This window comes from Serinus canaria, chromosome 6 (genome assembly GCF_022539315.1).
Source record: "Serinus canaria isolate serCan28SL12 chromosome 6, serCan2020, whole genome shotgun sequence".
NCBI classification, from domain to species: domain Eukaryota; kingdom Metazoa; phylum Chordata; class Aves; order Passeriformes; family Fringillidae; genus Serinus; species Serinus canaria.
The window spans coordinates 28,416,336-28,560,514 of NC_066320.1; the positions used below are offsets into that span (position 1 = coordinate 28,416,336).

General features: G+C 41.5%; 3 protein-coding genes across 4 annotated transcripts; 1 reads left to right on the plus strand and 2 right to left on the minus strand.

Moving 5' to 3' along the window:
- The first annotated feature begins 18,435 nt into the window (after positions 1–18,435).
- ENO4 (enolase 4) lies at positions 18,436–36,113 on the plus strand. The gene is made up of 14 exons (XM_030241360.2): positions 18,436–18,570; positions 19,783–19,911; positions 21,115–21,305; positions 22,131–22,279; positions 23,916–24,082; positions 24,286–24,417; positions 25,803–25,868; positions 26,537–26,584; positions 28,423–28,590; positions 29,792–29,917; positions 32,153–32,348; positions 33,276–33,343; positions 33,887–34,004; positions 35,874–36,113. Exons 1-14 carry the CDS (start codon positions 18,436–18,438, stop codon positions 35,954–35,956), a joined length of 1,776 nt encoding a protein of 591 aa, XP_030097220.1. The 3' UTR covers positions 35,957–36,113.
- Positions 36,114–37,011: 898 nt separating this feature from the next.
- On the minus strand, positions 37,012–91,710 carry SHTN1 (shootin 1). Of its 2 annotated transcripts, none has more exons than XM_030241184.2 (17): positions 91,592–91,710; positions 84,852–84,904; positions 78,359–78,419; positions 74,213–74,307; positions 71,823–71,991; positions 69,214–69,311; positions 68,210–68,291; positions 66,413–66,507; positions 57,511–57,657; positions 56,063–56,216; positions 54,909–55,014; positions 52,695–52,777; positions 49,679–49,788; positions 48,976–49,029; positions 46,170–46,290; positions 45,144–45,327; positions 37,012–38,536 (listed from the first exon to the last, which is right to left on the minus strand). In XM_030241184.2, the coding sequence occupies exons 1-17, from the start codon at positions 91,647–91,649 to the stop codon at positions 38,326–38,328; spliced, it is 1,881 nt and encodes a 626-aa protein (XP_030097044.1). In that variant the 5' UTR covers positions 91,650–91,710; the 3' UTR covers positions 37,012–38,325. The 2 variants fall into 2 exon arrangements, with proteins under 2 accessions (XP_030097044.1, XP_030097043.1); XM_030241183.2 differs by having other exon boundaries at positions 49,679–49,791.
- Positions 91,711–135,550: 43,840 nt separating this feature from the next.
- VAX1 (ventral anterior homeobox 1) lies at positions 135,551–139,760 on the minus strand. The gene is made up of 3 exons (XM_030241377.1): positions 139,523–139,760; positions 137,631–137,818; positions 135,551–136,087 (listed from the first exon to the last, which is right to left on the minus strand). The coding sequence occupies exons 1-3, from the start codon at positions 139,758–139,760 to the stop codon at positions 135,551–135,553; spliced, it is 963 nt and encodes a 320-aa protein (XP_030097237.1).
- Between the last annotated feature and the right edge of the window lie 4,419 nt (positions 139,761–144,179).

Consider the following 144,179-nt stretch of genomic DNA (forward strand, 5'->3'; position numbering starts at 1 on the left):
AGCAATCAGAATTCCACACAAGATCTAAATCCTCAGTTGTCAGGTTCCACCCAAGAACTTGAACCTTCCTGTCCCCATACCTTTATTTGCTATATTTGAACCATTATATTCCATTTGCTGTCTTTCCATGTGCTACCACCAGCTACAAGTTGGTTTGCTGTTGTCATTTCACTCTCCCTGAAGAAACTTAATTCTGTCTTCAAAGTCATTGTACAGGTGGAGTCTGAGGCACCTCCCTCAGTGTGTAAAATAAAGCAGAAGCAGATGGGAACTTGCCAGGCATTTTTTCTGTGGCTAAAGTTTTAATCTGCATGCAAGAAGATCTCAAGAAACCTTAAATTCTCCAGAGCCAAGCACCCCTTCTAAAAATATTCCCACTAGTTCACTGCTTCTTTCTTAATTTTGCTCAGAGTTCTAACAATAGTTGATCTGACACATCTACTTTAACACCAGTGGAAGAATGAATGGGATCTACATTTCCTGGGCATTACTCACCTTTAAGTAATGCACCCCCATGCCTCCACTTAAAAGGGAAAATGTTATTGGAAAGGTTTGGCAGATGAGCCACCTTGTGCAAAAGTCAAAGTTTTAAATATCTGGTTGCCTTTGGTTTCCTGCACTGCACACATTAGAACTAAGCCCAAAGGAACAGCCTCACTTCCCAGTCCTCAGAAATATTCTCTCCCTCCCTTCTCCCCCCAGTATTCCTAGTGAGCTAATCAGTTCTTCCACAGCTGCACAAAGGGCAGCTTTTAAAGAATCTCATTATTACATTGTGCAGTACATTACAATGGTGATAAAAGGGGCATCTCTATTTCGCCTTACCTGGCCTCTAGGTTTCAGTCAAAAAAAGGCTTCATTTTAAGGATGACTCTTGCTACCTTCTCATTATTACATAAGATTCAGATATTAAATTTCCATCTTTTTTAATTGATAATCTATGTTGCTCTGGATGTACTTTATTTACATAGTTTCCTGAAGAGAAAAAAACAATTTGATTCCTGAAAGCTTTCTGATTCTTCCCTCCCTTTTTTTTTTTTTTTTTCATTCTTCTATTGAATGCAAAACAGATGGACAAAAGAAAACAAGGGTGGAAAGAGTGTTCTAAGAGACATGACTAACTAATCAAAGAAAGATGAGAATAATGTTTCCTACTGGCAGGTTTGCAACTCTGCATTTGCTTCAGCGGATCCTTAGCAAAGTCTGGACTTAAACACTGGACAAGGAAATGAAAAGAATGCAGAAGCTGCTCTGTGTTTGGGATTGATTCTACTTCCTCCTATTCATTGTCTCCACTATTTGAAAATAAAGAAAAGATGCACACCCTATGACTTTATTTCCAGTTAAAAGAAGATCCGTGCTTTCTCTTTTTTTTTTAGATATTGTAAAGGCAGAACACTCAACTAACCCCCTGTGTTTAGGTTTCCCTGAGTGCTTCACAGAGATTTGTTAAAGATATAAAATAGCACACCAAACAATGAACAAGCTTGTTTCCCCAACCATTTCTGTTGAAAGCTACTTTGTATTTGTTCCTATGCAACAAAAATTAACTTTATGTGTAGGTGTTCCATGTTTTTACAAACTCTACACTCCTTAGTTGTTATAAGATTAAAACAATTTTCTCCCTCAGTAAATGCTTCCCTTGAAAACCACTGGAAGCACATAATTCATCTGTCCATTTATAGCTTCTATTTTCTTCTGGGCACTGAGAAACTACTGATTGTGATTGTTGTTTTCCCTTTTAAGAAGCTGATGTTGAACAAGTGACAGATAAGACAATTTAATGTTTTGGTGACATACAGATCGATTTTTCATTTATTCTGAAGTTTAAAAGACAAAAAAGACAAGCAACTAAGGTATGATTGCAGAGATTTTGTTTAGCAAATTACTCTTCTATACCCAGAAAATTTAACAAGGCACTCTCATTAAACCTGCAGGGAGTTTTAAGGTAGCTTTAGTACCAATATTTTTCAAAAAATGCTTTCAAAGATTTTTCCCCTGAACCATTTTCTTCTCTATGGAATCTATCAGAACAGTTTGGAGATACAGTACAAGTCTTTAAGTGTGAATAATAGAAAAAGAAGGAAACAACAACAACAACAACAACAACAAAAAAAATGTATTACCACAGGCTGCAGAAGGTCTCAATAAAAAGATAAGTGAAAAGGGAACATTGTGGGGTTTCTGAATTGGACAGAGAAATGGAAAAACCATACAAATTTGGGAAAGTGTTTGTATGGAAAAGGTAAGGATTGGTATCACACTTTACATGAAGACACTAAACGCTGCTGAAATCTGCTGTTCTGCATGAAGAAATCCTTCTGGGGAGAGCAGGGGGCCTTGGGTATCTGACCTGGCTGTCCTCAAGAAGTTTAAGGATGAAGAACACCTAAGACAAAATCTTCTTCTTTCCATTTATTCTTCAGGAGTCTAAACTTGGATGCCAGAACTGTTTATCTGTACCCAGTCCTGATGCCAGGTAAGGTGGCACTTGCAGTAATTTATGCAGTTTTCATGATATTACACAAAAATAAAAACCGAGATGACTAATCAACTCTGAGTAGTCAACAGAGACATTTAAATTGCTTTCAGTAATATCCTAAATAGCTTTCAGTCATCTTTCAGTCATCTTATTTCAGTCATATCCACTGATTTCAGCTTACTGGATATTTGCAAGAAATTTAAAAATTATGTCAAGGATTTGACAGTGATATCCCAAGCAATCCTAGAAATGTCCTGGAGGTACTGTATTGCTTTATATTCACAAATCTTACTGCCTTCACAATGTTAAACATCACAGAATCACTAGAAAAACCCAGAATTTTAGGTGCAGAAACCCCAGAAGCAATCCTAGAGATAAGCCTGGTTCCATCTATCTATAGATAGATAGACATAAAAATCATGAAGCTACTAAAAATAGCAGAAAATTCCTATCTTTGTTCTTATGAAGCAATTTTTTTCTGCCTGCTCATTTTACTGATGGGAATTTTACATCCCAGGGATCAATATCTTTGAGATTAATTTAGAACATGTGTCTATAGGTAGTAATTTTGCTGAAGTATTCACTATGAGATTTTTCCATGGGCTTAACTATTATTCTCATTATTAAAAATATTACAAATCTTAAGCCATATTAATGAACAGGTTTCTATGCAAGTTTTGCAGTACAATAGAATTACATCACTGTCAGTATCCTAAAAATAACCATAGGCTCTGCTAAATGCTAGAAGCAGATTTTATTGCCTCATATACTACTCTTGACCACTTAATTAACTACCACAAAAGCTAATTAATTAGACATCACAGTCTCTAATCATTCTGGAATTTGCTCTATTATGTTCAGCTGGAATATCCTCTTTCCTCAACAGACCCCCTAAAGTTTAGATGAACACAATAAAGCACTATGGGGTTTTTATATTCATCTTTCCAAATACTCAAGATCAGGATTGAATATTTAGACTGATTCTTTTTTTAAGATTTTCCCTATTTAACTCTACCTTTATTACAGTGGATGTTTTTGTATGCTTGAAAGGCTTCAGCCTGTTTTGATGTTAGTGTTCTAGCATTTTAACCTAACATTGCCAAAAAAAACATTCTTAAGAAGGCAAAAATTTCATCAGCTTAACTCAATGACTGCCTACTGCTGCTCTATCGCAACCTGCAAGTCACATGTACAGGTATTTTATCAAGTGATTTATCAATTAAACTCAAAAGCTGCACCTCGACCATTCTAAACTGTTTTGTCAACAAGATGCAGCCGCTCTGTAAAGTCAGCCAGTGCATCGTGGTGGAATGAAAGTACCAATGAGAAACAAGCTGATAAATTGGTTTGACTAATCATTAAAACCCATCCAGTATAATCGTTTTAGCTGATCTTGTTTAAGTCATTCCGAGGAGCTGCCAAGAGAGTTCAGGGACAGGTCGATCTTCTATTCGCATCATGCAAGGATCAGGCAGATAAAATCCGATCAGTTACCTGACCGTTCTTGCATTTATATGTAATTATTCCCTGTTGTTTTAAAGCTTCCATCTGGAGGAAAGAAATCTGTTTTGCTCCTGACCTTTTCAGACCTCGTGTCACTGTATTTAGCTTTAACAGATGGATTCTACTGATCTGATATGAAAATAGAAATAAAAGATTGAAAACATGAAAAGAGTGGAAAAATATAGAATCATTAAAGCTCTGATTCACTGCTAAGTGCAGGTCAGTGGGTGAATCTTCACTGGATTCACGGGTCATTGGTCAGGCCTCACAGCTTGTTCCTGCCCTAAACTGCAAAAGAATTAAAGAGACTCTATTAAGAAGGTGACTGGCACTACCTTCCTCTGAGTGGGAGAGAGAAGGAAGGACTGCTAGCACACACTGTATCCCCAAGGTCATGACTACTCCTAACACACAGCTCCAGTGTGTGCGTGCACTCTAAAGTGCCAGCTCTGAACAACACTCACATCTACCTTGTGGCAGCGAGAGCAATTGCTCTGAGCACAGCAGACTTTTGCACAATAGTAGAATTCTTCCTGTCTGTGCATGTCTTTTTGTCAATTTCTTCAATTTCTTATTCAATTTCGCTGAATGCAACAGAAGAGTATTTGTTGTCTCCAGAGTGGAATGTTCTTTGAGTTGTCTCTTGGATCAGAGATAAGGGCAAACAAAAGAAATAAATTTTAAAAAACAAGGAAGTGTTTAACATCATTAATAAGAAGGGATACAACTGTTTCCTATTTTAGTCTTCCTGTTTAAAAAAAACCTTACACATCCTATCATTACAATATAGCTACAACGATCAAGTGATATAATTTCCTTTATTGTTTCCTGCCCTTAATACTATTGAGTAACCAGTTGTCTGTTACTCTCCAACTGCTGCCTTTTACTGGAGCAGTGGTTTCATTCCATAGAGGCCAGAGGAATTCCTGCACATAGTGACTTTTATGTAAATGAGGAATGGTTAAATTCATCAGCCTAAATTTAGGAGTCAAAAGTCTTGGTTGTAATTTCTATAAACCAGACATTCTCTGGAAATTATATTCATGTTACATTAAAGAAATCCAGTAAATTATTTCACCCTTCATCAGTCTAATGCTTTGTGCCAATTCTGGGTAAACAAATTTGAAAACCTTGACTTCCTTTTACAATGGTCATCAATGTGTTTATGTTTTAAGGGCTGTTTTCTCAGTTAACATAACCCAGCTGAAGTCAAAGTGCTATCAACTAAGTGAGAATTTATGTTTTAAAAAGCCAATCCTCCAATAAGTTTGTGATCCAATTTTCAAGACTTCTAAAACTGGCCAACTGTCCCAAAGCATGTGGCCATATATGAAGACAGTCAGTGTGCCACTAAGAAACAGGTGAGGTCAAAGGAAAACTTTATTTATTTTATTTTCTTGCTATTTTAAAGAAATATTTTTTTCTTCAGTAGTGATAAAACTTTAAACATGTTCTAAGGCTTTTGATTGTGACTGCAGAAGCATTTTATGTTTTTAAGAGTCAATCAGAGTGCTTATTTAATACACATTAATAATAAGGAATAGGTTTGCAACAAAGAAGTAGGAAGAATATTATTTATGCAAGGATCTACATTTATTTCTTTTCTTTTTCATATCTGGACTGCCCAGTGCGTGGCTTTTGGAACTGTGCTGTTTCTGCACCAGTGCCTAAGGTTTATTTGGGGAGGGGAGGGAGAAGGGCTGCTAATGATCTCCCAGAGATAAATGAAATTGCTGATTTAGTCAAGCTCATTCTTGACCTTGACACAAGATGGGACAGGCAAAGGGAAGAGCTCAAAATAGAGCAAGTGTAAGAAAGGAAGATCAAACGAATGCTCAGGTCTGGCCAAGACCCCCCCTACATTCAGCTAACACCTGGCTGAGTTAGAAAACATGACCAGCCCAACCTTCCTGTAGGAGCCGATTGAAGCTGTCAGCTCTCGGCTTGTCACCCACTGCATCAGGAGGCCCCTGGGCTGCCACAAGAGCCCTAATTAGGCAGAAATGGCACTTCGGCAACTGACCCGCCAGGACCTTTGGCAAAGCATTTAACATCATTAGTTAACATTTTTATTAAAAAAAGTGTGAATGTAAATGAACAGCCAATGCATTTCAATAGGGTTTGTCGGTGGCATTGCACGCCCCCCCACTCTCCCAACCACACACACACTTTTTTGCATGAATAGTTCACTTGTTTTCTCTAAAGGGGGATGGGGAGGTAGAGACTGTTTTTCAAAGGGAACAAGACACGTTCAAAGCAGAAACAAGGTCTTAAACAATCAGACACAAACTCTTGCCTTTTGGGAAGCGTGTTGGGGAGTGAACAAACAGCCAAATGCAATCCTACCTGCAACATGCCTAAGGGGATGTCTGAAAGGGAAGGCAGGCATAACCCACACCTGAGCGCAGAGACACAAAATCACATGTTCATCTGATTGTTCCAAGGGTATTCATTGTGCTCTTGTTCTTTTCTGTTACATCCAAGAATAGGTGCCTAATCCAGTAAGCCTGCAACCCTTTGCCACAGCTATCAAATACTACAGCAGTGGAAAAGAATGAACATCTAAGAATATACTGTCCTCCTCTTTCTTTGTAATTCCTTTATTCATTGCACATTACCTTTGACAGAAGATTACCAAAAAATACCACTCAAGCATATTAGCAACCTACCTTAATTAAGTCCCCACTAGCAGCAGTTTATCTGTGAAAAGTTATTTATTCATACAGAAGAGTATGCAGCCTTGAGGCCCTTTATTAGTACTCCATTTTTTTTCTGCGGGTTATTTAACTGAAGAGTTTCCATAATTTATCAATACCTGCCCAAAACCCTGGGACAGATTTTGGAAATAAGAGACACATGAAAATTAAATAATTACAAATATGCTTCCTAATAAAGAACAGGACAGGACTTAGAAACGTGTACTGCCCTGTAATATTTTATGTCTGCTTCCTAGGAACATCCCCCAATCCAGGTAACTTTTATTTTCTTTGAACCCATTATCTCTTTCTTCCTCCAATGGAAGCTACAAAACTCAGTACTAGGGCTGATTCCTTAGGCCAGAAAAAGCCCATATTACCCCAGATTTTGGAATTTCTTCCCTCAGTCTATAACAGTCGTATGTTACCAGAAACATTTTTTTTCCACCAAAGAAAAGATTTTTTCATTCCATAACATTCTACATACATTCCATTACACTCTAGCCACATGGCCTATCACTTATGCTTTCTAAATAAAGTACAAATGTAAGAAGAAATTAAAATAGATCTCCCACAATTTGGGACTCAGCTAATGAAGATTGTGGTTCAAATCCCAACTCATCTGTCTTGCCCTGAAGCTCATGGAAGTTTTTCCTTTTTGTCAGAACCATGTTTAAAAAAATGAAATAACAATATTATTATTCTATCACTCATTGGCTTACCCAGAGATTCCAGTCCCTGTTTCCAAGTCATGTACATGCCATACCAGGAAAAAAAACACCAAACCCAAAACTTGGCTATGTATCTCTCCTGGTCTGGGCTGGGATAGAGCTTATTTTCTTCCTAGCTGCTGGCACAGTGCTTTGTTTTGGATTTAGCAAGAGAATCATGCTGATAATGCACTGATGTATTTAGCTGTTGCTAAGTAATGTTCTCTCTAAGTCAAGGACTTTCAATTTCCCATGCTCCGCCAGTGAGGAGGTGATCGAGAAGTTGTGAGGAAGCAGGGCCAGGATATGATCCCAACTTGCCAAAGGGATATTCCACACCACAGAACTGGAGGGAGTTGGCCAGGAGCCACTGTTCACTGCAGGAGGATGGGCTGGGTATAGGTCAGTGGATGGCAAGCAGTTGCATTGAGTATCACTTGTTTCTCTTTCATAAATGCTCTGGGATCTACAGATTATGTCATGTAAATTCCTACTCTCTTTGTGTGCGGATCTATACACAAACAAGTGTTTGCATTCTCTTTTAAACAAGTTTGTGTAGCCTTTGAAACAACATGGAATTCTAGATACACATTTTTAAAGCCCAATACTAAGTTTAGAAATCCATGTAAGAAGCCTGGCTTGATCTCTTGACTCATCTGTTGACAGCAAGCGAGCAGGTAATTTTGGCAGCACGGAAATAATTTTTACCAGTGAATTAACAAAAACAAAATCCACATCTTTCTTTCTATAGCAGAAATATCAAAAAAAAAAATTATTTGCCAAATATACTCATGTGGTGACTTGTCTATCCCCATGATGCAGGTTTTTGGCTTGAAAGCAGTATTAGAAAAAAACAAATCCTTGGGAATTGCCCAAGAAGCAGAATCATACAAGGCTCAGAAAGTTGGTAACTGTAGAGTCTATATGTGACCCCTTTTCCCATCACATGACTGTTTTCCAGTCTAGTTCTTCAGTATGGCTGCTCCTCTCCCGCTGGGTACTCGAGGGGTGGGTGAAGGGAGAGAGAGGTGACAGCTTATTGAAAAGCCACTGCTCCCTGCCTAGTTTTGGCACATTTTCTGCAGGTGCCTCGCACTATAGCCACAATAGGCTCTGGAAGAGAGGATTCAGACCTGTCAACAGCTACAGGAGGCAACTGCACAGCTTTGTCTTACAGGCTAACTTCATTGTCTGCTGCTCTGAACCCTGCAGCACAGGCACCCGTTAATGAGATGAGCCCCTTTTCCCTCCATTTGTTCCTCCCTCTGCTTCTCTTGCCTTGCTGTAATGATTTCACTTGATCACATTGGTTGCTTTCTAGTGGGGATTGCTCCAACAATAAGATAAGATAATTGCCTGTAGAATACTGCTCAGCAACAACTATTACTTCCTTTGCTGAAAATGTCAGAGCAATTGAAAGCTCTTAGTGAAGTTCAAGAACAAGGAGGCAGAGAAGAGGCAGCTCCTCTATAGGTACCTATCTGTGTATTTTAGCAAGTTTGCAGTGGCCAGCTCTCCTGGGTGAGAGCTTTATAAGCAACATTTTGAGCATACTTTATATTCTCATGACTTCTAAAACAACTTAAACAATGAAAACATACACACCAAGTATTTCTCACATTTACTTCAGTTTTGAAAGACAGTATTATAGAATTGCCTGATTTGCATTTCCCCCAATTCCTATTCCATTTCTAGAGACGAAACTAATGCAATTTCTTTTTAATCTTAAAATTTAATCTTAAAATACTGCCTTCATACAAAAGTTTCTGAGGGGAAATGACAGCTGATAGAAAAGTAAAGACCATTTAAATATTGCACTCCAAATATAAATACAATTAAAATACCAGAAAAAGTTTGTGCCACTATTTAATTCATTTCTTCACCTGAAACACATACTGCCACTGCCAAAAACCACATGATGTTATGCCCTGATTCAAGAGCAAACCCACAGACATAATGCTTTTTATCACTAAAGTATACAGGCTCTAGAGATTTTGTATGACATCAAGATCTACATTTATTTGACTGACAAGGCAAATAAGCAAGAAAAAAAACCACACATGCAAAAATTTACTCAGAGCATGATTGGAAAAACTGCACAAAACCTCATCCTTTATCCTTCTCCATTTCCCATTTTCCTGTACTGTGTATGCACTGTCAACACTAACACACCATCACATAGCCATAGCCATCAATTCTTTTTACTGTGAATTTCATAAAGAATAAATAGCTTTTGAAAGCTTCTTAGAGTTCTGTGAAAAGAGCAGAGAGCTGAATCAGCAGCTGGATCATTACAGGCTATTCATATGCTGAGTTACTGAGGAACCAACATAGGGAAATTCCTTATTCTTTGGAGAGGAACTCCAACATAGGCAACCATATGACAGCTGATTTTTGCAGCATCATGGGATTACAGCACCTAAATCAGTGACCGATATCTGAGAGATACAGGCCCCAGTCTTGCAATACTATTCAACCAAACTTACACTAGTTTAACTATGTAGAGAGCCAGATGTACAACTTGTTTAAACATTGGATGTTTCAGAAACTGAACACTATTTTAGAGTTAATTTCATGGTTATGTTTTGCTATATAAAGCTACGTGCAGTAGGACTCGCTCCTCAAAAACTTGAATTAATCATAGTGTGGGTATCCAATTAAACCAAGCACTGATTTCTGAAGTCCATTTTAGCTTATTCTCAGTTACTTAGAGGCTTTTGTTGGATGATAAGTTTTGCAGCAGTGAACTAAAAGGATTCTGTAGACATATTAAATATAATTTCCTCTTATTCTTTTCATGAGTATTGTTTGATCATTGCAAGAGGCACAATTTTTTTAAAATAGTGCTATAACTTGTTTGTCAAAATTAAAGTTTAAATTCTGCCTAAAACTTCAACACGAAGAACTGTCATACAGAAAGCTGAGAGTAAGTGATCTCTCTTTGTGTCTGAAGCTTAGGCTAGCAGTCTGACTCTGGAGCCCTTGACAAAAACTCACACTTCTGGAGAAAAGCTGGAAGTGGTAATTGCTACTGATGCTTGTCCTGAAACAACTTGGCCTTTGAATGAACTCCCATCACAGGGCAGACTGGTGCAGGAGCTTCACAAACACTTCATGACAGTCCTGAAAAAATGACCCTTTAGAAGCAGGAAACACAAAAGAAAAGCTCTGCTATCTTCGACAAGGAGCCAGGGAATTTAAGATGTTCCTGTGCTCTTTTTCTTGATTCTTATCCTCACAGAATATGGGTAGAATTAAAACAAAATTGAGAGCCATGCTGTTTATTAAGATGTTTTGCTGCAAGCAGGCAGTAATCCAGCTCAGATTTAAGCCTAAAAGCCTTTCAACTTGTAGATCATATTCTTGATACACACATGAGGTGAGGAGTAGGTGATCCAACAGCCCTTTGTGGATTTCAGCTAGTAAGTGCCAGGGTACCATTTAACTTTTAAAATAGAGCAATAGTGAGCACTTCTTAAAATAATTTCATTGTGTCACCTACTTATACACAGAATATTCTAGTCTTTGTGTGAGGGACTGATTCTCTCCCCATGCACGGAGTATGTAACTGAGAATTATTAAACTGGCACAGTCAAAAAACCTGAAGGTTTTACACTCTGACAAAGACAACAGTGTACACTTGGTACTACTCTTGGCTTAATCACTAAGCATCAGCAATTGACAAAAACCACGTTCTCTTCCTTTGCTGTGGAACACAATGAATTTTATGATGGATATTTGGGCACATTAGGTGTAGTGATTTCTCGTTGAAGTGTGATGAGTTTTACACACAGTCCTCATTGCTTTAGGTGCATTTCACAAAACATGCAAATGCAAATTTACTATCCTCTTCCTGTTCTACAGAGTCTTCTGTCAAAAACTTCTTTTTCTCACTCCTCCCCTCATGTTGCTACATTAGCTATTTGTAAGAAATGGAGATTAGAATAAAGTTAAAGGTACATTTCTATCAGTGTAACAGACAGCAAGCAGACAATATTTTGAGTGGATAAAAAGCATATTTTCTAATAAATAATACATCCTGGCAGAAATCTGACACTGAATTCTATTCTTCAGCATAATACCAGTTATGCTCCATTGAACTATAACTGTTCTTACACTAACATAATGAAATACACCATATCAATACACCACAACCAAACAGGCTTGTGCAATTCCATCAGTGCAATTAATGCAAGAAAGAGAGGACTTACTGGAGTGAGTCCTGTGCAGGGCACAAGGAGGATTAAAGGGCTGCAGTCTTCCATAATGGGAGATAGCTTGAACTCTTCAGTCAGGGAAAGAGAAGGCTCAGGGGGCTCTCATCAATGTGTATAAATACTTGATGGGAGGGAATGAAGAGAAGAAAGCCAGACTCCTCTCAGCAGATCCCACTGGCAAAACAACAAGCAATAGGCAAAATTAAAACATAGCACATTCAGTGTAAGACAAGAATATAATTTTTGCCATGAGTGCAATCAAACTCCAGAGCAGGTGGCCCAGAGACGTTATGGAGTCTCTCTCTGGGATACTCCAAACCTGAGTGCACATGGTCCTGGGCAACCTGCTTGGGTGGACCCTGCCTGAGCAGGTGAGATGGAGTAGATGATTTCAGAAGGACTCTTCCAACATAAATTATTGTGAGTCTCTAATTTACAGGATAGGATAGCTTCAGGAAAGAAAGATCAAATTTTGTGAAAATTCATTTGAAACCTGTACCCTTGTGCTCTAGGAATCTGAAATGCTGTGTTAATATTAAACAGCATTTTTTTCTAAAAGTTATTCTGTTAATTACCCTATTTATTTCATAAAGTTTTCAATTGTTCAGTTGAACCAAAAATATTTTCCAAAACCAAGCCACATTCAGAAGTAGAATATTTCTATGTTGGTCCATATGTGTTTGAATTTTGAAGCATTTTTATCAGTGTCTGAAGATAATGAATGCAGGTTTTCTATAAGAAACATTCACTATCTCTATGTTTGTATCAGCCACTGCTTAATTTTAGAAAACAGAGGTATTTGAAATCTGAACTAATCCCTTCTGTGCAAATGCACCATGCCTGGTTATTGCTCCAAAAGTCACATCTCTTCCAAAACACTACAAATCCAGCAGACTGACCTCATGGTCATGGAACTCTTTAATTTCCAGCCTTTCTGTCAGAAATGCTATGCATTTACAAGTGTCATCGATTTTCAATGGAAGTCAAAGATGCACAGGCTCACTCAAAATCTTCTGCTTTGAGACAAGCCACACAACAAGCTTCTAATGGGATTGTCTCAGTACAAAAAATTTATAAAAATAGTATTTCATGGATGAGTACATCCCCAAGCACTAATGCCAGTCAATGGATTCTTTTCCTACAAAATAAGGTATGTTTCATTGCAGAAGCTGGATGCCATTCAAACATATCTGAGTGTCTTATATGGAACTGTTAATATTATATATTCTTCAGAAGTCAGACTTTGGAAAGCTTTTTAGTTTACAATCCCATCTCACTTCAAAAATGTACATAGAGTATGTAAGACCATTATTTCCCTTTCTTAATTTTTTTAATTAACTGAGTCTTGAAGTGAAGAAAACAATTAAAGATAACAACAGAAATAGGGGAACGTCAGGAATTTTGCCTCCACACCTCATACAGCATTTCCTCGCTAGTTTAAAACTAGTTTGTAGCATAAAAAAGATCAAAATAGTTATAAATGTCATGACTTTCATAAAATATCTGAAAATTTTGCAAAGTTGTGAAAAAATACTGCAAGAGGAAGAAAGTTTAAAAAAAAACAAAAACAGACCATAGTTTTGAATTAAAGAAACCTAAACTAGTGAAATGGAAGAAATGAAGTCAGTTATAAATTCATATGATCTTATGGGCTTATCACGAAATGATAGTCAAGCTTTTGCTCCAGATGGTGCAATAGTGCTTGTGACATCCACTTTGAACTGCAATCTAGTTATGTGTCAGGCAGGAGAGTCCATTATTCACTGCATCAGTGCTGGGGAAAAAGGTTAAAAGTTCAAGACATGCCCCAAGTGATTAAGGTTGTAAAAATCAGGAGATATACCAAGGGGAAAGAAATGCCACTCTTCCTTTTCTTCCATACTCTGTTTGTTCCCCCCAAAAAATGTGTTTAAGAAAAGAACGCACCCAAACCCAAACAAAACACCAAAACCCCAGAACAACAATAAAAATAACAGGATGCAGGAATGCCACAATTCTCTACAGTAATGTACAAATTATCTTTTTATTTGAACTCCTTAAACAATTCTGCTACTAGCTTCATTTTAGAAAGAAACATAAAGGCTTCTCTTAAAACCTGTCCACAAAGACTTGGAAACTCAGTTAACACTTTCTCACTCATTGTGATCTTCTTCTCAGCTATCACATACTTGTAACTAACTCAGATTTCAAACTTTATTTTTCATGTACCCCACAGATCACCAGTTCATCTGCACTAGGCAGGCTTCACTTCTCAGCCATGTAAACCTTTGCTCTGCTGATCAGTAACATAACCTACAAATTACTTCTCACCACCCCAAAAGCTTCTGCATTTGGAACTGCAACTGCCACTCCTCCAATACTTAAGCAAATTTTAATTTCTAATTCAATAGAAAAAGAGGAAGATGCAAAACCTGAAAGGTGAAGCTAAAAACATTTCAATTAAAAAAATATCTTCTGCAAAATTCTTCATAGTGAGAGCAATGTATGGAAAGTATTAGAAAATATGTTTCTCTCTTAGCTTGATTGCACATTTGTATAAATTGCATTATGTACTATAAATATATTATGGCCATTTTTCTGCATCCTCTTTGAAATTAAGTCAATACCTCATATGCAATAACTGATTAGGATACATTTCATGTAAAGTACTAAATATGAATTTCACAAAGCCTGATAACATTCAGACTCTGTATATATTTGCAAGTGTGTTAACATTTCAGAGTAGCATATTGACAATGCAGACCTGTAATCCATCACATCAGGGTCCTTGAACTACATAGGATTTTGTAATTCCCCAAAGTTCACAACAGTTACTTCAAAATGCACACACAAAGAAATCCTGTAGCAAACTCCTGATTTCCAAGACTAAACCTAGCACTCATCAATAACCCATGCATTACATTAAAAAACCTACATACTACAAAACTATATCTAAATTTGAGGACAACCTTCTGTAGACTCAAAACTCAGCTCAAAAACTTGTCTTTAAATACTGTGTGTTCCAAATCACCTTTGGAGCTAGGATGATAAATCAAAGCCTGTGAGCTCTCAGCCTGCAGTTCAGCAGGCTCCTGCAGACAAGGCCAGGCTCACCCTTACACAGCAGGAGCTGAACAGACCCACAGGAAGGATCCTCAAAGTTTAGAAAGAAATTAGTACTAAAGCCCACTCAACTTGAAGTAACCATTGGAGCGGAGAATGATTACTCAAGGCAAATGAACTCACATAGGAGTACTTAGGAAATGAAAATATTAGTGCTGGGGGAGTTGGGGGAAGTCTTAAATAATTATTAGAAATTTCCAAACATGCCATATATATGTTACTTAAGTCCTTGCAAGTTTTTATCAAGACTAAAAGTCTAATCTAAATGTTGTGTTCAGCCATGTCCAAGGACAGAATCTTTTGTTTAATCTCATACATAGTTATACTTAGCTTTGTTACTGGAGTTTTTTCTTTAGAGGATCTAGAATATTAAGAACAAAAAGAAACACTACAGAAACATTTTATATATAAAAAGTCATGAAAAGTCTTTTTAAAATAAATTAAAATGCCTCAAAACCAGTAATATATCTGTAGAAGAGAATTTGTATCACCAAGCTAAAAAGACAATCCTGATTTTATTGGAAATGTCGTGCAGTTTTTATGTACTGAGAGCTGACTTCAAAGAATCCCTTGTCAGTGGAATGAGCACACATTACTCCTCTGTGAAATCCTACAAGAACACAGATGGCAGTGAGACCATGATCTTAATTGATTTAAGGGTCAAGTTTATATCTTTAAAGAAGCATTTTAGAACAGCAAAAAGCAAATCCTTCATGCAACCCTTAAGCATGTGGTATTATACTTGGGTTTAGAGCATTAGCACCACGTATTTATACCTGAAGGAGATGCAGTGAAAAAGGGAACACACACAACACAGTATCACAAAGGAGGAAAAGCTGATTGTCATTTCTTTCCTGGTACAAGAGTTATAATAAAGGCTCGAAGTGAGAAAAAACTCTGTATGATTGCTCTCAGAAGAAACACGACCCATTTCTCTCTGAAACCAAAATAATATAGAAGATATGGGGCAAAATCTGCTGAGAAGACATTAAAATATGATGTCACCCCTAGGAATGTCATGATTGCAATGATACAGATGGGGTTTTAATGTATGTGTTGATATTAAGTGAAGTATCTTCAGTGTTTAAAAACAAAAAAAAAAAACTACTACAGGGTGTCATTTGTACCCAGTCATTTTTCAAAGGCCAGAGTCACATCAATCATAGGCTTTTCCTCACTGGGCTTGTTCCTTGGCTCTTGTTACATATACTTTGATTAGAGAGTTTTTAATTACACTTTAGCCTGTTAGCACCATGGGGCCAATAAAACTAAGAGAAATAGAACTAAATTCTTTTCATTCAACACAACTGGTAACTAAACACCAATTAATTACAACCACACAAGCCTAATGAAGATAATGGGGTTGCAGAGAGTTCATGGATGGTATGAAGTGGCTTGTGGTATCCTAACCTTAATCAGTTAAACACTTTGTAATAGGGAGGATCACAGGATAAGCCACCCTCTTTCTACATGCTTACAAGTACTATTACTGTTAATGGAAATTACATGGCCATACAGACAATTCATGTAACATTCACTGATCAGGAAACAAAAATGATAAATACTTGAGGGACTCCATACTAGTATTTCCAACAGTTTACTGAAAACAAGAGTGCAGGGTTATTAAATGAGTATCATTCTGCTTCACCTCATTGCTTCACTTCAGGCAAACCTGGCAGATTTCTTCTTCTCCAGGGAGGGGACATCCACAGCATTGCTGTGAGGCCAATGCCTCACCAGCCTCACAGCAAAGAATTTCTTCTTAATATTTAACCTGTATTTATTTTAGTTTGAGGCCATTGCCCTTTCTTCTTTCACTACACACCCTTGTAAAAAGTCTCTCCCTATCATTCTTGTAGGGAGCACTTTTAGGTACTGGCAGGGCTCTAAAGTTTCCATGGAGTCTTCTCTAGGCTAAACAGTGCCAACACTCTCAGCCTGTTCCTCAAAGCAGAGGTTCTCCAGCCCTCTGAGGATCTCAGTTGCTCTCCTCTGAACTCATTCTAACAGGCCCACATCCTCCTCATGCTGTGCCCCCAGATACAGCTGTAGTGCTCCAGGGGGGTCTCAAACAATGGACTAGAGAGCCACAATCACCTCCCCTGACCTGCTCCTCCTCACCCCTTTCACGCAGCCAAGCCCAAAGGTGGCGTTCTGGGCTGGCAGCACAGATTGCTGACTCAGGCTCAGCTTCTCCTCCATCCACACCCCAAGTGCTCCTGCTCAGCCCCTGCCCTGCCCAGCTCCCTGTCCCCTGCAAATGCCATGCTCCGGGGAGCTCCATCCACTCCCTGTGTCACTGGCAAAGCCATCCAAGCGTGTCCAGATCCCTCTGTCCCTCTGGAGGATGCCCCTTCCCTCCAGCACCAGTCAGTTCAGGGTCATTGGCAAACTTTCTGAGGGTACCTCAATTGCAGTGTCAGTGTCACCAACAAAGATGGGTAACAGCACCAGTCCCAGCACTGACCCCTGAGGATGCCTGTTGTCATAGCCCTCCCCTTGGTCATTGAGCCATTGACCACAAACCTCTCTGTGTGACCATTCAGCCAATTCCTTATCTACCAAGTGGTCCACCCATCAAATCCATCTCTCCAGTTTAGAGAAAAGGATGTCATGCTGGCAATGTCAAATGCTTTGCACAGGTACAGGCAGGTGACATCAGTTACTCTTCCCTAAGGTACCAACGCTGTTACCCCTTTGTTCTCTCAATCCTTAACTTTCCTTTTGCAACTTAGGTAGTGTAGCTGCAACACTTGGAACAAACAGAGGCACAACAGCCATTGAGTATATCAGCCTTCCTCATAATCCTAGGCAAGCCTGTTCTTCCAGGACCACTTAATTTCTGGGGCAAGCCTGTGCATGTGACAAATATCTGGCACTGTGTGACTACTGCCACCCAGGACTCTGACTGCACAAGCCCCTCCTGAGGCACTTGTGTGCCCAAAGGAGCAGCCACCCACCACATCAACTCCTCCTGAAGTAAGAAAATCTAATGAGGCATTCACTACCCTCTCTCCTCAAGGAACAGGTAGTGTCAGTTTAGAAACTTTTTCAGAGGAAACAGCTTTTAAAAAAAGAGGGTTTAAATCTCTGGAGAGGTACCATAGTGTTTCTAAGGGATGTGAAAGGAAAAGAAAATGATTCCTTAGGGATTTTTCTTCATTATCACCCCACCTGGAGAAGTGAGCACACAATGAGCAAAGGTCCACACATATTGATTTTAGAGCTGGGGAAGTGTGCAGCTAACAGCTTTTAAGTATCTCCATTTTCAGTTACTTCAACAAAATTACCAGTGAACAGTGTAAGAAAGTGAAAGTTTTTGTAGGAAATTGCGGGCTAAAAATGATCATTTAGGTCGCGAAATGTTTCCTTTCATTGAAAATGGAGGGCTTTCAAACCTAGGAGTTACTGCGAGCGTATTGCAGCGTCGTCTTCACCAGACATTTCCCAAACCACAGCCTGGTCGGATTTGTCCCGACTCGGAAGGCGGTGACCGGGCTCTGAGGGAAGTGCGAGCACCACACGGCACTGAGGAAGCAAAGCGGGCCAGACCGCACCAGCTCTGCCCCAAGCCGGGGCGTTCCCTGTGGGAGCAGAGCCCCGGGAACGTGGGGCCGGGCAGAGCGCCCTGAGGTGCCGCCGGCCCGCCCTGGGGCTGGCGGGGAGCGGGGGGAAGGGGCGGGAGCTCCCTGGCTCCGTTGCCCGGCAGCGGCCGCGGCCCCGCGATGGAGGCGGGCGAGCGGCGGCGGCTGCGGCAGGAGGCGGCTGAGTATTACCGAGGGCAGCGGGTGCCGGAGCGGATGGAGGACGCGCTGAATGCCCTGTTCCCGCTGCACCCCGAGGATCTCTACGGGGAGCTGGTAGCGCGGGGCGGGGAAGCAGCAGGGCAGGAGCGGAGCGGCCTCTCCTGGCCCCGCGAAGGGGCCGTGTGGGTGCCCGCCGTGCCCTTGCCTTTACCGTGCCCGTGCCTTTGCCGTGCCCGTGCCCCCTCCCGGCCCTTGACCTCAGCCAGGGTGGGCAGCGAGGAGCTCGGCGTCTCTGTGGTGGCAGTTCAGTGGTTTGTCCCCTGGCCCGGGCAAGCATTGCCGTGGTTCTGTGTTTGTGGCCCGTGGCAGCTGGGTGCTGTGCCGGTACATGTCCGCAGCAGCCGGGCTTCTTGTCCTCTGTTGCTTGCTTGTCTCTTGTCTCGACTCAAAAACGAAGTATTCCACAGATGGACTAGTGTTTGTCCCTAGCAAAGCTGCTGCTCAGCAGAGATGACTCCCGGGCCAGCGGCGACAGGAGACTGGGTGCTGTTCCCTCTGCAGCTGCTCGTGAAAGGCAAATGGGCCCCCATGGAAGGGTCAAGAACCAGACCAATTTTATCTGTTCCCACTTGGCAAAATATTGTTGACAGTAGTTGTAATGAAACTTCAATTAGTGGCAATACTGGAATTGCCGATACTAGAATAGCGAGCAGCTCTCGAAAAAAAAAAGATTTCTAGTATGGTCTTTGATGGGGGAGTGACTGTGGGATGGAAATATTTCATTCCATCTTACATTGTTTCCATTTCCAAGTGTTTTGCCATCATCAGTGGAAGGGACTGGAACTGGTAACACCTTTCCTTGCTTTGCTTGGTAGTTGGCATGTTCCTCTTCTTTGTAGCCCTGTTTTGTGCTTTTCCCACTTCATGACCCATGGTTTGGTGCCTCTCCAATACTGGATTGAATAATGAAACTAATAAGGAAGTATGTAGAAACCTCAGGTGAAAATACAATCTTTTTCCTAAACCAGCATCAGTGTTTGTTAACTATGAACACAGACCCAAATGTATTGGGTTATGATCGTTCATCAGGCCCAGTAAAGACCATGTTGGAAGAAGAATGAGGACTCTGCCTACCAGAAGTCATGGTTTCCACTTTTTCACAGCTTGCTGGAACATATAAATCATGGAATAATAGAATATGCGGGGTTGGAAGAGACCTGTAGTGGATTTGTTTAGTGGTGGATTTGATTCTAAGGTATTTCATGGAATAAAAGCCTCTTTGCCTGGAAATTGACTTTTAATTGAGTTCTTTCTCTTTCATTTAAGGCTAACTACTTTTCTAAATTTTCAAAAGCTCCAGTAATATGCAAATTAGTTGGAAGAAAAGTTCTCGATGGAGTTGGTGAGCCAACATTAGAAGTGGAAATATACTGTACAGTTAAAAACTATGAGAAGGTATGAGCTGCTTCTTCTTGTTTTATATATTTTACTAGGACAATATCTGAGAGAGGTACTAGTCTTCTCACATCCCAAGGAACATTTTATTTTCCATGTTTATGACAAGACATAAATCCCAGTTGAGAGTTGTAACTTGGAAAAAAGGTGTAATGAAAAGTTAGACAGTGGCAGCAGCTATGAAAACTTTATTTTTTAGGAATTATACAATATTTTGTGAGTGGGACCTGATGGTGTATCTCTGTATAACATTTTTTTTTCTATCTTAATGATCATGTAGGTTTTCCTTACACCTGTACTAACCTTATACATTCACTTTCATTTCACCTTTTTCTTTAATTTTCAGATCTTTATATTTCTCTTTGTGGTGCATTTTCAGAAAAATACAGTACAGTTGAAAAAAAGTATGGATAGAGGCACTTCTTTTACATTGAGCTAATAGACTGATGTGGGTGACAGTAAAGTCAAACATACCCATTTAGTACCTGCAGTGCAGAATTGATGGCTCACCTCTTCCCCAACCTGAAATATTCAAACTACATCTTTGCAGCTCTAGCTATTGTGGAGTAATTATTTCTACTTTCCCTCAGTTGAACTCTGGTTCACTTAATTCTTGAATTACATGTAACCTCGTAGATATTCACAGGATATAAAGTTAATACTCTTAATGGAGGCAACTGTGGGGAATTTGTAAATTATGTCTTCCTTTAAGTGAATTTTCTTAATATCATTTGTTGCTAATCAGTACAGAAAGATAGGTTTGAGTTATCTAAGTAAGACAAAAGTAATTGATCATGAGGAATGGCATTAAGCATGAATGCTGATGAATCATGGTACAACAGGCTACCAACAGCTGCAATAAAAGGTGTCCTAATGACTGTGTGGTCCTTAAAATAACTCCATTCTATTCTGATAGCACAGATCTGTCAGAGGGGTTTTGCCTATGTAGTTATAATTTTAGGTCAAAAAGCTTGAATAATGTCTGCAATTACCAAAGTATAAGAGCCTAAAAAGAAGATGCTGGATGAGAAAAGACAAGTGGAGCAAATAGATTTGGAGATATGTACTTGTAGAGTTGGTAAGCACATACCTCTTAGTCTTACAAATGACATTTCCAGGTTAGAAATGAAATAGTGTTTTAACCCTTTTACATTGTTTTGGTGGGGATTTTTTTTTTTGTTGTTTTCTTTTTTTTTCCCCTAGAGGATTTGTTCCACTGTAATGGCTACTCATTCTCAAATACCTGAAAATGCTTTACCTGAAACAATTGAAGCTGATGAGGAAGAAAGAAATGACTCTGTTCATACTGCTGTGGAATGGGTTAGTGACTCACTGAACACAATGTTAAGGGACTTGGACCCTACTGACCAGTGTCAAGCTGATAAGATGCTTGGGTAGGTCTTTCATATTATGAAAATTATTGCATTTGAATATTGAAATAGTCACCATTAATTTATATTGTAATGAAAGACATGTAGAATATACAAAGTTTCTACTTTTTAAAAAGTATTTTTAGGATATAAAGTCTGTCTCAGACCCGTCTCACTACATTATTGCCTGCTTTTCATAATTATGATATAAAAAGCATGCTGGTTTGGGTTGCAACACTGAACACAGGCTGTAGCAAGCAGACCTAATTGCCTTTCACATGGACTGGATTTAGGAAAACCTTGAGAAAGGGAATAAGGACTTAGTTGGAAAATGAGTCTAAATAAGATATTAATGCATTGTTTACACTACTTTATGTATCTCACATACTCAGTTTGCCTGAATTGGCTTTCTGTAACCCATGGGTGAAGATTTCACTTCATGCATGTAATTGAAATTCATTTCACCTCACTGTCTTAACCTCAGCCAAGCTGATGGATGTCATGAAGTCATGACAGGATCTGTTACTACCCATGCAAAGGAAATAAATCCTTCATGGTCAGACTGTCTGCTCAGAGCTGACTTTCAAACCAGAGTGATTTACAAAGCTTGTACTAAGATTTGCAATCCTTGTGGTCCTTTTTTGTTTAATCAGTGCTGCAGATGACTACCAAAAAAGAATGATATAATAAATTTTTGGACTTCTCCATCTTCACACAGGGAATCTATGGCAGTAGCTCACATACAAGCACTTTACCTCCTAGCGTGTTCATTAGTGGGCATCACATCTGTCTATATGTTACATGTCTGACAAAATTTTGCCCCAGTAATTTTTATGCATCTTCCCTCAGTGAATACTTTGCAAACAAGGTAGAAGAAAAAAGGGAAATTGAAAAGCAAGAAAAAGAAAAAAAAGAAGAAGAAGAAGCAGCAAAAGTCATTTCCCCTGCTTCAGGCCGTTCAGCCGCAACACCTAAGCAAAAAAAGGGACGAAAACCAGGTTTTACTTTATTTAATTTTAATATTTTCTGCAAACAGATATTGAAAAAGGTCCTAAAAGACACCCTGTCTCATGTTCAAAGGGTTTGGTTACTCTCTCCTGACCTTTTTGATCACAGCAGTTTCTGCAGTAAAATGAGGGAGGGGAACATACAGTTTCCTCATCATTCACATGCATTGGTTGAACAGTTTCTGCCTTTGTTTTACAGTTGGTTTAGACAGGAGGTTATTATTCTTCAGAGTGAGGAATAAGAATGGAGGAGGATGCAAATGAAGAATGAAAATGAAAATGATAAGGAAAGAAAAGGAAATCACAGAACTGAGTAGTAAAAAGGAAATAGAATTAAGATAGAAGCTGAAAACAAATGAAAGAGGAAGGAAAGTTTCCTTCTAACACTGAGAAAATGAGGAAATACAGAGAAAAGCAAAAGAGACTGAAAGAAGAGGGTGCGATGGGAGTAAGGGGTAGTATAGAGTAAAAGGAAGTAAGCAAACATCCTACTAGAGGAAAAAGGAAAAAATGGTTTGAGACTTAGAAAAACAAGGTAAGAATACACAGCCAAAACCAAACAACCCAAAGAAAAAAACCACCATATGTTATCTCCATCTATACATTAAACTCAGACAAAAAAGGGTTGCTGTCATTTGTTGGAAGGGCAGAAAAATTTGGCAAATTATTATTTCTTATCAGTTTAGTTGCAACTATCATATAATGTCAGTAAAATACCTCCCACTTCATATATTGGATGTGTGCACAGTAAATTCACCTTGCACCTGAGATTTAACTTCTGCAATTGTCAGGTCCATCCAGATATCATTGTGGTGTATTTGATACTTGAGTCAAGCTTCTGCTGATACATCTATTATGTATTTTCACTAATTGTGGCATTGACTGTAATATTATTGTTAGACTCAGTGCCCATTTGGAGCCAATATCAAGCAGTCCCCAATGCAATGATTCTTGGGAATCAGATCACTTATTGCAGCTTCAGTGCTCCCTCTAAATGTTCATGTAAGCAGTGTAGGCAATAAATATGGTAGTGGGAACTGCTTGGTTTAAAGCATTTTGGACAAAGTTATTGTATCTGAAAGGGAAATAAATTCTAATGAAAATTTAATGTGTAATATTTAAAAGACCTTTTTTTCTCTTTGGGAATTCTAGTTGTAATAGGCCTGAATTTTTTCTCACAGTCATTACTAGATTAAATCAAGTGTTTGTACTCTCAATCAGGTTATAACGTAATCTGCAATTTTTTATGCAAAATCCGAGCAGTTAAGGAGGACAATAAAGAAGACTGAAAACATGCTTTGGAAAGGAACCTGAAAAATGATATAATATTGTTGGATTCAAACACAGATAAATAAAAATACAAATTTCAGTGGCTGAAAGGTCTCCAAGAGAAAGAGACCCAAAATGCATTTGAAACCAGAGTGAGGACAGGGACTCTTCTTACTTGTAAGGTCATTCCATATAAAACAGCTGACAAAATTAGTTTTTAAAAAATAAATTATTGGGGTTTTGTGCATTGAGTACACACTGAAATGACAATACCATATTTACTCACATAACTCTGATCCACAAGCTGATCTATATTTAGAACCAAGGAAATGTTTAGCTACTACTCTCTGTGTTGTAGGAAAGAAGGTGTCACTGGAAGGGAATTCCATCCCACCTGCAGAGCCTGCAGAGGCAGTGCTGTGTGGCAGCTTGGCCATTGGGGGAACATCACTTGCCATAGCAAAGGCTGGGGCCACCATCAGCTGTGTCCCATTGTACTTACACACTGCACTGCTGAAACACAAGGTACATCTGGCTTTGGTCATTTGGTTTATTTCATCCCAGTTATCATAATTAGTGCAGCCAGTTGTGACAGTGTTATTAAATTTGCCTCATAGAATACACCCTTAACACATTGCCCGTGTTTGAACCCTGTACCATAACTAAAATATATAAGAAATTATTCTGATGTTCACGTTTTTATTTTCACCTGACACTCCCAATGACAGGAATCACCTAAAGAAATTACTCTACCACTCCCAATGATTACTGTGTTGAACTGTGAAAAAAATTCACCTACAAAACTGAAATTAATCAAAGAAGTTATGCTTATACCACCAGTTGAGTTATCACTCCAGCAGGTACTGTTTCCTTTTTTTAAATAAATGTATTCTATAGACATCATACTAACTACGTATGTACATAAATATGTAGGTCTTTTCAATATAGTCCTTACAAACTATGTTTTTCAGTTTTTGTTAGCTTAGAAGGCCAAAGTTTTAACAGATGTTAGTGCAGAATTCTAACACTAATAACATTGAATTAAGTAAAAAGATTATTTAAAAGAAGAACCATGAAGATTTAATTTAAAATGGATGTTTGTATAGAGGAAAAATCAGTGCGTTGAAGAAGATGTCAAGGAATTGTGTTACACAATAATAAATTTTGCAGTAATAGATTATAGATATTGCCAGTTGTTTGATATAGCATACAAACCGACCCATAACAATTTCACAAGAAAGCATGAAATATTAAGTTGCTTAAAAATGAAATTGTGACACTAGAAGGGAATACAAAGAGCAAGAAGGATGGGTGAGACAGATGGGATCAGCCCTCTCTCTTTTTGTTTAGCCATGTGTTGCATTAAAGAATGTATCTGCACAAGATGCCTCCATTAGGGCTCTGATTTCTACTTTGTGTGCTGCTGACCTGAACAAATAGCTGAGCTCGATTCTCTTTCTTTTTGCTTTTCCTTTAACTTTTCTGGTTTGTCCCCCAGAGCTGTTAACAAGGTCCCTAATTCTGCCCCATTCAAAGCCAGGATGCCTCCCAGTGCCCATGGGAGAGGAGGAAGGTGTTTGCTGCAGTGCAGAATTCAAAGCTGTTTGTGCTGTGTTGTTGCCAGCTGTGACTGACTTCTGTCCCCTTCAGTATTCCTTTACTGGCACAGTGTGAGAAAATCTGAAATGTCCTTTACGAAGTTCACACTCAACATTGACTAGCTCAGCTGAAAAGGAAAAAGAGCCTTGCATTAAAAGCAATGAATTCATTTAGTTGGAGTGTTCCCCAATGTTTAAAATCAAGACAGTGATTTTTTTTTTCCTGCTTCTTGGGAGTATTCTGAAGGTAAATGCACTCAGTCTTGTCAGAGTTTAGGAAGTCTTAGGCAGAGTTACAGATGGAAACAGGGATTGTCACCTTCCCACTTCTCAGACATAAATGCAGACCCAGATATTTTTTACTTGTTAGATATCTGAAGGGCTGCTTTTGGGGAGGAGAGTGCTTTCCTTGACGTCCCATAATCAAATAGTCCAGCTCATTCCACTGCTGCTAACCCTTTATCATTGGATATGACTGCATTTTGTGGATGGAGAGATTGTGTTTAGGAGTCTCTAATGGTTTGAGCTTTTTTGAAGACTTTTTATTAAAATTTGCATTTAGAATGAGTGTTGTGTCTCTTCTGATTTAAGCTGCTAAAATGAGTTAACATAACTTTCTTTTGAAGATTACTATTGTTTAATTTCAGGGCATAGAAAGAGTTCAGGAAATTCAGAAAGAAATGACAAGAAAGATGGAGTCTCCAGGCAAAACGGTACAATAAAAAATGTGTTCTTGCAGTGAGATCTACTTCATTTGATCTTTTACTACCCTTATCCTTTTAAACATCCACATGGAACACTTAGCCTATTACAGGCCTGTGACACAGAATAGAGGATGTGTTTCTCTGACAGATGAATAAAACATTGGCCATTTGGTGATACTAAATCAGAAAACTTAGAACAAATCATTGTTCTAAGCATAAGGCTTTCTGTTTGCCTTCAGAAATATCCTGGGAGGGAGTGAATGGTATCAGAGGGCATATACAATATATATTCTGACCTTGCTACACCTCTCACACACAACATATTTTATTACAGGTGCTATTACTGTAGCAGTAAATCAGTCTCAGTGTGTGCATGTGCTTTTTGGAAAGCAATGTTGTTGTCTTTCTCCAAGTACAGAGTCTAGATTCTCATTTTTGAGATCCCCTGTATTTTTGATGGACTGGGTGAGAATGTCTTGAAAAACAAATGATGGTTGGACAGATGTCCACCTAGAAATAAACATTTTAAATTAGTAACCACTGCAAAATAAAACTATTAAATAAAGCTATTTCCTAACTGAAATATTTGGTCTCTTTTGACCAAAATTCAGTCAATTCTTTTTTCTTTTCTTTTCTTTTTCCATTGAATTGATTTCTTTCTTCTTTCACTCCAACAGCCTGGTTCACGATCAGACAGTAGGAGAGGAAGAGGACATAAAGCTCAGGTAAGAAAAGAGATTTTATCTCTAAGCCTTCAACAAGGTATTAATAGCAGCAGGAAACTTAAAATGTTCTTAACAAAGGAAGAATTAATCTACATCACCATTTTGGAAAGGTCAAGGCAAGACTTAAATATTCCAAATGCTCATATTTTACATAATAATTTAAATTCTTCTGACTATACCTTCCCTTTGGGGGCAGTAGAGGAAATGGGGAAATTTCTGGGATCTGATAATTTTTCTCAGATAGAAATCCTGGTAATTTATCCAAATGAGTATTTTGCAGGCCTGTAGCACCAGCAGAGAACTTTTGTGTAGACCATAAACCTGTAAGATTTATGGATTGTGCTGTTTCCCAGCCCTGGGAGCATAACTCCCCTCTTTATCCTGCTGCATTCAGTGCCCAGGTCCAGTCTGAGGTTATAGATAACATCCTCTGAGCCTTTGGCTGGTACAAACCAGTAGCCAAAGGGCAGCACTCACAGTATTCCACAGGTCATTATTTTGTATGGCTCAAATGATCTTTTTTATCCCTTCAAAACTGGTAGTTTGTGGGTGAGTTTTCCAGATAGTGGGATGGAAATGGCATGCAGGTTTTGCTCTTCATTCTGAGATGATTTAAATATTATCAGGTGAGAATCATTACTGTTGTGAATATAAAGAGAAAGGATCAACAAAAGCTTTCCTATTTTATTGTTGCCAAAACAACAAAAAACTCATCATGATGAAGATGCTGACCAATGTTTTCCTGGTGGGTAGTTTCTGTATCAGTACCACAATATGTACTGCAATCAGAAGGTAGAATATTTCTGTAAAATATACACAAGGAAACAATGCATTAGATTTTCTGAAAAAAAATCTATTTATTTCAGTAGGAGAAAACTAAAGGAGACAGTAGTGAAACTGAATTTAAAACTGATAAAGGCACCATGTTAGTTTGAACTTTTTTGTGAGGGAAAAAAAAGAGAAATTTTAAAGTAGGCAGTGAAGAAGAACTTATTTAGGTTAAGGAAGTGAAAACTAGACAGAGAAAAATGTTTTTATACATATAAAAACATTCGATGCTTTTAATCAAATGTAACAAGGCACAGCATATGGACATCTTGAAAACCACATGAAACTGCAGATTTAACCTCCATCTGAAGTGCAGGAAGACTGCAGCTTTTTTTTTTTTTTTGCTGTCTGTTGCTGCATCTTTATAATCCAAAATTCCCAGACTTGAAAGTTAAAAATCAGTGCTTGGAATGCCTACAGAAGAACTGACAACAGAAGGAAATACATGAAATATTTGTTCAATACTTGCAAATGTGGCTGATGTTCAGCAATACTGTCCCTGAAGCAGACAAGTGTGTGCAGCTGGCCTGGAGGTATTTCCCCTCTATGAAATTTGTTCCTTCTAGAAGTCTTGGGAGATTCTTGAGGTTTCTTGAACACTCTCCAGAGTCAATATCAACGTCATAGTTGAGGATTAATGAGCAAAAGCTATTTAAAAGTGGAGGATATGTTTTTGTGGCAAAGAGTTTTTCCATAGCACCAGAGCATTTGTGGCAACCCAGTGGTTGTTAAGAGTGCCTTTAATATAATTTTTTAAACCAGTGCTAGCCATACAAGACTTGAGATCTGCATGAGTAGACATATTTCCAAGGACTATTGCTCTCTGCTCATTAGCACTTGATAATCCCTCTTTCCTAGACAATTGTCCTTAAAGCCACTAAGGAGATTTGTGAGAACAAATCTATAATTTGATGACTAAATGCAGACTGAAATGACAGTGAAAAAATGCCCATAAATATGTATAATCACTGTGTGTGTAAATAAAATGATTATTTTTGTTTTGCTTTCAGCCATCATCTTTAAAAAGAATATCACACTTAGGCTGCCTCATAACAGGACATGATAGTCTAGAACAACTGCTACTCCAAATACAAACAGCTTGCAACAATATAGGTCTGGAGCTGGGAACAGACATGTACTTAGCAATAAATTGTGCTGCTCATGAATTAATGGATTATGTAAGTTATTTTTCAATTTCTGTTTGCTTGGGTTTTAAAATAAATGTTGCTGTTAGTTAACATTATTATTATGTTGCAGACTCACCTACAAGCTCCTAAATCCCTTTTTAAAGGTAGCAATCAAGCAAACAGAAAGAATTATCTCTGAATTTATAAATTCTGGCTGAATCTGCTTGTTTTTCCATTATATTAAGCTACATCTCTTGTTTTCTTCAAACTATCCTGACATTTGCTTGTATGTTTACTAGGATATGTTTATATACACGTTAGTGCCCATCTCATTGTGCATCAACATTAATGTTTTAATATCAGTGTTTTAATGTTTTTATTTGACAAAATCTGTTTATCTCCTGATAAAGTCTTACAGTTCTTGCCCCTTATTCCACAATCACTCAGGTTTTTTGTAAGCAGAAAAAGGAAGTTCCAATTCCATTTAGTACCTCATGAGCTTTTGTGTTGGGGTGTTCTGTAGTGCCAAAGCTTCCATTACCAATATCTTTTCTGAAAGCAGTTGCTCTCCTGGCTGTGATATCTGTGTCCTATACCAGAATGTGCAAAATCTTAACCACTGAATTACCAGTAATTCTGTAACTTTCTGTTATTGTACTGTCAAAGCCACTAAAGCAGTGGATATCCTGGCACAGTTTTACAGTGTGCCCTTAAAATTCCTCCCAGGCTGCAGTTTGTGCTTCCCAGAATGATGAGATTGGTTTTAAATGAGTCTATTTTTTTTTTTAAGGGGAAAGAAGGGAAAGACAGTGTCTTGTTTTTGAGAACTGAGGGTGCACTCCTTGCCCCAGCAATATTTTCTTCATGAAAATGATGAGAAAAAAAAATCACCTTTTTTTTTTTGGGGAGAGAAAAAGAGATTTTTTTTTCACACGAGCTTCAATAAAAATATTGCTAACTTCATGCTGTAATTGTGTCAGACTGGCAGCATTGCCTAAAAAATGCTGAAATAGATCTCTCTTTGGCAGTGGCATTGTTCAGAGCCTTTGGCATGAGCCCACTGGAGCCCACGGTGTCACTTTAGGCAGAGTTTTCTGTAACAATGTGCTGACAGCTCAGACACAGGGTGAGGCAGATGAGTGAATGCCTCCTGACTGAAGCACACACAGCCCCTGCCTTTACAGAGATGGGTACCCTCTGCTTTTCAGGGTCCTAACTCCTTATCTTACATGCTTTTTACTTTGCTTTCTAGGGGAAAGGAAAGTACGAAATACTCACTGGAACATTCAAAAGTCCTGATGAAATGGTTGCCATGTATGTGGAAATGATTAATAATTTTCCTTTTATTATTGCATTAATAGATCCCTTAAGAAAAGAGGTAAGATTCCACAGTGAAGTCCTTTAAAAACGGGTGGTGCTGTTCAGTGGCACATCACTGACCTTTTCTCATTTTTACAAAACATGTAAAATACAAAGCTTCTGATTTTCAAGTTTTTAAGCACAAAAACATCACTAGAAAATATGTCTAACAATTTCTTTGAATATATTTTATTGGCAATATCCAAATTTTTCAGTACTTTTTACATAATTTCTGATGGAAAATCCTGACAGAATACAGTCAGTACACATACCTTTAAGAATTACAAGAATTTGCTTTGTTAAAATCTGATTCTACTTGCTAAACCTGATTCTACTTGCTTATTTACCTTACTAAATCTGATTCTACTTGCTTATTTTGATTACATGTCCCTCTTTATGTACACTATTCAAATTATAAGGTGAAATTATAAAATTCAAGTGTATTACAAAAATTGATGTGAATTGCAATATTATATTAAGCTGGAGAAGCAAACATTTGAACATTGTTGTATATTCAGCCCCAAAAACACCAGAATGTTATTGCTGCAGTTCTTTGTGATGGATATTTATAACCAAATCCTGTCACTGGCAGCATTGCTCTGCAAAATTTTTCAGGTGGGAGTAAGACACCTCTGTGATCAAAGTTAGAGGAGTTAATTAGTGTGGCCAATCAACTCCAACAATAAAGCACAATAATATTAAGCATGTTATCGAGCTACAGATGGATAAAAGAGATTGTATAACTTTAAATATTCACATTTATACATGAGGTTAAATCTCCATGTGTTAAAAAAAAGAATAAAAACTTAATTGCTGCAGAACCTACAGTTGAGATTCTGCAGTTGCACAACTTAACACAAAATTTGCTCTTGGTGTCAAATTTCATTTTATGTTCTTAAAAATAAATGTAGGGAGTTCCTTTTCATGAACAAAAGATAAAGACTGTGATTAAAGGGAGAAGCAAAGTGATGTTTGTGAATCTGCCCAGTGCCTGAATCAATAATTCTTAAACTGATGAACTGCAAAATCCAACTGATTTTGTCCTTAACTGGAACTTTAAAAGTTCATTTTTTGAATAACTGTGTTTAGTATGACCTCACTCTGGTTAGCCTTGCCTCCCTGTGTTGTTTCAGTCTGACTCCTGAATTACCAGGCTCCAAAACACCAGGTCATTCCCCACTCCTGCCAGGGCTGCAAACTTCCTTGGGAATTCTTAAGAAGGAAAATATGTGCAAGATGAGAATCAGCAGGAGAATTACAGCACACAGTGAAGGGCAGTTGGGAACAGAGTACAGAGTTAAGGGAAATGCCTCTCCTCCTCCTCCCAAATCTCCAAGGTTTACCCATGCCACCTCTTTGCCTCTGATAATTAGATCCTTGAGGATTAGTTCTGGTACCAGTTCAATAATTCATTGCCAGACACCAGACCACTTTGGTGTTAGAATTTAAACATTTTTTCAGGTGTCAAAAACTTCATTTTCTCTTGCGCACAGGCTTGAAATCCATACAGGAATGGCACCTGATGTTGATTGCAAGTACATAAGTACAAAAAACTAATCCACAGACCAAGAATGGCAGAATTATGAAACAGAGATGTTTTTAATGTGAGAACTTTGCATTCTGTGGATACAAAGCAAGCAAATGAATTCGTAAATTTCTTCTTTCAAATTCTTTACATATCCTTGTCCTTTATTTAGCCTGGACCATGTAGCATGTGGACAATGCATTAAAATAAAGAAACAAAGACCCTGAAAAATGGAGCTTTCCTAGAAAAGAGAGCATTGTATTCTTCTGTTCCCTATGGGTCCTGCCATTGAGTCTATGTCTCCTGTTCATTATTTGATGTTCAAAGAACTATGACACATGAAATATTAACACAAAAATGATTAATTTGAATAAAACAATAAAAAATTATTTTATGTTCCATCAAAAAGAAGTAAATTTCAGTAGGAAAATCAAAATAGCAGATCCCTATTTAATTTAATTTAAATATTTTAACTATATTTTGTACAAATAGTGGTGATTAATTTCAGATTAAAATTTATGTTTTCTAGCAAAATCTTAAAACCCAAGGAAAATCCAAGTGGTATGTTTTTCTTAGGCAGACAGATTTAAAATACAGTATAAAACATAGTATGCTTATATGAAGGGCATATTTAGGATTAAACCCAGATTATTATTTAATTTTTAGCTCCTCAATTAGAGTTTCCATTCAGTTTAGTTGTTTAAATTTTTGCTCAATTTGTTTGTGCAGGACAGAGAACAGTGGAGTAGCATCTGTCGTGCCCTTGGTTCCAAATGCTTCCTGATTGCTGAAGATGCTGCCACGCAAATTTCCAAACTCAAAACTGACCAACACATAAACATAGCAATGTGCAGTGGTGTTGTCCTAAAATACATTAACCAAACCACAGTGTCAGACCTCATAGAACTGACTGGAATTCTGGATGGTGAGTAGAGGGGGGAAAGGCTGAAACCAAACCCTACCAGCCACACCTGTAAATATTACATGTTTGTATTTAATTATTCTAATTAAGTAAATGCTAATTTAGAAGGCACTTGTCAGAAGAAACTGAAATTCAAGTTTTGATTCAAAAATCAAGGGGCTTAAAACAGCAGTCAGGGCTTCAACTGTTGTCAGTTAATAAACTGTGAATGTTTTGAATGTGGGTGCCCTTTGACACTGCAGCTAAGTGTCATGCAGTTAGATATCAGAATTAAAGAAAATAAGAGAGATGTGGTCAATTCATCTCGATTTTGAATAATTTTAGCATTAATAATTTAAAAATTCAGACACGTGCAAACTGTTTAAAATTGCATTTAGATAGGTTATTGACTACATATTATTGAGCCTTTGTGGTGAGTATTAAGGACCTGTGCAGCTTCATATGTAAGATTTCTCTTTGTATCAGAATTTTTTACACCTAAGTATTAGAAGGACAAATTTAATAAAGCTTAGGTTTTTTCTTGTTCCTTAAAAACACCCAGAATTGCTATATCGAAGTGAGTAAATAGCAACTAAAAGATTCCATTCAGTCAGGATGGTAAATTCTTTTTTGAATGGACGAAAAATAATTACTATAGTGAGGAACACATTTAAAATAAATAGCACAGCCTGATCAGACAGATCAGTGAGAGGCAGAGATCAGGACAGGATGTTAGATGTTCCCTTATCCATCTGAAAATAAAACAGAATGCTAATGTAGCTAACAGCAAATACAGCAATACCGTTTACATTTTTGTCAGGTGGGGTTTACTACTGTTTGTATTTAAGCTTGGATAGCCCAAGGGTAAAAAAAGAATGAGAAGTCCAAACAATTTCTGTGTCAAATAATAAATTATACTCTAATGAAGGTGTTCCCTCCTGTTATGTATAGGTCAAAGACATATTTCCATATTAGGAAGTCCAGATAGAGAATCTTCAGATGAGAGCCTCGTGGATCTGGTAAGTATTGAAAGCTGCTCAATTGCAGAATTGCAAAAATACTGCTTTTAACATGTACCATTTTTAAAGGAGAAAGCCTTTTTGTGCTTGAGAAAGAAACAACATTTTACAAAATGGGCATTTTCTAGGGGGTTGGTTTTTTTTCCCCCACAGAGAATGGTTATTCTTTTGAGTGTAAAGAGAGCACACAGGAAATTTGCCAAAGCAGGGAGTATATTCAAAAGTGTGTATGATCCATTTGCTTGCATTAGTTTATAAAAAAACTGTGAGTTACTTACAACATTTCTGCGTAGTAACAACATTTTAAGCGAATATCCTTAACACTACTATATTTAATCTTTTGCAAATAAAATTTCCCTTCAAGTGCCAGCGAAAATTACTGTTAGCATCAGGCAAATCTTTCACGGAAAGGTTTCATTTCCCCGTTTTTCTCAGCGGAGAGACGCGGGTGTTCAGTTAGACTGAGGATACCGTGTTTTATTTTTGGGAATGACTTCACTTGGCCAAGTGAGGAGTTTTACCACGGGCCCTCTCTCGTTGCAGGCTGTGGGCCTGGGTGCCAGGTTCCTCAAGCTGGGAGGTCTGTCCCGCGGAGAAAGGGTGGCCAAATACAACCGGCTGCTGGCTATAGAGGAGGAACTGGCCACGAATGGAGCGCTGCGTACGAGCTTCTTTCTTACTTTGTTTTCAGCCTGCCATGAATACGGGCACAAAGATTGGAGGGAGAATGATTGAAACTGCACCCCAGGAGGGAAGCGGAATCAAAAGGCTATAAATAAGGGCTGACAAAAAAAGCCTAGGATAGCACTTGCCACAATGTATATTGTTGTCCTAATGGATTATCTGTTTACTGAATGTTAAAATAGACCCCTTCTTGAGGAGTAGCCTACATTAAGCTTTTTTTCCCCCAGAATTAATTGGTTGGAGTCTTGAAGCCCACGGAGTAAAAGGAACAAAACAAAAACCCGTGCATATAATGTGTCGAAAAGCTGCCAAAATGGAATTTTAGGCCAAATACCCCACCTCCCTCGAGGCCCGAAACATATATTGCTAACAAAACTTCATTTCACAACCCTCTTTTGTGTTACATTTCCAGCAAAATGTGTTTGGAGAGCTACAATTGCGTGGGTAAGCCTTAAATAAAACCCAAGAAAACCCTAAGTTGACGATGCACATTCAGCCTTAGCCACTTGTATGCATCTGCCTGCCTGTTTCAGGAACTGCATCTTCTTTTTGCACTGTACCGAGGCACTGTTAAATGCTTAACAGTTCATTAGAGCCACTTCTCACTTGCTCAGGTATCAATCAAGCCAGAATAAAGACATGCAGTCTAAAGGGGAGGCAGAGAGACAAGGAGAGGAAGAATGGAAGGAAAGGGTTTGCAGGAATTGTATTATGCCTAAGAAAAGGAAACACGAAGCAGAATTAAGTCATTTTACCCTTTTGTTTGTAATAATTTCCAGTGTTCTACACATAGGGTAGCAGCACTTGACACGCACGCTATAGAGCAAAGTTTTTAATTGATTTTTTTTTAATTGAAAATATGTTGAGCTTTTTGAAATCTCCCCCTTGCTCATAAATAACCATTGTAAAAAACCAGAAACATAAAAAATACTTTTTTGCAAATAGTTTCACTGAACGCACTTTTCAAAGATAAGATAGGTAATTATAGAACTATGAATTTGAACTGCCTCAGCAGTATTAATATATTGCTTCCTCAAATGGTATAGTCTAAGCAAAGGCTCTCGAGTCTGACAAATATTTAGACCTATATCTGATGAAATGAAACGGCAACAATTCCCGCCACCGTTAATCACTTGGCAGAAATGAGATCCAGTCGCTAAATCAACAGCAGGGCAGTAGCGGAGCAGGTCTGAGCTGCATACCGAGCTCCTCATTTGCTGGGCTGGGGATCCCCAGGAGAGCCCAGCCGGGACACCCCGAGTGGCTCATGGCTGCGAGGTGACTCTGGGCCATCGGGAGTCCCCCGAGGAGCCTGCTCGGGGCTCAGGAGCATCGAGCCCGGCTCTGCCATCGCCTGGCCCCTCTCCCGGAGTGTTGAGAGCAGCCGGGGCTGCTGTGCCACCGCAGCTCCGGGACCTGCTCTGGCCTCCCCTCGCTGGCACTGCCCCTCCTGCCAGGGACACCGGGCTGGTGCTTAGGGCAGGGCTGGGGAAGGAGTCACAGGGCTGGGAAAAACCTGGGAGCTGTCGGTGGCTGAAGTGCCAGTTATGGGATCAGCACTGGGACAGGGGTTTATGGGCACAGTCAGCTGGTGGGAACCTGGCAAGAGCACCAGTGCAAGGGGAAAACAGAAGGCAGCAAGGTGAGATGATCAGTGAGGAAAGGAATGCAGTAAATATCCCAGCTCAGGCTGCAGTGCACCTTCTCCTGGTCCTGTAGTCAAAGTGTCCTTCCTTTCTAAGGAATGACCAGACTTTAAAAAGATCTGTGTGCACCAGAGAACTTTACAACACACCCCATTACAGCAAACATGAGCTTTTTTTTTTCTTTTTTTCTTCTATTTCAGGTGAAGCAAAACTTGAATTTGTTGATTTTGCTGAAGAATCACAGCCAGGACAACTTCCTGATGTGCTTCCTGCCCCAGAGTAGGATTAGTTGCCTCCACAGCTCTCAATCAGCCCTGGAGATTCACAGCCTGCCTGCTCAGCTCCCAGAGAACAGCACACTAACCTAGGCTGTCAACATTAACTTTGGGATAAATTTCTAAGAAAGACATTTTACTAAGAAACTTACATATTAACTATACCTAAATCCATTTATTTTCGAGCAGTCCAGCCAGATATCTCTAAAAGATTTCAAATACTGGCTTTTCTTTTCCCAGGGACCATTGCCTTCAGCTGAAACCAAATTAACTGAGCAGTAACCATAGTCTGAAAATACCACAAAATTCTGTGCTGCATTTACAAATTGACAAAACAAATACTGCTGTGTTAAGTCCAAAACTAAATGTTTGTTTTGAGAAAATCAGAATCTCCCTCCATACAAAGAGCAAGCTGTTGACAAACAGTAAAAAAAAACCCAAACACAAACAGAACACCACATTTTACAAAAAAACAAAGGCCCTGAGTGTTATGCTGCTCCATCCTCCCCACCCCCTCAGTGCTACTCTGAGATCCAGCCTGCAAAGGAGATTTTGCTCCACTTGCAGCCTTCAAGACAAGTGCAAACCCCAAATGTTGGGCACAGAGCTGTGACTGGCATCAGTAGGAAGCCTGCTCCAGTTGGCAATAGTAACAAGTCAATTCCACAAGGTCTGGGAAACTTGTCAGGAGTCTTTTTAATAAGCAACAATGAAAAGTTAAAGAAATAATTTATGTTCTAGGTAACAAAACAGTTTAAGTAAAAGAAATGCTTCTTGAAAAACATCTGGGTTTTGCATAATTTTAAAATCTGAACATATAATCCAGCAGCAGTAATTTGAGGAAAAAAATACATATATGAAATTTTGCATTTTAAGTTCAGTGTAACAGACAACTAAGTAAAAAATTAACAACCAGAACCAACTGCTCCCAAGAAATGAAAATATCAGTGAGAGACAAATTCCTGCAAGTTTATGAACTGTATGTAATTCAGTCATTAGATCAAGTCCAAGATTTTCGTAGCAAACATGCAAAAACCACCAAAATAGATGTGAAACCACCACACTCATTACTATCATTTTATTTTTTTGGAAAAGCACCAGACAGTTGCATGCAGAGCCAAACCAACAAACTCAGAACATTCACCCTTCAATACTATCACTGTTTCAAATAATTAAATAAAAAAGGATCCAAATGCATTCAAGTCCGTGCCCACCCAATTTCAGTTACACCAATCTTTAGGTAAATCCCTGATTCCATTTGTCCATTATAAAAGAATGAGATACTGTGCTGAATTTAAAGAGACTACCATGGAATGTGAATTGGCAGTGGAGCAAATCAATGATGTTCCTATCTCACCCTTGTCATAGGAAATAAGGGCTGAGGGAAAATGGGATTTGTGTTATCAAATACAGACACCTGAAGTGTCACCTAATAAAGAAATTAATGCCACCAGTGTGTGCCAGGTTCAAAGCAAGGGCTCATTTGTGTTAGCACTGTGAGCTTTCAGCTGGGAGTTCTCACAGTGTTGATGATTCCCAATAACTTTCTGTCCTTTAATGAATCCCAAATGCAGCTCATACCCACTGGAGCCTAAGGCAAGTTATTTTTGTGCAGCAGTAAAAACAGACTCCAGCTGCAGCAGTTCCAAAAGCTGTAACATTGAGACAAAACTCAGGAGCAAGTCCTTCTTTGCAAAGCTTTTAACCCAACTGAGACAACCAGTCCCAGCCCACAAACCCCTGACTCTGGCTATCACTGCCAAAAATTTTGGTACCACAGTGAGATGCTGCACTGCCTTTGCTTTTCAGTCTCTGTCCCCTGACAATGTGAGACAGAAGGGTTGTGCTTGTGCTTTTCATTTCCTGCCTGTCTGGGGACAGTGGGCAGGGGACCAACAAGATCTTGGTTTAGGTGGATATCTTTAGAGCAATGTGTCTAAACACATTTTTATTAATAATTAGTAACACCCCCATACTGAAGCTGATGAGGGTGCAATCACTGACAGGGTCTAACCCAAACCTGTCCAGCTCAAGGGGGATTCAAGGGGCTTCTGGCAAGCTTTGGAACAGACCTTCAACAAGGCATCTTCTCAATAAAGGAAGAGTTTAAAAAGCCTCTTCAAATCCATTTTTAAAGGTAACTGACAAAATCTAAGAAATTAATACCCATACCTGCAAAATTAAAATGGGAAAGGGATTTTGAGTGACACACAGTTATTTAACACTTCAGTGCATGTAACAAAAGCTGCATACAAAAGACCATTTCAATCTGTATTATTTCTGTCTGGAGTACAGACCGTGGCCCCTAGTAACACACCTAAGCAATTCACAAGTCCAGATAATGATTCCCAAAAGGTACAGCCTTGCAGAGTAACAATTAACAGCTAGAACTATCTGTTTCTTTCATTTTCCCAACGTTAGTTTCTTTATGCAGTGGCTTGCTTTTTTCCTCTTTCACTTTGTTCTGGTTCAGGGCATTTTCAGACATTTGATCCCCACTGGTGGACACAGGATCTAAAACTACCACGGATTCTGTCTCTTTTTCACTGCTAGAAGCTTTTCTTGTCAATTCTGTGTGACTAGTTGATCTAGAAGAAAAAGAATAAATATATAAATACAAATGACAGTTCACATATGCAGAAGAGCAAAAAAACACTGAAAAGCATTTCTGTTACGTAGCACATACAACCAAGACAGGTCTGCTAAGCTTATAAATAGATTTATGGATTTAACAGCTGTTATGTACAGATAGCAATGCACAAAATGAAACAGTCACATTGCCCCTCCTGGATCATTTGTTAAGCCAGGCATGGAAGATGAAAAATGAACTCACAAGGCACTGAAAAATGGTTTCCCCACACCTCTATCCCACAGCCACCTGACTGGGGGCTGCACTGCATGACTGAGGCACAGCATAACCAGGTGTTCCCTTGGCTGCTGCTGGTCTCACTGGGAGCAAGCACTGATGATTTCTGGAAATTCACCTACTGGTTTGCTGAACTATCAAGGGCTTTTGACCCACGCTCTGTGCTGCAGAAATGGGGTTACACCACCTTTGTTTGCAGTGCAGGGATTCATGGGGATAAAAAGCCTCTGAGCAGGGAGGAAGGAAAGGTCAGAGACACCTGGGATATTTGTCAAAGCTGGCATCAGCCTATAAACAATAAAAGCACTTGTGTGTATTCAGAAGCTTTGTACTGAGGTTGAAAACATGCAGGCAAATCCTTAGATTAGCTGGAATGCACCAGCAGAGAACAAGGCAAACACTGGGAATGCTGGACCTGAACAAATGGCAGACTGGGGTGTTCCCACTGCCACCTAAACCCTGCTGGCTGGGCAGACAGAGAGCCTGAGAACACAGGCTGTGCCTCCTGCACCCTGCATTCCAGAGCCTGATCCCCCAGATTCTGAGCCCCCAGAGCCCTCAGCCCAGTGCTGGTTGGCTCAGAGCTGGGCAGGCTCAGGGATGGCAGCCACATTGCACTGGCCCATCCTTAGGCTCAGCCTTACAGGCCACTATGGATGCACCATCCACACCCACAGAGCCCAAACTGGGCAGGTGCTGAAATCCCTCAAGCTGGAAGGTCCTACATGCACTGTAGGCTTGTCCTTTTTTTCCCCCCACTTTTCCTTTTTTTCCCCGCTAAATTTTCATATTTATTTTTAAGGAACAGTCTTCCATTCTGGTAAGGTAACACCCTTGAGAAGAAAAGGTAGAGTCAACTGGAGGCCAGAGAAAGAATTCAGCTACAGGATCCATCTGCCACGAACTGCCCTTTATTGTGACAGTCTTTGTCCTAAAGAAAATGACAAAGAAGAAAGAGGTCACCCCACTCAACAATTAGAACACTGGGTGAGGACTGCACCAGCTCCTGATGGGGAGAGAGTAAATGAACAGGTTAAAACCAAAAACTAATCACAGAAACAACAGTTGCTGCACTTTCCATTTCAGAAAGAATTTACTCAGCTTGCTGCTGCAGCGTTGGATAGAACAAATGAAATTCCATGTTCAAGCTTTAATTACAAGAATTGTCTCTAACATTAGAATTTTGGTATAAGTTAATTAATGCAGAAATTGGCACTAATAGATACAGTTTCAGACTCATTTGATTATCATCAGAAGCTAGTGATTTCAAAAGGAAAATAATGCTTATTTTATGCAAAAGTTGTCAATCATTCCAGAAAAATACAAGGCGAGGTATTTTGAATGTTACAGCAAATTAAACTTTTTAAAGCAGTGTAACCAGAAGAGGGTTATTTTAAAAAGTGCTACTTTTGAAAAGCTGATTGCCCAACACTATAAAAATGGTCAAAGCCATAAATGCCAAGTTCATTTTTATTTCACTTTGGAGGTAACTATCTTTCAAATCCCAACAGCTGGACTATTTAATACAATCTGGTGAATCAAAGTATAATTCTTCACTGGGCTCACAGTGGGGAGTCTGCATTAGTGTATGGCAGCATTCCAACAACTGATGCACAGCCAAACGCTCTGAAGTCTGTTTCATTTATAACAAAAATGGATAAAATGGCAATCATATTTACCACCTTCAAAGGACAGAAAAATGAAGGATGTCGATATAACGTAGTTTAATGGAGAAAACCGGTGATTAAATCAGTGCTTGCAGCATAAAAATAAGAATTACTATCCGACTTTGTTGTACCAGTATTGCCTTCCTCAAATCCTTCACACTGGTGCAGCACCAGCCTGACAATGCTGCTGTTACAGCTGAGGCATTGTTAAAAATTATTAACCCTATTTATCAGTTATTCACAGCTTAGTTTCAACAGTTTGCCAAGAGCAGAATGTTTCAGTGGGAAGAATGAACATAATTTTGGTGCTCCTTTTCAAGAAACAGCATCTACTCGTACAAATAAAGCTGGGAAAGGCAATGAGCAAAGACAGAGTTTGCCACAGTTCTGAAAAACTCAATTTTGTCCAGCCAAGGTATTTGCATTCAGTTCTAAGCAAAGTTCTTCCCTCATTGAGATTGTTAATGCTGTTATCAATATTCCTGTTATTTGTCCAGCTATACATTTAAACCAGAAATTGAGACCCCAGTTCTATTGTACTCATTCACACACAGTTGCTCACAAGTCTGCATGTATTTTTTTATGACTAAACACATCAGATCTGCACTTAGATATATGGATTTAGATGATAAATGCATTTGAGATTAATTCTATGGGATATGCAGTGTCCCATGCTTTGTTATGTAAGAATATCAGAAGCAATCTGTTCTGTTTATATAGTTACAGAACCTACAGAAGGTGTAAATACTAAAGGGTTACTAAAGCCTGTGACGTAGCACTGCTGTGACCTTTGCATAAAATTTACAGTAGGAGTATAAAAGGACAAACTAAAGATCAGATTGTTAACTAAGATTTGGATTTTCTTTGTTTCCTCTGGTAATATTAGAACCTTGGCATTATTTGACCTGGGTCAGTGTTCTATTCATGAAATCATTGTAAAATCATTGTAATGTGTATCCATTAGAGAACAGAATTTTATGTCAGTATTCACTGAGAATAAAAGCAAAAAACTGCATGTGTGTCTATTATTTCAGAATTCTTAACAAGGTAGGAGAATAAACCAGCAAAGAGCACAGGCGAATACTGAACAACAGTAAAAAACACACCAATTCCAAGTTTTGAAAGTCTGAGATGAACAAAGAATTCCCTCACAGCACTATCAGTATTTGTCCAGCAGTGATTACAGGGAATATACCCACAGTATATTCTCACAGTGACACTGCTGAATTAACCCTCTGTTCCCTACTGAACTACCAGTGCTACCTGCAACACCAGACATCTGTGAAGGAAGAGCAAGAAACCTTCTCCATTTCACAATGCCCCTGCTAAACCCAGCTGAGTGTAAAGGTCTGCAGCATAGCAGCCAGCAGGACAGAGCTGCAGAGAATCTTTAGCATGGAGATTGTTCCCACTTTCAGGTGCTTCTTTTGAAAAAGCTCAAAAAGATCAGAAAATTTACTTTAATGAAGAATCTTGGAGAGCTTTTGCCTGCACTGAGAGAGCACATAAAGAGTACAAGCTAAGAAAAATGCCTCAGTAGCTTTTAAAACAGTTAAAACTCCAGTTAAGACCTCCAACTTCCAGAACATCCCATTGTTTTCTTCATCTCTTGTTTAAACTAAATTGCTCATGTTCAAGCTGCACTGGAAAACCTTTGCAGCTCATTCCAGCTGAGGCTGAGCTGCTCCCTGCAGAGCTGGTAGATGATTTGGGGTACTAAGATTACAGCTGGGAGAGGGAAGACAAATCCTTTAATTGTACAAAATCATCAGATTAACACTAACCCTCTCTGTAGTGCACTCTGTCAGCAGAGAACTCTGCACCCCAGAAACACAATGTTTACCAAGTGCTGAAAAAAACCCACCAAAAATCCCAAAACCCGGGGACAAAGCCTGACACACCTTCCCATTCTGTGCCCACACACTGCAGGGGGTCGTGGGAACTGGCTTTGCTGCCAAGGAAAACAAATTGTCACCTCTTCTATGCACTTGTCCCAAAATTACACTCATGCTGGGTTAAACACTGGGGAAGAGGATGTTACCTGCACACTGAGGTGAGGCCTCAGTTTCTCTACAGGACACAATTACTGATGTCTCCACCCTAAGCAGCACCTCAGCAAAATTTCACACATTCCAAGCCATCTCCTTGATGGCTTCAGACACACAAGAACCACACAAGAAATAACACCTCACCTAGGGGTTCTAAACTCAGCTTTTCTGAGCAAGCTGTACATTAAAATCTAGGTGAAGAAAAAAGAATAAACCCTGCCCTGCAAGAGACACCTGGCAATGATGAGACATGCAGTGCTCCCCTGTGATGGGAAAGGTTTGCTCAGCTGCTGCAAACAGATTAAGAAGTTACAGCTTGGTTAGATTTCAAGGAATTGCAAATGATGGGAGCTGCATCCTTTAACATCAGGTGGGAATAAGAAAGAGGATTTCTCATGCAGGGTATCCAGTCCAGGGAGGGCCCTGTTTGTTCAGTGCTCCTTTAGGGAATGGTGGTGGAACAGGAGCAGAGTGTGAAGGGAAGCAGCCCCTGCTGCAGGGCACACAGCTCAGGGTGATTCACTCTGTGCCCCCCCAGGACATCCAAAACCATGGATGGATCACATGCCCTGGTTTAGCTTCACTCATGCCATGAATCCAGGATGCACTAAGGGCACTCCAGATTACAAATCAAAGCACAGCAAACACAGACAATAGTGAGATTTGCTTCAGAAGTGCTCTGCTGATCCAAACCAAGCTGCTTGCAGGGAAGCCCAGAAAACTGCCTAATTACAGAGCTGAGTTGTCAGACCTGCTGGCCAGATGAACTCCCCTCTGCTGCCTGCTTCCAAGGAGCCCTGCTTCCAACAGCTTTCACACTCAGAGTCTGGAGGCTGCTTCTACCAACCTCTGCTGCAAACAGCACCCAGGAGAGAAAAGAAAAGCAGTGGCCCTGTAACGTGGTGTGGGGCCTGCAGGTTATCCCTGCTCCTCCTGCCAGCCTGGCCACACAAGAGAGGGAGAGCCCCAGCACCTCCTCCCTCACTGGAAATCCATCCCCAAGGATGAGTGTTCCCAATGAAGCAGGTTTACACCAGTGACTCAGTGCAAGCAAGCCCTGCAGCACTAAGGACTCTGGCCCACCACATTTGTTTTAATGCTTTAAACAGATAAATTCAAGTGAAATGTGTCTTTTGGGATGTCACTGAATAGGCAAGCTGAGAAATAAATGGAGCTTCACATATGCTTTTATAACACATAACAACTGTGACTGTCAGCACAAGATCCTTTCCACAGCCAATTCACCACACATTCTGAGAGACCTTGGGGCCTGCAATTATTTCATTTCCTTTCTTGTAAATGCAATTTCCACTTAGTTCAGTGGAATAAAGGTACACAAAAGGTGGCAGGAGTTGTCTTGTGTCCTCTGGTTTGTTCAAAATCACAGAAATCCACAAACTACAAACACAATTTTCAGGAACAACCTCACCTTTCTGTCAAGGGTAGCTGCTCAAGAAAATGCAATGGCATTATTCATGCCTAAACAACTGCTGAAAATATCTTCATCTTCCTGATTAAATTAAAATGAAGATCATTTTTTTCTAAGGATACTTAAAAGAAATAAAAAGGGAAAACGCATATGACTGAAAATAGCATTCTGCTTTTAATTCTCTGTGGGAATTAAATACAACTGTAGAGCACAAAAGGAAATTGGGCTCTTTATCCACTCAAAAATAAATGATGAAAGTACCTGCCTAAGAGTGAAGTATCAGTTCATAAAAACAGATGCAAAGTGAATATTCAGCTCATTTGTCATGATTTCCTCCTCTGAAAGCAATGGAGACTTGCTAGAATAGGTACTGGTGGTATTTTCTAACTGACAGAGCAGGAAATCAGAAGTTTAATTAGCCATACTACAATATTTTGGCAATCTGATTTGTCTCATCTCTTTCCTTTTCTTGAAATGACAAACTGACAAGCAACCTGGCAAGGTAACAGAAGCAAGTGCACAGCCTAATTCCAACAGGAGCCTGGTGCTGTTGGAGAACAAACCAATCCTGCAGGGAATCTGAAATAAATATTGCTGAAGTGGGTTTAACTCTGATGCTGGTTTCAGGTCTTTAGTTTGCTGTGATAAAAGGTTCTGCTGCCCATCTGTGCAAATGCAGCACCTTTTTTTTTTTTTTTTAACTTGAGATTTCAAGGTAATTCAAAATTTTTACCAACACATTTTTAAGAGTAATAGTCAGGACTTGTTTTGGTTCAACAGAAACTGCCCTGCACACCAACATAAAGACCAAGATGACTCACATGATCGTCTTTTTGAAAGTATTTGCCAGAACTACTTTTAATCAAGAGTTAACAACGTAACTACCATCCCTCTTCAGGATATGGAAAAAACCCTCAACCTTGTTATTCTTCAAAATCTCTAGAGGGCTTTTTTTGACAGAGAAAATGAACATTTTTTTGAAGAATATTCACAGGTTTTAGAGGAAAAGAACTTTATTAAAGAGAATTTAATTTCTCCTTTCACGTGAGACTGCAAATTATTTGGGGAGTCAGCGGTCAACAGCTGCAGACTGTACATTTATCTTGTTTAACCAAAACTGATATTAAATCACTTTCCAAACACATCTTGTACTACAATATATCTAGAAATCCACATTCTACTTACTGTAAAGTAGGCTTGGAGCCCGTAGCACCCTTAGGCTGGCTGGGGACAGGACCTGAGTTGGGTACTTTGGAAGTGAAATCTGCCTCCACATCTTTCTTGTTCAGCGCTGCCTGTGGGGCACTGGCTCCTGAACCCAGCACAGGCAGAGACTTTGATTCTGATGTGGCCAAGATTCCAGTGGGACCTAAAATCCAAAGAAAGTTTAATGCTTCTGTTACCCAGATTGGTGTAGAAACAACACAAGAGCAGAGCAGAACTCAAGCTAACTGCAGAAATCAAAATGGAATTTTAATGAACAGCATCCAATGCAAGAGAATATCAAAATACTGCATTTATAGCTCCTGCTCTCCCTTCCTTGGATCACAGGCAGCACTTGCTGTGTTGATGCTCCTGCCTTCTGTGGGGTAAGTCCTGCTGCCCACACAACCCCACCCAGGCCCAGCTTTGGTGCTTTCCCAGCCTGACTGCAGAAAAGCCTGCTCTCAGTACTAATGAGGAGTCACTGAGCTGTCTGCAAAGTCCAAGATAAAGCTCTACAGTGACATTCAAACCAGCCCCACCTGCACCAACTATAGCATGGACTTACACTTGCACACACTGTGTTTGTAGCCAAACAGAACATCAACAATTTCTTAGAGAAGATGACAGTAAAGCACAGCATAAAAACTGGACACCCCTGGTCTGCAGAGGAGGTTAATTCACATCACCACTCCTAAATCTCATTTCTCTGGCTAGCATTACTTGCAAGAGTATTTTCACAGTAGATTCAAGCAAATAACCTCTGAGCTCCAGGATGGAAAGAGGAATCTGAGTGTATATGTCTGTGTGTGCAGAAAATCTTGACAGAAGCAGCTCTTGGAGAAAATGGGATGAAAAGCAACAGGTGGGACAGGGAAGGGAGTCAGTGTAGAAGAAGGTGAAGTTCTCCACAGTGGCTGCAATGGCAGTGGTCTGGAAGAGAATGTACAGCCTCAGGAGTCCCTGGATACAGGGAGAGGAAGGGCACTCCTGGAGTGCAGCACTTACTGCCACTGTCCTGGTCAGTGGTCACTTTCCGGCGCCGCAGGACTCGCTCCAGCTCTGTTTCACCACTGTCTGTCTCAAGGGACTTCAGGCTTCGGGAACTGGTGGATTTATTCAGTGTTTCCTACAGCAAGAGAAAGGCATGAGACACTCTCTGAGGACAGATTATGCCAAGCAGCTCACGTGCACCACTTCAGAATCTTTCACACTGCAGTTCCAGAGCAAGCTCTGCCATCACAACAGGAGCAGCTGGGATCCACTCCCCAGCCCAGCCTCACCTGGATTCATGATGCAGGGACAAACCACACTCACTACACATTAGGGGGGTGGTATCAGCCTTAAGAGAGATGCCCTGGCCCTGCCACTGATGAACAAATTCTGATGTTTGTGGGAAACTGCCAACTTCATCTTAACATGGGAAGGATCTTAAGAAACTGCTAGAGAGTTATCATGCACATGATTAACCTCTGTTAACAAAGAGCCAAAGATCCATCTTTTACTGCTCCAGTGGGTTTTATATTTCAGCACTGTCCTGTGTTGCTGCATCCTGGTGTATACATGTATCTGCACAAGTCAGTATTTATCAGCTACAACTGCAGCAGATGATATCCTATAATGCAGCTGATCTGCCATAAACCTGACCCTATGTCTATATACTTCAAGGTTTCTCTTTCACACAGAGTTAGATCTTATGCTGAAACAGAGTTAGATCTTATGCTGAAACAGGTTTTTATACATACAGACCATAAATAAATGCTATTACTGCCTTATGCCAAGGCTAGAATGTGGTATCAGTGAAGCTGCAAGTCCAGGAGCACTTTTAAAGTGGGAGGAAAAGAGGCTTTAAGCAAAGCCTGAAACCTCACAACCTTGCCTACAGGAATTTAAACACACATTCAGTGCATACTGCATGCATTTCCCAACTCACAGCAATCAGCTGTTGGATCAGAACCTACTTGATTGCAAAATTTGCCCAAAATGTTTATAATGCAACTGAAAATTTGGTACCCACGTACTATTTCATTCTCCCTTTGAGTCTTTCCATAAATCTTTTATTCAGCCTTCCAGAACATGTCAGACTCATACAGCATTTTTCCAGACCATAAATAACATTCTATTGACATGCTTTGTTGATAAGCACATAACCTTTGACCAGAAATAGCACTGCAAGTTGCAAAAGCTGTCCTATTTTCAGGAGCTCTTCAAAGAAGCTCTTAATTCTTCACTCCTGCCTAGAAGTTAAAAAAATTTCTTTCAAAACTATTTGAAATTTAACTGAGCAGGTCATTCATTAGTAGTATGCTCCAGATGTGTACAAATGTACATGTACAAAAGCAACTTTAAAAAGGGAATCACTCAAACTCTGGAATTTGCACAACATAAATGTGTTTTGTTTGTAACAATTATATGCAGGTCTACACAAAATGCATAATTAGCATAGTAACAACAAATGTTTACTCCATCACATTCCACCCCCATGTTTGTTGTCTGACTGTGCATAATCACTGCTCACAAGAATAGACTGGAGCTGCATTCTATATAGTTTGTCTTGCTCTGCAGATACCCTGGAAGGCTCAAAAGCAAGGAGCCTGACACAGAAATGCAGGGCCTGCAGGTTTCTCCCTGCTCCCCCTGAGTGCACAATCAAGCCTCCCCTGATGTCAGTGACACAGTGCTGGAGAAATAAAACAGCTATTAGAGAAAGGACCCTGGGCAGGACAGCCCTGTCCAACCCTCACTGGTGCAAAGAGCACACCACATCCCACTACTCCTGTCATTTCAGAATTCTGCTTAAAGCACAGTCTCACTGTTGTATTTTATTCCTTTCCTATTTACTGCTGCATTTAATCAAGTGTCCCTCTAATTAGGGCTCAGCATTAGGGTCTGCTGACTCTCTAGACCATTTCTTCCCCTGCTTTCACATGACTGGAGAACAGCAACTTTAACCCATACTGGTGATTTTAAATCACAGCACAGGCTGTGGCTACACTCTGCTGTACTGCCTTGCATCCCCCAAAACACCACTGAACTGGTTTTTGTATGGGCTGTTTAACCACAGGGTGATGAAAATGATTAGCTTCACCTTCTGGAGTGGAAGTCAAACATTTTGCTTCAATACTGGCAGAATTTCACCTGATGTGCCAAAGTGGCACTTCAAAAGTTTCAGGGTTACAGAAGTCAGGGAGCAAGAGCTACAGCTCCTTCTGACACAATTTTAGCTCTTGTGCAAAAGAAGCAACAAGCAATGACTTGAGTAAAGGACACAACAGGAGCACATTGCTCTCAGCTGGACCAAACATGCCTAATGTTTTTATTTTGTGAGAAGGGGTTATGTGGACAGCTATTCAGAATCCATTTTTCCACATGTAAATGCAGACAGAGCAGAGCTATTGGTTTATTTAAACCTCACCTATGCTAAGAAATCTGGTGCCACAGGAAAGAGACCAGTTGATGAGGACAACTCTACATCTACTGTATGTGCAGCCCAGGGGCTTTACTTTGGATTAGGTACAGATACTCAGCTGCCTCTCCATCCCTAAGCATCCCCACTGCGAGTATTTGGAAATTTTCCAAAGAATCTATGGCAGACACAGACCACAAAATCCCCTCTAGTGGCAGGAGCACACAAACCCAGAGTGCAAAAACAAATTCTTCCAGCTTAAGTCCTTAAGTCAAACCAAAGTCAAGGGTGGAATTGGGGGATTTGCTTCTATGGCTTTAACCCAAAATGCAGAAGTTTCACAGTTGGCACAGTCCCTGTCAGCTCAATGAGAAGAAAATGAAATTTAATATGAAAGTTTCCTCTTACCAGAATCCCTTTTAGTTCTTTCATTGCACTTTCAGAGGGCTTTGGTGTTTCTGGCTGTAAGCAAACACAACACACAAATGTTAAAAGTCACATGAAGTGGCCCAGGACAGACTCTGTACCTGCAGAGAGACCTCACCCAGGGGCTGCTGCCCAGGCCTGTGGCTGTGTGACATTGTGCTGTCCCCTCCTCCCATGGGCACAGGGCTAACACTCCATCTGTTTCCTTACTCAGATGAAGAGAAGAGCCTCAGCTCTCAGCACTGTGAAGCACAGACTACAAATAAAGATTATGTTTTTGTGAAGGAGGTAAGCAATGTTCTACAGCAGCCACATTCAGGTATTAGTTGTGTTGCATAAAAGAAAAAAAAAGTGTTAATGCAGTCTATTTGTTGATCATGCCCTTTAACCACTTCAAGTATTCTCTCTGTGCTTTTTGTTTCTTAGCAGCTGTTTGTTTACAAGTTTCTTTTCTATGTCAAAGAAACTGGCCTTTATTCACTGCTGCCTTCATTTCATTTTTTTTTTGTTTTGTTTATTTTTTTTTATTCCTCAGGTATATGCTGCTCTAATTCATTTTATCCAAAATCAGGCAAAATAATTAAGGGGAGAAAAAGTATTCTTCTGAATATATAAGAGAAAAGTTTATTTTCAGTGTAAATTACTGTACTTGGCTAAAATTATTGGTCTGCTACTTATTCCAAACCTTTGTTTTAGGCCTGCTTGACTGGTTGACTGGTCTCAGGTGAACTCCCTTCTTAATCCTGTCCATCATTTCTTCCACAGCTTGCCTCTTCAGATCTGTAACTTCTTCACCTGCTAAAAGAGTCAAAGAACAGATCACCTTGCAGACAGGAACTGCAGAGAAATGGTACAAAGTAAAAACCATGTTCTCATTGTGGATACAGGGATCTCTGCTATCAGCTCAGCTGTCCCCAGCTCCTCAAGGATAAAATGCCACCCTGCACTGAGCATCCTGACTTTGCACATGCCCAACTGCAGGAGTTTGGACAGAAGCAGGGCCCTCATCCTGAAAAACACAAAGCTCCAGGGCCTGTTTGGGATTTGCACAAGCTCAGTGCTCTAGGCTGAAGCAGCAGGGACTGGAAGAACCCAGCTCTGCTTCCACTGTGGCTCAGCAGGAATTTCCACAGCTGCAGTGACACAGGAGAAGCTGATAATGCCCCAGGACAGTGATTCCACCCTTTCTCATGGGTTTGAGGACCTGGCAGGAACAGCACACCAACACCTCACCCTGACCTAAACCCACCCCTTCAAAAAACACTGCATCAAGTTAAAGGGAAAAACTGAAATACCATGAAAGGAAATGGCTGCTTTGTCAAGAGATTTGATCAGGACTGCAAAATATTCAGATGACACAGGAAGCTCTGTGATGAACCTAAATAATGCCTGTTAACTTATCAGCATTCTGGATAACAAAAGAAAAGACCCTTAACATACCAGAAAGGGCAGGGGGGGAAGAGCACTTAAATTCTTGGAGAAATAGGGTTGATGCTATTCAAAGCTGCCAACTTGTACCTTATGTAACAGGAATTTTAAAAAGACTTCTGCTCTCTCACTTGTCAGGGTACTCTTGATGATTCATAGAAATGTAGTTTCTGTATTCTAAGCTGATTTAATGTCAGGCTTTAATTTCAAAAACAGGCTGTTTCAAATATAAAAGCTTAATTGGTGGTATGGGATAGAAACCACTCATTCTAAGTCCTTAACAGGGGTCAAAACAAGACTCAAGTTTGATATAATAACTAGATCAAGAAAGAATTTTCTCCCTTTTTAAATTTTTTATTTTAAGGACAGCTCAACTATTAAGAGGAAAAGCAGTTTATATGTAATTGAAGAAAGGTCAGAACTGTTAGTTTACGAATAAATAATGAAAGAATGGGGAGTTGAGAACTTAAGAGTGAATTTCATAGTATTTCATGCAATCACTGCTTGTGACAGTCTCAACAAAAAGGTGTAATCAAAACATCTAGGATGCTTCAAGGTAAGGAACCCTGACAAATCAAGGCACCATAACTGGACTTCTACTGAAAGAGAAGACTGACCCTTCATCAGAGATCTCAGACAAGGTCATCTCTCTAACTACTCTCTCCAGACCAACAACCTTGTTTCTCTCAGACTGGTAACCAGTTCACAGAAATTCCCCCAGGGACCTGCCCAAATCACTCCATTCTTCAGTTCCTCACCTGAGAATGGGAGGAGTAATACTCTCTTTCCCCCACTTCCTGCCTGTTGGTTCCGTGCAACAATCCAGCCTGACTTACATACCATTAGTCTGCCAACAGCAGGGGTCTTTTTAACAGTTATATCCTATAATTTCAGCCAGGTTCCCTTCTTTGTTTAAGTGGCAGCAAATGAGTTAAGCAATTCACTAAAAACAAACTCCTGCTGTTTCAGAAGGAAGAGAGAAACAGCAAGAAAACCCTTGGTTATTTAACTGGCAATGCCTGTCTAACTAGCCCCGACTCCTCAGGCACTCACAGTCATTTGCAAATCTGTACTTAACTCCTGTTCTCAACCTACTAAGTTTTCAGCTTCCATTAACAACAATAAAATGCAATTTCAGCTGTTACTTTGCATGCAGAGCCACCTTAGTGCAAGGCTGTTTTGTTTTAGGTTTTCAGTGTTATTAAAGGATTAGAATTACAGTCAACTCTGAGTGGTAATTTCACAAGATATGAATTGAGGGATGAAAACTGAAGTATTTAACAAACAAGCTCTGTGGAGAGGCTCTGAACAAAAGAAATTGCCATGTGGAAGTTCAGAAATTTCCTTGTATTATGCTGAATATAACCTGCTCTCTGTTTAATGCCCTTAGGTTTGGTCTTCTGCCTCTTCCAGGTAACCTGTGGAAGCACAAAGCCCTGCACATGCTGCAGCTCAAGCAGGAAGATTAGAACTTTTCACCAATTACAGCAAGTGTCAGGTGTTCCCTTGAGGTTTTTGACCTGCAGCCTCAAAGACTGTTCAAACTCTGATCCTTCTGGAAGAAGTGGATGCTGATGACCAGTTCAGTTGTGGAGGCAGAGATGGCTATGAGGGCCACACAAATTTACTTGGGATCTCAAGGAAGTTTGGAGTAGAACACAACAAAATGTTTCAGCTGGAAGCGCCCTGCAGTGACCATCTGGTCTGACAGCCTGACCATTCCAGGGCTGACCAAAAGTTAAAGCATGTTCTTAAGGGCCTCAAAACCTTACAAGCTTGGGGCACCAGCCACCTCTCTGGGAAGCCTTTTCTAGTGTCTGACCATTCTCACCATAAATAAATTCTTCCTTATGTCCAGTCTTAGCATTCCTTGATGCAGTTCTAAACACTCCCATGTGTTCTGTCACTGGATTCCAGGGAGAAGAGCTCAGCACCTCCCTCTCCCTGTCACTTCCTCAGGAGCTGTAGACAGCAATAAAGTCACTCCTCAGCCTCCTTTTCTCTGAACCAGATAAGCCCAGAGTCCTCAGCCACCCCTCCTAGGAATACCAAAGCTGAAGTACCAAAGATACCACTTCCCATCTTGGTGCACATACTCCTGGGCTGCAATCCCATTTCTGGACTGCAAGGCAGAGGAATGTGCTGGGGCATGGAGAGCTGTGTTAATGCTGACAATCAGAAGCATCTGAACCACCATTCAGAACTTCATTCCCAGCTCCTTTCTGACAGTCCCAGTGGATAACTCACACAGCCTGATCAGGGATGAGCCATACCTGACTCCTGCTGAGGAGGCTTCTCCTTCTTGCTCACGTTGGTGTTGGAGTGAGATCTCTTGCGAATCATTGACATGAGAGACCTTGGGGGGAAATGAAACTGCACATTGTCATTCTGTCCTGGGTCCCCACTGTCATTCTGTCCTGGGTCCCCACTGTCATTCTGTCCTGGGTCCCCACTGTCAGAATGAGCCTGAACATGACCCAGCACCAGCCTGCTTACACCTGATTATACAGCCACTTACAAAAGACTCATTTAATGGTTCTTGAATGCAGATGCACTGAATTACCCCCCACAATGCCTCCCATCAAAATGCACCAGAGAAATTTATTTCTTTTTAACAGGCATTAGGCACAAATCAAAACACTCCAGATTTGAATATTAAAAGCCAGGCTCTCATTGTGACACATGACAAACAGAAGCTGCTCTGGCATAATAAACAGAAAGAAGAGCTGTAGATGTTGAAGTATTGTTCTCCAGAGGACACTTAAATATGGTGATCAGTATCTCCTCACCATTTCCAAGTTTGTAATCTCTTACAGTGTCAAATAATTATCCCCTCACTATATTCACAATATAAAAGTCCACACCAGCAAATTATTCATCTTCAAGAACAAGCTTCTGTGCACATCTGGTGTATCAGTGAGGCCAGTCACTCCCTACTGAACATCATTCCTTACACAGCAGTGACATCCCTGCCTAAAAGGTCAAAACTCTGTCCCAGAAAAATGCAGCACCCAGTGCCTATGTCCTAAAACAACTTCTATCCACATACACATCACAGTGCATGAGGAAATAGTCTGACTTTGCTATGACAGGGCTTAAAATTAATAGTTGCACCTATTCCAAACAGTAAAGGGCACAAATTTAAACAAAAAAATCCCACAACAGCTCTACACAGTTAATTCATGCTATCCATCAGTGAGAAAGGAGCAGGCAGGCCAAAAGAGTTATTGGACATAAAAGAAGCAAAAGGCCAAACACAATCTTCCTGAACATGTTTAGTTTCTTAAAAACAATGCAAGATGCATAAAGGGATGAATTCTCCCCAATAATCACATCTATTCATAAGTGTAACACAATAGTTAACAAGACTCCTGGATGTCATTACAGAAGGCTGCAAACTGTCATCCAAGTCATTTATTTTTAAAAACAAGCAGACAACATGAAGATTAGCAGTTTTTAAAATTACCTAAGTGCCCTTTCGTGTTTTGTTAATTAATTTAGGTCTAATGCCTGATACATCAGCAGAGACTGGCCATCCTCTTTTACAGTCCTTTGTAGAAATCAAGCCAAATTTTGATAATTTTGTCCAAAAATGCTTGATGACTGGGTGGTGATTTTCATTTGTTATTTTTTTCCTCCTTTTTAACTTATGAAAGTAATTGTGGGAACTCAATGGAGTCTGTATTTTCATCATCAGTATCTGACATGAAGGGACACACAATAATCTAACATATCCTTTGGTTCAAAGGAGTTTTCTTGGCAATAGAAACCATTTCACAAGTCTATAATTACAGCTATCAGGTGAATAGGAAAAAAAATAATCTCCTAAATTTAGAGGAGACAGGTATCCCTCCTCCTCCAAAATCACAGTCTAGACAATCTGTTAGGCTTGGCAAGGCAAGCACTGCTCAGAACTGATCAGGCTGTTAAGTCTGGGGGCCGGTGGGGCACTGAGCATGTCCTGCAGTACAGTAAATACAGGGCAACCCCCATGATGAAGGGAGAAAATGATGCATCTGACTCCACTGGCTAATTAATTACTTTATACCATATTATTCTATATTATATTACACTGAATCTGCTCAAGCACCCAACTCCACTCAACTGAACAGAATCTTGTGACTGTCTGCTGACCAACAGCCTGGACACGTGCTTGGCCCTGGCAGGCCAAGGAAACAAAACCCCATCACTTGGGTAAACAATCTCCATATTGCATTCTGCTTTTGCACAAACACAGGCACAGCAAATGAGATAAAAATTTATTTTTTCTTTCTCTGAGGTTCCCCACTGCGATTCCCAGAAATATCCTTGGGAAGTTGTGCCTTGCTTTTCTCTGTGAAGAGAAATGCAGCCACACTGCAGCTCAGGAACCCCAGACAGGTGAAAAAAGCCTTTTTTGCCTTTGAACACACTCTCCCTGCCTGGATGCCAGTGATGTAAGGAGCTCTGCAGAGCAGCAGTGCTGAGCCCTGCCTGGGAGCACTCACCGAATGGGGTTGGGAGGAGGAGGAGGAGGGAGAGGCGGCGGCGGAGGCGGTGGCGGAGGCGGGGCAGGATTTTCAGACTGCTGGATTCGCTTCTGAAGCTCATCAACTGCACGGGAGCAAAGAAACAAACCAGTCAGCTCCTGGGCTCACTCATCCCCTCTAAAAACCAGCTTTGATGGTTTGAGAAAAAAACTCTACTGATTAACTAAAGAACAAACAAGACTAAACCACACAACTGCCCAAAGTCCATTTTTTGACATTTTCTACCAAGAACAACGCACAGGATTCCCATTAAAACAGCTGCCTCCAACCTGAGTTACTACTGAAATTCACCCTCACACAGGATTCTTCACATAAAATGACAGAGCAGGGAAAACTTGATCCCATTTCTGCAACGGTGTATCTCATGTTTATTTGAGAATAAACTAACAGGAGATCAAAGAAATTGACAATTTCAACCTCCAGACCTGCCTCTGCCTTGCTGATGGTGTGGGCTTTCCCCATAAAAATGGTCAAAATTGGGTTGTGGCAGAATGCTTTTTTTCTCTCCTGTTTTCATGTCAGACCTAAAATGTGGAAATTACTTTTCTGCACCTGAAATGCTGTCAAATACAATTAACTGGGGAGGGGCAGAAACAGAAAAAAAAAAAAAAGTCCTGAATTTCTTTTTGTTACAAAAATCCTTAGCAACTGTTTGTGTGCAGTAAGTTATGGCAGAACAATATGATTTCCAAAGTGGATATGGTTCTTTGTTCTTGCAGTGATGGATTCAAATTAAAATTGCAGTGTTTTAAGCTTGCTTTTAAATTTTAAAAGGTAACAACAATTAAAAATCAACTGAATGACTTTGAAGTCCAAGTATAATCTTTTGTGTCTTTCACATAGAGACTTATTCCCATATATTTATCCATCTGTAAGACTCAGGGCAACCTAACCACAGGATTTTTGTTCCTTACAGAAGTTTTACAAGGCTATTCCTTCACACACATCTTGGACACAGTTGTTCTGCAGCTGCAGGCAGCTGCTGTACTTTGTCTAGTGAAGCAAAGGTCTGGATCATTGCTAGACAAAAGCTTCTAGGGTGTCAAATGTAGATGTGCACCAACTATCCCACACACTTTATCCCTAAAATGAAAGTTATTACACAGTTTTACCTGAGTGCTTTAGGTCCCTAGCTTTTTCTTCTGCATGCTGACATTTCAGCTCCAGTTCTTTTTTATCTTCTTCCAGAAGTTCTAGTTGCTGTTTAAGGCGACCAATCTCCTTGTGCAGTGACTGATTCTCTAGCTGCTCTTCCAATTCTTTAATCTGCAGTTGGCAAAGAGGAGCATTCATCACAATAAAAGACATTTTCTGTCCCTCCTGTTGGCAAACAACCCACTAGGCACAATTATGCCTGAAAACATCATGTTATAGTACAGGAGTGAAGCACAAGTCCCAGAAAAAGGAAAATTTTTGAATGAGAGCTGGAAAGATTCTTCTGAGAGATGTCAGAATTTTCTGTTATGATCCCAACTTGCTTTATCTCTTTAAAATATGTCTTTAGCTCCAAAGTACTTAAGCTTTACATTCTTCCCTCTTCTTTTTAGAGAGGTTTTATCACATAATTAATTTCAGAACATTTTCTCATTTGAAGCACGAGAACGTTGACATTTTTGTTCTCTTACTGCTTCCACTGACAGGCTCATTATTTCAACTTCCTTGTCTCAACCCATGCAGATGCCAGTGGGGGAATTATGGAATATCTGAATCAGAGGCAGCATTCAGATGCAGAGTAGCAGTAACTTCACAGCTCCCAAAATATATACATTTTGCTCTAGACTTCCAAGTAGCTAAAGATGAAGAGGTTTTCTATGAACTGGAGATGATTCTTCCAAAATATTCCTTCAGAGCATTTGAGAATGCAGTCTTAGTATTGCTGCATTGATGAAAGAACAGGAATTGTTTTATCCCTACTCTTACTCTACTAACAGAGTTTCAGGAACAGGCCCCAGGGCTAAAGCAAAGCTCATTTTCAGGCTTTCCTGGGAAGCAGTAGTGATTTCTCCCACTAAAGAGATTGATCTAGTCTAGTTTCAGAGAATAAATTTGTTTATATCCTCTCAGTTTAGATCCTCTCACAGCACTTTGTAGATTCACCTTGCACTTCCCTGCCCCAGTGTGCCTGCCTGGCTTTCCCCCATCTATTTGTTCAACACGAACCAAAGCACTAATGTGCACTGCCTACCTCTCACCTCCTGCTCTTTCCTTATACCCCCAAGACACCCTTTGTATTACTCAATGTCCAAACTATGCTCTTGCCATCTCTTCACTTAATGGAACCTGACTCACTGTTTGGAATTGCACTTCACTGGCACCCAGAATAAAATAGTGGCCTAAACCAGAGCCTCTTCAGGCTCAGGAGCCTTTGAGTTCAGTACTGATATCTGAACAGTGACTCAGAAGGGAATCACAACCTTCTCTAAAATTTAGTTTTTAAACTCGAAGCTCTTACACGGGACACAATCTCAAGTAATCCTGAATGCAATTAAGACACTGCCCTCCTTAAATTCAGGAGGTTTTCAAAAACTTCCAGATGAGATCAAAAGAAATTCTGTTTTACCTTTTGCTGGTGTTGAAGCCTCTCTTCTTCTAATGTGTGGGTTAGCTTAGCATTGTCATCCAAAGCCTTCAAAAGCTGTTGATCAGGAGCAAAATTTTGCAGAAGCAACTGACTCTGCCTTTTCATCTTGTTTTGTTCAATAAACATCTGCCAAAACAAGCCCACACCCAACAAAAACAACAGTCAGGCAAGCACAGTCTGATTCTAAAATGGCAATTGGAAAGAAAATGAGATACTAACATTGGGTTAATGTGGTAGAAATAAGGAGGAAGAAGCTGAGAAGGAAGGGGAAAGGAAGGGGAAAGGAAGTTTGGGAGCAAAATTCACAAGGGCTAAGCTCACACTGAAAGGAACCAGGTGTTTGCTCAGAACCACCCACTGCTACACCTCAATTACCCACATGTTGGCAGCATTCAGAATTTAAACACATCTCTCAATTCTGTTTCCTGGAAATGGGAATAATCTGAGCCCCATTCTGGGAGCTCTGGAAAGACTAAAAGAACTCTAGGTGGAAGATAAAATGTCTATGAATTCACACTCCTCAAACACATCTGCAAGCCTTGGCATAAAGCCACTCACTTGAGGGTTAGCTGGATATGTGAATGATGGAAACTCATTTCTTCAGGAAACGAATTTCAGTCCATGGCTGTGTTATCAGTGCAGGCACTTCCCCTAGGAAAAGGCTTTTTAGGAAAATTTCAGCCTTTTAGTTCTGATCCTTGTGTTCCTTCCTCTTCCCAAGTTATATTTTTGATGTGGCAAATGACTACATTGTGGGGGGCAGGCAAAAATCAAAAGGTCTATAGATCTGACATTGATAAAAAAATCCCACACATCTCTAGGCTTCACTTAAGAGGTGCAGAAGCTGTCAGCATATGCAATTTCCCTGAGAGATCTGTTCCTCTCAGACTGTTTAGGAACTAGGAAAAAAATAAAGATCGCTTCCAAAAAAAAAAAAAACAAAAAAAAAAAAAAACAAAACAAAAAACCTAGTGAATTTGTTCTGCACCTTGACATCTCTTTGAGGTAGATGTTTGCCCCCAGGCAGCAAGGGCTTCCACTTGACAAACTCAGCTGTGCCTGTTCGTAGAGTAGAAACAGGGACTGGGTCATGCTGAGGTTTCACGTGAGTGTGCACAGGTCAGCAGAGCCACTTCTGGCAGCAGAACAGAGAACAGCCTGAGAATGCAGGTACTCCCTCAGACTGCAAAAACACTGTTGTAGAGCTCAGCAAAAGCAAGGAGATATTTTAAGAATAAAGTATTAGAAATACAAAAGTGCCATGACAAACCAGAATTGCAGATACGACACATGGTTTCTTCCCCTCTGGTGCCACTGCAATGCTCTGTGATTTATTTCTTTTAATACAATTAGATATTAAGTACGAGCTGATGCTTTTGGCAAACATTCTTTGCACAGACCCTTCAGCTGAGCCTTCCCAGCAAGCAGCTGTGTGCAGACATACTGAGAAAGCCACTGACCGTGCTGAACTTTTACCTGCCCTGGCAGCCTGTGTGACCCTGCATGCCAGGAGGAGTCAAGTGATGCAGCCCTAACACCAATAAAACCTGCAGTGAACACTCCACTGGGCAAAGCTCTGCCATGGGGACAGGCAGCAAAGGACTGGAAGCATTTGATGGAGAGGAAGTGATGAATGTGGGCACTGGTGCTGCAATTTGTTATACAGCAAACGGGAACAAAGTGCTGACAGTGCAAAGTCAAATGTGCACTGGACATCAGCTCTCTGTCCCCAAATCCTGCCAGTCAAAGCAATTTATGCTTATCTTATCTTTTACTAGTAGGGCTGGGGCAAAAACAATTCAAGGGCAAGAGAATTTCAGAATCAAAGCTACTCACAACAATCCATAAAGGTTTGCCTTTGTACTGCAACTGATTCATTTAACACTTCATATTTTTAAAAGAAACAGCATCTTTGAACATTATCCTTGAGAAAGGCCTCTAAATCACTGCTAAACAACTCAATACTGTCTCTAAGTTTTCTGTGTTCCTCTCAAGTCACTCACAGAAGTTATTTAACCCTGACAGAAACAACCTCTCTCCAGAAGCCAACTTCAGCAAACATCACAGTTTACATGCTTTCAAAGCAAAGCAAAAACCTGGATTTTTTTTCTTTTTTTTTTTTTTTGAATCTGAAAAATACTTTAAGGTGATTAATTCCAGATGTTTATTCACCAAGTTTCTGCCACTAAATTCAACCAGAGTTGTTCCAGCCTGAGGGAGCAGAAAGCTGCCAAAACAAGAAGAAATCAAGTAGAGCAACTTGATTTCTTCAACTTGAGCAGATACTTCACCAAGTGTAGAAAATTCATATTCACTTTGTTTCATGTTCTTCTGCAACAGAATGATAAAAAATCCTTTTGAAGACCTGGATGAAAACTTTTCCATTCAGAAGCTTTCGCATCAAGTCCTGCATTTTCAATTAGCTTTATAAATTGCTTTAGTGATATTGCAAATATTTTCCTACTCACAAATATGAAAGAATCTTCAACATTACAGAAGAATAATTCTAAGGTAATGCTGCAATCAGACACATGGGAACCAAATTCTCACGGGTAGTCCACACCATCTCAGAAGTTACTTACATAATTTCAACAACAAGTGCCAACATATTCTAAGTGGAAGGGACAAAACCAGACAGGACAGTTGTGTCAAGCAAGCTGGTGGTACTAATTCCAAGTTTTTGAGAGGCTGCACTGTTTGACATAGGACAAAAAAGACCCTTACAAATTAATTCTAACTTAAAATTTTAAAAAAATCAATTCCTCCTTCAGGAGGGTGGAAACCTGCCTGTCTGCACAACCCTGAATATTAATTAAAGTGACTGCTGAAAGGGCAAAACAGCTACTAACAAGATTATTTGGACTAGGTGGAATTTAACCAATTGATGGATTAGTTCCGACTTTGCCACCTGCTAGACAATTATCTGCAGAGCATCCCAATCAATGCTGGAAACACAAGTCAATAGTGCAGGAATCTGCTGAAAACCATGCCTGCAGCTGCAGGCAGACCACAAAGAAAAACAGCTTGCTTACACCTATCAGTCTCATTTTTAAAATCACCCATTATTGTGCAAACCAGTTATGAATCTTCCTCTCCCTGAGTTTACAAAGAGAAGCTGCAAAGTACAGGAAATCTGGGAGCTGGCCACTTCCTATCAGCAGAGCTGGGGAGGTGGAAAGAAGGGGGTGAAAATAATAGAAGCTTTTCCCTTGAACCCTTGCTCTAGGCCCTTACCCGACAGAGCATTCACTGCAGCTGGTTTTTGTTTACAGCAGGGCTGAAAAAGGAATTCTTCCTCATTAAAAACGTTAGAAAGCAACTCTGTTAGTGTCAAATCCCTGGGAACACCAAGCTTTGTTCAAGTAAGGTTCAGGATAAAACTGGATACTTTCAAACCAGCCCTTCTCCCAGGAGGAAAACAATGACAAAGGGAATTCTTTAATATCCATGTGAAGCTGCACTTCCATCTATACATCCTTTGGGTATTTAAGCAATAACCTTTTTGTCTTAGTTACAGTTTAAGGGAGAAAAATGTCCCAATACAGCAGGGGCTGTTCTAATAAGGTAATCAGTGGTTGCATAAAGTAAAATAAAAATCAGTGGCATGCTGTCCATTACAAATAGAGTAAAAAAAGGTGAGTAGCAAGGCAGAGTCAAACTTGGGAGAGTCAAACAGAAGAGATCACTCAGCTGAGCAGCTGGTCCTTCTTTCAATCCTCAGCAGCACTGCCCCATCCCCTCCACAACCTAGTGAGGAATCAGTGAGTCACACAGGGGTAACCCATTCACATCTGTCACAGTTTACAGGAGCTGATGCCTTTTGCATTATGTGTACCCCAAAGCCTTACAGCTTGTGTTCAGACCTCAACTAAGTCCCAAGAGAGGTAGGATCAAGGTATTTGTATCTCCCCAAAAGAATAGGCTGTTTGAAGGATTTTATGTGATGAGAAGGACAGAGTGATCATGTCTAATTATGGCTTGACAGGGCACTAAGTGGCTCAAAAATTAGGATTAAAATACAACTCCAGGTATAGTTTTTAGTTCAATGGCTAATCAGGAAAAAAACCCCAAAACTCCTTTAGTGGAGTCAAAGTCTGATCTAGTTGTATTAAGTGAGCAGTGTGACTAAGAGAAAGGTCATATACATAATATGGACAGCCAAGAGTCACTTGGTTATCATCTTGGCTATGAATAGATGATTCATAATATTTCTGACCAATAAAGATAAAATCCAGTTGATTTTAGTTACCTGGCTAATTGCCAGACAGCTTCTGAAGGGACTGTTTTGAAAGAGCTACAAGCTGCAGCATTAGTAAGTTTTGTGGCTCAAAATAAGAAGTATAATTCATTCAGAATGGGAGAATTGAAGCAGATGAGTTAAGCCTATTTTTTGTCCATTGTTTGCTTCTCACCACATAGGTGCTTGGAGCATGGACTTTTGAGGGTGAGCAGACTGTACTCCCATCAATGTGACCTCCTTAAAAACAGAGCATTATTTATTTTACCAGCCTGCTCTGTACAAAAGGGTTTCTCAAACTCATTCTTCACTTATGAGGCATAACTGCAAAAAATACAGAGGAAAAATATTTGTTATTTAATTCTTCATTTCCTGCAGTTTTCTTTTTGTCATGGTAGAAGCACAGTGATACATTCTATAATGCTCACAGCCTTACAGCATTTAGACACCATCTAAGAGATTCACAAGTAGATTATATACCACATGAAAAAGGAGGAAACATCTTCACTTTTTTCCCCCGTAGACTAATTGCCTGAACAAAAAGAGATGGGGGGGGAAAGAGACCAAAGACTTTCCTAGAGCATACATCTGTTACCATTCCCCAAGCCTCTTCCTGAGAAAAAGCTTGATGAAACAAATTAGCATTACATCATGCTTCAAAAGTGGTAACATCCAAGCCCGGGAGAATTCAAGTACTAACTACTTATGTCTCTTTAATTATTAAATCCAGTTCAGTCAGCTGGACTGCAAATTAATTATCTTCAGATACCAGTTGCAGTCAACTATCCTGGGTAAAGCAGAGAGAGTGGCACTTGCAAGCACAGAGCTGCTTCTCCAGTGCTGCTTTTGCAGTATCCACTCACAGATGTAATATGTTAATGCAAAAGTCCTCAAAAATTAACTCAAAAGGTCACAAATGCATCTCAGGAAGAGGTCTGTGGGAGCTCATGTCATCAAGATAACCAAACCCACTGCATTCAACCTCCTGAGCAGTGCAGACACCTGCTAAGAGTGACAATGATTTTCCCCAAGTTGAAGCCACCTTTTATCTTTCAATATGGGAAGATTCAGTCCCAGAGTAAGTAAAGTCAGCTGTGCACTGGCCCAGGTATGGGATGCAGGTATTTTGAGGCACACAAGTTAAATAAGCACATTTTGTTGTGCAGTAGTTACTTAAAAACACCAACTGCTGTAGGATGGTGAAATCATTGAGGAGAGGAAGTCAATGAAAAGATGAACAATGCACATTAGAGATTCACTGAATTGTTTTAATTCATCTGGATAGTATTTCCTCTGAATGCAGCCTTTCAACTTCTTAACTGCAAATTGTTTTACAGGTTACCATAAACACTTGGGAAACCTTTCTTTTCTTTTTCCAGTTGTGCATTTTGAGCAAAAAGCCTGTGCAAGCCTCAGAAGTGAAAAGAGCCCCAACAAACTGCTCAAACTGCAGTTTGACACTTCATTTCTATTTGTCCAAAATACAGAGGGCAGGGAAAAAATCAGCTCAATGTCATCTTTGAGAGCACACTGCTTCTTCCCCATGAGGTTTCCAAGCCCTTCAGGTGCAGGGATTACCTCTCCACCAGCATACACTAATATTAAACTGTTCACTTCTGCTGGTTTTGGCTGGAAGAGTTCATTTTCTTCACAGCAGCTGGTATAGGGCTGTGTTTTGGATTTGTGCTGAAAACAGCATTGATAACAGAAAGATACTTTCATCATTGCTGAGCAGTGCTTGCATGGAGTCAAGGCCTTTTCTGCTCCTAACCCCACCCCACAGTGAGTGAGCTGGGGTGCACAAGGAGCTGGGAGGGGACACAGCCAGGACAGCTGAGCCCATCTGCCCACAGGGATAGTCCAGACCATGTGGCACCCTGCTCTGCATCTAAAGCTGGGGGAAGAAGAAGGAAGAGGGGGACACTCAGAGTGATGGTGTATGCCTTCCCAAGTGGCAGCTGTACCTAATGGAGCCCGGCTTTCCTGGAGAAGGCTGAGCATCTGTCTGCCCATAGGAAGCAGTGCATGAATTTCTTGGTTTGCTTTGCTTTTCGGTGCAGCAGCTTTAGCTTTACTTAGGAAACTGTCTTTATCCCAACCCATGAGTTATCTCATTTTTAACTTCCAGTTTGCTTCCCCATCCTATGGGGGGAAGGTGAGCAAGTGGCTGAGTTGCCAAGCTGGGCTTAAACCCCAACATCACTTTACAAAATATTGTTGCAGGGCAGGATGTATGTTTAATAAACAACTTATGCAGGATTATTTTGTTAAACTCAGGAGATTTTTGCATGGCTAAGAGTTTCTATTTGCTTCTCACACCGTGTTCTTCTGCTTTTGGCTTGCTTTGGCTGCATGTACTGTATTTTGCTCATCTTTGTGGGAGAGTGCTTTTCAGGGCTACCTCTATATTATTGCAATGGCCTTCAAGATACTCTTTGCCTTCCTTTGTTTTCTTATAAACTGCTTCACAAACAGCTGAGAGATCTTCAAGTGTCTCTTAAAACCTGACACTAGAATTCTGGTTAAGCTTGCCAAGATTCCTGTGTTAACAATCCTGTTTTATTCAGGTAGGTACAGATTTTTCCATGCCTCCGCCCCTTACACACTCTATTTATTTAGTTCTTTTATGCAGATTCCTGTACCTTTCACAATGGATTGTGACTCACTTCAAAACCTCTCTCCTTTTCCTTCCCCCTCTCCACACCACGGCTGACAATATTTACTCAGTTTCTTTAGAACCTCTAAAGAGCATGAATTCTAATGTTTGAAGTTGGATCACTTTTGATTAATTAAATATATATTATGGTGGTGCCAGCAGCATGACTATAATTAAAGCTGTATTGGGCTTTTTTTTTAATTTTAATCAAAAGCTCTGATTTTCAAGTGTTCCCTCATTCCTATATGTGCCTGTTCCCTCCATGTCTCTGCTCTCCCCCATCTGTGCTCGCTTCTGCACACACGCTCACCTGCCCTTCCCTCTCACACCTGCACTCCCAAGTGCTCCTGTTTGGGCAGATTCCTCCTCACCTGTCACAAGGGCAGGAGGCCAAGGGCACCCCTTTGAAAAGCAGCCACCAGCCTCTCCCCTGGTAGCCATAATGCAAAGACAGAAGATGAAGCCATGCCATGGAGAAAGGGAAAGGATTGGGTCTGAATGCATTGGCTGACCACACCATGAAAGCAAAACTTAATGGGCTTCAGCCCCTTGGACAGATAACGTGCCCACCACCACACAGGCTGTAGTTCTGGATTTTACTGAGCTAAAATACACAGTTGGCTGTTTGAGACATCACAAACACTAATACAAAACACTAAGATGTGCCATTTTTCAGCTGCACTGACAGCCACATTACTTGGAGCCTTTTTCCCTTCTCCAAGTGCTCCATGCAAACCAAGAACAAAGCACTGCACATGCAGTGCTCCCTTTATTCAAAGCTCTTCCTTTTGTTGACACTGCACAACCAACAGCTTAACACAACCAACCACTGTGGCTTTTGCAAAATCCAAGCAAAAATCCAGCAGAAATTTTGAGGTTTAAAATAAACATTTTATAGAGACAGAGAAAACAGGCTAATGAAAGCAGGCAGAAAATCCCTGAACATCCTTAGGATAACCCAAACACAGCTACTGTAAGCACATCCTAGAAAACTTAGCTCTCCAAACACAGCTGTGACCCCGCAGCATGATCCCTGTGAGAGGAAGCTGTCACAGCCTCACTGGAGCAGAAATCTGTGCTGCTGTGGATGTAGTTGTGGCCAGAGCCTGTCTCAAGCCTCAGGTCACCCAAGGGACACCATCAGTGTGAAACTAGGCCAATAATAACAGCTTTTTAAATTAATTTTAAATATTGGTTCCCCAAACAGGAATCGGCAATGCCTTTGTTGTCACGTGGTCATGTATTTTAAAAATTGTTCTAAAAATCTTTCTGAGCAGCACAATACCACAAGAAGACAAGCAGGTACAGAAAGGGAAGAATAATGCAGGCCTGAAGTTCACTGTTGTGATTCTATTTTGGATAAAAGAATTTTATGGAATGAAAACCTTCAAGTGAACAGCTACTCTGACAGTCTACACCAACAGGGGCCCATATTCTGGAAGTGGCAACAACTAAATAATGACAAAACCCAAGAAATAGCTGTTTATAAAAAAATCAGCATTTCTTTGGCATTGTACCTAAGTTGCCTATCAGCTTGTTAGTCAATTACAAAAAATACTTTCAACATAATCTTTCAAAATGCATCCCTCAATTGATACTGTAGTTTTCAACACCTTTTTCAGGAGTTCACATACTTTTCAAGGAAAAAAAAAACAAAAAACATCCCTTCAAATTATATCACTAGAAAGACAGCTAATCCCTCCCAGTTCCAACCACTATATATTCCACATTGGGATGTTGGAGCAAACTAAGCCCATGGTAAATTTAAAGCCCTGCCTTGAAAGGGGACATAGGTAAGACTGCATGAATAATTCCAAAGTGCTTTATAAATGCTTGTTGAAACAGTAAACTCATTTTTATTGATGAAATACAGATGTTACCTAAGCAGTATCTGGGGTTGGACAAGAGCTGGGAATTGAAATCAAATCATCCAAGCTGGCAAGGTTTTGCCCACTTGCAATGTCTTAATTTTTCCCTTGACCACTCACCTCCTGTGCAAATGACTCTGCCTTCTTCCGCAGGTTCTTTTCCAGCTCAAAGTTTTCATGAAGCTCTTCATATTCCTCTACTGCCAGCACAGACACTGTTTATATGAATTACACAAGATCAGAAGGAAAAGTGGAACAGATCAAAAGAAGAAGTACTGTTTGATTTTCCCAGATAAGCTGCTATTCCCTAGTACCATGGATCCTTGACTGACAGCATGACCTAGTTTTACATTTCCATATGCAGTCTTCTTGGCAGTATTTGTCCTAAACCTCACCACATATATGCACAATTACTAATCTTCTGAACAGAGTAATACTCCTCTTCAGACTCAAAATCTCCAGTAACAGGCATCAAGTACCACAGACCAGCTTTTTCCTCTCTTTGCCTCAAGAGAGTTTTGCTGAATCTATCAAAGATTATGATATTCTTGAGAAATCCATATTTTTTTACTTGGTTTGGAGATGAGCATTAACAGTTTTTAAAGGAAGGTACAGTAAGTGGTAATTTAGACAGTGGGATACACATCCCAGCATACCTCTCAAAGTGATTCTAACTGAAAAAAGCAAACAAAAATCAACCACACACACACAGAAGTACCTGAGAAACAATGCACATATTTAGAAAGATTTAAGATCAATTCATAAACTCTGACTAAAATGCACTGAGTCACATCTCCAACAGTGCCACATAAACACAGGATACAGGAGGTATTGAATACTTTGGTAGCTTACTTCATGCATACAAAAAAAAAATCTTGCTTTAATTTAACTCTTCCCACCAGGAAAACAGGCAAATGTGAAACTAGGAATTGTTCTTTGCATAATGCTTAGAAAAAAATTTCAGAAAATTTACATCTGTCCTATTATCCTATCAAAATCTTCAAGTTAATCTGTTTAATCAGCTGTTCTGAAGTTTGGTGTTTTGAGAGTCATCGAGTACTGCCTGTCATAGGTTAAGAAATGCAGACAAATGGAAGGGGTAAGAGATGAATACCTGGAGAAAGCTTACAGGATATGCCCTACTAGATCTCAGCTACTTCAGGAAAATGAGAAACACCCAATGAGGCTTTTTACCAAACAATTTTTAATTTTTTAAGGCTTAGTAAGCAGCAAACGGAAAGGGCAGAGTAATCTAAAAACTGAAATCTTTTCCCTGTCCTCTAAACTTCTTTGGAATCAACTATAACTCATGTAGAAGCACTCACATTCATTAAGCAAAAGCTTTTATTTTTTGAGCTAAATCTCTTTTTAGACTTTCCCTGCCCTGGTTTTACCTCTCTTCTCTTTCCAGTAAAGAAAAATTCATTATTTTCTTCCATAACTTGGAAATCTTATTTCTCACATTCTAGCACTCCTGCCTTTTCCTCATCATCCTCTGAACATAAAACAAGTTGCTCCTGAGACCTTAGACCTTCAAAATGAGAAGCTGCATCCCAACGAAAAGGAAGACTGGTGTAATGATTTAGGAAAGCAGGAGATTAAGGTTCAAACCCCATCTCTGGGAAGGACTGTGCCCCTGCTCTGGTTTCCCAATTGTGCCACACAGGGAAAGATTTCCCTGTTCTCACATACCACCTGCTATTCACATTGTCCCCTTTTCCTGGAGTACAGAGAGTCTGGAACACTCCATGAGTTGATGCAGTGCCTGCAGCAATCAGGTCGAGTGTCAGATCTGGACCACAGTCACTGTGCTGTAACCTACTCTTTGTACTGCAGCAGAAAAGCTCTGCAGCTCCTGCAAAGGATGCAGCAAACTAGAGATGCAGCTGTCTTAGAGAACCTGCTGAGACTACACACCTCTGTTACATTTCTCCAACAGTTTTTGTTGCTTATTAACTTCGGTTGTCAAAACAGCCTTTTCTTCTTTCAACTTATTCACCTAGAAAAGTATAAAGAACACATCAAAACCAAGAGCATTTCAGTTAAAGGCACAAGGCATACAGCACATACAAAATTCAAGCAGTATTTTGCTGTCAGTAGTTCTGTTTCCTAGGTTTGGCTTGATGCTAGGGTTTCCAGTGGAATGGAAAGCGTTTTTGCTTCACCTTACAGATGTTGTAACAAATGTCATAAAAGGGTTATGAACTAATCCTCCCATGGCACATTCCAGTCACAGCTGCAAATACACGATCTTTGGAACCTTTCAGGATCAGGTGCCATAGCACCTGGTTGGAAAGTTACTTGACTGTTTGCATTTTGATATAGTCAGGCTCCTGTTTTGGTTGGGTTTTATTCCCTGAGCTCTGTTTATTGTCCAAGTGCTGTCAGCTGTGTCTTTCTGAATGCAAGTGCTGCATAGACAGGAAGAGCCACTAAGTCCTGATTTGCATCAGTACATGCCTTATCCAGTTTTCAAGCAAGGATGAAACTCTGCTGGTCTAATTATCATGACATGGCACTGCCAATGGCTGAACTTAGGGATTTACTCAGTGAAGCAGCACCAGTGATTAAACTACGTGTCCTACAAAATTATTTCTGACACATCTATGGGTTTAAGGAAATCCAAAAAAAAACTTGCAGGCTGTGATGGGTGAGAGGCTGTCAGGAAGGGGAGGTGACAGTTGTAATATGGGCTTAGATCAAACAGGTAAGGAGAAGTCTTGTGCCAGCTACAGTGGGACTAGATTGTGATGTAGAGGGTCCCTTCCAGGGACATGCACTAAGTGATCCATCACTGGCAGGACTTGAGATTAGACAGTATTCAATTAACTTCACAACTGATTTTAGCAAAATAAACTAAAAGTTACAGAAAGGCAGACTCCACACCAACATGGTCTCGCCTTCCATGGTACAATACATACTTCTTCAATTACTTCTGCAAGTTTGCACCTCAAGTTTTCCAGTTCAATGGCCAAGGTCTTCTTTTCCTCATGAACAGATACGATTTGATCTCGCAGCTCTGCAGTTTGAGGAAGGAAATGAAGAATATATTTCATTGGAAAAACAACAACAAAGGAAATGTCACAGCAATGCAAGTACAGTCGAGTATGAAACACCTGAACTACGTATCAAGCATCAGTTGTAACCAAGGAACATCCTCAATAATTTATGAGCTTTGCATAAGTGTCAAGTAACAGATCTATAACTGGGTCACAGTTTCAGATTTACTCTGTTGAGGTAAGCTCCTTGCTCAGGCCTGCTGTCTTTATTTGCATTTTGAATGATTCCTTTCTTGCTATAACAGGGAGAATCCTGCCACCACAGAGGGTCCTCAGTCCTGCTCTTGAGACTGTCACATCACAGAGACTCTGGTATGGAAGCAGCAGAAAGCAATTTTTAAGAAGCATCCTTTTAGACAAATGAATACACTTCAATTCTTTTTGGATCATGAGTTCTTGTCACAAGGGAAATAAACAAAACAACAGGCAGTTAATACTTGGGAGGTTTTCATAGAAGAAATTGTCCTGAACAGCTGCCAATTTATAGCCTTTGTAACATTATGAACAGAGTCAGAATATAACCTTTACTGATGGAAGAGCTAATGCTTGTAATTTTCCCCTCAGAATTTTTGTTCCTTAATTATTAAAATATGAAATAAATTAAATTCACAATGGAATAAAACATTTGATTATAATCACTTCTTAACAGGAGATCAGTTTGCATACATAATGTATCAAGGTTTAGGTTAACATAAAATCACCACAAAAATCAAAATTTATTGATATATATTAGCTTTCAGTAAGTGCTCTCATTCCCCACCTGCTTCCAGTATCTCACACCACTGCTGTTCATTGAATACCAGCTACAGTTGAGAAAACTGTGGCTAATCAACTGCAGATGATGATGATGACATGCTGGATGTCATTCTGGTAGGTGTCACATCTTGAAAATGTCCATTCTACACCAGCATCCCCCCCTCTCAGTACTGGAGCCTCAGATTTATTGTCCTCTAAATTAAAAGCATACACTTTCTAAAGTAAATAAAAAGACCTGTTTCCTCAGAAGACTCTTCATACAACTTGTCCATTTTATGGATTTGTGCTTTCCAGAGAAATTAATGGGGAAAAAACACTCACTGAAATTTATGAGACTCGGATTAATTCTGGTTTTACAATAGATACATCAACCTCACTATGCAGAGAAGAAATCATATCCACATACTACTGAGAGCCTCAGGTTTTACTACCTTATTTCTGTATCCTTACAGAAAAGTGGTGGGAGAGAAGGAATCATTCCAAGAAACATCCATTACTTTCTTGAATGATGAGAAGGCTAAAGGACTTAGAAGATCCCCAAAATACCACTTTTCACACTTTATTGAATTGTTCATCAAGATTCAGCAAAACCTTTGTTCAATATTTCTCTAATTTGATACTGCTACTCTCCCATCTGATTTGCAGCCAGTGCTTATTCTCTAAATGTATTCTTGACACCTTTCTCCAGTACAGGCAGGAGGTATTCCAAAGTCTCATTTCCCATTCAGATGGGTTGCATGGTGTGCATCACACCATTTGCTGCCTTTTCCTACATCTAGAGATGGAAAACTGATTACAGAATGGTACCATGACACCCTATTTCTTCAGTGGGATTGTTTCACAAGCATTTTTACAACACACACCATTTTTCCTCAGTGATACTTTGTACCACTCCATTGCAGCTGCTGCATTCAAAAAGACAACAATTAACAAGGTCAAACTGAAAGTTCAAAAAAGTTGTACTTAACCATCATGTGCTGCTCCAACTTACAATCAAAAAAAAAAGTGAAAGCCTTTTTTTTAAGAAGTTAAACACTTAATCTTGTCACAAAATCCAGAATGTTGGCATTCCTATGACACAACAATATAGAAAGCCACAATGACTTCATCACAGGGATGAGAAATAAGGCTGATTTTGGACAATGGGAATATTAACTGCCTTTCAAAAAAGAATCAGAAATTTCTGGGGAAAAAAGCCCACAGATCTGTCTTATCAATATATTTCCATGTTCTCCAGCTTTGCTGTTTCACCCAGTACAACAGTCCCTCTTTAGGCTGCTTGTTTGGTAATAGCTCTGGAACAAGAATGAAGTCTGTGCATAGAAAGGTACATAATGGAAACAGAGTTCTGTCTAACAAGCTCTGAAATAATGACATTGCAGTTGAAGGTGACCTTGTCCTTCTACTTAACTTTTATTTTTTTAAGAGTTTTAGGAAATGTTTCTTTTACTGATTCAGTAGCATTGAACTCTCCTAGCTGGGTAGATGTCATTTTCCTCTTGCATTTAACTTCCTCTGCAGGCTGTGTATCCCCCACCATTTACATTACACACTACCAGCCCTCCATATTCTCAGTCATTCCTGGAAATCCTTTGATTCTGACCACTCCCAGATGTATGACTTGGAACAAGACCAGTCTCTGGTCCAAACCAACGCTGCTGCTCTTGAGACAACTTCTGCCCTGCAGGTGGTGTAGGATCAGCAGCAATGCTCACCTTTTATTTGCTGCTGACAGTGCACAGAAGTGCATGATCCAGAGGTAGCTTCTGTATCCGTAGATGATTCATCCTCATCAATGTTAATCTCTTCAGTGATGATTTCTGGGCCCAGTTTGGCCATACAAAGCATACTAATTCTTTTCAAGGTTTTATTTTCTTTGTTCAGCTGAAAGGTGAGAAGTACAAACAGTAAGAACCTAGTTAGTCTGTCTTTAAGCTGCTGGGCAAGAAAAAAAGAAAAGTCAACTGGTTTTTGTCCTTTATCATTAAAGATCTGTCAAACAAAGAAAACAAAAGTAACATTAGATTAAGTTCCACTCAGCATTAGAATGGTCGGAAGATGGGGTGGTTATCCACTTTTTCCTCTTAAAGGCTTCAATTCAACATGATGCTTTATCCATGCCTTTTTTTCCCCTCTGGTACTTCTGTTTAATAAATACTGTGTAGGTTTAAATCAATCAAATCAACTATCAAGCTGACTTAATGCTACACAGGCTTTGTGATAGCTGCTTCAGCTCCTCACCTTTAAACATGTACCAGAAGTCCCAACTGAATGACTTGAAGAGGAGTTTGTGCCCCTGAAAGTTCATCTGGTTTCCAAGTCGGATCAACTGGTTAAATAAAAATTCTTACCTTCTCCTATATATAAACTACAAATATATATAATAATACATATACTGTAAAAATAAATAATATAAAAACATATAAACTATATTCTATAATTATATATATTATATATACATATAATAATATAAAATAGATATAATACATATAAATTACAAGTACTACCACTACTATATTCCTAGTCACAACAGAATTATCTCAAAATTCTTTGGAGTTATTACTGTAGAGTGAACATATGTAAGATGAGAGCCATCTCATGATCCAGTTCTTTATGGGTGAGACCACAAGTCAGAAACCACTTTGGGCTGGATGCCTGAACACATGGCTGGTTGGTGGATGGTACAGAAGAGATTCTACATGGCATCTCTGTCTTGATCAATAAAAACTGAACAGGAGTCACTGTAAATGTTTAGTTTTCATCACTTCTTTCACTGTCCTGCATCCAGACACCCCAGGGTGCTCAGGTAAATGTCAGGGTGACTGTCCACCCAGCAGCCAAGTATTCCCTGTGCTCAGGTTTAAGAATGAAACTCAATTTTCTGCTAGACACACCACGTGCCAAAGTCAACAAGGACTTCAGAACTCCAATATGCATCTTCAAAGAAAACATACACTGTACAGTTCATCTGACCCCAAAGTTTTACCCAAGCAATCATCTCTGATCCCCCTTATCCTCAGCCCTTCAACTATGGGATTTATTTATCCCATAGTTACTATGGGATTTATTCAACAATTTATCTCCTTCCTAAAGAATGAAAGTGAGACAGTGGGGAGAGTGGTGTAAGGAGCCCTCCATGGTGCAGACAGCTCACAGACAAACAGCCCCACGGAGCAAAGGGAGTCTTTGAACTGCCCTTGTCCCTGCATTACAGGCAAAGTGCAGAGAAGAAGACAAGTTGCATAAATGTGTTCATTTTCTTACTTATATGCTGATTGTCTATCTTATGAATTCTAATATAGTGTCATTATGCAAACAATTAAGTAAATACCTCCAGAAAGTACATTGCTAATGCATCTAAATTAAAGTGATTTCTTGCTGGTGTGATTTTTACCATATCTAAGGATGTACTTTGGGCAGGGAATGGGGAGGGAGGGGAAAAAAAAAAAGAAAAAAAAAAAAGGCAGTCAGCATTGCTAATGAAATTTGGTTCAAAATTGCTGTAATCCATTTTCTGATGAAGTGGCTCAGATGCATTTTACACAACCAAAAATATATAAGAGAGATAAAAACATTCTTTAATAATAATGCACTTCTGATGAGATGGAATATAGAAAATTACACACTTGCTAAATTCATCAGACTAGACGCAATCAACAGAGCAGTGGAGGTCACCTTTCCCCTGCCCTTGCTTTGCTTTCATAAACAATCACCTGAAATGTAATGCAGTGGTTGACTTTTTCCATTTGATTTAGACACTGAAATGCTCATTATTGTTTTCACACAGAGGAGTTCTAAAACTTATTTTCCATTTAACCTAAATGCATATGAAAGCTAAAGATCAGGATGCTGGTCCATGAAAATAGAAACTACATTAAAATGGGGTTTGTTTTTTTTTTTTTTCTTTAAAGGCAGGAATGGTATTTTGCATCTTGCATTTGGCTGTTAGTTTTTTGCCACTTCCAAACTATTTCACAGCTCTACAAGATTATACAGAAATATATATAAGGGTCATGCATACATTTTCAAGTTTTAAATAAATAAATAGATAAACAGGTGAATAAATAGATTTTAAAAAAGCCAGCATCACCATCTTTCTTCTCACCTTAGAAGCCAAAGCCTCAGCACTTTCACGACATGTCTTCTCAATTTCAAGATGGTTCTGAATACAGTTCACTTCCTCAATAACCATGTGAGAAACTAAGGGAAGAGTTCAAAAATTAGTCAGTATTTTCCTGAGATTGACACATGCCTCCCATGATCAGAAACAGCATCTCTTCTTTTGCTAACTTTTCATTGTGAGCATTTCAAACACAGGGAAGTACATAGATAATCTCTGCAGATAGGAACTATTCTGAGCATTGAATGTTTGGGTTGGCCCTTTAAGCAATTCCCTCAAGCCATGTTTGCAGCTTTAGAGGGGCAACTGTAGAACTGAGCATAAACTTATGGAAGCAGAGGACCAGCAGGAGCCTCCTTGACAAACCTCATTCATCATCTTTATTTCACTAACACTTGAGGAATCAGAATGACACCTTCAGGATAATCCCTTAGGAGATGTTTACAAAGTTCCTCTTCACTTTCTGGTCTGTTTCTCATTCCCAGTCTCTCTGTGCTTGAGCAGGCCCTAAAATGAGCACCATGGTCTCACCTACCTCTACTGTTCACAACACAGATTTCAACACACTCCCAAATTTTTCCCTGAAACCAAGACTGGGCTGTCTGACTGAAGCTGGAATGTATGGCTGTACATTTGTTGTCACAGCTGGTGGAGCAAGTGACACATCTGCCCTCTGCACTTAGAAAATCCCTAATACAACTGTGGGTACACATCAAAGACAGGCAAAAGAGTGGCCAAAAAGTTCTGGAACAAATTCTGTTTTGTAACATAGGAGACCAATGTGAATCAGAAAGAATTTAAAAGCACAGATACATTTTGGCCTGCAATTCCACTAATTTCCCATCAGTACTTTATGAGTGTTCAAAGTCTTAAAGGACAGGTTTAAGGTTGTACAGGGGAGCAAAGCAGGAAACCCAAGAATAGTTTTCCATTTCTTAGGCTCATTGATGCAATTCCCCCTTGGCTCCTGGCACCATCATCCAATCCCAAACAGCAGCCTGGACCCTAATTCTGCAAGCCATTCCATGGCACAAATCCCTCCTCAGCCCAGTGTCAGGATTTCAATGCACAGAAAAGAACAACTTGCAGCTGAATAACACTTTGGGACCAGAACAAGACTGGAAAATACAGTGTAAACCCATAGGAATTTTTCTGGTATTTTTTCCCTTTTTCAGCAAGATAAGCTTTAAAACCTAGGGATTTTATACCACTGGGTAGAAAACTCCCCTTGCCCTATTCCAAGAGTTTTGACCAAAGAGTGAAGAGAGATATTTAAGCCACCTTTGATATACAGAGGTCATCTTAATAACTACAAAACAGGACTTCATGGTAGGAAAAAGAAGGTCATTAACAAATGTTATTTATGCAGCATTATATTTAACATCAACTGAAGTTTTCATTATTGAATTTTTGTTGTTATCAGAGGAAACTAGCAACACATTGGTTTGCTGAGTAGTGGCACAAAAGACCCAAAATCTACAAAAAAGAAAAGGCAGGGCAGTGTACTGGTAAATCCTGGTCTAAAAACTACATTAACATGATGTCTTCTACCAGCAGGGCAACCAGACCTTTGTCTTTTTATTTCCATTTCTCCTGACTATGGAGAAATAATCTGCTCCAAAAGTGTCCTACCAGCTGCTACATTTGTGAGACATACAATACATACAATTGAGAGAGGAAAAGTTTCAGGCCTCTCCCTGTCTCTTCTGGTTTTGTTCTTCTGAGCCCTGAGAGCTTTAAGCAGTGAGATGCTTTGCGCTGGATGAAGGAGCAGTGGAGATACAAAGCTGCTCCCATTTTATAGACAGGAATCTAAGGGCCTCAAGCAAGGCTAAAGTTAGGAAACAAGGATCGGGCTCTCATGGCAGAACTAGGGATTACTCTTGGTTCATTTAAACTTAATTAACCTGCAATTATGATTAACTCAGGGGAAAAAAGTCTTTCCAAATTAAATACAAAAAATATATTATTTCCTAAGTCTGTCCAAAGTTCTTATTATGTTAATATTAATATTCATAAAGAAGCACTAAGTGGCCTGAAACATCTCTAACCTTGACAGTTTTTTTCAGGGGTAATAATAATCCGCAGCAAATGCAGGCCAACCAAAAACCACTTAACTAATTAGTAGTTGCAGTCACCGAGAAAACATGAATCAACACTGTTATTACAAGTGGCACATTTGAGTGGCATCTAATTATGACTTGATGAGCACGATACTTGCATTATCAACATTACTACTGCATCCCATCAGGGACTAAAAGCCGCTGATGGCATTGACTGCGAGAAACTCCCCCTCAATGGTACTGCAGCACCCAACAATCTCCTTGGCAGGGGCACCCTCACTAAATGACATGTTAAGCATAATTACTGGTAGACATTGTAAATAAACAGGATTGGAAGTGAAAATTGTACCAAGTGCATAAGACACAATCTGACACATTGGAAGTGGCAGCCTTAATTGAGAGTTTCTTTGACTGCTCAAGATCATTTCAACTGCATTTCTCGGAGGACAGTGATTATAACTGTGGAGACAGACGGCATAATGGTATCAGCACTGCTGACAGAGCAGTGAATTAAATTGTATCTGCTGTTGTGTGAAAGCCTTGATGAGAGGTACAGATCCTTAGTGGTCTTATCATTATAACACAATGGTCATGTTGTCATCAACCTTGCTGGCTCCAATTGAAAAGAAATGATTGTGTGTTGAAGCTTTCCCCCCCACCACCACCTTCTATCTCTTGTGCTCAATAGAACCAATTTTCAGAGAGCTATGAAATCACGCAATAGGGCCTAAAATGCAGCTGCTTGGCATACAAACGGGGCCCCATTAAACTGGAATCACACACAATATGTGTTTATGCCAGGAGAACAAATAGAAGCTGAGTACAGGCCAAGTTTATTCACAGACACAAAGCCAATGTAGCTCTTCATCAATATAATTGCCTTTTATATTGTCGTTTAAATAATGGGCTCTATTATTGCTTTAAAATCCTAATATTCCTGGCATTTTATCACTGTGTTTACAAGGTATGTCTTTTAAAAATGTGAAAGGAAGATAAAAGAAACCTATAAAATCTTACAACATCAAATATTACCTCAAATTTTAAGTCTTAACTACTTGACATTTTCTGCCACACTCCAGTATTCCTCATATCATAACAAAAACAAAACAGGCAGCCATTTTTACAGAGGAATTGTACTTCTTAGAGAACATTCTTGGTTACCTAAGATCATTCAAGGCAGTAGACAATTCCTGTTGATTTCAGATTATTTTCCATAATTGTATCACACAAACTATTATAAAACAGAAGTGAGCAAATTCCTCTTTAACACAGTCACACAAAAGTACAGACCATGTGATTTCCTTCTCCTGCATTAACTTCATCCACATTTCTGATGCTTCACCGTGCAGCTCACTGTACTGGCACAAACCAGACGTAACAGACCACAGTCCCATTGTAACTGTCTCTTCTAAGGAGCTATTCCACTAGGATACTTCCACTCCCATTAGATGTGCTTTGTTGCTTCCAGACACCATACAGTTTCAATAGAACCATTACCATAAAAGTGCAAAACTGAATATTGAGGTTCTCACAGCCCAGACAAGATAGAACTTGCTCTAAAAATCAGCACATGAGAGCAATTAATCCTAAAAACTTCTCCTGGTGTGTCTATGCTTGAAGTAGTATTACTCCTTCATGAAAAGAACTGCCATTTTATTAATATTATTAATATTAATATTATTTATTAATATTGATTTATTAATATTATTTATTAATATTATTAATAATAATTATTAGGAATCTCAGCATCAAATCCCACTCCAAGCATGCATCACTCCAAAAGTCACCTGCAGAATCCAGGTGAGATAGAGCCACATTTGCACCACTGTATTTTCACCACTTTGCACCTTGAGAGTGGCTACCCGTGCCAGAGAGCACAAATGCTGTAACAGCATTTATTCTGACTACTGTGGGCAAAGTCTCACTGGATTAGCTGCTTAAACTCAGCCTGCAAGGAAAAACAGCAAGTGGACCTGAATCTCAGCATTCTTAACACTGCTGTAGAGTGTGCAGAACAATGTTCATAATTGTCTACGTCAAGAAAATCCCACTGACATTGTCAGCTTACTTTTCTGAAACTCCTCCAGCTTTTTGACAGCCTCATCTCGTTCTTGCTTGATTTTGTCACACTGTAGGAAAAAAGAAAATTGAAATGAAACACTGATCCCAGATATTTAATTAGCAGTCACAACATGCAAAATCAACCAAGATCAATTGCCAGCACAATAATGTACAGAAGCCTATCAAAGCATTTCTTTTTCCTTTCAGCCATCTAACATCAGTGGAAATTATGCATAAAAAATTCATTACTCAGAGTACTTCCCAGCCAAACTGGCACAATGTACTTGGTTTAGGTTCTGACTCAGAGCTACTCTGGAAATATTTTAAAGAGACACATTATCCAAAACTGATATAAGCAGTTATCCATGTTACACCAACAGAAGAAACAATACTTTGCATGTCAAAAATAGGCTTTAGGTGTAGTTTCTTTAACACAAATAGACTCAGAAAAGAGGCCTACATTTCTATACCCACTATGTGCAGGGAAAACCTCAAAGCCAATCATCGGGGACATGCTGTTTAATTTCATTACATCATGAGCAAAGTTTAGCTTTGTAGAGAGAAAGGCACTCATGTGTGTGATAGGAGCTTTAAGGAGCTCCTATCACCTCAGTTTTATTAATTTTGTTGTTATTATTACTAACACTACACAGGCCTGCAATCACTGATCTTATGATGGAATGGGTTCTTCACAAAAAATAAAACAGATGTGAAATAGAGTTCTCTAAGAAAACCCATTCTGTAAGTAAATGAAAGAACTCAAAGAAATGAGTAAAATTCACAAGAGATGCAGTCAGTGATTAACCACAGTGTGAAAAACACATGACCCAGGGGGAAGTATGACTGGCACACAAGGTGCCTTACACACACATCCTTCCTCCCATGCAGCTGGGCATGTTCACAGCAATAAATCAACCTGAGACCATGAGTTAACTTCTGGAAGAGGTCTGTGTGACTGAGCTCCTTACAGTGCAACTCCAATTACAAGGATGATGGCCACTGGAACAGAACTGGGTAAAAAAAAAAAAAACAAACCAAAAAACCACCAAAAAAAACCAACCCTGAAATGATTTTGCTCGATTTTCGGTTTTTCCACATGAGGAGCCACTTTGAGTTAGCTGGGAAAGGAGCCTGCTGTTAAGCAAGAAGGGGGAGAGTCTGATTCAAAGACAGCCAAATTCAAGAGAACTCTTCTATCAGCTACAGAGGACCTTGGATGAGACCCAAAGAAGGATTTGCTCGCGGGCAAGGCGAGAATGCCACTGGTGCTGGCTTAGGGGAAGCTGCTGGCTATCTGTGGGAGCAAAAGGAGCTGCACTCATCAAGCAATCTCTCTTCTCATGGCACTGATGAAGCTTCAGAGGACAGAGGCTGAGTAGGGGGACAGGTCAGTCACCAGCTGCTGTGAGGACTGTGAACCAAGGCAGAGCTGCAGAAGGAGCAAAGACATGCTGAGCAAGCAGCACTGGACAAGGACTCACCATTTCCTGGGCCCCTGCTAACAAAGAACCTGTAAAGAGAATCTTGCAGAGGAGAGGTGGGGAAGGGAAATCTCTGCAAGAATTTTGCTGCTCGCTGCCCTCCTTCCGTTTCCTCAGCAAAAATCTGGGTTACCTTTGTGGCAGAAGTGCAGTGCAAGAGCAGAAGTCAGTGAAAGATGCAGAAGGTGTTTCTGGCTGCTCTGCAGAGCCCAGTTCTGCCGCAAAAGGGAACTGGTGGGAGCTGCTGCCTCTCTGGATTTCCCAAGAAAGACCCTGGAGCCACAATGACATATTTCACCCACACATGATTTTTCTGCACACTGCAAGCTTTCAGCCCACTGCACATTAAGTGAGCAAATGCCTTCAATGCTTAATTTAAAAACCAGGAACATTAGCATTTTAAGGATCTCATCTGTTGCCTGTGGAAGTCAACAACTTTCCTACTGATGAAAACCTTGATGTTGAGGACACAGCACACTCCCTTATCCCAACGACAGGAAAAACTCCTTTTAAAATCCTCCAGGCAGCAAAAACTCCTTTCAAAATCCTCCAGGCAGCAGGCTGTAAGGCAAAGCAGCTTTCCCTGTGCAGTGAAAGGGGAAGTTAAATGACCTATTCCACTTCACCTCGAGTGCTATTTGCAGAGAGAGCTCCATTTGGACCACGGCAAGCTGACTATTCTCCTCATAACTGCCACATTTCTCTGCACAATCAGGGTCTCTAGGCTTGGGTCTCTGCAGAGCAATTCCTGCTCCCAGTTGCAGTTTTCTCAATACCTTCCTTTTGCTGCTACTGTGCTTCAGTATGAAAGAAGAAGAAGAAAAGGAGAGTGGGAGATTGCTGCCCTTGCTGAAATGATCAATGGAAAGCACTTTGCCTTCTGTCTTGCAATCAGAGCCATGCAAGCAGAGCTGTTACAGGTCCTTCCAAAAAATACCCTAGGTTATCTTCTAAGAATTAGAAAAATTTGAGATTTTCTTTAACTACTTAAACTGTTTCAAATTTGAAATTTACACAAAAATAAAAAGCCTATAAACAACGTTTCATAATAAAAAATACTGTCACCCTTTAAAGTAAATTGACCTTACCTTTAAAACTGAAAATCAAAATTTAGACATATAAGCTGCTCATAAAATGCTCCACAGAAGTCTTAAAAGCTCATAACCATCTCACTTTTCAAAAAGGCAATCTGAGGTATATACAATAGAATCAATAATGGACAAAAGTATCACTATTCCTAAATATTAAAAGACAAATAGTGTAACATTACTATAAAATCTACTGTTGACTTTCCACATTCAAGCACATGCAACTGCTAAGGAGAAACAGTTTCCTTGTATTTACTAAGCTTCCCCTTTTAAGTGTTACGGGATAGCTCCAAATTAAAGTTGTCTAAACCTTGAATAAAAATTAAAAAGTTTGTAGCTCCTAGATTGCCAGTCAATTTTCAGTTTTTAACTTAATTAAGAGTTCCAGCTTCTCTGCAAAGTAAAATAAGCATTTATTCTATTTTATTTCACATATTTAGTATTAGTAATCCAATATTTATACCACGATTATCTCACTTATAAAAACCCCAACAATGTAAACAGACAATATTGTAGTCCTGAACTGGCTACAGGGCTCAGTGATAATCTCCCAGCAGTAAAAATACAATGCACCTGCATTTTTAGAAATTAACAGTCCAGTTGCCAAAATTAATTTTGTGAGTAACTCCATATATTCTTCATCTTTGCAGGCACAAGTTCAGAAGATTTGTCAATCCCACTCCTTTCAGATTTCAGCCTTCTAGGTAGCTAATACACAAGGCAATATTTTAATTTCTAGTTTCTTGTCTATTCTCTACTAACAGGCTTCTTTTCTGCCAACTATTTTGCACATAAGCTCCTACAGACTTCAGCAAAAGGCCTTCAAAGGGCAAAAACAACAGGGAGATTGTTCAGCCCAGATATTAAGATGCAAGAAGTTCACGTAGTAGTCATATAGTCAATTAAACCATTGCTAAGCAACACAAGACAATTCTTTCCCATTTACACAGATTGTGAAATGTATGCAGATTTAATGCTTGTTGTAAAACTGTGAGTTTGGTGCAGGGCTCTACTCTACTCTACTCTACTCTACTCAGAGAAACAGTGAGCATGGCATCAAGGCAGAATCCCTTTCCCATTCCCACTTGGTGACAAAACATATCATCCACTCCACCCGTGTGCTTTAGCAGAGCAAACACCATGAATGATGTATCAGAGATACAGAATTACACCTACTGTTTTGGAGAGCTGTCTTGCTTTTTTTTTTTCCCTACTGGCAGCATGACAAAACACTGTCAAAACCAGCGTTCAGAGTCATTTCTGTCTGATTAGCAAGTAGTCAAATATTTATTCATGATCTGACTCTGAATATGTCAGAACTGCATATTAAGTTACCCACATTTGTGTGCAGCTGAACATTAGTTATCCATTTTTTGGGGACTGGTATGAATGTTTTGTTGGCTACATCAATAAAAAAAAGGTGACCTAAGAGACGTAATCTGCCAATATAATTTTGCCTCCATTGTTTCTAAAAGTATTTTAAAACACTAACAAAAAATGTCTGGGGAAATATTGTCAGAGACTCCACCAGTGGTCTCCAAATTGGCAGTTTTGCAAGGCAATGAGGAAAAGATACTGTGGATGAAAGATCTTGTCTTTTGGTCCTGAATTTTCATGGTTATTAGCATCCCTTTCAAAGCAGCAGTGCTTTGAACAAAGTAATCCATGTAAAAGTCAATTGACTTCCTAATTTTAAGGAAAAATATGGAACAAAGAGCATAAATTTTCAAAAATTAAAATTATATCTTAAGTTTCCTGCCCATTACCCACTAAGTTCCATGTGTCTAATGGAAACTAGGACAATTTCTGCATGCACAGCTCATCTTTCAGAGCCATTCAAGCACAGCAGTGACTTAGGAAAGTATTCCACCAAGTGTACCAAAAGCACATACACACAGACTGCTATTTAATTCCTCTGTGGCACTTTCCACACACAGTCTGCAAGTCACCTGCTAAAATTTAACACCTCATTCTCCTATCCACGCAATTATGTGACCACAGCTGATACAGAGGAAGCCATTTGGTGACATTCACAGTGACAGACAGTGGTAGAAACAGGAACAGAAGTCACCCACAACTTCCCAGACCCACAGGCAGAGAAAGTCTGTGCTACATTTTTTCAGCAGCAGGTTTGATGCTGCAAAGCACAAACAGATACAAAGCAAGAGATGCTAAGGACCTTTAGGATTACTCTGCCCTGCCATAACACAAGGAATAGTTTCTTCCAGTACTGGCACTGGAAGCAAATATAACCATGAATTTTTTTTTTTTTTGTGGAAGAAATGCACTTAGAGCCTCACACTTAACCACTTGAGAGGTTGAGTCCAAGCACTTGAACAATGAACCATGACTGCTTACACAAGCACACCAATTTGCAGGATGGAATTTTTGGAGAGAAAACTTGCATAACAACTGAAAATCCAGCCCTGAGCACGTGTTTAACTGATTTGCTCAGCTGGGAATGTAATCCCTATACACTCAGGCTTGGGGGATTTTTGGGTGTTATGCAAGAACTCTGCAAAAGTTCAAAGCAGCCTCCAGATGGAACACACAGGAGTAGCTAGAGATATGCAGCTGTAGGAAAGAAGCCTTGTGTGAGAGAGAAGCAAGGAGGCAAGAAGAGCAGAATGGAAAAAACAACCTCAGAACAATTTGAGAAATCTCAATTTCAGAAATAAAATTTTTCATTGACATTCCCTTTGAAGAAAAAAAAAATTAAATAAAAACATAGCTCAAGGGAAGTCTCCCCACTCCTCCCTTCCCAAGCTAAACAAAGCTTTGCTGAAGAAACACCGAAGCTGATGTAACTTGGGCTCAGGGCAGAGCTGGGGAGCCTGTTTTTCACAAGGTGCACACATGTCCTGGCATGCCACTCCCCACATGTGACAGAAGCCAACAGCCAGCATGGGACAAACTAAAGGAAAAGAGCAGTGCAAGGCAGGATGCTGAAATCCCTCCCAGGCTGCAATGGTTTGGAGACTGCAAGAGAAACCTGCCCAGGTGTTAAACATGCTCCTACATGCCTCCCTTTCTGCTGTCAGAGACAGCATTCTGGGCTGGATGGGGTCTTGGTCCAAGTCAGTCTTATTCTCATTTTCTTCTGTGCATTTCCTCCAAACAGCAAAGAGAGAGGACAGATTTCCTGGGATAAGATCAGCAGAACAGGAATGCAGCAACAAGCAAAGTGAAAAGGACAAGGAGGTCAGAGGATAGGAGGGAATGAAGTACATTGTGCTGACCTCAGTAGAAATACACATGATCTTTGCTGAATCATAAGTGAACATAAGTATCAAGTAAGAAAAGAGTTAAGGACAAGGTCTTCTCAATACAGCCTTGAATTGAAACATTTGTAACTAAAAATGGCCATTCCAAAATGATTTCAGAAGAAGCTGAATTAAACATACAGGTCTTGGCAGCTAACAGGGATTTAAAAATGAGCAGATTTCTTAAATCTTCAGCTCACTCATACTGGAGAAGGAGAATTTTGCTTACAATACAGTGTAGTGCTGACTCCCCTGCATTCCTCTCTACCTTCAGAAATCATATTCCTACATTATGAATGTTAAGAAGCTGAGGGAAGTTGTTCTCTTTTTTTTCTTTTCAGTAATTAAGTCCCCTGTGCAAATGAAGTCGTAATAAAACAAGACTTAGATCACAGAGAAACAATTTTATCTGAGCACGTGACTTGGTCTATGCTCCCACTGTTATCACAGGCAAACCTGGTAAAGCAGCAATCACACAAAATATATTTACAGGAACTTTTCTGCAGTGGAACAGCCAGAACAGTTGTGAGAGTTGCATTTATTACTCCATAAATCACATAGGTACAAGTAATACTTATTATTATTGAGTGAACTCAAAAAAGCAGTCCACAATCTGCCACAGTCCACAAGGCATTTCAGTATTAAATTAATAATTAATTCATACAAACCTCTTCCTTCGTTTTCTTATTTTCTGCTCTAAGCTCTTCATATTCACCAATAGCTACACAAAGGGGAAAAAAGAAAAGAAGTTAATATAGCAGTACCTCTTCCCAAATTAGTTCTCCATTTGATTAAATTGAAAACTCTTCTGTTTGTCCATGCAGACTTCTTAAATAACTTGGGTCATAAACTTCATTAATAGCCTGTTAATATCCTATGAACTGGACAGCCCTCTAGAATTGAAGCAATTAGGAAGTGTCTGAAAAAGATGGTAGCTCCCAAAACAATCAATTTTTAATCAATGTAGAGTTAAAAAATCTTATTGATTGAGTTCAAAAATTACAAGCTGGATATACTGGTTTGCAGTGACCATTTTAAACCCACACTGGCTCATGTTTCAGATCAATCCTAGAAAGAATGGTTGGTGTGATATATGGGAACTTGCAGAGCAGCTGATCCATGCACCAGTAAAACAAGGGTCTCCCATCCATCCCTTTACTTTGTCCCCACTTCTCCTTATGTACCCAAAATTAGAAGCCCAAGAAGCAGAAAAAACAAACAACAAAACAACAAAAAAACCAACAGAAACCCAACAGGCAGCTGAACAAACAAGAAACCACAGTGGTGAAAGAATGTATTTCCTACACAGGAGCACAAAGGCTGTGCCTCTTGGTCACTGCTCCACTGCCAAGCTATTCCTGTTCCCTTCAGGAAAATAAGGGAAGAGACTTCTACCATTCAGAGGCAAGAAAAGGAATGCAAACTGCACCAACAGATGCAATTCAAGTTTCTTCATACTTGAAAACTGCTCGTGTTTGCTTGCCTTTAAGGCAAAATCATTCTTGACATTCAATACTTTACAAATGACTAAAAAATGTACATACAGATTTGCTCCACCCTCGACAGCTCTCTTCACACACTCCATGAACAGAGAACTCTGACTCATTAGCCCTGAAGGAGAAAATAACAGAATATTCTGGGCTATAGCTTTTAACCCACCCAAAATGTATTCTCAGCCAACCCTGCTCTTACAGTAAAAGAGTAAAACCCCAAAAGAGCCAACATGAGTGAACACAGCATGTTCCTTCACAACAGTGGCTTCACTTATTCACCAACTACTCATTCCACAGCTCAGCTGGCCAGAAGGGACTGTCCTGGAAACATATCAATACCCTTTATCAGTATTAAACTAAGCAGGTAACTTTGTATGCAGAAGCTCCTTTAATTATAACTTAGTCTTTTGATTTTCAGTTGTGAACCTGTGTCTCCTGAACCTGAATTTGCTAACAAAATGAAAGTATTATCTAAATTTGATGTTTTATATATTAGGTATTTACTATGGCTGAATAGGACTTATTACTAGAACAAGGCTGTAAAGGTAAGTATATAATGACTGTAATTCACAATGAACAACAGGAAAGACACCTTCATTCACACAGAGTGAGGTGGTGACTCTTCCTACTCTTTTTATTAAAAAATTAATCAACCCCTTTCCTAAAGCTGCATACTAAAAAACACAAGTTAAAGGAAAAAAGAAAACCCAAACTTTAAAAATGCTACATGCATATACTTCAGTACTTATACTGCAAACCAGGGCAGCTTTCCAGTCAATTGAGAGCCATTCCATGCCAAATCAATAACTAATGGATTTAAAATCTACTTATTTACTCAAAAAATAAGTAGAGCTGTCCAAGCAAGCATCACTCCACTGTTTTTGCTTCCATACCATGGACCAGGCATGTCTTTACTGGTACAGGCAGGAGAAAGAGCTGATGGTGCAAGAAGTGCTCTGCTCCAGATGAAACAAGCTATCCCAATTAAGTCATATTTTGTTGGTAGAAGTAAACTAGCACCTGGCTTTTTGGATATATCATCAGAGACAGAATTACCCTGTCAGCACCAGAAGCTTTAATGGCATTGCTGCCACCACATTGCTCCTCCCAGTGCACATGGAACAGGAAGAATCAGGCCAAGAGTGCTGTGAAAACTCTCAAACAACAATGGCCTCCTACATGTACAGCATGCACAAGTGCTGTCAAAAGGATAAAAAAAAGCCAAAAGGAATCAATTTTCCCCCTGTTCACCATTTTAGGCTCAAAGATCCCTTCTGCTAAATCCAACTTACCAGTACTTCAACAGGATGCAGTGAGGCTCCAGCAGCACCAGCCAGGTGCACACTATTTTCAAATAATGCCTGGGTAGCATTTTTAACACCTCCTTCTGTTAAGGGCAATCTATGGGACAGCATTACACCCAGCACCTTACATTGACTCCAAATCCTGACTCACAATACACAAACCTATTATCAGGCCTAAAGCTAACATGGGCAAACCAAGCTTTTGGTCAGGTATCAGTTGCATTTGCTGAAACCTACACGGCTCAATTACCTTACAGTTCTTTAAAAAATAAATAAAAAGCACCTGTGTAAGTACACAAAGATAAGTGTTAGGTACAAATACTCTAAGTCAGCTCCTGCATCTGTGTCCCCATATGCCTTGATTTTACTCAAATCTGTGAAAGCGTGTACAAGTAAATTTAATTAAGCCCCGAATTTGCATCTTGCAGTCTTATACCTTCCTTGAAAAAAACAGGGCAGGAAAGCTAAACACACCACTGCCTGATAAAGACCAACCACTAAGCTCACACCAAAAGATCTGCCTTCACAAGTTTCTGAAAAAAAAAGATAGGGTTCAACACAAGAAACTGAAGTGGAAAAACATCTGAACTCTAATACAGTCAAGATGGATGGGTTGTGCTGGGGAATGATGGCTGCTTATGATACACACAGGTACACGTGGAAAAAACAAATTACAGAGCAGGTGACTATAAAAGGAAAGACAGCAGCCAAGAAGGTGTCCTAAGAAATTCCTCTGGCCATAAAAATTACCCATCTGCCACAAAGTAGAATGAATTTGTCAGACCACATTAGGAGCTTGTCAATAGCATACATTTAAAAGGTACTGCTCTGAGACACTGCTGTCAGATTGGCAGTCTAGACTCTTCCTAAGAAGATACATTTAAGATGTTCCTTATTCAAAGGTACTGACATTATAGGAAAAAGTTTAAAGAGATCAAATAGATCATAATTTTAAAAAAAAATATATACAGAGCCAGAGCGCTTGGGACTAGAGATTGGAAATCATCACACCTCATCAAATCCAGCCAACAAACACAGAGCAAAGTTAGACCATTTGAAAATGAAGAAAAAAATCCAGGCAATATAAATACCTTTAGTGTATGTGTGGTTAGCAGCAGCTGTTAACCACTGTAATTTAGCAAAGTGACCAGAAATGTGGCTGTGACAGTAGTGAAGTGTAATTTTACCTAGTTTATAACTCCAGACACTTTGATCACTGACTCTCATTTTCAGCTGAACAAAAAAGGGTCTATTGCAGAAGATGACTCTGTCTTTAAGGGCAAGGTACCAACAGTGCCAATAAAACCAAAGACAAACAAGGCAATCTTCCAGGCAGATAATCAACTACTGTTATGATTCAGCTGTTAGTCAAGTTTGCTACCATTCCTCAGGTTCTAAAACCAAGTAATAACACAAAGTTTTGCCAAACTGCTTCTTTTTTTTGTTTTAAGTCTTTCCCATAGAAATATAAGGGCCAGTTGAATAGAAGTGTATATCACTAGAAACATCACTTAAAGTACAGTGAGGCAGGTAATATTTATAGTGAAACTGCTGTATTAAATGATGACATTTCAGAATACTATTTGAGGATTAAAACTCCAACAACACTTTTAAGTCCAAAATATCATCAATACAGAGATCTTGTTTCTTCATGATGCTCACTTTAAACTTAGTAATGGAGCAAGCTGAAGAATGATCAGTATCAGGTATCTGAGTCCAACACACAGGACTTGGAAAATTCAGCATGGGTGAAAGATAAGAGTATCTTACACACAGATGGCTTCAGTGTCTTTGTTGTTGCTCAGAGCTCTGCCAAACAGCCAAGCAAATTTGCCCAAGCCCCAGAGAACTTCACAGCTGCCACTGAGAATTGAGTGGGCAGCTACAAAACGCCTGCCTCAGGTTCAATCCCCTGACCTTGGTGAGGAGAAGTAAGAGCAGCAGTTGGAATGTGACAGCAGTCAGCCACAGACGCTGCTATGGCACCACTCCTCAGACATTTCATTTACCTGCTGCCAGGCAAGCCTCTCAAGAATAGAAAAACACATCCTGAAAAAGAAACCAAGCCAACAGCTACTGAATGAATGTCTTCTGAAACCTTTCCAAATCCATTTGCATTTTCCAGAAATCTGACTACACATCAAAATGTTACAAAAACCTGAAGCTGAACTCCGCTCTGAACAAAATAAAATTAGGACAAGTCTGTGCACCCATTACCCCAAATATTCAGATCCAGCAGATCCTTCCACCAACTCATTTATTCCCAAAATAATCGTGTTATCTGCATTTGGAAGCAATAAACAAGAAAATTAGGAGACTCAGTTCAACAGACCATCCTAAAATTACTTGAGGGAAGTTGGTAGTATCTAAAATAGTCTTGTTTTGCTATCAATAAGAATGGAGGGGACACTATCTATTCCAAATTACACTATATAAAGAGTTAGCAAATTTACTTATCTACAGTAACAATGTATTTTATCTAACTACAAGAATAATTTCATTTATGTCATTACCTTTTCACTGCTTGAGTTTTTCACTCTAGGAACCAGAGGCATCAGTCAACATAACTTAACTACTGATTTAACTATGTGTGCTACCATTTTTTTGCATAGTTTAAGATGTAAAACAGAAGAGTATTTTAAGTTTTTTCCCCATTGGCTAACTTTTTGCCTACAAAAAACAATTTTCCCACCAGCCACATAATCACAAAAGTGTATGTTAGCCTAACAACAACACACCAAAACTCCTGTGTTTAAGGATGAGCATCCATCAAGAACACAGCATTACAGGACTGGGTCTGCCAAGTACAGCTTCTATTTCAGCAGCTCAGGTGGATGTGGGTCAGCCAGTCCTCAAGTTTCAGTAATTTTCCCTTGAACTAATTCCTCTAGTCCTGTAAAATTTCCTTAGACATTAAAGGATACCCAGCCTACTGGAGGAGAAGACTTTCAGAGAGCAGAACTGAAGCCGTGCTCTAAACAATTTCAACAGGCTCAGTTTTCTCCAAAGAATAACATAAACTTGCCTTTTTTGCAACTTTTCATTGTCATTTTAATAAATGCTCTCTTGGAGGCAACAATACTGGAGGGAAACAGTCAGCAAGAGAACCAGATTCTGAGCTGTATTTTTTGGTCTCAGATTACCTAAATATTCAACTGTAAGATTATCATTTTACACCTAATGATTCCTTCCAAGGCAGAATCTATCTTGTGCTGATGGTAATCCTGACTTTCCAAAGCTGAGCATACAGGAAAAACCCAAAAAGTGACAAAGCAGGTCATAAATAGTCCATTAATATTCAAATTAATCTTGGTTAGGGAAACTTCTGCTATACAGCAAAAGTGATGGAGCACCTTTATGGTCAGAACGAATGACAGAAAGATGGGCACTGATCACATCCCTGTAATTTCACTCCTTTACACAACTTTGCCCAATAGTTCCTTTCCAAATTGCCCCTCCCTGGCTCGCGGGAGAGCAGGAGAGCTCAGTAGTGGGAAATACCAGATGTGAATTCCAGCGTGGCTCCTTCACACCTCCTGCACATGCAGCTATGGCACAGGAGGCAACACCGACCGCTTGGTGCATGGGAAGATGTTCACAATTCAAACAGATCTTCAAAGGTTTGAATGTGCCCACCTGACTAACTAAGGCTGCAGCTTTGCTGGATCAACCTGGCTCAGGGACAGACTGACCACAGGAGAGCTAAAAATGGCTCCTGAGCACCCCAACTCCTTTCCAAGCGCCTTCTTGCAGAGGATTAAATATTACAGCATTCCAGTTTCTGAATCAGACTATGCACTCATGAAACTGAACATGCTGAAATTTTGGCCTTTTCATACTAAAGCACCGAAAGTGACTCACACACGGACCAAGCCAGCCCAGGGTGGAAGTACTAGAGTGCTACAGAAACCGACAGCGCATCAGGACAGCCCTGAGCTATCCGCGGGAAGTTTGCTCGCTGATGGGGCAGGGACGGCAGGAGTTCGATGGGTCGGGCCAGGACCGGACCCTGCAGCACGGAGTGGGAGATGGGACACGCTGACAGGTTAGCACGGCCTGGCTCAGCCCCACGTGAGGCTAAGCTCCTCGGAGGAACAGCGAGGCGGACAGGCTGTCACCCCTGGAGCTGTCCGGTGCTGCGGCCTCTGAGCTCCCCGCCAGGGCAGCACCCGCGGCCCATGTGCGGCACCGCCGCCTCCCGCCACCGCCATCGGCCCCCGCGACGGCCGCGCTCGCAGAGCCGCTCCCGTCAGCGGGGCTGGAAAAGCCCTCCGAGATCATCGACTCCAACCCATCTTCAGCCAGAGCGGGCACCTGCGGGGCGCGAGGCAGCCGCGGCGGGCGCCTACATGGGGAATAGCCAACACGTTCCACTCCCCTGCTTTATTTCATTAAGGTTTTTATTATTTCCCTCCGCATGGGCAGAGCGAGGGGCCTGGGAGCGGGGCCGGGGGATGCCCAGGCCGCGCCCGCCCCGCCGCGCCCCGTCCCCCGGCGGGCGCGGAGCCCTCGCCCCGCAGCGGCCGCGCTCCCGCCGGCCAAGCCCGGGCCCGCGGCGGAGCGGGGGGAGCCGCTTTCTCCGGCGCCGGAGGCGGCGCCGCCCGCCCCTACCTTGGTCCTTCAGGCTGGCGAGGAGCTCCAGCTGCTTCTCCTCGTCGGAGCTGTTCATCCTGCCCCGCCGCCGCCGCCGCCACGGGCCGGCGGCTGCCCCGCTGCGCTCCGCCCCAGCGAGCGCGGCTTCACCTGGCAGCGGGCGGGCGGCGGCGGCCGCAGCCCCGGGGCGCGGCGGGCGCGGCGAGCGGCCCGGCCCGCTCCGCTCTGCACATGCCCAGACTCCCGCGGCGCCCCAGTGAGCATGTGCGGGTGCGGGCACGGCGGGCCCGGCCCGGGGCTGCTCCGCCGGCCGGGATGCGCTCGGGGCGGGGGTCCCGGCTGCGAACGGAGTGGCGGATCAGTTCGGCTGGAATCAGCTTCGGAGGTCATCGAGCCCAACCTGTGACCGAGCACATCCGTGTCAACCACACCATGGCACCGAGAGCCACGCTCAGACTTTGAACAGCTCCAGGGATGGTGACTCCACCACATCTCTGGGCAGCCCGTTGAAATGTCTAATGACCCATTCTGTGAAGAAATTCTTCCTAATGTCCAACCTAAACCTCCCCTGCCTTAAGACTGTGCCCCCTTGACCTGTCGCTGGTTTCCTGGGAGCAGAACCTGACCCCCATCTGGCTCCAACCTCATTCAGGGGATTGTAGAGCGAGAAGATCTCCCCAGAGCATCCCCCAGACTGAATACCCCCGCTCCCTCAACTTCTCCTCATAGGACATGTGCTCCAGACACTCCACCAGCTTTGTTGCCCTTCCCTGAACTCGCTCCAGCACCTCAGTGTCCTTCGTGAATTTAGGGGCTCAGAACTGGACACAGCACTTAAGCTGTGGCCTCACCAGTGCCGAGTATAGGGGAAGCATCACTTCCCTGGGCCTGCTGCCACGCTGTTCCTGATACAGACCAGGATGCCTTCTTGGCTGCAGACCAGCACCCCCAGGTCCATTTCCACCGGGCTGCTTGCCAGCTGCTCTCCCTCAGCGTGTACTGCTGCAGGGGTTGGTGTGGCCAAAGTGCAGCACTCTGCCCTTGGCCTTGCTCTGCCTCATGCTGTTGGCCTTGGCCCATCGATCCAGCCTGTCCACATCCTGCTGCAGACCCCAGGCAGGGTCTCCCACAGCCTCAGTCCCCCATGAGCTGGGATTAAGCCCTCCTGCCCTACTCCCCACACTGCTGCCCGCGTGTGGCTGCATTTTTAATGTGCCCTCTTGCACAGCTTGCATAGCACAGCTTTCCACTGAGGAGTCCTTGCCCAGAGAGTGGTGGGGATATAAAACAGCTGTTTGAGTGCCTTGGTGCAAAGAAAGCTAAAAGGTTTTAAAAGAACTCTGGAAGCTTGTATTACTGTTTGTGAGGATCCAAGGGAAAGCAACTGCGTGCCAGTGTCCACCACTTTAAGGAAACTTTGGTACAACATTCGGGCAGAGGGCTTTGACAGAGACCTGCTGTGTTCACCTCAGAAGAACACACTATTCTCTGATGATCCCTTTCTGAAAAAGGAGGGGATCCAGTCATAATATCTGTATTAAAATGCTTACCTTACCCATCTTACCCCAAGGCTGACAGTAAGTGCAATGCAGAGTTTGCTTCTGTTTATACATTTTGCTGAGCTCTAGCAGCAGTCACCTGAGCAGCAGCTATCTCCAGACTGACATGGGCAAAGGTACAGTTCATATGCCTCCCTCCCTCCTTCTTAGGCAAACACCCACCAACCCTTGTGGCAGGCAGGTCAGAACACACTGACGTGGCAATATTAGTTAGAAATACCAGAGTGAAAGGAAAAAGACCCTGCTACAAATAGTTGCTCAATCCTCCTGCCTCCTTCCTCCCATACAGTATCCTCTAGTTTTCCCATTTTACCTAGTAAACCTTTAAAACATGAAGTGTCTCTATGTGGATGATTTACAGCACTTTCTGTCCTACAGGTAGTTAATGACACGTGTAACATCCTGGAGAGAAGCCATAAGAACCATGTGAGCTGTGCTATGTCTCACAGATGTGATATGCCCCAAGGCAGAGGCAAGTTCATAGGCTAGTCAGCTTATTTTGAGCTAGTCAGCACAAAACATCTTTAACTGTACCAAATGCAAAATTTTGAATTTGTGCTCCTAGTCATATGCAAAGAATGGGAAATGACCTTGGAAAACGAAGGCTCTGTAGAGGAAGTGGGAGGCAAAGTGCAAGCAATTATGTAAGTGCTGTCAGAAATTACTGCTGCAAAAGAATGGGGGTATGCTGACAGCAGGGTAAAAAGTTTCTTCTGTGACACTGACAGGACCAAAATAAATTTTCTGTATCTGGTTCTTTAAAACTTGGTACAAAATAATTAAGGAGAAAGCACAAGAGAAAGAAAATGACCTAAGGTTTGAGGAGAGTGCTTTGCAGCAAGAGACCTCAAACCCTTGATCTTTTTAATTGAGCAAAAAGGAAACAAATTATTTGGTTATGGCAGTTTCAATACTTGAGGGCTTTTCAGCCTAGTGGAAAAGAGTCAACCAGAATCTCTGTAACCAGAAGCTGAACTTAAAAGCTACAAATGAAGCCACACATCCATAAATGCCTCCATTTGAAGGAACACAGAGGTCCTGTTTAGGTCCTTGGAGTTCTGGGATGACCTTGGTTTGAATAGCCCCCACTTTAAGTCAGAGCAGTTTTGCCAGTATTTTACTTTTTAGTGTCCTTTCTTGGGCTGCCTTGTTGGCTTCCCTTCAGCCACAGGTCTCCTTCCAAGTCCCTCTTCCCACTGCCGATATCATTCCCTTTCATTTCCAAACCAATTTCCTTTATGCAAAGCAATAGCAGGATTTGCAAAAGAGTCATTGTAGGGTTGCTTATCCCTGCACAGTGCCAAGGCACTGGACATTTTCATCCTCCAACAATGTTCTGTCTGTTGTACGCAGCCAGAACAGAGCATAAAATCCCTTTGATATCTGCAAAAGCTGCAAGTCAATTCTTCCATTATTTAATTTGTTTACTCAAAGTAATATGTCCACATCAAAAAAATTCACTTCCATAGTTTCTGTATTAGGACTTCATAAGTTTTGGTTTTGTTTTTACTCACTTATATTTACATCCAGTTACAATACTTTGAAAAGTCAGCATTTAAAACAAGGATCTCCTTGTTTCTGACCATGCTGGTTGCAAGAATAGGATGACTATCACTGCAGTAGTTTTATTTATTATTACTATAGTATAAATATATATAAATATAAATATAAATATAAATATATAAATATATAAATATATATAAATATAAATATAAATATAAATATAAATATATAAATATATAAAAATATAAAAATATAAAATATATTTATATATATATATAAATCAATTGTGGCTAAAATTTTTCTAAGGACATAGCAGAAAAGTTAACTCCATTACTAATAACTGATGTCCTTTGGGAGACCAAAATTCAGATGGATTCATCATAGCTCTAAATTCTAGCAACTCATGGCTGCAATGCATGAGAATCTGTCTGATATTCTCAATTACACAGTAGCCATCAATCATATAAAGTGGGCTAATTACAGGGGAAAAAAAGAAAGGAAATAGAAAATACTGGAAGTTCTAACTTTGTCTTACTTTGGGATAGATCTTAGTGAGGTGTTGGACACCTCCTGTTATTCTAATGCTTGAACCTGATGCAAATGATCAGTTCCCAACAGGTGTGTGTAACTCAGGCTGTTGTGCCTGCTTGAATATAATTTTTTCAACTTTTTCCATCTGGAGCAGGTTGCAGTGTTTAGTCACATAACTCCTAAATTCATAGGATCTAGAGTAAAGATCTAGGAATTCATAGCATAATAGAATTTTTGAATTTTGAAATTTTGAATAATTAAATTTGAAACAATTATCATGCATATGAACAACTTTGTCCTGGGACTGCCTAGAAAGTGTGTACTTTATCACTAGTAAAGTGTGGACTTTATCTCTAAATCCTTAGAATTTTTTTTCTCCTATAATAGCTGTTTAGCATAATAACACTCATAACTGGGCATACAGAAGTAAAGATTTTGGTACCCTATCAAATAGGTAAAACAGTCAGGAAGTTGATGTGGTTGTTATCTATCTATCAATTATCTATCTATCCATCTATCTATCTATCTATCTATCTATCTATCTATCTATCTATCTATCTATCTATCTATCTATCTGTCTATCTATCTATCTCTCTATCTCTCTATCTATCTATCTATCTAAAATATGCATATTCCAATTCCTCATTTTGGGATAAAATTTGCTCAGACTTTCTAATGGATATCAAGGCAGCCTTAACTCTCCCACATAAATAAACCCCCAACATCTCCAAGAACAAAGAGCAAGGAAGGGAGCAGTGATCCCCTCTGGCTGGGAGAGAAAGGCGTTCCCTTTGGAAGCAGTGCAGTCCATCAGTCCCTGCAAAGCCCGGATGGACTCCTGAGGGTTCATCACCCTCCTGTTGAGGAGAGCTACCTGGTGGAAAGAGCTGTGACTGCAGGCTGAGCACACCCTCAGGGCACCACTACAGCCATGTGTTTACTACTTCCAGAACACACAGATTTTATGAGGAGTGGGGGGACAAGATAAAATAAACTACATAATCACTGCACAGATAAACAACTATCAATAAACTGGGAAAAAAAAAAAAAAGAGAAATGGCAGTAGCTATTTGAGCATCTAATTAATAGGATGAATAAGACTAAGCAGCTTGTCTTGCTGAGGTAATGTATATTTTTCCATCAAACCAATCAGTGCTGAATAATGACCAGCATAATGTATCAGGGTAAATATAAGCACTTCTTGTCTCCCTAGGACAGAAACTAACTAATCAGCACACATTCAAACTGGGGTATAAGTGTGATTAAAGATAGAAAAAACTCAGATAATGCAGATTCATTTGAAAAACTTTAACCATTTGATTAGAGACACTAGCATGATCTTTGCTACTCATCTCCATCTAGGATGGCAAACATGTCTGTCTCTGCACAGCAAAAAGGCACAAATTGATTGGGGGATAAATCAGAGGAAGATTAAGTATTTATCATGGCATTTTTTAATGCTCTAATTGTACCATAATTGACAATCCTGGATATTAAATTTGCAACTGTAAACTACAACTAGGCAAATTAAATCTACTCACCCTTCCTAGCAGTTCATTGTGCTTTATGGATGCTCACCTCATATAATTTGGTTGGAATGGGTGCTTCCTCTATCTTCAAGCACAGACAGGTGGTGGATTTCACCCACTGAGGTGTGAACATCTGCCAACACCTGCAAGGACACATATTTACAGATAACAAATAGCTCACTAGTGAGATCTCCCATGCTTCCAGCCTGTCAGAGACAAATACCACACTTTTGGAGAGTTAGAAATTGAGTCACATTTCAGATCCCTTTCCTGAAATTGGGAACCCTGTTTCACCATCTGGGGAGGCTGTTGTTGCAGTAGCTTTTATGAGCTCCTCTGGGGTTCGTTGCTTTGCTCTGCAACAATTTGGATAGCTGGGCTGCCAGAGCAAAAAAGAAGAGAGGTTGTACAGGAATCTTTAAACCACTAGGTGTTATGTGATGGTAAACGACAGTAGCAAAAAAGTTGGTTTTCTTTTTTCTCTAGGAGGAAGGGATGATCTATTTAAAAAAGGAAAAAAATAACATCTGTATAGGATCAAATATCTCTGTGCTCATAATTTCATGGTGACACATGGACATAGTCTGATTTTGGTGTGGACAGATGTTTACGATGGGAAAAATCTTAGGAAAACAGCACACTGCAAGCTGATGAACTGTCACTAAATACAAAAATTTGTTCCTTAGTAAGTTATTCCTGGAGCTTGCAGTGCTATTTCATACCTTGTTCTTTGATAAACAACTAACATCATGTCAAACTAAATAATAAAATCAGTTAGTTAGGAACTCAAATACATTACTATACAACAGTCAAGGTCTTTTGGTACTGATCATAAGCATCTTAAAAGACCATTCATTTTGCATAGCTTTTGAATTCAATGCCACTGTTATTTTGCCTACATCTTTATTATGCTGATCTGCAAAGTTGCCATCATAATTAATTTCTACAGAAAGGGCAAGTCATTTTATTAAGCAATTTTGCAGCTTATGAAAAATAACCCATTGCCCTGCTTCCTCAACACACTTTCCATCTAGTATTTATGTGCAACTGGAGCCACTTTGTCTGTCTCTCTCTCCCTCTCAGTTGAACTTTGCATACAGCTCAACAGCAGTTGATGCTTTTGTTCCTGTTGCAGACTTGTCCCTTTTCTGGTGCTTGCACTACCTCCATTTTTCCACATAATTAGGGTCAGATGCTAGTTCCCTGAATTAAAAGGCATTTGGGCTCTCCTTCCAACAAGCCTTTCTACTCCCTCCTTGCAAAACAAAGCTGTCACATGCATTCTTTAGCTGGTGTTGGATTACATTACACCACTTGACCACACTTACTACATTAAGATAATTATGCCAGGTATTTTGCTGATAAAAATCACCATGGAATTATTGTGTGCTGTGGAACTCTATCAGTTCATGTCAGCAAAAAATTGGGTTCTTTGTAGGAATTTAGGGACAAACCTCAAAGTTGCCATAAGGATTCTCACCAGCTTAAGCAGCATTTCTGGAAGTCTTTCAAAAATGCAGAAGGAAAGGGACCAAGGAGGAAGCAAATTTCTTTCCATAAAAATACCTCAAAAACTTTCTGCCACTTGCCCAACTGTACATCATCAGGTGGCAGAGAAATACATCCTTTGCAGCACTTGATTTTGCTGATTTGCAGTGCCACAGGCCAGCTCCTACAGCTCACACAGGCACTGCTCCTGGCTGTGCTATAAACAGAGATATTCTGTAATGAACCTTGAACTAGAAAGTCTGAGAAGATTATAAAGAGCTGTTCAGGAAGGATAAAAAGCTGCTCTCAGTGGAGTTTTACTGGTACTAAACTTGGCCCAGGCTTCTCAGCATTAAATGTCTTTTAAAAAGCTGCAAGTTCCCACCTGAGTTTGAAACCAAGAATCAGAAAGTGAAAATGGAATGCAGTGTGCCCACAAGGGATTGCTCCCACAGAACCTTTTGATCAACAGGACACTCCAGTGTGTCTTCTCTATCAGAGCAGGTCATACAGATCCTCCTAAGAGTGACATTGAGGGGAAAAATCCTGCTTGTCATGCTGGTCCCCAATAACCATCTTCAGTTTAAAATTTTTCTCGGTTCACCCCATTTTAATTAAAAAAATTCCTTGGATGAGAGTTTATACTATTTCTATCACCAGAAGTAGTATATATTATATTCTCATTCCACCAGTGCTTTTGATTTGTATTATTTTTCTACATTAAGGTTTTTTAATTAAAATAGATGACAAGTCAGGCAATCAGGCATTAGTCACATCTCTGGGTCTGATCAGTCAGTTATGTGCTGGCTTAATTGCATTACTTTTAACTGATTTGCTTCAATTCCAAATATCTAGCATATCATTACTTGTATATAATAAATATACAATAAGCATAATAAAATACTCCAAAGCTGTGTGTGAAAATACTGCTTTTATGCAAAAATAGGGAGGTTGTCTCAGAGAAGAAAGCTATTTCCTACATTGTACAAAACTAGTGCAATAAAACAATCTAATAAATCAGAGTGTTCTCACAAGGTGAGTTGTTTTGTCAGTTGAGTGCCTGAAATGCTATCTAATGTCTCTGTGGAAATGGCTGAAAGAAACAACAGATGTCTCAGATTTTTGCCTTTCATGTCTTATTAAAATCAAGGAAAGATGGAAAGGCAAACAAAGGGTTACTCATCATTTTTCTCTCCCTGGAAGAAGTTCCTAGGAACACCACCTACCAGAAGAGGCAGTGATAACTGAAAGACAAAAAGCAATTTAGATAATGATGAACATTTATAAAAGAAAAGATTCATTAAGAACACTATTCCCAAGGATAAAAGGTGGAAAGGAGACAAGAAATTCTGCAAGCAGCTGATGTGAATAGTGTGGCAGTGCCACTGCAGCCTTCAGCAGAGCCATCTTGTGTTGTTCCCTGCCACCCGCACTCACTGAGGAACCCTGAGTGAGAGGCTTGTGATCTGATTTGTGCTGCACATTTTTGACTCCACTGCCTCATTCAGACTCACAGCTCTGGCCTCTGAGCCACATCCCTGCTCTGCAGGGACCGGGAAGCTCTTGTCTAAGTAAGGCTCAGGGATTTGGGGCATCTTGCTGGATGTTTGCATCAGGCTGTTCCACTGTCATCACCTGAGATATCCCCAACTCCTGCTTCCATCCTCTCCCCATGCTGCCTTACATGTGGAGCAGCAATGTTTGCCATTGTTCATTATCTGCTAAACTACAAGAAATATTCAAGAAATATTAAAATTTTCCTCACATTGCTATGGTAGCCACTTACACTTTGCACTAGAAGCCAAAGTAAACACCCAATCCCTCATTCTATTTTCTCCTTCTGTTGCTGCAGGAAGATGAGTATGTCATTTGCATTGGCTTTACCAAGCATCTCCTGATAAGATGAAAATCTTATCAGGCTATCTTAGAGAGAATGCATATGCAAAATGTGACCCAAGCAGTATTTCTGATCCATGTTTCAGCACAGCCTGGGGAGCACATGTCCAACCACCATGCTGTATTTGTGTCACTGTGTGCTGGGTGTCACACAGCCCACCTAGATGGCTGGAGGTCCTGACATTCCCTGAGGACACCTCTCCTGCCACTCCCACACCTCCACAGGCAAAGTTCTGAATCCATCTAGGCTGTGATTGGCAACACTTCATGAAACTTCACAGAAAAGGTGCCAGAGAAGAGATCAGACTGTTCCCTGTTCTGCAGTAAAAGCCACTTATAGGAGATGTGCAGAAATCCAGCTGAAATACTTAAAAAAATAAAATAATAATCCTGCTTTTACATTCCTGAGACAAAATACTGCAGAGGAGTTCACACAGAATAATTTGGCTTTGATCTTAAAAATTTTACACTTCAAATAAGGAAACTGAAGTGATGGTGTTTCTTCCCTTAGTTATTTTAATTTAAGGCCTGAATCCCAAGGTGTTGATACCAATGGGATGTGCTGATGCTAAGTGCCACTGAAAATTGACAAAAACCAGGTTTTAAACCATACAGTGAGTGATCTGATACATAATGCCAAAGGCACTGGAAAAGATTGGGCTGATGGGTGGTATATGTGAACTTGTCTTTAGATAAATCTGTCCTCAAATAGAGAGCCATAGAACAATTAAAAAAACCCCAAAACCTGTAATTGACCAATTGTTGGAGACTCCCTACAAAGATTCCCTAATGTATTTTATTTATATACAGATGTATGAGAATCAAAACACTTCTGTACTTACTGTAAAAGTTTTTAGACTAACTGTAAAGCTGTGTTGCATACATGTCTTTATAAGGTTTGCCAGAATTTAATGATGTGGACTAAAGCATTCAGTGGCAAGTTTCTGAGTAAACCCACATTTTGGGTTTGTTTCAGTGATTACACTGCCCCGAAGTTTTCATTCCTTAAGGGAAAAAAATCAGACCTAAACCAAAACAAATTATTGCTGCTTGGTTGGAAGCTGTAGCACCTCACCACCTTGTGGCAGCTCTAAAAACCCAGCCAGGGATCCCTGTGGTGGCCGAGAGACTTCTTGGCCACAGAGTTTGGTTTTGTAGTGTCAGAACACCAGGAGAGATGGGGCAGGGGCATCCTGGAGAGCACAGCCACTGCCCTGCCTGGGTCAGAGCAACCCAGAGATGGGCTCTGGAAAATCCATCCTAAATGAGCACTCATGTGGGGGGGAAGCTGAACACTATCCTCACTTGCCTACTGTCCTTCCCCTCCCTAGGTTTTAATATGCTATAAATTAGGAAATACCTCTAGGTGATGTTATAAGACAAACCCAAAACAACTACCCTTTTGAAGATGATCTGTCAGGTGTTCCACTTTCCAAAGAAAAGATCTGGGCATGTGTGCCCTAAACAAAGGTTCTAATCTTCACAATTCTTCACTGGAGCAGGAATTTACAGCTGCAGGTGCAGGATGAGGGAAGGGAAAAGGGAATGCTGTGAAGGGGCACTAACCCCTCTATTAGGCCAGGCTGCTGTAACATGCATTCCTGTCTCAGGACAGGATTACACCTGCAAGTCCAAGCAGCTGCAGCCCCTCCAGAGAGGGGAAGATACAGAGCCACCACTCTCTGCTGGTATTGAAATCAAGTCTCTCATGCCCATGGTACAGCTCGTGTGAGACAAGAGATTCATCCCTACCCTTTGTGCAACACCACCAGCTCCAAGATGTTTCCAGGCTAGCTGCTGAAGTAGGTATAGAATGGCTTAGGTATTGAAAACAGGTATAGAATGGCTTTGTAGCAAAAATGTCACACCAACACACTTCCACCCTGGCTTTGGGTCCTTGCCCTAAATGAACTGACCTACAGCCACAGCAGCATTTGGAGAAACCCTCCCTTCCACCAAACACATCCACAGGTCTCCAAGCCACTCCAGAGGCATCAGAAGAGCCAAAACCAGGCAGTCTGTATTGAACAGCAGATTTCTTTGGAACAAATTCTTGGCAAAAAAATGCTTTTACATTTTTGCTTCCTGCGGTGCCTCAGAATGGTGTCTGTTTAACTAGCATGTGCTTATTAATCTGGTAAGGAAAGCATTCTGGTGTGGTTAGTGAAAAACACAGGCAATTGTGTTTTGTGTGGGAGACAGTCCAGCTTGCCAAGCTTGTCTCAACAGCCTGTTCTGCTCTATCATTTATGAATAACTATTTTACTTCTCTAAAGGAACCAGCTCTATTTTACGGAAGGAAGAGTGATCCTCTGACCAAATCCATTGGTAAAAGGGTCTGAAAATGAAGGCAGCTCACAGAAGTGAGAATTGCTGCCCATCTGGGGAGAGCTGGCACTGTGGGTCTATGAGATCTCCAGCCCTGGCTCTGGTGCCAGCATCAGGGTCAATAATGAGTCTCAGGCCCATCCAGATCTGATAAAGTCCTTGGCAGGCACCATGGCCATTTAGTCTCCGTTCTTTCTGCTGAAGAACAACAGACTGCAGTCAAAAAACACTCTGAATTGTCCCACTCACAAGTCATTCATACAATTTACCCATGCTGGCAGATGCTAATACCTTTCTGTCTCTTTCTAGAAGCTAGATTTATTTTATCAACAAATAAATCTTGAGCCAGTCTTAGTTGGCAACCTAAAGATGAACACTTTGAATTTCAATTTCCTCTCTTATGCAGGCTCACCAGAACACATTCCTGTGTGTCCAGAACTACTGAAAGCCAGCCACACTTTCAGTAAATATAAATTTTCTAACTCTGCTGTTTCTAATGTTCTACTGTCTTTGTCTCTAGTGTCTTAGTATCTCAGTAATACTTTTGAAATATATCTTAGCCTTGAGTTCCAGGTTAAGAACCAACTGGATTTTATCAAACAATGGAAAATCATCCTCCCATCAGGAGCTCAGGAGGAAATATCCTGAAAATACCAATTGCTTTCCAGTTCTCTGATGTGTGGGAGGAAGCCAACTGCCTCAGTGGAGCTGCAGCAAGCTCAGGGTGTGTACAAATGGTCAATGCAAGCTGGACAGAAATATATGAAAAAGGGAGTAGCAGGGGAAATATCAAGCAAACAAAGACTAGGTCAAATCCCAGTAGGAATGAGTGTACAGTGAGATGGGCAGTATTTAGCATAGGAAATCAACATTCTGTTGTGCACTTTGTCTTCCCCTGCCTTTCTGCCCTCTTCATTTCTTTCAGCTGCTCAGCCAATGGAAAACATTGCACTGATGAGGTATTTTCCAGGTCCCTTCAGGTTCCAGTTTCCCTCTGATCATAAAGTCCACCACCCACCCTTTGGAGCTATGGGATTTCATACCTGGAATTGCTCAGGGCTGTATTCAGTCTGTCTGCACTGCAATGGCACCTGACCAACCCTAGCTGAACCCTGTGCTCATCATCCCAACTGCTATAAAAACTCTTGCAGGCACTAAACCAGCTAAACCTCTCCACCCTCATCCCTCCCCCATCCCAAAAATAGTCAGCTTCAGTAGATAATGCAGAGACTGGTATAAAGGAGGCAATACCAGGGCTGTCATTAGACTGCCTCTATTGCTGTTTTTTTCCATTTCCTTTTGCCTGGCAGCAGACCTTGAGCTCATGACTCTGGCCCTTTTGTCCTTGCTTTGGCACATTCAACATGTGGGACTCATCACCCTCATAAGGGTAGCATTTGCTTTTAACTATGCAGGAATTCTATAAAGCATTGTTGTCATTGGTCCAAGAGAGGAGAGCTATCAGCACAAATATCACAGATGAACTGAAATAAGATTTTCAGGATATATAGGTCTGAAATATTTCTGACAGGTCAGGTAAAAGATGCATTAAGGCAGAATATAACACACATCAACTTCAAGAAATGCTTTTCTTTCCTTGACTTCTACCCATTGGAGCAAATCCTGAGCCTCTGAGTCAGCTTGTTGACATACTGGGGCAGAAATGACTGAAAAACAATTGTAAAAAAACATGGTAAAAGCTCTGTAATAAACCTCTGTATCTTAACTCAACATTATTGATAAATGCAGCAGTCATTCTTCATAGGTTTGCTCAGTGTCCTGGGCAGCCAGGAATCACACTCATTTCAGATTATTAAAGTACAAGCGCATCTCTATTGACATAAACTTGGAGAAATACATCAAAGGAACAAAAGTCAGGTCTTGCCTCCCATGAATTTAAATCAAGAGAGATTAGTGCAGGAAGGACAGTGACAGAGAGAGAGCCTGCCATTGAAACACTGGTGTTATAACCCACTTTGTTTTGTCAGGAGAGAATCCAATGCTGTGCTTTCAAGGGCTTAGTGGACACCTTGGTGGAGCCACCAAGAAGTCCAACACAGCCAGCAGTAGTGGAGGGATTGTTCACAGCTCCTGGCCACTGTGTGGATCAGGGAGGTTTGGGCTCTTACCCTCAGCCCCTGAGCTGCAGGACTGCCTAAAGAGGCTGGAGCAAAGCAGCCCCAGGAGAGGCTTTTGGGCTGGGGGAGTCTTGCTGGACTGGAGTCAGGTGTGTGGTCTGATTGATTAAATAAAGGCATCTTTATGTCTGTAGACCAGCAGGGATGTCTGAGTGGGAGATCTTCCTACCTGGGAACAGGGAATAACCCAAAAAGGCCTTAACTAAGACAGATGTGTCTCAGCAGCTCAGAGCTCAGAGCAGGAGCCACCTCTTAGCAGGTGTCTCTAGGTGCAGGGACACTGCAGTGCTCCATCCTCCCTTTGCTCATAGACAGACCACAGGGAGGTTCTCAATTCTTCAGCTGCCCTAAATATCATTAACCCTGCAGTCAAGATTACTGTTATGGAATTATGGAATTATGGAATCCTGGACACTTACAAATATGAAGACTGCACTGACTAATGCCTCAGCCAATATTACATGAAAATAGTTCAAATTTAACTGCAGTACTGATTCTTACTGAAGGATGGCCTAACCCATCCTGGGGATAAATGTAATTCTGCAAAAACTCACTTAGCTGCCAAATACAAACTGGAATATTTATTCTTTTATAAAATACCAACTGTCTCTCATGATGGTAAACAGGAACAATATTTGAAGGACCTAAAGTACATGATGAGCAGTCTCAACCATTTTGCAAAAGCAAATGTAATAATAGAGAAAAAAAGGTGTCTTATAAAAATATTATAATGAAAATGGCATTCAGAAATCCATTAGCTGTGCTTCATCTCAGCACCAGGAAAGTATTTCAAATGTAAGCAAGCAAGGATCTTTGCTTTTAAAATCCTTAATGAAGATGTAAAGTACTAAAAGCCACTGGGAAATCTTAAAAAATGAAAGCAAGACGGAGCAGCAAAGCGAACACCTTGGTTCATAATGGATTACAAGTCAATACTGTTGTTCTTGCATACATTACTGCAGACTGCCATTATCTGAGTGAATGAAACTGCAAAGCTCACCTACTTTTTTTTCCTTGGCCTCCTTATTTCTACTAAGATTTGCTTCATTTATTGATCTCCCTGATGGGTACCATAGCAATGGATAAAACAGGGCCATTTATTGAAAATTCCTTTTATTAAGTTAAACAAAATGTATTCAGGTGAAACTTGAATGGAAAGATAAAATAGGCACTGAAAACAGGTAAGGGGAGTACTTGTGGAGGATTGGGTTTTGAAACATAGCTAAAGTTTGTTCTTTTGGTAGGAAATTCAGTGTCATCTGTATATTGCAAAGATCCCGATGGATTTTAAGAAGAACATTAGGATTTATTAGGTGCAGAAGCTCCTAGTTTCTGTATCCTGCAGCCACAACTGGGGAACAGAGCCTCCCAAAGCAGATGGTAAACACACTGCTAAAGACGTCTTTAAAATGTCCTGCACTAATAGGGACTTTTTTCCTCTAGATGTACACTTCAGACAAAACCTGTGATTTTTTTTATGACCACATTTTTCCCAAGTGTTCACCCCCTGTCATTTTGTTGTCAGGTATGGCTACAGCAGGGTGTGTTGTGCAGCCACTGAATGTCTCTGAGGAATGCAAGGGTAGTTTATAAAAGGGCATAATTTCACTTCAAACAAGTCATTCAAGAGAATCTTGCTTACTCTGCCATGACAAGGAAGAGAAAATGCCCTGAAAGTTGCAAAGCCCTAGAGTTTATCCTTTACCAATAAATGAATTGAGGAAAACCAAGCTGATACCTCATATTTGTTAATGTAAGCCACAATTAAAGGAATCCTGGCTTCCAAGGCAGGTGGTGTCTGAGAAAAGGACAATTGGAATGTCTTCTGCAGCAAGAACAAATGTTGTGCCTGGGCTAGTAATGCTGGGCAGCTCTGCTCAGTGAGCTGGTGCCCACTGCTGTGCTTTAAGCAGCGCATTTGTGCTGCAGGTCCTGCTTATCCCATGTTTTCTGTGCCACACAGGGAGCACTGGGGATGTCCCTTGGCTGCTCAGCAAGGCACGTCCCTCCAGATGGGCCAGTACCTCTGCTCTGTGACAAGTTCCAGCTCTTATATCCCTGTAACAAACTCATCAATGGGAGCCTTGTGTTCTCTGGCAGATGCAGGGGCACAGCCTCAGCTCCCCTGGACACTCTGGAGTTGCTTTCAGGCATGCTCACCCTCACATTACACTGCTGGGTATGCAGAGAAAAACATCATGCAGCCAATGACTGAAAATTACCTGCTTGGCTAGGACTGAACTCCAGCACATTTATAATGAGTAAAAAACCCCAAATCCCTGAATATAATCAGTCACAGAACCATCCCCAAGGTCTCACCTTTGGCTGTTGTTCCATCAGAGGTCAAACAAGCTCAGGACTCACTGTTCACTTTCTGCTACAGGCAGGATCTGCTCCTGGTTTGCACTTTCTGAGTAGCTCTGTGAGTAGCACAGCCTCCTTTGCAGTACAGGAAAGGTTAATGTGCAGCCCTAGATTGAAGGAATCTGGCTTTGAGCTCTCAATTATCTTAAATACAACCAAGTACACTTTTTTTTTAAAAAAAGATGCTTTAAAAGCACACAGCTGCATAAAGGATGAATGATTCACTTCCTTATGCCTGATGGAAAAGAGAAGTCAATGTCTTAAGTGTAATAAAGTTGATGAATTGTGGGCTTTAAGAGGCAGATCTTACATTGGAATAAAGAGAATGCAGCAGGCAATCAGTGTTGTGAAACTACTGTTTATGCACTTCACAGCTTAACAAATAACAACAATATATAGAGATTGATTTTATAATAAACATAATGATTTCATGCACAGTAGCTGTTATAAAGTGATGTATTGTTTATTTGTTCTGTCAGTGCCCAGCAGTAACTGGTTATTTGTCTCCCTGTGCAAGGAGGGAGTTGCCAGAATCTTACCTTGAAGGCAGTGCTGTTTTCTAGTGGTTGACCATTCAGAAGGTGTTACAAAGGCTGAATCTATGCTGATAAACAAAGGAAGTCCAGGAATAAATCACTGTCCCCAGGGTCAACAGGCTCAGCCTGGCTTACAAGCTTGCTGCTCAGGGCTAGGTCGTCTTGATGGGCCATGGAGGTGGCCCTTGGTATTTCTTAGGTACACTGTGGCTTGAGACAGAAATAATTGCACTTTTAGGTCTTCTCTTTAACTTTCAAAATACATGAAATAGCACAAGGGCTGTGGTGCATCTCGCTAGTTTGGTGGTTTTGGGGTTGTATTTAGTTTGGTTTGTTTTGTTTTTTTTAAAATTAGTGTAAACCAGTCTATGTGCAGTGGGATTGAGACATGGGTGTCACCCAGCTGTCACCCAGCCCCCTGCTCTCTCCTGCACTGAGGTTTTAGGCACTCAGTATTACTTTGCTGACCCAGGTTTTTCAAGTGGCTGTGCCTGATGATTTGGGGCCAGAAGTGAGAAAGAAGCTTCTCCCTGCAAAAGGAGGGCACTGAGGGATGGCAGATTGGGAAAGCAAAGCAAAGCTCATTCTGAGCACGAGAGTCTGGACATGCATCTTTTGAATCCTTCACAGGGATTTGCCACACTGCCATGTGTTCAGGCCTGGTGAGGTAGCTGCTTCTTTCTCAGGGATATCAGACCCAGTTCTCTCCTGAGCTGGGCTCAGCAAGGTCCCAGCAAGGTGAAAGTTGTGCAGTTCTCTGGCTGTAGGGTGGGACAAAGGAGAGATGTTAGGAAAACAAACATCCAAAGAATAAAATGGCTTGTGCAGACTGACACAGTGAGCATGTGTGTGCACATGCACCACTTGGGTTCCCTCTGCTGCATTTGGTGGTTTGAGTCATGCCTGTCAAACCCCAGGCCTGAACCTCCTTCTTTCTTTGGACAATCTATTTCCTTTTTCTTTTAATTTTGCAAAAAAACCCTACTAGTCCTGGACAGTGACAGAGAGGACTCACTGTTCCAAAGCATCTTTATTTGTACGATTTCCTCAATTTCATATCAAGCTGCCTACTCTTGTGGGCACTGGTAGAATCAGAGCTGTGTCTGTGCTTCTTCTGTAGGATTTCTATGAAAGATCTCAGAGCCAAAAGGCTTTTAGCCATGCTGGTACCAGTGGAGATATTGAATATTTGGTCTGATATTATTGGGTCAGCAAAGAGTCTGATGTTGCGTCCTCAATGGACCCTTTTTATTCTCATTATTTTTTTCTGCAAGAAAATAAAGCCTTGAAACTACTCAAATGTTGTTGGCCTTGCCTTATTGCATGTAATTTTGAAGCATTTGTTCCAGGCACACTACAATTTTTGCCATTTAGTGATTACCTTTAAATTCCACGAAGCCTTTTCTCATGTGCCCTTGTGCAGTGCTTTGGGAGATTGTCTGATGTGAAAGGCACTATTACACATTGAACTGATTATTGTTGTTTGTTGCTGTTAACACAGACAAGAAACCCTCCTGGCAGGGAAACAACTTCTTTGCTAATAAGTATTCATAATTTGTATCTCAGCAAAAGATGTAAACATATATTATCATTAAATAGGCTGTAATTTTAATTGCCTATAAATGTTATTAATTCTGATTGTGATTATTCAATAGGTAATAAAGATAAAGGCTGTCAAAATTAATTAAGTACATATTCATTAAATTCAAGGTAGCTTCAGTTTCTTTATTGCACAAATACAATTAACACTTAATCTGAATCTCAGTAAGTTACATAATCATGTGACTCAAAATAAAGGGAGGATACAACCTTGGCCTTTTACTTTTTACATGGGAAAACATTAATGATGCTGACATTGGAGACAATTAGACAGTGTCGGCCAATTGTTTTTAGTCAGCTTTCTCTCACATCTGTGGTGTCTACAAGCAAGAAGGGCCATTGTTTCTGCAGGCCTCCGTCGCGCTTTGGCTCTTTGTGCTAACCGTCAATCTCTTGCTGAATATCAAAGCTGTGAGGAAATTAGAACAGACCAGCTCTACTGCACCACACTAAAGCTTAGCAGGGTGCATCCACTATGCTACTAATTAGGCAGTGGCCAACAAAATAACCTGTCAATGTGTGCTTGCCATTTCCCACACACCTGCATTTCATACACTAATAAGCGTACAGCCGTGGAGAGAAAGGAATAACTGCTGAAGTGTGAAAAATGAACAAAATATAACAATGTTTCTCTCCCCACCTATACTACTGCCAATTACCATTTAACATTAGGTAGAATCAACATGTCGGAAGAAATACAATACAGTAGCTGAAACTAAAGAGGGGGTAGGAAGGAGCAAAGCCACACATAGCGAGTGTATTAATGTTTGCTGCAGAACATCGCGCTAAGTGGAATCTCCCTTCATTTGGATAAACCAGGAGGTTGAAAATGATCGTGATTAGGGTTTTTCTATTCGCGTCAGCCCAGAGAGAAATCCATATTTTTGTTGCTTACCAAAAATATGTGAATGAAAAACAGCGGCAAAGGACTCCTCCAGCGCTGTTCTAGCAGACTGCATCCTTCATGTGCAGCAGTGCAGCCAAGCCAGCACAGGCTGACTGAAGTTCTCATCTCCCTTTCATTTCCTTTCAGCCAGCCAGTTGCAAGCCTCTCTAAAGATTCTGTGCACCATCCTTCCACCTTGCAGTTCCTTCATTTGGAGTCATACCAACCAGGATGTCAGTACCCGCTTGCCCAGTGAACTTACCGCATTTGTGCTGTTATTTCCTGCCACGAATCTTTCCCCTACCATACAGACAGTTAGAAAACTCCTAGAAATTACTTTTCTATCCGAGTGATAAAAGTACACAGAAGTGTCCTGTTATTACTGTTATGAAAGTGGGAGGAGGAATGTTTATGCAGTGATTAGAAATATTGTGTTTGAAAGCAGCTCATCCCCAAAACACAGAAATCAGTTTTATTACAAGCGTTACGGCGTCGCTGCGAGCTCGCACAACTCCCACTTAGGAGCCCTTGTAAATTGCTAGGTTTCGTACCATAGTAATTCTCACACCATATATTTCTTTCCCTTTCCCTTTCCTTTAATGCCTGATCAGATTGCAGGAGTGATGATTTAGAAGTGATATGCACTGAAAACAAAGCAGAGCAGAAGTAAAGATATTAAGTCAGGTGCAAAGCACCCAGGGCCAAGCTGCTAAGGCCATCACCTTTGCTAAGGGTCTGACTCAGCTGAATTCAGCACTTCAGACTTGGAGCTCTTTAATTTTTTTCCCTCTTTGCACAAACCCAAGGGTTATAAATGCAAATTTACTCATATGAAACACCGTGATTCCCTGTAGAACTCTCTCTCCCTTCATCTGATGCATATACTTAAATTCTCTCTTTTTTTTTTTTTCTTCCATGGATTTGAGCTTTGTTGGATCAGGTAAATGAAGGGCAGAAGTCCCTTCAAAAACAGATTTATGGAAATATATCACTCCTGAGTAGCCATCCTACCAGGCACCTTCAATACAAAGCTGAATTTAAAACATGAAATGAAAACCAGAAGGGCCGACACTATGTGCAGATGAAGCTGTTTTCCTCTACAAGAAAAATCACTTCATCTCAATATGTAGGAGAAATGACTATATTGTGATGCTATCCTTGATGGAAATCATACAATAAAGGCCAATATTCAAATGGTATTTGTTAGATACTTTTGAACACCACTCTGCCTTTCATTAGACTTTATCCAGGAGCAGCATTTTCAATTATAAATAAAAACTTTCTCCGCCTCTTCCCACTTGAGCTCAAGTACAGAAGGCCCCTATTTAAAATGCAGCTCCCGAGCAGGCCACCAGGCCGCCTGTTCAGCTGCCAGTGGCTTTTGTGTACAAAGATGTTAATTGGTCCTAATCCCCTCCTAGAAGCTGTTTTGGTAGCCTGACCTGGCACCCCAAAGGACACCTTGGTGTGAAAAACTAAAGGGCCCATTGAAAAGAGAGTGAAAAGCAGCACTGAGCATTCCAACACATTTTAATTTCAGGAATTAAAAAAAAAAAAAAAAAAAAAAAAAAGGAAAAAAAAAAAAAAGAAAAAGCGAGGGGAGGGGAGGGTGTAGCCAGAGGGGTTAGGGCAGAGGGGGGGGATGGCACACATCATCTTGCTGATTCTGAATTGGTCATACAAAGCTTTAGTAACCATGAAGTAAGCTCTACAAACACCCTTTAAGCACACACACATCCAAAAAGAAAAAAAAAAAAAAAAAAACCAAGATATTCTTATATTTCAGCTTCAGGTTTGGATCTTTCTTCCATTTTGTTGTTCCCAATGCACAAACTCTTTTTTGGAGAGCTGAAGGAACCCAAAAGCAACCCAAGGGTCTGACATCCCTTTTTCTGTCCTCCTCTGGAGGAGCTGGGTAAATCCAGCCCAAAGTTAGTTTCCCTATGGATTCTGCTGGCCCATTATGTGGCACAAATAAGCATCCAGGACCTGAAGGACAGAGGACATTTTTTATTAGGTACTTCCAGAGCAACCAGGGTGGGGGCAGGGGTGGAGGGGGAGGACGGGAAGGACAGGGAAAGGGAAAAAAGGCAGCTATTATGGCAAACTTATAATCAAATGTACACAAGAAATGTTAGATATAAACACTCCCCCTTAGGAAGTTGTAGAATGCTATCTGTCCAGCACACCATTGTGCAAAATGTACATTTACAGCTTGGGTGGTAAATTATGCTAATAGAATGCACAAACCTCAACCGTGAGGTTTTGAATTTTTTGACACAGTTCACAGATCAACTTCATAGGTCAAAGGAGTTTGCCTCCCACAGCCTGATAAAGTAGAGAGATGTACAGTCTGTGTGTATTATTATAATTTTGCTGAATGCAAGTTTTTGGGTAGGGTATATTTGGTATATTTTCATCTCCAAATTCGTTCATAACGATTATTTTTCATTAGACACTGCTCTAGGCAAGGACAAAACACTTGGGAGACTCTTTTCATGGAAGTGTTTCAAGGTGTTGAATGCAGAAACCCAGTAATAAAAGCTTCCATAGCACACCAATGTACACAGAAAAAAAGCTACAGTAGCAATTCTTTCACCAAAGAACAACTACTCAGATGTACTTTTTCATGAGCTTTTGCAGTGCAAGGGGGAAAAAAAGGGCATATAAAATGTTGGATTCCTTAATCAGCAGAGATTTTCTGCTCAAAGAACAGGGGCCCATGGTTAGAGTTGGAAGGTAAGACAAAGCCACGATTCTTGCACAATTATTGTAAAACAAACAAACCAACCCCCCGAACACAAAGCGCCTAAGAAATGTGGAGTATCCATTTGGAGAGAACAGCAAAAAGTGCTGCATTCTCCTGCCGACCTCCTAAAGCACTTCTGGGCAGCTAAAGCTTGCAAATCACACTGTTGGCATTTTCCAGACTCATATAAAAATATGAGTGTATTTTAATGACAAATTAGGAAAGGGGAGCTGTCAGAATTTAATCTTGGTCAGTTATCTCAAGGTGCCTTTTTGATTTGAAGGACTGATTCACTGCTCTCATCATGATAAAATTGCTCTGTCTCTGGCATGGTATTTTCTGGATCAGCTGCTTTAAAATGTTATGGTGAGGTGCATCTCAGAAATAAGGTGGGACCACAAAAGCACCTTAAAAATGGATGAAAAGGAAGATGATCAAGATAAAATAATTTCCCTTGGAAGCTGAAAAGTTAAATGAAGGGGAATGTTAAAACCTCAATGCAGACTAAAAAGGCTGATAACATTCCTTTTCCCAAAATGTATTTGCCTTTTTAACATATACAGACATATTTTAATAATTTTGGATGTTTTAAGGGTTTATTTAAGTTTCAAATAACTACTTTGCAATGAAAGTAAAGGCAGGAAGGAACTCAAAGGGACACAGGGAGACAGGGTTTGGGAGAGTGTTTCCATGTCCACCCCCTAAAATGTGCTGCAGGAGCTGCTCAGCAAGCACAGAGCATACGCTGGTTGAAAAGGTGACATTTTTTAAGAGTTTTAATTTTAAAAAACAGAGTCAGACCTAGACCTCAGTCTGTGAGAGATCTGCAAGTGAATAATGCTCTGTCTCCTGAACTGAACTGATTATTCACATGAGTAAGGTGAGCAGGGCTTGTTCCAGGGTCATCCATGTGAGTCCTCATTATAGAACAGCCCTCAAGTTGCCTGAAGTGAGGCAGCAGAAGTGACTGGACAAACTAACCCAAAAAATCCTGCTGCAAACTCCACTCTGTCTCCCCCAGCACTGCAAGCTTCTCTGGCGCTGCACAGGGTCAGAGCAGAAGACAAACCTTACCCCAGGCTGTCCCTGGAAACCAGAGCAGGTCCTTAAAAATGTTAAAAAATAGTATTTCTTTTCAAGAGGATTGAAAATTAACTGCTCCAGGACACCAAATTGTTCTTGTTTTTCACTGGACTGCTCAGAGAAAGCTTTCAGATGAAGCCTTGCTTAAGAGCTACTGCTGGTGTTTGTGGATCTGTACTTTCCCCTCAGTATTCCTGCACTTAAAAGGGAGAGAAGCAGCCTTTGAAAACCACTCCTTCCTCTTTTGGGAGGTGAGTGTATGGTGAATATGTCAAACTTTTTTTTCTCCCCATTCCAATCATTTCCCTCCACTCCCCCTCACATTTACAGCTCTAGTGGTATTTCAATCCAGTTAATGTTGTAATCCGGTGTTGTAAATGTCACAGGGGTTAATCTCCACCAAGCTTTTAAGAAAATAAATCAGCATTTTGACTGATTTGATACTTTAAAAAAAGTTTCCACCCACTCCTCCTTTCTTTTCCTGATGTGGCAGGAGGGGTATTAAACTCTGGGTGAGCCTATAAGACACTGCTGGATATTTTCTGTTATCCCTGCCAGGTGGCAGAGAACCACAAGAGTATACAACTCCTTTTTGCAGGAGATTAGTAAAATAGAAAGATTCCTAAATGAGGGCCTGATCCTGAAGGGCACCCGTCTGTCCCCCTTGAATTCTGTAAAACTGGGGAAAAAAGAGATGAAGCAAAGAATTTGAACAAAGGGGGGAAATGAAAAATGAGTGAGAGCATGCAGTGGCATTCCTTGCCTCTGTTGCTGCATCCACAAAACTTTGAGCTATCTGCTGCAGAGCTTCCAGGAATTTCCAAAGTTGCAGCTTTTGCTTTTGAATTTACATCTGAGGCTATTGAGGGGCATTGGTGGAAATCACAACCACACTCACACCTGTTTACATCGGCACTCAGAGGATGCTGCCCACTCTAAACACCTCTTTAGGAGGCACCAGCAGAACGGAGCTGGGGAGGGCAGCACAATTCCAGGGTGTAAAAAATGTCCTTGTTCCTCTTTTTGTCAATGTCAGCAACCAGCAAACGCTGGGCTGGGAAGGAGGGGCCGTGCTGTGCGTGGTGCCAGCTGCTGTGGAGGGGGAAGAAAGGCACACCAGGAGCAGCAGGCAGAGAATCAGCGAGCTCAGAGCCTCCAGGGTCCTCCCCCAGCCCCAGCCAGGTACACAGGGACCCCCAGTGCCCCCATCCCTTGTGAGACACCTTGGGCCACCTTTGGAGAGCAGTGACAGGGACCAAAACAGAGGCAGCAGGACTGCAAAGCTAACCTGATCTCCTCAGAAATATGCAGAATATTACTGCCATCATTTTATGATGGTGAAGCAATAAAATTTTACAGGTGTTCTCTGCACACTCTGAGTGTATCAGCAAGATAAACTTCTACCATCCTACTCCAAATGGAAAACACTGGTATCTGTGTTTTAGAAATGAGCAGGTTCAAAACAAAAGTTGGCACATGGCTTTCAGAGAAAATCTGTCAGATAATCAGGAACAGAACATAAACATAATGTTTAAAATCTCAGAGGGCTGTTGGGGGGGCTTGACCCTACAGCACACCCTCTGAAACCTGCTGGCCTTGAACCCAGGGCTAAAAAACCTCCTAATGGAGGTCTTACAAAACTCCAGAATGTTTAACCTCTCACATGGGATAGATACACCCTCCCCCTGCTCAGATTCAGATGATAACAGCAGTTTTGTCAATCAATTCATTCCTTCTCCAAAAATCTCTATTCTTTTCCTGCAAAAGTCTGGCAGTATCAAAACGTGTAGTTTTTCTAAAACTGCTTAACAATGAAGTACCAAAAAACCCACCCTTGTTCTCTCTAAATAACCTGCATGCCTAGAAAACAGTGAATACACAATTTAGGGAAAATCAATCTACATCTGTCCCCAAAAGCACAGCAAAGGTAGCGGATGTGGATTGGCTTCCTGTATTTGCATTTCCTTCACACAATGAGTGGATCTAGTTACATTTGTTTCACCTTTCAGCTATTTCTCCAATTTTCCTTTCTGAATGGAGGAATTTATCCCTTTTTTTTTCTCCCAGAGTCAATGCTGGGGAGGAAAGCAAGGAAGTTATCAAAGGGGGGAGGGTGGGGAGAACAGCCTAGCCAGAGCTAAGGCTGTAATTACCTTAGAAACATAAAGGTCTATTCTCTCATTGCTGAAAAAGGGGAATTACACACATAACTTCCATTAACATTAATGGGGCTCACCTACATAAATCCCTGGCACATCAATGGGAGAATAGATCCTGTATAACTATAGGTACTGTTTACTCAAAGGAACTGTGTACCAAAGCATGCTGCCTAAATCAGGATAGAGTGGGTGAAAGCTCTACCTTACTCATTTCATTGTCATTTCCTCTTGAAGGGCAATTATCAAGAAATTATTAGGTAGTGGCATCTTAATATCATGCTCTCCTGCCTTTTTACTTTTTCCCTGACAAAGGCAAAAGCTGACAGAATGTAAAATATTTTCATAATGGATTTTTTCCTAGTTGTTTTTCTGGTATTCCCCCTTTCCTACAAACAGAGACACACATCACTTGTGTTTATCCCTCTCTGCTCTGTCTCTGTGTGTGATTATGAAGGCTGGGCTGGTTTATAGCCAGTAACATGAAATAAAAGGACTTCATCTCTCTTTCTTTTCATGGATATAGGGAAGAAAGTATTTGCCTTTCTTTTTTTTTCAAGCTGATCTGCTGTTCAGAATGGCTATTGCATGAATGTCACTCCAGATCCTGCATGTGGCAGGGGATTTAGTGCTCACCAGCACTGTTAAACACAGTGCCACAACATCTCATTGAGTCAGTGCAATCATAAGGAAGGAAACTGGGAGCTCCAGCTACCTGCTATGCTTTGAATTGCTCCAGGTTTTGGAGTGGTAGGACAAGAATAAAGAATATTTAGAGCAATTCTGGAACTGCAAATCACCATCTGACACTTTATGGCTATAGAAGTTAAGCTCCAGTAATTGTGCAGCCTTACCTTGGCAGGCTGTCTCAAGGCACTGCCAGCACCTGCACGGTGACAGGGGGTGAAATGCTGGCTCCAGGCAGCCTTGTTACTGAACTCAATGTCCCTTTCCCTATATTCCTTAAATACAGCCCTCAAAGTACCAAATGGTTAGTTTTTATTTAAATCTCATATAATTTTCTCTTGGTTCTGGAAGGGTTTTCTGCTGGGGCTTTTTTTGTTTGTGTGTTTTGTTTAGTTGGGGGTTTTTTGTTTTGCTTTGGGTATTTTTGGGTTTGGTCTGGTTTGGTTTTGGGGTTTTTGGTTGTTTGGGTTTTTTTTAATTTTGAAAGTGTAAAAATTCATCCGCAGAAAAGCATTGATCTTTGGATGGGGCAGATATCACCCTCATGGAGGAACTGAGTGAAAGAGAAATATCCTCCAGGCCATGCAGAGCAGACCCCAGACCTGCCCTGCCAGTGAGCTGCCTGGTCTGATCCACTCCTTCCTTGTTTGCTCTTCCCTGGTTTTTAGGAGGCTCTGACTGCTGAGGCTGTATGGCTTTGGGAGGGAATGCCTTTCCCTACTGTTCCAAGGGGAATTTCTCTCTTTATGGGGCTCTTTAGCCAGCTTGTGGTGCTCCCCTGCATTGCCAACAAAAAATCCAGAGTGAAAGCAAAATATTGTGTAGCAGAATGCATCTGAGAAAAATGTAGGAGGTGTTGAAACAGAACCCCCAGCTTAAAGACTGGAAGCACTGTATCAAAGCCATCCTTTGGTCTGGGACTTTCAGTCTCTATTCTAAATGCAAGGATCAATTGAGGAACAGAAAATAAAATCCAGACCTATTCAGGTCTGATATATATACCAGGGACATAAAATGGGAAGATTGAATTAGTGAAGAAGCACAGCTAATGTGAGTGGCATGAGTCTGCTCAATAGAGAGGGAAATCATTTGGGATGGTCCTGCAGCTCTTCTAGGCATCTGCAGAGATCATATCTAATCTATTTAAAATGTGAAATTTCTGGTTCTGTACGTCAGAGTAAATTATGTCCCTGGCTTTGAAGAGGGCAGAGTTTCCCTCCCTATAAACACAGATGGAGAGAAGTTCTCATTGTTGGCTTCTTTGGAGCAGCTCCTTCAGTGATTCCCCTTTTAATGAGACATATTACTCTGGCTGTGAGGGAAGGCCAGGTTCTGCAGACCTTATTTCTGTGAAGTGTGGGTGAGCCAATGTGAGTTTTGCTTGAGCAGGGGCTGCAGATGTGACCCTGTGCTTTGACAAGCCAGCCCCCAAGAGAATTGTTTTATAAGCAGCAAAGGTAGGCAGAGCAGAACCAGCCAGTCAGGACCAGGGAATAACTCTGGAAAACTTGAGAAAACAGGGGAGAGATTTTAAAACCAAAAAGCTGTTTTAGTTATAAACAGGTGTCTTGTAAAGCTCTTAAAGTTTACCTGCTCAGCACAGTGTGCACCTAGTTGAAATATAATGTGTTGATTTTCTTGGAAAAATTAACTTCCCTTTTGTATTTAGCTGCCAATTTTTATGCTGAACTTTTGCCCTTCCTGGAAGTTCCTCACATGAGCACCTGTAACCAGATTTTACCTACCTGTGTAATGACCAGGCAGGAAGAATAGACTAGGCATGCTCTTTTCATCTTCCCATGTCTGAAGCATGGAAGACTCCTGTATCAGACAAGCCTGATAACAGGCCCTGAATACAAAATAAAAGAAAGTCACTAACTCAGCATCATCTAAGTGTACCTCCTCATAAAAAAGCAGCAGTGCCCTGGACCACTTGGCCTTCCTGACCTGCTGCCATCTATCAAATCCTATGGATAGAAATAAACCTTGAATAGAGCTGCTAATACATCTCTTCTCTGAGAATGGCTCCTGACACCACACTTATCACTGGTGCCAGCTTGGGGCTTTTGATTCCTCCTCAAAATGCATGTTTGTACCCCGTGCATGCTACTCACTTCTTACTCTTTCTTCCCAGAGAGAACAACCACCTTGATTTGGGGGTTTAACTTGTGCAGGCAAAGAAATGCTGCCACATTTCAGCAGCAAAGACTGTGATGCCAGTTGCTGATCTCAGCCAGAATCATTGAACAATTTTTTTCTTTGGAAACACACAATTATTGAATTCATTGTAGACATACTGTATGCACTAACTTAATTTTAGCTGTATAATCTTATAATGGACATCAATGAATAGAGGATTAGTCAAAACCTATTAATAAAGAGATAAAAGAGGCCCTCAGATATTTTCCTTCAAAAGGCACATAAGCTTCAAGTTCTGCTTCTAGAGCCCAGCTTGCACAGTGGGCAGCACAGTAGGGCAAGAGGGAGAAATCACTCCCTTTAAATTGTGGATTAAAAGCAAATCTACCTTGCAGGTCTGACCTTAGTTTTCATTTAGCAATAAATGCTTTGCCTCAGCATCTGTCTCCTTTGAGGTCCCTGAGAACCCCTCAAGGGGTGGTAGTCTGCACATGCCCCAAGCCCTGAGTGTTTCTGTTTGCTTTTACATAAAAATCTAGGCTCTGTAAGGCTGCATGGGCTGTGATGGTGTGGGGCTGAGCTGGGGCTAGCAAAGCACAGCACCAGCAAAGGGAGCAGCAGGGCAACCTCCTTCCCACCCTGCTTCAGCTCTGAGCTTGCAGCAGAGCAAGGACAGCCCAGTGGGCTAGGATCTAAGGTGGATCAGACAAAAGATACTTTTTTCTGCATGTGTGAACACACACTTTTGTGTTTCAAACCTTAGGAGGAATAAAAGCTTCAAGTGGTTCACATGGTGGTAACTTCTTGCAGTTGGCCTAATTCCATGCATCTGAAGCTGACAGAAACTTTCTGCTGCCAGCAGTGGAGGCTGGAGTGAAGTTTAGGTGAGCTGTATTTAAAAATTTATTTCAACACACATTGGAAATTTGTTTGGAAAATGTAGACTAGGAACAGAGGAGTAACTAGAAGGAGAGGTTAGCTGAACATCATCTCTGTGCCACTGGGAGTATTTTAGCTGCCTGACTTTAGAAATTTGGTAAGGAGAGAGTGGCACATCCTGAGAACTATCCAGTACAATAGATCATTGTCATTTCTTTTACTGCTGGGAGAGCAGACTATCCCAAGGCTGTTCCAGCAGGGTGTGTAATTTCCTTCTCAGAACCCAGAGAGGTAATGGACAATGCCACCAAAAAGAAAACCAATATTACTATTCCTCCCCCAGAAAACCCCTAAACCATGAGATGGTTGGGATATAATACCACCATGGCAGTCCTATGCCTCTCTTTTCTGAGATTTCTCAGCTGAAAAACTTCAAAGACATTTTTCAGGACACCAAATCCACCTTTTAGCACCATTTTCCATTTCAAAGCTCTGTCAAAGTATTCCTCTCCTAAAAAAGGTATGAGAACACCAAGATTGCACTATTACTGCTGTTGCTCTCTCGTTACAACAGCTCATAGTGAGACTGGAGACAGGAGCCTTAAAAACAGCCTGCATGGTGTTAGAGCAGATGGACTGTGCTGTTCCCCAGAGTCCAGTGGCAGTGCAGCACCAAGAAGTGCTGGCTGGACCTTAAGGACTGCTGGCAGAGCTGTCACTTTATTCTGCACACTTAACTCCTATTAGTATTAATGGAGCAGCACATAAACAGTTGAGAGCAGATCATGGCCTGCAGCTATTTATGTATTTCTGTCTCATGTCTTGCATTTTATGGCATTGTTCAGTGGTGTCACCCATAAGCTTGCAGTCATTGTGTTTCTATTTTGACATGGATAGGAATGTGCATGTGAAATTTGTCATGGCAAAAAGGGAGGCATGCATTTGGAATTGAAGTGTATCTTTCAACGAGGGAAGTGAATTTCCTCACGTAAATTCTCCTGCTGCACAGCCCCCCACTCCAAGACTTTGTGTGGCCCCCATGAGCTGCTTTTTGTAGGCTGCTGGTGCCCTCACCATCTTGTGCAGGACTTGTTTATTTTTATTCCAGTGGCACTTAGAGCTTCCCGAGGAGTGAGGTCCATTGTGTTATGTGCTGGGCACACAGCTGAATTGGAGCGAGCACGGCTTTCTCTGTGAGTGCTCTAGAGAGAGAATAGATCATTAAGGTCACTTGTTTTCCTTACAGAGGCCAAGGCAGGATTGATTCCTACATTATATTCTATCCGTGTATGTATTTTTCCTTCCCAGTTTCAAACAGTCAAGATACCAAGATATACTCACTTTCCTTAGGAGAGTCTTCTGCAACCCAGACATCTTGCTCAGACAAAGTTATGCCTGAATTTTTTAAGCCCACATTTTTAAAAACTTCATTCTATTATTTCCAGATGGGGATTGTTCATGCAGAGAAGGACACTTGTCACAGAGGGAAAGGGGAAGGAAACTGTGGCCCCTGCCAGGGCAAAGAAAGGGTTGGAGGAGGCAGCCTGAGCCAACCATAAGAAGAGTCCCACTAGCTCTTTCTACCTCCACCCACTTCCAGACACTCCTGGCCATGTTTGAGGCAGCACTATTGAATCCATTCAGCACTACAGCATTGTATCTGTTCAGAGAAATGCACTTCAGCAGGCCAGCCACCCTTAAAACCAGCCTCATTGTTTCTCCTAAAAGCCTCATTGAAATCTGTATATATAACTGGCTGCTGTTTTGTGAGTTAGCCATACTTGTGTGTTAGTGATTTGAAAATGAATGCTCCTTGGAGGGTTATTTGCCTTGAAATGCCTCTTCTCTAAAAAATGTCCTTCCCTCAACAATATCAGTGTGGAAATGCCACCCTTTAGAAAGATGATCAATATTGCTTTGTGGACTGGGATCTGATAGGAATTGGTATTGGCAAGGGCATCAGAGCAGTGGTTTAACAAATCTGTGTCTCTGTTTACTGAGGAGCAGTGTTACCTGCCTTGCCCAGCAGAGAGAGACACAGTCACTCACACACACCTCCAAGTGCTCCTCTTGCAGGTTGTCAGTGAAGCAGTAAAAGCAGCTGGACTGGAAGGAGCTGGGAGGAGTTATTCTACAGACTCCAGTTTTCACTATCAAGGTATCTTGCAGTAGCAGAATTTGTTTGAATTCTTAACAACACAAGCACAGGCTGGGAGCACTGGCAGATCCAGCAAGCAGACCCATGACACCTATTCCTCCAGGGTGCAAAGCAGGGCAGGGTGAAAAGCAAGATAGATCTGTGAAGCACCATTCACAGCTGGGTTTGACAAAACTCTGGTTTGTTTCATTAATCACACCTAGAAACTCCTCAAAACTATAAAAATGCATCGTCAGATGTTCCAAATGACAACCAGCAAATACACCTGATGTCTAAGCATCCAAAATGGTGTGCCAGCCTTCACCCCTTTTGTGAGCCCCATGTTGATAATCAGCAGTTCAGCAGCTTGCTCAGAGCTGTCTTGAGGTAGGTGCCTCTTTCAAGGTTCAGCAGGAGGTCCTGCCCATCAATGCAGCCACCACTCAGCAGCCATAAAATCACAGACTGGTTCGGGTTGGCAAGGCTCTTTAAAGGCCATCTAGGCCAACCCCCTTGGAATAAGCAGGAACACTTTCCATTGGACCAGGTTGCTCCAAGCCTCATCCAGCCTGGCCTTGAATGTTTCCAGGGACAGAGCCATTGTTTGGCCACCCTCATTGTAAAAAATATATTCAGTATATTTTAAATAATTACCCCTTGCTTTGTCTCTACCAGCACTATGAAAAAGTCTGTCCTCACCTCTGTTTTAAACCCCCTTAAGATCAGGTACACCTACAACCCCACTTCATTCAGCCCCTGGCTGAATGAGGTTTTTTCTGCAGTTGCTTGTGTGCAGCACTGAGGTGCATGCTAAGACTGCCTTCCAGGTGCATTAAGAAAGACACATTCAGCTCTGGGTGAGGGGGGAAAAAAATCTCCATCTCCACTTTGAAATGAGGGGTTAAACAAACCTGTGGCAGATTGGACTGCTTCACAGAGTGTGGTAATGGAGCTGATGCCACGTGGATGGCAGAAAGTGTACACGATATTGGCCAGTTGTTTGATACTGCCACTCTAAAGGCCCCAAGAATTAGACCAATTTCACACTAGAAGAAGTGCTTGTTTCTCACATTTTCTTTCACAGTTGGAGTCCTGGTCACTTGTTGATCTTCTGTCCTCATAAAATCTTTCCAGTTCATTTAAAAGTTGGCTCTCTTGTGCATTTCTTAAATTCTATCTGGAGCTCAAGGTTTGAAATGCTTCCTTACTTCTGAGACTCCAAGGGCAAAACTGTAAAGTGAGCACCCTGACCTCAAAGGCCTTATACTGCCAAATACAGTCAGCAAGAATTTGTGGTAAATGGGGCTGTGGGATCATGCTCCACTATTAAGTACTGACTAAACAGTGTCTTATACTTGAAGGCTTCAAAGTCCTTTGCTTTTTCTCCAGCCTTCTGCAATGTATCTCTGTGATGCACGATAGAAGTTCTCCACTGAGAGATTTTCAAACTTCTCTTTTTAAAATTTTACTCTCCCCATAAAAAACAGATGGTCATATAAGGCTGATAAGTTATTTCCTTTAAGTTAAGGACATCTCTTCTTTCCCTATAATTTTAGAAAATACTGCTGTTGAGTCCTTTCAACATGGTTGTTTGCAAGATAACTCATGAAAACGTGGTGCTGCCTGTGCTATTCCCTTTCCCTCTCTCAAAGCACATTGTGTATATGAAGATGAATATTTCTTGCATAAAAACATAGACCAACTAGCATTATATTAGTTAGCAATTGTACACAACTCTAGCTATGGAAAGAATTGAAGTCCTGCACTGTTTTGGGGTGCAAAACTCACCCGTTCTAGAAAATTATTGCAGGAGTTCACCAGTAGACTAACTCTTGAATTAATCAAGACTGAAAGTGTTGCCTATTAGCATTGCTGCAAACCATATTTTTAGTTCATCTCCAATCCCAGACTACCAGGAGTTACTAGACTCAATATTAACCCGTACACACTTGGGTAATCCCCACAGTACTACCACCCACCAAAGCACAACTTGAAAGTACGGAACTCCCTTGTCCTCTTATTATGATGCAGACATATTTATTTTACATAATTTGAATGGGTTTTTCTTCTTTTTCTGGTACTTGTCACCTCTTGATTTTTTACACATCAAGAACTTGCAATGAAATACCTGATAGTTTTTTATGAAAATGTCATAAAACCCCTGATCTGGATGTTTAGGTTAGTCTCTTCTTTTAAATCTTATGCACTAAATTTCAGAGTAACAAAGCAAAAAACATTCAGCTTTACACCAAAGATTGCTTCCTGGATTTGCTCTTCTATTGGGATACGCTCCCTTTTAGCCTGCACAAACAGACATTGCCAAATCTTCTCTGCCACTGATTTTTTTTTCTGTGTTATCTGCATATCCACACCAATTACCTACGGAGTGCAGTCTCAGTTTCGAGGGTTGTTCTTAGCAGAAGCATAGTTGTATTTACATATAGCCAGATATTAAACTTCTTGGAAGCTCTAGATAGGTGAACTTGGGAATTTTTTTTCAATAAATAGTCCCACAGATATTAGCAGGAATATTTTATAGTGCTAATGTACTCACATGCATCTAGAGAGGAATATATCTGCCCTCTAAACTGTGAAAACAAATGATCAGGTAGAAAATTATCATTTATCTTGAGTTTAATATAAACTAGCATTACAGTTGTTTAAAGGGTTTGAACTTGTGGCTGTAGACTTTCCACTGTTTACTGTATTCTTAAGGACTAACAAAGCTATTTATTATTGGTATTCATATGAAAGAAGTGCTCATTGATTGGTTTAATTATGCAAATGCACAGCAGGGGAGAATTTCTACCTGCAAATCTTACAGATAAATAAGAATGGGAGCAGGAGGAAAAGGAAAGCAAATGAAACAAATTGAAGCTCTCTGATTACCAAGAAAGGTCTGCACATTCTCTCCCCACTGAACTTCAGTAATGTTATACTTTCTCATAGGAGTTTGCCAGACACACATCCATAGTTCTGGAAAGAGCATTTAATGCTTTTAAATAAGGATCCTGATCACCTACAGATCTTAGAAATATCTTTCAAGTGATGTCAAGGAAATAATCTTGCTCCTGTTAACTGTGACAAGACAAAAATTGTGTTTCATGCTCATTTGGATTATATGGAGGTTATGAAACATGGTGTGCTGATTTTGGCTGTGGTAGACTCAATTTTCTTCACAGTAGCTGATATGGGACTGATGTGGGACACAGTTTGGATGTGTGATGAAAACAGTGTCTGTAATTCAGGGATGGTTTTGTTGCTGCTGAGCAATGCTTGCACAGAATCAAGGCTTTTTCTGCTCCTCAGCCCACACCATCAGTGAGCTGGCTGGGGGACAGTTGGGACAGCTGATCCCAGCTGCCTACCGGGGTATTTCCTACCTGTGGCATCATGCTCAGCATGCAAAGCTGCAGGAAGAAGATCACCGTGTGGTTGGAGCTGCAGGACTGAACCGAGCAGGCAAACCTGCCAAAGGAAGATGCGCGCTGTGGTATCAAACGGGAGTTGAACCACCAAGTCTTTCTTTGAAACAATTTTGCCTTTCCTGACGGGTCATCTCTGGCCAGTCAAAAGCTACCTTAAAATTACAGACGCATTTGGTGAGACGCTCAGATCTATTCATTTAAACTCCTTCCTGTGCCGGTGCTGGGGCCGGACCTGCCCCGCAGAGGTGGGAGCGATTCCCTGCGGTGCCGCTCGCGGAGCCCCGCCCGGGTTCCCCTCCCGGCCCGCGGGGCGGCCGCCGCTGTCCGCGGTGCTGAGCGGCCCCGCAGCTCCCGGCCCTGCCTGCAGTAAAGGCTCTGCCTCCAGCAGGCACAAGGAGAGCTCCGCATCAGCACGGCTGGGCCTGCATCCTCTCGGAACCCAGGACATCCCTCTGGCTGCCCTGGAGGGCTCGAGACCCTGGCAAGGGACTCAGAGACCTTGGCACGGAGGAAAAGGCACCTGTGCCTTCGATTCTAGCCCCTGGAAACAATTACCAACTTTGTGGGAGGAGTTACAAGCCCCAAGGGTTTGAATGGAGTAGTGAATTTATCACAGGGTGGAAAAGTAGAATTTTGGGGTTTTTTAGAGTGGGGGTTCAAGAGGCAAGATGGAGGAATCTGGGTGTGTTCTGTCTTTCTCCTTCTCCTTCTTGAACTCCATCTTCTGCTGTGATGGTGTCACTTTTGGATTGGTTTAGAGTAGAGACAGACTGTCTAACATAGGTGGTAGGTATTGGGAAGTTATTGTAAATAAAGTACACATAGTTTTTAGTATAAAAAGGTAACACCTCCCTGAGGGCAGTCAGTGTGCCTCAACCTGACCTGCCAGACAGACCTCAGCAGGTCAGAGAAAGAATGATAAGGAAAAATAAACAACCTTGAGAACAAGAGCCAAGGAATCCTGTCTTCTTCTTTGGTCTTGGAGCTGGGTAAAAAGAGACTTTCTAACATCTTGGGGTCATCTCGACACCAGAGACCTCGTCAGGTTCCTCTCTGAACATGAGCAGTTACACATAAAAGGAATGTTATTGATATTTCTGTTCATTCATTTTCGTAGTGTCATTGGTGCTTAGGGCACTCTTGCAGAAAAAGACCATTTGCCTGAAATTTTTATGCCTTGAGGCGTCTCTGGCTAAGCTGGTGCTCTGGAGCATTGCATTGTATTTTCCCTCTTAGATTCATGTGTCTGATTGTTCAAAAACAACATGCCAGAATTTAGCTAGAACATTAAAATGATTGCCTAAACTGTGGATGAAAAGATAAAGCTCAAAACTTATGTTTCATGCTAATTATATCCAGAGGGATGCAAAGTTTGGCTGATGAAGTTTTGAGACAGTAACACCGTCTCAGCACAGAAACAGTGCTTACTGGCCCACAGTGCCCCAAAACCAGAAGATAAATACATGCTCAAAACTTCTATTTGCAGGGAGAGATTTTTAGAGACTTATCTGGGCAGCTGGATTTGAGCATCTTCCAACAGAATGAAAATATTTCTTCTTTACTTGGTTCCTTTTTTATAACTGTGTTTTGTGATAAATACTGTATTTGTTGATTTTTCATCCTTTCCACATTTATCCACTCTTTTAAAATAATCTTCACATATTTGTCCTCAGCATTGAACATGCTCCTAAGAAATTTGTGATGTGCCATAGAAGAGTTTTTACTACGTGATTAGATGGCCATTTCTTCCATTATATACACAAAATAGCCCTGGATTCTATGAAAGTCTGTGCACAGTGTCCAAGGCATTTCCCTGAGGAGCATTAAATCAGGTTGCTACTCTTCTACTTAGAAACTTCAAGAGCTCAAATTTGTAATAAAATACAGACTAACAGATGAACTGGAAAAGCAACTTACAAGTCTGGTGTTTTCCCTTTGCAACAGACAAATTCCATTTATAAAAGTTTCTATCAATTCCTCTGGGTTTTTCCTCACTTGGTTCTTCTGATAAAAGAGAAAATTTGTTCTGAACACAAATGGTGTTCTACACTAAGACTGAAGGCAGTCCCTCTATGGTGATCATCTTCTCACAAAATAGCATTTAAACTCTACCTGACGAAGGATCTGATTTCATCAGGTAAAAGGCAGTAGGACAATTGGCAAGTGGATGAGAAGCAAACTCACCAAGTTTCTTAGGATCCTAATCTTAACAAATGGCAACTGTTTCATGTATCTCATGTTATTTTCCCTACCACCACATTCAAATTACACCAATGGAGGAAAGCATTAAATATACATGCAAACATGGTTAAGCGTGTGTATGTACCAATTCACTTGGTAAATAGTAATAAGGACAGTAAAAATATCTAAGAAAACACAATGCACTGAGAAATAATAAGCATAATCCCTTCCATTCAAAATGCTTCACTCCACGGGGCCAGTAATCCAAGACTGTTTCCATAAGGCTCTGCTGTTTTAACAGCTGTGACACAGTATAAAGTTTCCCATTTGGAGCCTGAGCACAATTAAAGTCCTCCTCAACACCTGATGTAATGGGCTCTTATTTGCTAATTCATCTCAATAATCAGCTGATCTTGAGGATGTTCACAATGCTGTGTCCAGAGAAATACAGAGATTATCTTGGAGCATGCACTCAGGATGGCTTGGATTGGCTATTTATCCTCCTTAGCTCTTTATGGCAACAGACACTTCATTCTCCTGCCTGTTCTAGTTTCCATTTAGGATTTGGTTTATGAAATTGTTTAGAGGCCTCAAGGAGATTATATCTGTCTAGTGGAGGTCTAAATTAGAGACCAGGCAAGAAAATAGAGAAAGGAAGAAAGATCAGGGCTAACAAGAGGCAGTAAGTGCTAACATTGAATTGGAGTCAACTATGGTGGCTGTCAAATTTCTGATCACAATTTTGCCTCGACTTTATTTCAGTACATTTGTACTTGACACTCATACCTCCTTCTGAATAGGTTTAGATGAGCATCAGCATCTCCATTTCAAAGGAAGAGCAGATAGAAACTCACTGGCCAATGGCTAACAGTGCTCAGAATCAGACAAACTCTGGCAAAAATGAGAATTTGTCTTCTTAATTTTCTTAATTTTTCTTCTTAATTTTCATGGCTTTTGAATTAAGCCAAGAGGACATCCTTCCATGCTTCTGTACTCACACCAGATTGTCCTTAACTTGTTTCTCTCTCCAACAGCATTTTTGTAGCCAGGTATGACCTCAGTAACCTTTTTCTCCCTTTTGTGTCCTGTCTGGCTTTCTTCCCAATATCCAGTCTGAATCCCTGGAGCCACAGCTCATGACTTGCCAACTCATTGCTTGCCAGGATGAGTTTCCTTCTACTTTCTGTCCACTAAAATAAGAGGAGGGGGAAAAAAAAAAGTGGAAGGGATTTTAGAAGAACAAGAACTCTGCAAGGTTTCCCTTGCAAATTTTTTGCTGGATTCATTCCTGTCGTGCTAGACTAATAAAATCTTCTTATATGTAAAGGATACCAACCTTAGGAGAAATTTAAATTCATGTCCATTTTTAAAAATTTTTGAGACAAAATTGGAAAACTAGTTACCCTTTGGTTTTCCATCCACCTCACAGACTGCTTTTCATGCACCTTTGGTGATGTGCTTCTGGATTGTTGTGGTGGTTCATCTGCCATCTTCCTCATCCTTGGGCCTGCTCTGTGACCTCAGAAGCTCCTGATAAACCCTGGTGGAACCAGCTGAGTGGTGAAGTGTCCCTTGCCCACACCAGTCCAGCCATAAGTCACTCCTTGGTCGTACCAGGAGCTCTTGCATGGTAGAGGTGGAAAGTACCAGAAACATCAGCTTCCCAAAAAAGGTGGGAAACAGAGGATAACCAATTCTCCTTCGTAACCTTGGTAAACCACTTACCTGGGCTGTGGCCTGAGTGGAGTGGCAGCAGTGTGAATTGTAGCCTGGGTGGAATGGTACCATTGCTACAGCACTCTGGGAAGCTGCAAAAAAAGCACAGTAGTTATTGGCTTGGGTTATGGTCAGGAGGGAAACCTACTGATGGCCAAAGCCATCTTGTGACCCTATAAATGATGGTCCTGAGTGAGACCCTTTGATGTTTTCTGCAGCTGCACCAGCACCTCCCTGTGACTGGGGCACCTCTCAGAGCTCCCAAGCCAAGCTTGTGATACTCAAGGAACAACAAAGCTGAGGCTGATACCCACCACACCTCTACATTCCTCAGAGTGAAACCCTTGCCTGTCAGGAAATGCAAAGTGTGAGTACTGATGATTTGGTGTGAGTATTTTACTGAACCTGAGGGGAATTTTTGATAGGAACCTTTACACCCAAAGAAACCTGTGTGCACATCATTTTACCTGTGTGCCTGTGAATTGATTATGGCATGGATGTACTGTCATTGTTGTAGTAAGCCCTACTGAATCACTATTGTAAATGTTAAAGAATTCAATTATTAAGTGCTGCTAAACCCTTTTGCACCCTTATCTTTGCATTCATACCTTTACACCTTTACCTGCTTTTGTATTCCCAGACTCCATACAAATAATTTCAAATTGCTTCTAATTTGTTCTTCCTTTTTATGCTTCAACCTGTGCAGTAAATAGTAGAGCGAACCTTTCCATCAAACTCTGTCAAGTTGCATTTCCACAAATTCATACTAAACCCTGCTTTTGCCCATATCTTTGGTGATGTTTCTTCAAGCAGCCAAACCACTCATTTGTGAAAGTTGTAAGAAGAGGTTTCTGCCAGGCTGATGTGCCTGGTTTTGTGACAAACTTTGTGGACCCACCTTGTGTGGATTGAACTCTTTTATTTGCCCCCTCCTACATCTGGTTCCTTGGTTTTCTGCTTCAGCTGAAATGTAAAAAAACAATTTATTTGGCCAGGTTGTGGCATCTCATCAGATGAGGCCTGTGATCCAGTTTTCTTGCATTGGCAATGACACCAAGTGCCAAGTAAAGGTTTGTGTTCTGGGCAAATCCTTATACTGGTGTGATGTTTTCATTCTTGCTCACAGCAGGGGGATAAAACAGAAGAATGGGTTGAAGAGAAAAAAGCTCTGGGAATTTATTTTTTTCCAGGGAGAGTAAGAATAAGAAAAGAGAATAAGAAAAAAAATAAAGGCAGCATCTCTTGGCAAACAGTTATATTAAGTACAGTTTGCAAGAACTGTGTATGAAAATAAGTTAAAATTATTTTGATTGTTCATGAGAAAGGAGACAAAAGGTAACATGGTAAAAGAATTTAAAAGGATGTGGTTGCAGAAGGTGGGAACATCTGTTCTGCTACTTCTACTGACAGAACTTGGGACAATTCATGTCAACAAAAAGTAGAAAACATATACAAAATTTAATAATTTTTGTTCTGTGTGTGATTGACTGTGAAACTAGCTCCACTAGAAAAGTTCAACACTTAATATACAAACTAGAATCAGTCACTTACACAGAAGATGAAGAATAGTATGAGCACCAACAAATACATATAAAAAAGATAATAAATAAATATTGTGCTTAAGTTGCTCAGCAATTATTATAAGGAGAAAGATGGGGAATAAAGTGCTTGTTAGAGAGTTCTTACAGCTGAGTCAGAAATGATCCAGGTCAGCCCCTGCCAGCCAGCACTTTGGCCACAGCTATGGTCCAGGGTGACAGTTTATATTGTGGCTGTTGCATAGACAGCATCACATCCATTGATTTCATTTTAGCTCCCCTGGTAATTTTGTTATACACTTGCTGGTGGCTGTGACTTGCTTCTGTTCAAGAGTTATTCTTTGGAAGTGTTTTTCTTTCCTTAAAAGTAATTAAATACTCTGAAGTTATTCAGATATCTCGTGTGCTTTTTTACATGTCACAAGGTCATGTACCTCGGGCTGATGACAGGATTGCAAATGGAGACAGAGTGGTCAGAGGCTGCACTAAAATGCCTGGCATGAGGGATATGGAGGAGCAGCAAAAAAATGCAGGGTCTATGTTAAGTGGGTGGGCAAATGCTTGTGAAAAAAATCCTCTAAATAGACTGATTCCTCTTTTCCCTATGAATACCTGGCTAGCATTGCTTTGTGTTTTTCCTGGGTGCTCTGGAGCTGATCCTGGGAGCTTTTCCTTCCTGAGAGCTACAGGAAGAGAGATATTGTCCATGTACCTGTGAAAATATTCCTGGAGTTCAGATGAAGCAATTTAAATAGCTCATGCTGCACTCCATCTTTGTGAATCCTTGCTCACTCTAAGCCCGATGTGTAGCTGCTGCTAAGGGAAAGTTTGAGGAAGTCCACCTGCCACAGAAATCCTTTTGTGGTTTCCTTTAAAAATTCGTGCCAGATATAGATTTTTACTTGGTTTATTTGCTTTCCTACTAAATATTCCTGCCCCTCACACTCACACATGCTCGCTCTGCATAAACCAAATATTTCTCTGTTTGAGCTCTAACGCCCCAGTGATGGCTACAAATAAAAATACAGCAAGAAATGCAGCAAAGCCTTTCAGCAGCAAATAGCTTCAGGAAGGTGGCTGCTGTTCCTTGCTCCAGTAGGATGAAAGTCAGCATTTCAGTGCAAACAAGTAAGTAGTGTCTCGGGGCAGCACACAGCTTCAGAACAGCTTTGGTGTAGTTGGAAAAACAAAACAAAACAAAACAAAACAAAACCAAAAACACCAAACCAACCAATCAAAAACCAAATCAGCTTTTATATTCAGCCTCACTGTGTGTGTAGATGTGTGCATGAAGGATTTTTAACTTGTCCTATGCAATGACACAGGTGGTATTCCCTCTGTTTTTTGTTGGTTTTTTTTTTCAGAAATGCCGATGAACATATTTTATATGTCTGTTCTGTAGAAAGCAGGGTGTTTTGGCTCTCAGGGACCCCATGTTTTTGAAATGCTGAAAATTTTAAAGGAAATGATCGATTGCCTCCCTTCCTGTGGGGCTCCAAGGTTTTGGCCTGAGTCACGAGCAGAGACTGAAACAGGACTGTGACAGCCCTGCAGGGGACTGGGGAGCCTCTGGTTTTGCTCTGATCCCAGCCCAGAAGCAGCCTCTGATACAGGTGTGGGACAGGTGGAATTGGAAGGAGACAAGAAAATAAAGGAAATGAAAATTTCCTGAAGTATTTATTTCACAATATGAAATAAATTCTTGTCTAAGAATGCTTAGACAAGACTCCTTCACTCTTCAAGGCACATCCCCCCTTTTTTTTTCTTTTAAATATTCAGAAATAATTAATAATAATAGTAATAAGAATAAAAATGTCTAGCTCTTCACATGTATACTGAGAACTGCAAAGCTGTAAAATAAGGGCTTCTGCTATTGTGTCAGCAATTTAGCCTGGTGCTGGCTTAAACTGCCTTACAAGGGGAGCAAAGAGCTTACACTGACCACAGCTCCAACCCTGAGACTGCAACCAGGGAAAAAGAGCCTCGTGGCACCTGTGTGAGGGGACAGGAATGCTCCTGCAGTCTCTGGTTAAACAGAGGAGCAGGGAAATCCTCTTTTTAGATGAGGGCACCTGAGCCAGCTCTGTCAGAACACGTTTCTGATGCTGCTCCCGTGGCTAACAATGCAGCAGCGAATTTGGGCACTGAAATGGCCCCATCTCAGCTGCAGGAAGGTTCTGCAAGACAGGGCAAATTCATCACACAGCTCAGCCCCATGCTTGGCAGGGGAGCCCAGGGAGGGTTTGAGTGCTGATAATTCCCTCCTTGGGAAGGGAATTCCCACAGGCAGCCCAGGTCAGGGCCCCCCTCTTTGTCTGGGGCTGTGGGTGATGCTGTGCAGTCCAGGCAAGGCACAAACTGAAAACCACCCTCTCCCTCCAGATCTCCCTGGCAGATCTGTTCTGTCACATTCAGCTCTTTTCTTTTTAACAACACTTTCCCATTCCCTCCCCTTGAAGTTTTCCAGTCTTGACCAGCAGTTTCAATGTCACCTCTTCAAATGTCACCTGCCATCCCCTCCTTCACCCCGGCTGCCCTTCCCCAGATTATTTCTACACTCTTCATAAAAAAACAACCAAATCAGCATCACCACTGCATCCTTCCCTCCTAATCTGGAGCAGTGCATCTGCCCTGGCTGGGACAGGCTCATGGCAGAGCCCAGTGGAGGCCACAGAGGGACCTGAGGGCAGGGCAAAGGCATGGGGACCACAGGTGCCACCCTGCCCAGATAGCTTGTTGGGAGGCTCCTGGAAACCTGCACTGGCTGCCCAGTAAAAACCCTCAGGACTGGGCTGCCAATCAGAGTGGAAGCAAGAGCTGCTCAGAAAACACCTCGAAATATCTGTATTTGTGCACACAAGCTGTGCCAGTGTATTTAGATGTGCCTGTACCTCTGTATGTTGTCACACACGCACGGATGTGCATCCCCAAGTGCCTGCCTGGCCCGGCACTGGCAGGAGAGGTTTGGAGGTGAGCAGTGCCCTGCACGGGGTGGCACCTGGCAGGGTGGGCACCTCCGGGGCACCGGCAGCACCGCGGGCACGGGCACGGGCACGGGCACGGGCACGGGCACGGGCACGGGCGGGGATCGGCCCCACAGGCCAGGGAGAGCTACAAGGGCTGGGTTGGAGCAGAGCACGGGACTGGGAATGTCCCAAACTGCCCCGGGAAGTGGACCTCACAGCCCCCCCTCAAAATGAAACATTAAATTTCATTTTTAAAAAAGTAAAAATCGGGAAGGTTATGTAGGGATAGGGGTTTGTCGATTTTGGTTTTTTTTCTTTTTTTTTTTGCAGTGCATGTGTAAATGAAGACAATTTGGGTGCTACAAATATAAGACGAAAATACACCTAATTCCGTCATCATATAGATATAATATATTTCACTCTCACCACATAAATACAAAACATCCAAATATCCAAAACATTCAGAACAAAAGTTAGTAGCAAGGGCTCAGCGCTCGATTCATTCATTATTTTTTCAACTAGTTGCCTAGAAACTTCAGACGTAAATAATTTACAATAAAATTACTATTTTCTTTTCATCCAGCTCCTTCTGTCCAGTTCTGGTCTATAGTTAATTCTATATTCTACAGCAACCATTCCACTTTTTGTAATTTTTTTTTTCTTTTTTGGTTACAGTTTGGTGGCACGTATTTATACAGTTTGTAAACGCCATGTGTTAAAGTTCAAAGAAAGAAAAGAAACTTAAAACCAAAGTAAATAATTTTTTCCCCCAAAGAACTACCTAAGTACAGCATCCCTTTTGTGGCAAATTCAAGTACCGAAATTGAACAGAAAATATTCAATCCAGAATACTAGAAGGTGAAATACATATGTTTGTGGAGAAAATAGCAGTAAGAATTATGGGGGAAAAAAAAGTTTGTTACATAGATGTGTTTTAAAGTACAAAAATAACAATAAAAGATACGCTTTTTGTATTTTACGTTTGTTTTAAATGAAGTGTGAGCAATATGCGAGAGGGTTATTTTAGGAGGAAGGAAGGCTACAGGGTTTTTTTGTGTTTAGATGAACATTGAAATTATTTGGAAAAATCAAATAGAGCAATAAAAATTAAAATTACGATCTCAACAGATCTAGATACAAATAGACTCGTGAGTTCCATGATTTATCTGCAGACTTGTTTTTGCAGATAAGCTCCGCGGGACAGGCCCATTGGAATTCAAATTAAAAAAAAAAAAATAGAAAAAAGGGGAAAAAAAGGGGGGGGGACGTTGTGTTATCTCGAAGGAAGAGACAATTTTATGCAAAATTTCTGCAGCCACTGGTTTCTGTCTCCCCTATTCGTGACTGTACGTTCAGTCCGTTTCGGCCCTTCCCACATTCAAGATTTACCGTGAAAAAGAAAAGTTGCTGGAGGATTTCCTGACTGATGCTAAGGGCTCGGTCGGGGCTGTAGTGCAGCGAGTGTGGGGGTAAACGGGGGCCACAGGTGCGGCCCCAAAACCTTTGTGCTTAGAAATCACTGAGTCTGGGAGACACAAAAAAACCACCCCAAAACGGGCATCACCTGGCAGCTCCATCCTCCTCTCTCCGAAATCCCGCTCCCTCGCTCGGCATTGGCTAAAGCCGATCGAAGGGAGCCCGGCCGACCCCCGGCCCGACCGCTGACCCTCTGCGTCCCTTCCCGAACGAACGAACAGCGCGATCGCCCCTCCCGCCCGGACAGACGGACCGCGGCGCAGGGGGAGCGCACCGGGAGGCGCCCGCAGCCCCTCGCCGCGCCCCGGCCCCGGCCCCGGCCGCCGCCTCGCCTGCCCCGCGGGCCCCGCTCCGCCCCGGCCCGCGGAGGGAGCCGCGCCGCGGGGCTCGGGGGCGGCGGGGAGCGGGGACACGGCTGCCGCCCGTCCCATAAATACCGCCACAAATAGAGACTATAAATATAAATAGGGGGAAGGTACTTAGAGTCAGTCCAGTGCTTTTTTCTCAGCGCTCTCTTTATTGTTGGTCCGGGAGTAGGGCTCGAAGGCGGACGAGCTCAGGTAGCGGGCCGACAGTTCCTGCAAGTTGCCCGCCAGCGAGCCGGCCACGGCCAGTGGCGCGGAGGAGAGGCGGCCGGCCACCGAGCCCAGCAGCGCGGGCACCGGCAGCCCGAACAGCCCGTGCCCCGCGGCCGCCGCCCCGTGCAGCGCCGCAGGCGGGGGGGGCCCGGCGGCGCCGCTGGCGGCCGGAGGGTGCGGGGAGCCGCCGCCGCCCGGAGCCGTCGCCGCGCTGCCGCCGCCCGCCGCGGCCAGGCCGGGCCCGCGCAACGCCGAGCCCAGCGCGCCCGTGGCACAGGGCGGCAGGAGGCCGGGCAGCCCCGGCGGCGACAGCAGCCGGCCTTGCTCCAGCAGCCGCAGGACGCTGCAGGTGGCGGCGGTCTCGGACACCACCGACCGCAGCTCGGAGTCCTTGCCCTGGTCCTTCTTCTGCTTGGTGCGCCGGTTCTGGAACCAGACCTTGACCTGCGGGCCGGGGAGAGAGGCAGGGTCAGCGGGGCGGGAGGAGCGGCGGCCCCCGGCAGGTGCCCCGGGACCCCGGCGCGGCTCCGCGGGGCGGGGGGAGGCTGCGGGGGAGGGCGCGCAGACACTTGGCAGCGGGGAGCGTTTCCAAAACGCACAAAGCCACGCTCACAGAACGCAACCCCCCACACCCTCTGTCTGTTCCCGGTTTCGGGGTGACCCCGGGGCCTTTCGTTCTGCATCTTTAACCAGACCTCTCACTTCGTCCTAGTTTACTACAGGCCAGGAATTCTCTGGGAGACGGAGCCAGCCCTTTCTCACCGCTTTATTCTAAGCCGGCTCAGCCGGAGCCCCGGGCACTCCGCGGCTCCCAGCAGCCGCTGCCCGCTCCGACTGCCCTTCCTGGGGGTAACAGCAGCAATGAGTTTCTTTCCCCGTATTCCAAACTGGACGCTCTTTCTCTACCCCCAAATAATTTTAAATATTATTCATCTTTAAAAAGGAATTCTGGAAGTCACTCAACGTACAACAAACAAAACCAAAACCAAACTAAAACACAACAAAACCCACCCGTGGCAGGTTCTATAAGCTACGAGCTGTTGAACTTGTCACTCCTATGCGGCAAGGAAAGAAAAAAGCTAAATATCGTGTCAGGGGAATTTACTGTTATATGATGTTTTGTGGAAATATGAAACAGGCTTTAAGAAGTTTGGACTTTTTGGATGCTTCCTCGTGCTCTCACAGAGTTTTAGGTCTCCTGTCGGTCCCCAGCCTTTCTGCCCTGGAGGGTGGAGGAGCGATTCTCCCCCTCGGACATACCAGGACTCAAAATACGGCCCAAATTTTAGCCCCATCCCCGGCTCTCTCATACTCAGGAAAGCCCAGGTCGAACATCTCCAGCCCGGCAGCCCCGGGGGAAGGTGCCCGTCTCCCCCTGAGAGTTTAAGCGCCAGTATCGCGCTTGCTGCGGCCTGGGAGCGGCTCGGCCTCCCCTCGCTTCTCCCCGCCCGCACCAGCGAAATCTCCGCGCCCGGGGGCGGCGGCTCCGCGCAGCCGGGCACACCGAGCCCCGCGGGGCCCGGGCTGGGGGAGCCGCTCCCGGCCCGGCAGGAGTTTGGCTTCGCGGCCAAGCTCTCTCCGAGGCCCTCGGGCTGAGCCGCCTCGCCTGCGGAGAGAGCCCAGTGGGGCTGGGTGCGGGGACACGAGGGACCCCCTTGGCCAGCAGCTCCCTTTCCCGTGACACACGCAGTTAGGAACACACAGTTAGGGACACACGCACTTAGGGACACGCAGTTAGGGGTCCCCAGACGGGACTCCTCAGCCACGAGCCCCTCAGCTCTATCCCGACCGGACACGCGTGGGCACCTAGGGGCTGCCTTGCCCCTCGCCCCCGCGGGGGCTGCGCTGAGGGCGCAGGAGGCGCACAGGGCCGCGTCCTTGGGGCCTGCAGGGCACGGAGGTGCCCGGCCCGGGAAGGGGGTCCCGCGGAGGAGGGCAGGGTAGGGCCGGGCAGGGCAGCTGCAGTTCCCCGTCCTTTAGGCGCTACCTGAGTCTCGGAGAGATTGAGCTGGCGGGCGAGCTCGGTGCGCTCCCGCCCCACGACGTACTGGCAGCGCTGAAACTCCATCTCCAGGCGGTAGAGCTGCTCGGCCGTGAAGGAGGTGCGGGTCCGCTTGGGACGGTCCAGATCAAGCCCTTTAGGCAGAATAATCTCTCGGATTGAACCTTTGGCATCTGGCAAAGAAAGGCGCGGTCAGCTTCATACCCAGGCAACCCTCCTCTGCTTTTCCTCCCTTTTTTATACTTTCTGATTTTTCTGAGGGAAAGCGCCGTGCCCAGCGCCCTCAGGACCGAGACACGAGACGGGATGGAGCAGGGTCCTGCGACTGAGGCTCTGCACCTGGCGCTGCACCCACAGAAGGAAAAAAACCCATAACAGAGAAGGAAGGAGGGGACCATGGGGGCCCGGGCCTCTATAATTAATCCCCTCAGCCCATTTAAAAATTACTTTGAATATATTGCACTCACAGTACGACACTGCGGCATCACCCACGGCCCTTCTGAGAAGCTGGGGAGAGAAAGATCCTTCAGGGCAGGCTTTGTGCCTGGAGTGCAGGGCTACTCTTTGTTCCCTTTGGGCTCCGGGCTAGGACTCGCTGGTAGCAACCATACACATCCCGTCCCCACCCCAAAATACATATATATATTTTTTAATAACAAGTTTTTCATGCTTTAAAAAAAAAAAAAAAAGCTTTCGGAGGCAGCAGTGCCCCGACCTGGCTGCCTGCCACTGTGAACGTGGGGACACCTCCAGCCCACCCTGCACTGCTGCCGCTGCCGCTTTGGGGTTTTGGCAACGAAAAGCAGGAGGGAAAAAAAAAAAAAAAAAAAAAGGAGGGGGGGGAGGGAAAGAAACCAAGGCACCAACCAGCCCGCAGAAACCTCACTTTTCTGGTAGCCCCGACTGAAGGAAAGCGGGACAAATCTCATTAACACGACTGTCAAGCTAGAGCCAGATTCAGGTTACCTTAAAGCCTTCCCAACTTTACTTGCCGTAATTTTACCTTCTCGGTACGTTTTAAATCAGAGACAATCACATCATTTTAATCTGACCCTTCTCTGGGTCAAACAGTGGCGTAGGGATTAATTCTGGGTTTCCAGGCCTGCTTCCCACATATTTTGTTCCGATTCTCTTCTCTCCCTCCTCCCCCAAAACGGACCTTAATAAAACTGAAATTTCTTCAGGTAATTTTTTTTTTTTTTGTGGGAGTAAGAATAAGATGATTTAGCTATTTTAGCCTGGAGAAGGGACGAAGATTGAGAGAAATTAAACGTATAACTATTTAAAAGTAATCATTAAAAAGCCCTTCGTCATTCCTCCATTTATTTTAAGGCTGGTGGTTATTTTAAAACATCCCTTTCCTGTGGGCTGCCGGACACGGAGAGAGGGGGCACAGAAGGAACCTCCGAGAGGGCCTTCCTGCCCGCAGCCCCACGCCATGGTTGGCGGCCGGCTGCGGGCGGGATGCGCGGGCGCGGAGGGAGCGCGCCCGGCCCGCGGGGCAGAGCCTCGGCCCCCAGAGGGAACGCTGTCCCCGAGGGCTCCCCGCGGGGACGGGCATCCCGGGAAAGCTGCGAAGCAGGAAAGGAAAAACAAAACAACAATGAGCGGGGCTGGTCCGTTCCGGGGCAGCGCCGGGGAGCAACAACCGCGGCTTAACTTTTCGCCGAGACGCCGGCGGAAATTCCCCGGGATAAAGGCGGCGGGAGCGGGGTCCGGGGCAGAGCCCGGCCGGGAGCGGGGTCTCTCCCCCGCAGCCGTAGGAAGGGTTTTCAACCCAGGGCCAGACCCAAGGCAAAGCGACAAAATCAACCCATCTCCCGGGCGTGAGCGCGGCTCACCTTCCCCCACCCTCGCCGAACACCTCAAACTCATACCTCTAACTAGGATCCTCCTGCAATAGTCCGGATCAGCCGAACTAGATTTACTTTTATTACAACCTTCCGTAGCTGCAGAGGCAGAAAAAGTCCCTTGCTGATCCTTCAAAAAAGAAGTAGAAATATTTCCTTCAGACCCTTTGCTTTCCTTGCCCTCTTTATGTCCGTTCTTCGAGACCCGGTTAGCTTCAGTCTCTGAACTGCATCTAACGTCCATTTTGTCTTGTTTCCCAAACATGTAGTGCAATAAAAACAAAACAAAAAACCAAAAAAAAAAAAAAAGCGCCAACAACGATAACAAAAAAATTATAGAAGAGTAGAAGAAGAAGAAGAAGACGAAGTCTATGCTGGATATTGCACGACTTAGGGTGAGATCGGTGGGGATCTGTAAAGCACCTTGAGTAAGGAAGATCGGGTTTTATCCCACTGGAAAAGCAGCGGCTTCCTCAGTCCCAGCGTCCTAATGTGACTGTCCAGCTTCCCAGAGCGCCCAGTGATCAGGTACTCAACAGTACAACTCTAAAATGATTTAATGTCTGCCTTATTACAGAGACATGTAGTTGTTAGACACACAGAGGGACGCGCACTCGCTGTTTCAATTGATTACGGGTAATTTTGCAGCCTCCACATTTAGGTTACCTCATGAATACACTAAATTGTTTGGATAATATATCAGATCGTAATGGATGGTTTGTGTGCTTGTCCCCAATCAAGTAGAGTTTAGCCAGTGAATAAACTGAAATGATTGGTCTTGCTTTCAGGAAACACACAATCAAAAGACTGAGACTTCCAGAAAAAAAAAAAAAAAAAAAAAAAAAAAAAAAAAAAAAAAAAAAAAAAAAAAAAGGAGAGAGGAAAAAAAGGGTGGGGGAGAGGGAAAAAAAACCAACTTTTGACAAGATTCACCCTGAATTGTTAGCACCATTAGCAGCCATTATTAACTTTCTTCAGTCTGCCTTTGACCTCCCGATTATATAGTGGCTTTCTCCAAAGCACGCCAAATAAATCTGAATAAAGCTGCTAGGAAAGGCTGAAAAAATGCAGTTGCAGGGGGGTGAAGAAAAAGCAAAAAAAAAAAAAAAAAGCCCCCTGAATTGTAAACAAACAAACAGATCCCCAGAACGCACACACACAAAAAGTTCTTCCTTCAAGCAGATCTCTCCAAGGAAGCAGGTTCTCTTGGCCGGCAGAAATCCTCGTTAACACATCTCCCCACAGACAGCCATCTTAAACTCCTACCTCTCCTTATTTCAGTCCCGGTACTTGCTTTTTGTGCTTCTCCCTCTGTGTGTGTGTGTATGTGTGCATGCATGTGTGTCTGCTAATTCTGCACCTTCGCAAACACTGAACCTATTCGCAGAGCCTGCTCATTGAAAAAAAAAAAAAAAAAAAAAAAAAAAAGCCAGCTTTGTGTGCAGTGGATCCAGGAGGGGGGAGAAAGAGAGAGGGGGAGAAAGAGGGAGAGAGAGAGGGAGGGAGGGAGGGAAGGAGGGAGAGAGAGAGTAGAGAGAGAGAGAGAGAGAGAGAGAGAGAGATAGCCCGTGAAAAATCTCAACTGCGTGATCCACTAAAGGAGAAAAAAGTTTTACTCTAGCTATTTCATTGTCTCTGCTACAATATCTTTGAGAACCGCAACAGCCAGTAATCCAATAAGACCATTGATTAGGCTACAATGATTCAATTCAAGCAAATGGCCTTGTGCAAAGAGCATGCTCCAGTCCTTCTTGTCACCTTGCAGGGCAGAAGCCCTCTTCATGCTTCTCTCCTTATTCATTCCTTTATGGGAAATGTAGAGCAAAAGGAGTGAAAGATGGCAATTATCTAATTGGACTATTAACAAACAATTCTCTGAGTGTGGCTGTCTGGCAGTGGTTCTTGGGCGAGGTGAAAGGCCACATGTTGCACTGGCCCCATTCACAAAGAGTTTAGGGGCCTGAGAGGGAGAGAAAGAATTTTCCCTGAGAATTTTTCACACAAATGGTGGTGTATCCACCAGGCTGGCTGTTCCCTGCCTCGTCCTCTGCCTGCCTGGGAATTCCACCCACCTGAAGCAGGCAGGGCCAGCCCTGTGCCTTGGTGCAGATGGTGCCAGAATGGAAAAGCAGAACTCAGCTCCATGGGCCTCATCCTGCCTCTGCTGGTGGAAAAACCACCCATCCTCATCCCATGGGACACAGTCTTTGTCCAGAGTGGTGGAATGGAGGGAAGAATCCAGGGCCCAATCACCATAAACAGGAAATTCATGGGAGGCAAGAAAAGAACAGGGGGTGGGGAGGGTGAAAAGGAGAAGAAAAAGGGAAGGGAAGGGAAAGGAAAGAGAAAGGGAAGGAAAGGAAAGGAAAGGAAAGGAAAGGAAAGGAAAGGAAAGGAAAGGAAAGGAAGGAAAGGAAAGGAAAGGAAAGGAAAGGAAAGGAAAGGAAAGGAAAGGAAAGGAACAGGAAAGGAACGGAAAGGAAGGAAAGGAAAGGAAAGGAAAGGAAAGGAAAGGAAAGGAAAGGACAGGAAAGGAAAGGAAAGGAAAGAGGATAAGAAAAGAAAAGAAAAAAATAAGATGGCTGTTCATAGGATCATTTCAGTGAGTTGTCTTTAGTGGAAATCTCAAATCCTTGTAATTTTTCCACAAATCTCCATAATTTATTTACATTAACATTGTCTGAAAAGTTGGATTGAGATTGGTAAAGTGTCCCTAAGACCTTTATCAAACCCTCTCATTTCAACTGTGTTTATACATACAACCAGACATGGAACATCTTCATTATGGACCAGGTTTCTTTTTTCCTTACAGCCAGTGCATCTCAGGGATCTGTGGTGCTGTGTTGTTATTAGCTCCCACTTGTATGGCAGCCACACCCAGGGGCCCCAAATAACCCCTAGCCCCCCTGTGCAAGGCTTCATGCAGCTACAGAGAGAGGATGGAAGGAGTTCATTTCCTCCATGGATTTGCAGTGCTGCTCAAAGGCCTGTTGGGTGACAGGCTACCAGGAAATCTCTGATACATTTCAGAGAGATTTGGTCTCTCAAAAGGAAATGCAACAAGTGGATGCTGATTAGGGAAATTTTTAATGGGGCTGAAGTATAGGCTGGGCTTAGCAGGCCAGCTTTGTTGTGTGATATAGATAAACATAGACATGTGTGTATGCACAGGCAAGGCACCATCAACAGTCCCAGCTGGACGTGGCTGTTTAATGCTAAACAAAACAAAGTTCTGCTATAAACATTTTTACCTAGCAGATTTTATTTTAGACAGAATAGGCATAGTGATTCCCATAAAAGGTTTACTGTGAAATACAGAGGCAATTATAATTATATTTGCATAGGTGTGTGGGTGTATGTATGACATTTCCCCCCATAGTTTTCTTTATGCTAATCTCTATGCATAGGCCATAATAATAAACACGGAGCTATTGAACTCAATTACACTGTTTGAAACAGAATATCTGGAGATTAAATATTATGTTTGTGTGATAATCTGGCTTTTTTTTTTTTTTTTTTGACAAGCTCCTGATCCAAAGCTCAGTAAAGACCAGGGGAGCTTTTTTCTACTTGTGCCTTATTACGATAAATACAATTCAAGGATCTTTTTGTCCATAGAATTCAGTGGCATAAAGAGAATTTTCCCAACTGAATCAGTTAAATTTACTTTCACACGTTATGAACATAGCACTGTTGAAGGTCTGGAAATTCAAATAATGAGTCTAATCCTGAAGGAAACTTGTAGAGAGCAGACAAGCCTGTCCAAACAGAGCTCAGTTACTTTAATTGAGGCCCGCTCATCTGCAACAAATAGAGGAGTACTGGGAAAATCAGAATTTTACCCTTTACAAAAGCAACGTTTTCTTTAGTCCTGCAGTCACTAAATTTCCTTTCACCTATTCTCATTCATTTTTCCCCCCACAATATTCTTAAATGTTATGTTCTTTCAGGGCATGATATGTCCCTCTCTTACTGTCATAACTTCAGGGATGTCTGTAGCTTCAGCACTCTCACATCCACACTCTTGTGTCACTGGATAAGCAGATTAAGGGTTACTTCTTTTCCCTTCAAATAATGCTGAAAATGTCTTAGCACACCATACAGGTACTCCCTGGCTGTGCTTTGCTCTGTAGACCTTGCTGCTTTTCAAATACAGTTTAATTAGTTTGCATTAGCTTGTAGAAGACTGAAAAATCTGTTTCTCACTGACTGCCATTATTTATGCTATTTTTATCTCTATTTCATGTACAGGAGAGATGTACATTATGTACATTATAGCTACTACTTCTTATGCTCTTCTTTGTTGATGAAAGCGAAAGTTTCAAGCTGAAAAGCATGGTTCAGAGATCTTCTGACTCACAGATTCATCTCAGGGTTTAATAGCCCTAAGCAGATTTTTATTCCATCAATTTTCCTGATTATTTTGGTTCAGATTATTTGCTTTTGAATGTACAGATGCCTTTGGCAAGGAGCTGCTGGGCCTTTTTTGTATACTTGCTTAGCACAGGGGGTGTGAACTGGTACCTTGGGACTGAACAACTTCCTAGTTATTTCCAGTTAGCAGAGAGTGTGGTGGTTACTCATAATGATTCATGTGGTAATGTCAAGGAATTGCTATGAAGAGACAAGAAAAACCTTATAATTTTGTGCATCAATGTTACATTTCTCTTGGACAGGGCATTCC

Bases quoted from the DNA above. Each gene is read 5' to 3' on its own strand.
- ENO4 (XM_030241360.2), top strand. From the start codon at position 18,436: ATGGAGGCGGGCGAGCGGCGGCGGCTGCGGCAGGAGGCGGCTGAGTAT. The intron at 24,083-24,285 runs GTACATCTGGCT...TCCCAATGACAG, and splicing joins CTGCACTGCTGAAACACAAG to GAATCACCTAAAGAAATTAC. The intron at 25,869-26,536 runs GTACAATAAAAA...TCACTCCAACAG, and splicing joins TGGAGTCTCCAGGCAAAACG to CCTGGTTCACGATCAGACAG.
- SHTN1 (XM_030241183.2), bottom strand. From the start codon at position 91,649: ATGAACAGCTCCGACGAGGAGAAGCAGCTGGAGCTCCTCGCCAGCCTG. The intron at 56,217-57,510 runs GTAAAACAGAAT...TGCCAACTGCAG, and splicing joins GGCTTCAACACCAGCAAAAG to ATTAAAGAATTGGAAGAGCA. The intron at 38,537-45,143 runs GTAAGTAGAATG...TTTTTCTTCTAG, and splicing joins GGCTCCAAGCCTACTTTACA to ATCAACTAGTCACACAGAAT.
- VAX1 (XM_030241377.1), bottom strand. From the start codon at position 139,760: ATGTTTGGGAAACAAGACAAAATGGACGTTAGATGCAGTTCAGAGACT. The intron at 137,819-139,522 runs GTATGAGTTTGA...TTTCTTTGCCAG, and splicing joins CAGGAGGATCCTAGTTAGAG to ATGCCAAAGGTTCAATCCGA. The intron at 136,088-137,630 runs GTAGCGCCTAAA...CCCGGCCCGCAG, and splicing joins TCAATCTCTCCGAGACTCAG to GTCAAGGTCTGGTTCCAGAA.